Source organism: Enoplosus armatus, chromosome 8 (genome assembly GCF_043641665.1).
Source record: "Enoplosus armatus isolate fEnoArm2 chromosome 8, fEnoArm2.hap1, whole genome shotgun sequence".
In the NCBI taxonomy this organism is placed as follows: Eukaryota; Metazoa; Chordata; class Actinopteri; order Centrarchiformes; family Enoplosidae; genus Enoplosus; species Enoplosus armatus.
This window is the reverse complement of record NC_092187.1, coordinates 11,197,927-11,322,139: the sequence shown is the minus strand read 5'-3', so window position 1 is coordinate 11,322,139 and position 124,213 is coordinate 11,197,927. Positions and strand designations below refer to the sequence as shown.

The 124,213-nt window shown below is 44.4% G+C and overlaps 1 protein-coding gene across 1 annotated transcript; it reads left to right on the top strand.

The window, feature by feature from the left end:
* The first annotated feature begins 28,801 nt into the window (after positions 1 to 28,801).
* rerea (arginine-glutamic acid dipeptide (RE) repeats a) lies at positions 28,802 to 117,702 on the top strand. Its single transcript, XM_070910242.1, has 22 exons — positions 28,802 to 28,890; positions 45,951 to 46,461; positions 54,565 to 54,635; positions 78,712 to 78,817; positions 80,494 to 80,590; positions 82,237 to 82,341; positions 87,153 to 87,201; positions 87,885 to 88,009; positions 89,526 to 89,625; positions 90,402 to 90,500; positions 98,878 to 98,958; positions 109,001 to 109,163; positions 109,280 to 109,372; positions 109,652 to 109,851; positions 110,146 to 110,307; positions 110,401 to 110,514; positions 110,614 to 111,992; positions 112,635 to 112,857; positions 112,949 to 113,669; positions 114,973 to 115,146; positions 115,255 to 115,435; positions 115,540 to 117,702. Exons 2-22 carry the CDS (start codon positions 46,095 to 46,097, stop codon positions 115,571 to 115,573), a joined length of 4,644 nt encoding a protein of 1,547 aa, XP_070766343.1. The 5' UTR covers positions 28,802 to 28,890; positions 45,951 to 46,094; the 3' UTR covers positions 115,574 to 117,702.
* The last annotated feature ends 6,511 nt before the right edge of the window (positions 117,703 to 124,213 follow it).

Genomic DNA, 124,213 nt, shown 5'->3' with positions numbered 1-124,213 from the left:
TTAGCAAGTCTAAATGATGCAGTTGATGTAATTGATTGTTTTATAGAGAGATGTGTCAATAACAGCTGTCTATTGTCCAGGCAAACATATGTCTTTGTCTTTAATTAAAGCGGCTGTAACTGCTTGTTGTGTTGTGTTTTTTCTATACAATATTGGGTCTGTAGGACATAGATTTTTTTACACAGTAGATGAGACAAATCATACATGCTTCTTTTTACAATGTACCGGTTGTGCTCTGCGGCCTCTGTGACTAATATGGGTATTGCACTGATGTTGTGACCGTGCACATGAGGCGCAGTTTGCTGGCAGAGCTGCAGAGCCCAGGTCTGTGACTGATGTTTTAATGGAGATGGCACGCAAGCCAGTGGTGAGCTCAGGGTTCATGCAGCCATAAGGAAATGACCCCGGTGACATTGTGGCACTCTCCACTTCCCTGTTCACAAGGTGCCTCCGGTAAACTGTGTCCTTGCTCGCCCTTGCAGGTTAGGCGCACCTATTGAGCCTGCTGAGCCTTCAGTTTAGGTGTTGGGACTTACAGCTGGATCGACTATAGGTTTAAGGATGGACATCTTGTGTCTGTACCCCAGTTCCAGCAGCCGGCACAGAGAAAATGAGTTCTGAGGATTGGGTTTAGATTTGCCACTGTAGCACTTCAACTCTGTTACACTCTAGCTACCATCAGGGGAGGCTGTCAGAGAGAGAGAGGGAGAGGGAGAGAGAGAGAAAGAGAGAAAACAGCGAAGCACAGCAGTGCTATCTAATAGATCAATTTGTAATAAATCTGTTGCCTCAAGCTGTTGTTGTTCGCTTCTACTCAGTAAAAGGTGTCTGCGTTTCTCAGGCAAGAAAATGCTTGTCAGGCAGGGCATACAGAGCTATCAGTGAATGAGACGAGCCTAAAGCACAGTAAATCATTTTCTCTGTGCTCAGTTTACATAGGTTGAACACATTGCTCTCTTATCGGGACATTCCATTGGTTAGAAAAGGGGGTTATAACCAATCGATGGGGCAGAGCGCTGAGATGAGGAAGTAACGCTCCCATCACATTAAATTTCCCCATTATCCAATATGAGCCATTAATCACGATGAAGGAGCTATTGATTAGGCTATCAGCCAAGGTTGGTCAATTCATTTGCCGGGAGTCTTTCCCCAATGTGAGGATCTGTTGAAGTGCTGCTGCTTTCTGAAAACCATGCAGCAGAATTGAAATGGCCCCGTTATTATGACAACAGTTTGATCTTTAAGGTAACAAAAGAGCGGGGCCTCTATAAGGACCACATGGGACCTCTCCTGCTCCTCCTCCACTAGCAGCCATATGGACCGTACTAATTGTGTTTTACGCCAACCATTTTCACTGATCCATTGGGGACTTGTGGAAGTGCTGTAGCTATAATGTCACCAGCAGTGGGCTGGCTCATGAAAGAAACATTAGCGAGTAAGATGAGAGGATAGGAAGGCAATACACTGCAAGTCAACACAATTATTGATTTTATTCAAATGAAATATCTGCTTCTCTGTTCTGAATCTGATGTTGGTTGCCTTTTAAAAGTATGATTTCTATTATTTCTTTCCCCAGTTGAAGCTATTGTCTGAGACCAGCATTTGGTTCAGTCTCACACGTGCACTTAATCAACTGGTGAAATCTAATTCTAGACATGATGCCAGTGTGTAAAGATATGGCTAAAAGTATGCTCTTTTAATCCTGTATACCATACCACCCATATAAGATGTTTTATCCTATTAATTCACCTGCTGAGTTTTCAGGGAGATACTGTCTATTCTTATTCTGACCAGCACCACATTTAGCTGGATGTGATTGCTCCACAGAGAAATCGTCTCTCATCCGCTTTTGTTTTGTGGCAACACAAATGCTGAGGTTTGAACGTTTGAATGTAAATGTGACATTCACAGTATTTGCTTTGCCCTTCAGGCCAGAGACTGGTTGTAAAGTGTTTGAAGTGCTAAGTGTGACTGAGGCAAATCAGTGTGTGTTTTAACGTGTTTATAATATGCAATCATGAAAAGGGCACATCTATGGAAATTAGATCCTGTGAAGGAGGGGAGGGGCGATGGAGTGGTGACGGAAAGAGAGAGAGAAAAAAAAAGTGTGTGGGTTTCATTGTGTCCCCGCTAACAGTTTTCTTGTAATTATTGAAATTGATGTTTGCTGCGGAGCTGTAAATCTGCGAGATCTCTTGTTAATAAAGCGGCAGAGGCAGCCGAGCCGTTAGGCTGGGAAATAAAAGGCAATCAAGCCTCCAACATCCTGTCCCTCGCCCCAAAATGAAGCAGCAGAAATCCTAATTAACTGAGAGGATGAGCAGCTCTTACTACAGTGCTTGGCTACTCGGTGCCAGAGCTAGCTGCTATACTCTAATGAAGACGCTCTGCTAGCCCCCCGCAACCTCTCTTTCTCTCTCACACTCTCTCTCCCTTCCTTCCAGCCCTCTCTATCTGGCTCTGGCTTGCCTGAGGTACTTTCTCCCCCTCAGCTCTTCTCCTCCTCTACGTCCTCCTTCCTTGTGTGTGAAGTTGTGGATGTGACTGTTGCACTGATGGAGTGAGAGAAGCTTTGTTGCCTGGAGGTGTCTGGGAGTCCTGCACAGGAAATTGGTGAGCTAGATGATGACCTCTGTGATGGTGATTGCTGCTTATGTAAAGTGCTGTGAGAGAGGGAGAGGCGGCATTGATCTCCTCCCATTGATTTCATAGATCCTCTTGACGATGACAATAAAGTTGTCTTTCTGTGTCATATTCAAGTGCTCCTTTTCAAATCAGCGACGTGGCAAATTACTCCTGTCATCAGCCACCCATATTCAAACAGCATTGTGTGATCACTTGTGGAGTTGAAAGTCAGGTTAAATCTTGCTTTGCACACTTGATATTTGTTTGTGCAGCAACACCGCACGTCTTTTAACATGACATTCAGTAATTCGTTGGTTATGTATTGCTGTTTTGCTGTTAGCCAAAGCTCTTACAATTTATAGGCCTGCAAAGTAGCTTTAATACAAAATAAGATGTGCTCAGTAAAGTGAATGCCGTGCTATAAGCCACGTCTTTGTTGTTGTGGAGGAGTAAGTGATGATTGATTGTTTGAAACCTGAGCTTGCCTCGGCTCCCATCCAGCTGCTTCTCACTATTTACCTGTAAACTTGTCCTTTCTGCTTTTGCTTCGTCTGTGTATGGCCGCAGAGCTCTTCCTCTGTCGCCTCTCCCCTTCTTTGTTGTACCAAGCTGCCCAAAAGCCTCCAGGGATGAACGGACAAATAGAAGACAGCGAGAGGTGAGGCTCAGTACCCCCCATTCTCCCATCTATCTTTCTCCCTTGCGAGCACTCTGCCAGACAAGTTTCCAGGCACTCAAAAGCAGCAAATCGACTCACTGTAGGATTCACTGTCACTTAGCCGAGCTGGGGCATAGCAGCGCACTAGGAGGCCAAATCCTCCTCCTCCTCCTCCTCTCCCCATTTCACCGCCTTCTCAAATGAAGAAAATGCTATTTGGCATGGCATTGCTGAGGCCTGGTTCTCTGTATAGATGAGCTTATTCCAGTCTGGCCCCCCAAGAGCTCTATTTTTTATTTTTTTGCCTCTTCAGTTATACATTAATGGGGGGCTACTGATGACTGCTTGATTAAATGCTTGTCACATTTCAAATAATTCCAACTGGAGGGATCTAGTGAGCGGCGTTCCATCTTGATGTGTTCTGGTTAATTTTAAACAACGAGACTGGCAAGCAAGATGGTGTGGCACTATTGCACGAATCTCTCATCAAGGTTGGGTGATGTTTTGTTTGTGCACAGATTTCATGATTGGGATTGAGCGCGAGCGGAAAAAGCTGTCAAGAGTTTCAGTCTCTTCCTTTTATTCTTGGCACAAAGCGAACGATCTGTTCGGCACAAAGGCAGTGCTCGCTGCAAGCACCAAATGTAGTAAAAGGAAGGTGGCTGCGTCTGGCTTCGTATCACGCTTGTGCACACGCACTCGGATGCATGCACACATGTGCTCGGTGTAATGAAAGCCCAAAAAATTCTCCTGACTGCAGGAGTTTAAATTTCACTCCTCAGTGCGACAGCTTTGTCACAGGGAAGAGATTCACCACCACCTCTGGCAGCCCTCGGAGACCCTTCCTTGGAGAACCAGCAGTCCTCCCTTTCTTCTCCCCGTTTCCCTCTGTATTTAGCACTCAGCCTTTTCCTCTAATCAACGACAAGCTTGTGAAAATCTCTACATAAAACAATGCACAATGCTGCTTCTTTTCTTTTTTCTCTTTTCCCTGTGCCTGACTCTTCCCCAGAGTTTTTTTTGTCTTGCCTGTGCAGCTGTTGCTTTGAAGAGGATGACAACAGGCATAGGAAACTAAAAGGACACGTCGTCTTTACCCCCGCTTCTCTTTTTGCTTCTCTGTCTATCTTTTTACGCTTCTCTGTAAGCAGCTAGCTTGCTAACGTCGCTGCTTACATTACACAGGGCTCGTCCACCTTGCATTTGCTGTTGCAGAGAGATAAAGACGATGAAAGTGAGAAATGTGTGTCACTGGGAATTTAGGGGGGGGGGGGGTGTCATACGAGTGTTTTTTCAGATTTGTGTGCATTTTGTTTGTAATAGGCACATGGAGAGTAAGGGAGCTCACAGGGCACGGGAATCGACAGGCGTGTTTTAATTGTTTGTGACACGTGAAATGAGAAACAATAATGTGTGACTAGTGGGCCCAGGAGATTACAATCTGGTCGGCCGCTTAAAGGAGTGTCAGAGAGATGCATTACCACATCTTTGTCTCCCTCTCTGCCCCTCTGAGCCATAAACCACTCACGAACATTTAGCCAGCAGTGATTTCTCCTCTGCTCACCTCCTCGCCCTGTTCGTGATCCTGTGGAGCTGCTGGTGGAAAACCTCCCAGGCTTCTTCTATGAATCCTCTAATGTGTGTGTGTGTGTGTGTGTCTCTGCTTGCAGCCCTGGTTCTCTGCAAATCTCTGCAGCACCACCTGATTTGACTTGGTAATGGGGCATTGATGAGTCTTGGGGGAAATCGGAAAAGGAGCACAAAACCGTACAGCAAAAACCCACTACTGTGAGGCGGCAGTAAAGACAGCGTCAGGTTTCTCAATAGCAATTGACAAAAGAGGAAAAAAGAGAGGGTGAGGTGAAAATGGAGGACTGTAGAGATATAGCTGTCATCTGTTGATGCCTTCGGCTGCCTGCTATTCCTACAGGGCGAGAAAGAAGCTTAGAGGTGGAGATGGGCTTCAGCACCCTGGCTTTAACTCGATTTGTATTTTTACTCCACTGTACTGAAAAAGCTGGTTCTCTCCCCAGGACAGCAGATTATTTACATCTTTAGCAGAGCTCATTGCTCACCGAATATTGAGTTCAGTGTGGAGGACATAAAAGGTAGCCAAGCCAGGAGTAGACGGAGAGATAAAAGCAGCATCGCTTAAGCACTCTGTGTTATTTGAAGCAAATTTCTACTGCTGTTGATGTAGCCACTAGCCTAATAATTCATCTTGCCTAGTTTTTATCACTCAGTGCACGCCCACACTCACACACTCACACACACACACACACACACACACACACAGACACACACAGACACACAGTAACACAAATTCCCCTCGTTGGTGGGTGTAGGCCCTTTCTAATATAAAACAAGTGATTCAAAGATGAAATGCTCATCATTCTGCCGTCTCACCACGGCCATCCAACAGATGAGTAGCGCTGCTAACAAAAAGCAGGGGCTGCCTGTGCTCAGCTCCCTCACAGGGGCATCTTGTCTGTGTTATCACTCCAGCTAGTGCTGCAATTAATATTAATGTGCTTTAAAGCACGCTCCAGCAGCCCTGCCCCCCCCTCTCCCTCTCTTGCCTTGTGTGTGTGTGTGTGTGTGTGTGTGTGTGTGTGTGTGTGTGTTTGTGACTCAGGAGGAAGAGAGCAATAAAGCCAGCGGGGGATAAGAATCTAGGCAGGATATGACAGTCCTCATGTCAGCTGTCTTAGAGCTGGAGGGATATGTGGATAAAGACAAGGGATGAAACTGAAACCCAACCAGCCAGGCAGGCAGGTAGTACAGCGTGTAGGTAGAGACTTCTAGCATCCATGGCGGCTGGGCTGGGGGCTGTGCGCAGCCTGTTTATTTAGTCATGTTGTAATAATGCTTGACCTTTTCTTTCAAGTCCACGGCCTGACCTTTAGCACCTTCCTCTGCAAATCAGTGAGTGCGCGTGTCTCGCTCAAACACATACACACAGGCACATGCAGAGAGGGAAATGAGCACCTCCTTTGCAGGGAGCTTCATGGTCTGCCAACTCCAGGAGTGGATTGTTCCAAATTAGTATGCATTAGGTGGTTAGTGCAAAGCATTTAATTATGCGAGATGGCACTAAACTGTCTATGTTATGATTAGCCCAACACGTTACAACCTTAATTTCTTCATTTTTTTCCTTTCTCTTTCCATGGGTGTGGAGGGGGTTCAGAGTTGCAGGGGTGATAGGCTGGTGAAGGAGGACAATCTGGTGGCTTTAGAAATGCTCCCATATTCCCATTAGATGTTACAAGTATCCCCAGTATCTCCACTGCCAATATTTTCTCCCTAGAAGGATTTTGATATTTTCTTGTCTCCCCTCCTTCACTCCCCCGTCTGCATGTCCCCAGATACTTTGTCACACGTTATTGAATCAAGTCGCTTCCTTTTATGTGTGCATGTGCACGTCCCAGCTCTCTGTTTTCACTGAGCCGCTTTTCATGGTAGGCAAGGCTTTTTAATCTTGGGCAGCAGGCAGTGGTGGCGGAAGCAGCCTGGGCAGAGTCGGAGCGAGCCAGGCAGCCATCCAACCAGGCAGCCAGTCGTTGCAGTGGAGCCCCAGCAGCTCCCCGGAGGAGCCCATTATACAGGAGAGATATCAAACCATGAATCATTTACGCCAGTCCTCCTCTCCCCTCCCCTCTATACCCTCGCACGCAGCCTTGACGCCCGGCCGGCCGCCTGCTTGCCGCTGTCTGCATCTTTAATGAATGATTATTGCATTTCATAAACATGGGCTACCCGGCTACAGTAATTAAAGTATTATTGATCCTTTCCATGTTGGCTCCAAGGTGGACAAAAATGGTTTTTTTGCCCTCCTCTTCACACATCTTTTTTTGTCACTACGGTGGGTAGAAAAAGTCCCTCTAGGAACAGCGGATGGTGATTTATTTAGCCTGACGGTGTGATTCTTTTTTTTTTTCCTCCTGTTTAGGCATTTCAAGAATAGCCTTTATTCAGGGATGAGGGTGGTAATACAACAGGGTGGGGTTTTTGGGTCGCTCTCATTGTGCAGTATGTTGTGTTGTTTCGCTCTGTTGGTGTTTTGCGTAAAAGGCACAGGGACACGGGGGTTAATATGCTGGAAAAGAGTGATTTAGGTCAGTGGTCGTGTCTGCATCTGTCGCTCTGACAAGCTGGCGCTTTAGGAGGCTGTGCGGCGTTGAGAGAATGAGGGACAAGTGAGGAGAGAGCTGGCTCTTTCAAATGGTAAAAAAGGAAAAACCTGACTTGACTGATTTGTTCTCTCAGTGACAGGCACCGTGTTACAAGCAGCCGTTTGATATAAACCTAATCAGTTTCACCTCTTTATTGAGGATCAAGACAGTTAAAACCTCTGCAAATAAGTGCACCTCTCCCTGCCTTCCTCCATCTGTTTCTCCTTCTCTCCCACACTCCTCAGCTCTCCCTGCTGTCATTTCTCCTGGTCATTTTTCTCCCCTCTTCTCACTTTCACTTCGCTTGTCTTTCTCTCTCTCAACATCTCCCCCGGGTTTCCTCAGCCACCCTCTCCCCCTTTTTCAATCAGGAGTGCACTTTAGTTTCTGTGTAAATATCACAATCACTGATGAGGAAAAAGCGCTGGCATCTCCACAAGGGGATTAGAGGAGCCATTTTGTGTATCACTTATTAATGTGTTTATCTCCCTTTTTTTTTTTTTGCGCTATCTCCCCATGAGCTGTATGGATTGGTTTCCTGTCATACAAGTAAACACATAAATCTATTTGCAACATGAAAGTTTCATAATTGTTTGACAGTTTAGCGGTAACATTTTCCTGTAGTAATAAATGTCTATACCCAAATTTATTTCTTTCCTGGAGGGATCTTTCAGAGGTTTACATTTTGATGGGATATTGGTTAAACCTAATTATTATTTTTATTCACAGATGTTGTTTTTCTTCCCAAAAACTGCTCAATAACATCATCATAAAACAAGGTTGCTAAACACAATATACAGTCAGCTCCATAAGTATTTGCACAGTGACACAATTTCATGTTGGCACCACCTCAATGGATTTGAAATAAAACCATTATTATGTGCTTTCAGTGCAGACTTTACTACCATTTTTATACGTAGACCCCACATTTCAGGGTACCAAAAGTAATTGAACAAATTAACATAATATGAAATAAAGTCGTCATACTTAATAGTAAAAGGATTTACAACCTCCTTTGCAGTCAATCACTGCCTGAAGTGAGGAGCCCATAGACCTCACCGGATGCTGGGTTTCTTTCTTGGTGATGGTCTGCCAGGTCATTGTCAAGCTGGCAGCAGAGGTAGTAACAGAGCTAAATCAACGTCTGTAAACGGGACAGGGGTGTGACGTTTTGATATGTGCGACCCACCACTGGGGGATTTAAAAAGCAGCTAGCAGCTAACTCAAAGAAGAAGTTAGCAGCTAACCTACATCAATCGAAAATGTAGAGATCAACCTAACCCGATGCGTATGTTAACGTCACACTAGACGCAGACGCTGTTGTGTTACACGTCACGCCTCTTTTGCATAAACTCTAGGCCTTTTATCAGCTGATTTGTGCATGAACTAACAATGGAATAACACACACCTGTCCTAGGAACAGCTGAACAGCCAATTGTCCAATTACTTTAGCTCCCTAACAAACCTACACTGCTCATCCAATTTGGATGTAAATACCCTCATATGAAAGCTGCAAATCTGCTCATATACTAATTGTTTCAAATCCACCATGGTGGTGTACAGAGCCAAAGTAACAAAAATCACTGTCCAAATACTAACTGACTGTAAAAATCAGTCAGTCCGATTGAGCCAACCTTTAAAAGTCTGAGATAGCTTGTTTCAACTAGCCTGTGCTGATAGCTAGCCTTTTCTCCCTGCCCTGTGGCTTGTCCCTTTTGTTAGTGAGCCACATGGCTCTCTACAGGGCTTAGTCTAATCAGTGCTAAATATTCAGCGGTAGCCCATAGCCTAATCAGCCAGAGCATAATCATTGTCAACCAATTGCATTCCTCTTGACCTCCCAGATGGAGGTAAACTGCACAGCCTCTCCATAGCGCCGCCTCAATTACTGCAGCAGTAATGGTGATAAAGAAGACCACAGGCTCAAATGAAAATGGCTGATTGATGTGGACACACATGGCTTATAATTGGATTATAAGGAAGGACGTTAATGGTGTTAGGGGCGCCGTGGTGGAGCGGGATTCTAAACACTGACCAGGTATTTAGTGATTTACCCCTCCTGCCTCCTCATCGAATGCAGTTGTGCATCATGACAGTATCCTCAGGGGTCTTGGTACCTAAAGCACAATCCTCTTGTCCCACCCCTGCTGCAGTGTCAAGTGTGCGTGCGTGCGTGCGTGTGTGTGTGAGAGTGAGAGAGACTGTGTATAAGTAAAATGCTTATGTGAGCTGCCAGTGACTGGCTCGCTTATGCTAGTGACAGCTGTGGGGTCAGAACAAAAAGCTGTCTATTTCCAAAGCAGCAGCCCTCCTCATCCTCCTGTCCAACACACACACACACACAAATACACAGAATGAGTCAGTGGGAGAATTTGGTGAGATGAGATATGTCTGTCCTACAGTAGTTGCAGTGCCGCACGTCACTGCGTCTATAATCAATAATGAAAATAAGCTATCAATTTAAGTTTTCGTAATTTATTCTCTGTCCTTCCCTTCACAATGTTCCACAGCTCAAAGTGAAGTCCGGAAATGTGTTATTTTGTCAGACCAACATTAAAAACAAAAACAAGTATTTCATTTACTATGAAATGAATGCAGAAAAGCAGCAAATATTATTATTTGTATTTTTATTTGATTAGTGAGTCATATGATTCATTTATCATTAGATGATTTAATACTAATTGATTTATCAACAGGAGGAGGAGCTGGTCAGTCGTGTTGCTGCGGGGAGGTTGAGCGCTCCCCTTGGTGTCAGACTGCTCCTCATTTATTTCTGTTTATCCTAATGGAGAGCGTTGAGAGAGGGATGTAATTAATTGACCCTGGCAGCTCAAAGGGGCTGTGGTTGAGTCCGGGAGCAGGTACTGACTGTGTTGCCCACCACCGCCTCTTACACAAGTCCTCATATCTCTGCTGAGTACCCAAGACTCCCTGCTGACCGATTGGCTCTTGGTAAGTGCAATGATGCTGGATGCCTGAGCCTGCGTGAGCGGCATAATACCAACTAATGCCTGAAGGAGTGCTCTCCCCATTTCTATCTCGCCTCTCCCCTCAGCTGCTGCTTAGCCAAGCCTGGCCAGTGCAGAGCAGAGCAGAGCTGAGTGCCTCCTTTTCTCCTCTCACTCTGCTCTGCCTGGCAGTTTATTAAAGGGAATACTAGCTTTTTCCTCGCGCCCGGGCGTTTGATTTCGACAGCAGCAGAAGCTGTCATGGCAGATAAAAGGCAGCGGGCCCTAGAATTACGGTGCACACAGCATCTGTATTTACTGCGTCATTCTCCCTGCCTCTGACAAGGGAGGAGGAGAGGAGGAGAAAATGGAGGACAGGCTGCTGCATTCATGTGTCTTTACATTGACATGTCTCATCAGGGAGAGAGGTGGACAGACAGTCTACAGTGAAGCCATCAATCAACCCCTTTCAATATGCCTGTCCAGCACACTGTAATACTCACACATAAAGACTGACAAAGGAAGGCATTATTGCTGCTGTTGACATATTTTTGTAAACCCCCTTTTTTTAGTTGGCTTTGTCAGATGGAGTAAAATAACAGGGTGATTGTGGTGTGCTGGCTAAAAATGTCAAGAAAGCAGTTTTTTTTTTTTTTTACTGAGATAATATGGATTGATGTGATTATTGGCTTAAAATATATAGTGAGAGGTGCTTTGTTCTCATCATGGGTGTAATTGATTCCTCAGATGTTTGCCACTTTTAGTTAATCAGACAATAAGTGTTAAAATAGTTTATATTCATTTCAGTTTGTAAAAAGCGTTTTCTCTCTAAGCCTCGCCTTGGAAGCGACTTAACAGAGAGATCCATTTTCCTGGCAGTATCCCTCACTGAGGCTGTGGGTCATGCTAATTTTTCATCGGCATCATTTCATTGAGCTTTAATTAACACAACAAGGATTTGGTGTCCTCCAGTGTCATCCACTCAGACGGCTAATACAAACTCATTAGCCTAACTCCCAGTAACTCTGAAACAAAATGTTATTACACTGTTTACTGTTTTGGTGTACATTTAGATTTTATTATGTCGATGTATTCGTCCACATAAATTAAGGTTTTCAGATCATATCCTGTAGGCCATTTCATATGTTTAGTTACAGAGGTCTAATATAATCCTTTAGTTAATACAATATAATACAATCCTGGTACTTAAGCTGCCTCAGCCGCGTTTGAAGCAACCAGCTGTCTGTCTTCCTCACGCATCTCGATGCTGTAGCCTGTGGTGACAGCAAGACTAATGTATTCATGGCGCCGCCACGGTGAGAGGCATTGCTTTACCTTTGCTTAATTGAGGGGAAACTCCCCTGACACCTGCTTAGCACGGCGCTAGGCTAGCAGAGCGGCCAAACTCAACCCTAGGAGCTGAGGCCACTGAACCCTGACTGAGAAATAACACAACCCAAGACCACCCAGGGACTGCCAAGGGGAGAAATGATTTAATAACGTTGATGAGATATTACGCCAACCCTTCCTCCACTGCCCCCCCCCACACACTCTCTCTCTCTCTCTCTCTCTCTCTCTCTCTCTCTCTCTCTCTCTCTCTCTCTCTCTCTCTCATTACTTCTTACCTGGGTCGGGAGACGGCTCTGACTCGGTGCCTGAAGGTGTATTTAGATGGGGTTTCTAAATATTTCACACCCTAAAGAAAGTAAAATAAGTGAAAGAAGAAGAAGCATAATGGGGAGCAACAGGGGCAAAAAAATTGAGTGCAGAGGGCTTTGACATGGATTGTGGAGGGAGGTTAGGGAGTGTAGTCAAGGGCAGTCAAGGCAGGCTTGTAATTGGCTGATACCAGTGTGTGTGTGTGTGTGTGTGTGTGTGCGTGTGCGCGCGCAGTCAGACAATATCTGAATACAGTAAGGCCAAATATATCTCTTCAGCCAGACTACATTGTTTTCAGGGTGTTGATATGCTGCCACCACCTTGCACTACAGTGAATGTTGATGTCAAGTACTACAGACACAGTATATTGTTTTCTTTGGGCGCCAATACACCCCCCACCCCTCTGCAGCGATACAGGCAAGGTCCCATCTGAGACTCAGCATGACAGCTCGACTGAGCTCCTGCCTCGTTTTTAATTGTCCCATGCCCCAGGGGCTGCTGGGAGCTAGCTGGGCGGGGCTGAACATTTTCTCCAGGGGGGAAACAGGAGAGGTGGGTGACAGTGTCAGGTGCAGGTGCAGAGAAAAGGAGATGGAGAGGGGGCTGACAAGCCAATCGTGGGGAGCCATTCACTCAGATGGGAGAGGAGAGAGCTTTATATAAGGGGAAATCACACAGGAGGCATCCATCACCCCCCCCCCCCCACACACACACACACACCTAAGCACCACTGCATTCACTGATGCATATTATCCAGCTGTTGTCAGCTGGTCTATTAACTGACACCAATGCTAGAAATGTATGCAAAGAGCACAATGTGGCCTTAGTGGTACAACTGTAACTGCATAGTTGCCTGTGTGTTTTTGTTCCAACAAGGTTTTGTCATTGCAGGACTTGGACTTTTGTTCCTTCCTAGTTTAGTAGCTAATTCATGACCCAACACTTCCCCTAATGATATCATGTCTGCTGGACAAAACATCCAGGTTACATTTCATATCATAACAGTCTGTTCCCCAATTGGGCTCCAGTGGTTCAGCTTGATGGATGTGATTAGAGCTGAAACGATGAATCGATCAGCAGAAACATGATCACCAACTATTTTGATAAGAATCGTTTAAGTCATTTTTAAAAATGCTAAACATTTGATGGTTCTAGCCTCTTAAATGTGATATTTTGCTCCTTCAACAGTCAAAGACACGGAGGTCATACAAAAAACTTTCCACTATTTTCTCACAAGTGTGTTAATTGAGAAAAGAACCAGCAGGTTGATTGATAATGAAAGTAATTGCATGTATAGTTGCAACCCTAGATGTGATTATGTGTTATCACCTACATTTGCATGGACTGCAGCAAACTGACAATTGACCTATTTTTATTGGCTGTTTGTGTGAGTTACTAATTCCCATTTATATGCTGCAGCATAGCCCAATTAATATCTTTAGAAGCCTCCTCCACATTATATTCCAACATCAGCTTCCTTCCAGTGTTCAGCCTCGCACCATATCCCTCGGCCGTGTTGCTACTGCGTTATAGCCTTTGTACAGATTCTGCCATAACACTGTGCTTTGTACTATTCATCTTGCAGCTAGCTACATGAAAGCTGAGTCAGATGGTAGAGCCTGTTTTATCAAGCAGTTGGATTGCTGCAAAATACTGTCAAAGCTCCAATTGTGATACATCGTTCTATTGAGGTGTACACATACCTAAAATGCTGTTGAATAAGGCAATTGGAATGCATGTCTTAATGTGATTATGCTTTTTCTATGACTGTATTCAGGTTAGGGTAATTGGAAATTGTTTACATGGCGATTTCTCATTCAGAGCATTGTGTCAATTGGATAAATTATTTAAACATTGTATTGAGCTGTTGAGTCTTTTGGTGAGACATCTGAACAATAGCAGAGCTGCTGGAATTAAATGTTGTGGAGATGAGAGGAAGCAGCGGTGTGGTTTTGGGTCTTGCTCTTCCTGTGCTGCTGGCACAGAGACGTCATCCAGCCAGTCACGCTGGGGTCAGAGGCTCTGAAAATAGCCCTAAGGGGATTCGGGCTGCGCTGATAGCATACCTGCTGTTACCCTGAGATGTTATCCAACTGCAAGCCAGCCCAGGCTCCCTCCCAGCTGCTGTGCTCTGCTTTGGATTGTTCTGCAATACCTCACGCAAAGATGGAGTGGGGCCATTATACCTCTGGCTCTGTAACACTCCCTGCAGACACACACACAAACATACACATGCTTACTTACACCTGCACAAACATGCCTGCACGTACCTGCAGCCATGCACATCGTCACTGCTTCTGGGTCTGTATATGTTTGTCTTGCACGTACAGATCATCACACACAAACCAGATTGCGCTGTCACCACAAAAAGCTTCATAGCGGCAGCACCGGCACGCTGGCTTTTTGCAAAGGGTCAGAGTTGACTGCAAATTACAGCTGGTGGCCGACCAAGGCCGGTGATGGATCTCAATGCACTCTGTGTTTACCCACACACCTGCACCCCCACTCCCCCACCACAGATGCGAGAGACGGCAGTGCAGCCCGAGAGCACACAGCCATTTTGTAACACCTCAAGGAACTTTCCCTCCTCTCCCTGTATGAGGAATAGATGAGGTGGTGCCATTAAGTGAATTTGCTGTTATTTCCCCAGGCTCTTAGCTGAAGATGTCAAACCTCAGCCACTGAAGCAGCCAAGGATGACTGCCGACTCAGACAGAGGCAAACACACTCACATACACACACACACACACACACACCACACTCTCTGCCACGCACATGATCAGCTTTCATGCTTCTGTGTAATTTATCAAATTGCTTGGGCATGTGATGAATGGGCCCAGATCTCAAAAGGAAAAAAAGACATTTATTTTGCATTAGGTTGCTGTTATGCCCATGTAACAGCTTAGAATTTAATTACAGTAAATGGTAAACATTGTATTCACATTTTCTGAAACAATAATTCAGTAGGCCTAATTGCTTTGTAGTTTCACAGACTACACTTGAGCGATTACAGAAGTGGAATTGGCTTGTTAAACAAAAACTGTTCAATCCCATTACTTATACTGCGGACTACTATATTCTCTTAGTGTGTGGAATGATCAAGTAGGCTTAATGTTCTCTACATTTTCTCACAAATGCCCGCACTCACAACCATACTGTAGAAGAGGCTGCTTCTCTCCTGGTGATTTGTCACAGTTCCCCATTGTATTACACACCACCTCTCCTTCACACTCCAAATCCCCCCCCCCCTTTTCCTTTCTCTCCCTCCCCTCTCTCACTCCCTAAATCATTTCTTTACATGTGTGTGGGTGCCCCCTCTCGCTGTGATTCTGATACTTCATAACGGCAGGAGGAAATTGAGCTGACCTTGAGGCTGCCGAGCTCCTTTTATAATGCTGATGTATGGGGCTGTGGGCGCATGCAGCCAGTAAGTGAGAGGCATGTTTTTATTTGCCGGGGAGCAGGGCCCAGTGTCAGGACACATAACAAGGTTCATTTCTCGCCCACTCGAGCTAGCTACTATGCCGGGAAGCTTAGTGTCAAGCATTCAAGTCCACTAGGTGTGATTTACCTGCATTAGCCTTTGAATGCTGGAATAAGTTGCATCATGCTGCCTAAAGGGTGACAATGGGGCAAAGCCACACATAAAGTTAACCCTGTGGATATATTGGCCTAACTAAAATTTCAAAAGTGTTACTGTTGCCAAGGCCCTTATGTCAAGGTTGGTGTAGAGATGAATTCATACAGGGTTGTTCCTGACCAGTTTGTATTTTGTCGAGCGGGTGACAGGGCAATCATTTAAAAAACGATAGTCTCTTTGACAGCCTTATACCACCCCGGCTATCATTGATGTCATTATTTGTTCAGTGTAGATGGCCCACTTTCTTTCTCCTCAGCAGCTCTCTTCTCATCAGCACAATCAGTAACCTCCTAACACAATCAGGCTGCTCTCAAATTACACTCATGATTGAGACCAAGTCGGTGGCAGGAAAAGACGAGAGGGGCTTATGATTCAAGCACGAACGATGTTCAGGAGGTGGACACGATAAATTAACATCTGAAAAATATCACGCAATCCAATGCAATCGCCCTGCAATAAATGGCACCTTGTGATTCTCGGAAGATGCATTTTTATCAGAGAAGTGTTGATTCACTCAGCCTGGGCTCTCTTTGTATTTGTCATCTGTTTTTGTTATTTTGTCTGCAAACAACAATAATGGAGTTTAATTAGTATCTAACACAGCCAAAATTAGACTAACTAAATTATTATTTTCTTGATTAATCAATTAATCTTTAAGTCTACCGACTGATTGTTGCAGGTGTCAATTAAACATTGAGCTTCACAAAGCTGTTTGCGTGGCTTATTTATTGGATTGCAAGATGATCAAATTGATGTTCAAAATATCGTGTCAACCCCTTTTGTTTTTACCAGTTTAATGTATTAATCCTGATCAAGGCTACTGTTTAGTCATACCTACACATACAAATGTCAACATTAGGTTTCACTGATTGCATATTTCAGAAAATATTATTCAAAATCAAATCTCACCTCATGCTGCTGAAAAGAGGAAACGTTTTAAAATGTTATCTGCTATTTAAAGTGTCCCTAGTGATGAAACTCACTTTTTCACAACCATGTCTACTCATTCACTTTGGCCTGTACGGGGCTCAGATGGTACTGTAGTTATGTTGTCCTTGGTTGTATGCTTCAAGATTGAGACTGTTGTAATTGTCATAGTGTAAATAAGTATTAAAATACTGCTGTAAGAGTCTAATTTCCTATGATGATACTTTTCCATCTTCCACATGAGGATGTATAGTCTTCAAATGCTGCATGCATGTTGAACAAACCAATCTGCCTTTGCACTGTGTGTAAATTAGAACTAATTTTCTGTACTCGCAGGCTCATTGCTGGTCACCACTTTGGCATTGTGGTGGCGTGACTTTTCACAATGACAAAGGGACAATATAAATATTACAGAATAAGTATTCATTTGTTTTGACTTGGTCAGGAATGCTAAATAGTCATTTAAGCCCCAGTTTGGAGCTTTGTGTGTAATGATAGTGGCTGTGGTTGACATTAAGATGAGCGGAGGAAGCTCGTCAGCCCTGCCAATTCGGCTCACCTCTCATATGGCACAGATCCACTTGCCTAACCCCTTGTCTGGATGCTGCACTCTGAAAACAGGCAAAGACCCAATTCATTCAGCGCCCATCAGACAGCACATTGACTGTGCGCAAAATATGTTTTAGCAGCTTAACAGCGGCAGACTAATCAATTGATCCAGATTTTGCCGTCCATTGATCTTGGCACACCCTGGGTCCAGACAATTACAGCGCATGTATGATAATGATATCATTAGCAGCCCATGGCCAATCTATTAGGGCAGGGGAGAGGCTGGTAAAAACCACCCGAACCATGCGTAGAAACATTTGCACTGCCAAATGCTGGAGAGAATCGTCCAAATCTGCTTTGCAAATGCCTCCCTGTCACTCTCCCCTCCCTACCCCACCACAGTAACAGTAGCGTGGTAGAGAGGCGGGCGAGCCTGCTGGTGCTGCTGACTGGCATTCTGTGTGTTGATGAATGTGCCGGCCTGACGGCTCAATGTGCTTACCTAATAGGAGCTGCTCCACTGTCACACCGAGTTTCTCCGTCTCTCTCTCTCACTCACCTCACTCGTGTCTATTTTTTCGGAGGTAGTTTAAGGGAGAGAGTTCCATTTGGCTAGACACTGCAGCCTCCACACTGTTTCTGAAAGGTTAATGGAGCTGCCTAACAACGCACACTAATCATCAGGTAATCGCTTTCGTTTGGCTTGATAGGTACCTAAGGTCAGCCATAATGACCAGTGCAGCCATTTTGGATGAGGGAATCAGGTTGCTGCTGGTTGCCAAATATGGTTGCCAAGCTGACTTGAGATGGCGATAGTGCCTCCTGTTCCATTATCTTAAAGGCTTTACCCAGTTTTTTTCTAGCCCTAGGTGCATTGATATAGTTGTACAGGTGTAATTGTGTATTTTGGACTAAATCTCCTTCAGCAGTATGTTATCTTCTATTTAGATCCTCTGTTGGAATCATCATTGCTCATATCCTCACACACGACACCCGCCTCTTACAGTGTGGAAATAGTGAAGATGCAGCACAGGCTATCTTTGGTTTCTTCATGTTGTGCCATGGAGGTGTGTGAAGTGGTTAGCATGAGCCTGGTGTTTTAAAATAGTGGCTTTTCTGTCGAGCATGTGGTGGACAGCCAGAGACACTGACAGACTGAGAGGCGGACTAAAGTCATGAAAGCGAAGCGCTTGTCTTTGATGTCAGCCAGCTTCCGAAGGGCCTCGGTGGTCGGAGGGGATTGGGGTTTCAGCACGGGATTTTGGGATTGTCACGTCGAAAAAGGTCTCACTGGGGGCTGAGTGAATTTTAGCGTTTGTGTGTGTGAGCGCATGCATAATCACATACTGTGACTGAGACCAGGCTGCTAAAGAAGGACAGACCAGTTTGCCTTTGTCATCATCCACATCACCCCATGGTGCTCACATATAATAACCCTCAACTCACAGAGTGTGGAAGTGATCTTGCTCTCACATGAGCACACACACCAGAATATAGGAATGGACGTTTCTAGGCCTGTTGAGCTTGTTTTAGTTGCTCTGTTGTGACTTGTAGGAGAAACTAGATGGACGGGCAGTTTGTTAAAGGAATGATGTTGCATGCCTTGTGCTATTTGGATGCAGCCTCTAGGCCGAGATATGAGCAGATTAAAATGGAGATAGGTTAGTCACAGAGTGATTTTTAGAGGGTTTTAAAAAGCTGGGAGACAGATGAGTCCGTGTGTGTGTGTGTGTGTGTGTGTGTGTGTGTGTGTGTGTGTGTGTGTCTGTTTGTGCTTGATGGCCACATTGTCTGTCACCGTGGAAATCCCAGAGTTACTGAAGGGATTGCAAAATCAATGTGAGCTATTCATACATGATCTAATCCTCAGATTTACTGCCATTTAATCTGTGGTTATGGCGGAGCTCTGATGGCTCTAATGCCGTCAAACAGATGTCCCTGCTCAGCCACCCAGGTTAGGCTGCACCTGGTGACACCATTGAGCCGTGGCACTAGGTGGCCCACTGCACATTACATCTTCTCCTCAGGTGGCAACTATTGTATGAAAACATGTATTATAGTGTCATGGGGCATCTAAAAGAAAATCAAGCCAAATGTTTACATCAAACACCTGTGACCCCAAAATCTTCTTTGGTGAGTTTCATCATGGCGTGAATATAAATTCGATGTGCTTACTGGATGGTTGTTGTGTGTGTATTTGTGCTATTTTTGAAAGTGTACCCCTGCTTGCTGTGCTGTTGAACAGTGCTGAGATTGCGCGGTTAGAAATGCTTGCATTTTATTCACTGCACACCTGGTGTTATTTTCAAATTCAAAAAGGAACAGGCCATTTCACTTCAAAATGCAAGCTGAATTCAGGAGGCGTATTGCATCAGAAGCAGGGAATGAATAATAATAACAAACAGTATCATTTTGTACGTCTGGTAAATATCTAGGGATGTTGTCTTGTTTTGTAGCAGCTTTGCCGTCCATAAATAATTTGTTAAGAAGCTGACCACACCCTCCTTTTAAAGGAAAAATAGCTCAGACAAAATCCTACACATAGTCATCGTACAGTGCCCCACATATTCATTAGTTGCTCATCATTTTATCTTGTCTGTAAGGTGTCTTTAATTTCTCATTCTTATAATATTCAGAGCAATGACATACAACAAACACATAGGCTGTACTTTATATTATTCGAAACCATGTTGATAGATTTTCCTAAATTATCATCATTATCATTCATTTGATTTTGCAACAGTTTTAGCCACCAATAAGTGGCAAACCATTGAGTCACATGAATAGACTGAAGTAATTGATTGATGATAATTGACTACAATGGCACAATTGTGAAAGAATCACTATCTTTTAATGAGTGAGTTGTTGTAAAAATCAAGATGTGTACCCAACAATTAATTTGTATGGTTACTAATCATACATGACTGCAGGCACACACATACACATCCCCAGTCTGTGCAGTATTGAAGTGCTTGCATTGAAATGTAGCAGATTGATAGTGTGTGTGTGTGTGTGTGTGTGTGTGTGTGTGTGTGTGTGTGTGTGTGTGTGTGTGTGTGTGTGTGTGTGTGTGTGTGTGTGTGTGTGTGTGTGTTGCGTTTCTGAGTGTTAAAGAGAGTAAATGCAGGGAATCTCTCAGTGTGCGGATGCTGAATGTGAAATGTCAATGTTATTGAACAGGTGCTGCGAGGCAGAGCTGTGATGTTTTTATTTCCAAGCTCTTGTCAAGCAAGGCAGAGAAGAGAGGGCTCATGGGATAATGGGGGAGGTTCAGGGGTGGGGGGACTGTGTGTGTGTGTGTGTGTGTGTGTGTGTGTGTGTGTGTGTGTGTGTGTGTGTGTGTGTGTGTGTGTGTGTGTGTGTGTGTGTGTGTGTGTGTGTGTGTGTGTGTGTGTGTGTGTGTGTGTGTGTGTGTGTGTGTGTGTTTTACACTGTGTGTAGCAGGAATGAGTGCCGAGATCTGTGTATATCCAGAGAGGTTTATTGAGAGGAGGGAAATGAATACTGACTTAGAATAAATGCTCACAATCTCCTCATAGAAAATGTTAACTGCACTGTGAATGGTATTTTTTGTGTGTGCGCACCTTCATGATTTCCAGTGCCTATAATTCACCATGTGTTCAACATGATGCCAAATATGGCAGCCGTCTTCACCCATGCGTACACCTCTACTGTCAAGCTGTTATCACCTCGTTTGTGCCATTTACACATCATTCATATTTTTTCCCTTGTCCTCTGTGTGTGTCTGTGTTTCCCCCCTTCAGTTTTTCTCTTGCAGACTGTCGTTGTGTCAATACTTGTTGAGAGGCAGTGTGGCAGTGAGCTAGGAGGTGAATGCAGTCAAGGTTAGTCAACAATGCTTCGTGACACTGGAGTGCTGACTAACACAGCGTTTTATTTTTTCTTTCTCTGCCCTAACACCCCCCCCCCCCCCCCCCCAAAAAAAAAAAAATGTTTCTACTCCTGCCCCACCCAGTGGACCTTGATCATGTTCTCTATCTGCCCTTGGTGCTCTCAGCCTTATTCCTCTCCATCATCATTCTCAACCCTCACAGTGCTCCGTCTTCTCCGCTGTCCTTCTCCCCCCTCGAAGCCATCTTTCCTGCTTCTTTCTGTGCCAGTGGAGAGAACTGCTCAAGCCTGTCAGCACTCATTCATCCCTCTCCTGCTAACTCACGCTAACCCACTCCTGTGCATTACTTCCTAGTTTTTAGCATTACCTATACAAAGGCATATCTCCTTCCTTTGTAGCAATGTTGTCTTTGGCAATGTCATGCCTTTAAGCCGCCTATCTACAAATCTTTTTCATTGCAGTTTCACTTTTAATTCCAATGAACGCATGTGAAAATGTGATTACCGTCTTGCTATTTCCACTCCCCTCTCCAGCCATTAAAAAAAAAAAAAAAGAAGAGGTGCGAGAGTGAGGGCAGCGCCTATCTGAATGTCCACAACAGTGGCGGAGAATCCAGTCATGATATGGAGGGGACTGCAGTTCAAAGCCGACTAGCAGGTTACTTAATGAGTTTTGGTAATTGGCTTGCTGTGGCCTCTGCACATCCTTGCCCTCCTGCTGCTGATGTGTGCAGGAGCAGAAAGAGAGCCACGGCTTGCGCTCCCTCCCTTGCCTCTGTCTCTCCTTCCCTTGCTCGACCCATCCATCTTTCCCTCCATCCATCCCTCTTCCACGAGCTGACTTAAGGAGCTAATGCTGCACCAAGCCTCCTCTGTCTGCTCCACACTGTTCCCATTATAACAACAGTTAGCATGCTGCATGTTAGGTTTCTACGCTGCTTAATATCACATATCAACAGCGTTACAATATCTCTCATATCTCCCAGTCTTTCCCACTGGGTTGCTATCTTTTACACACACACACTCACTTCCTCCCACACACACATATCATATTATATGTTAGATGCTTCATGCATTATGCAGAATATGTGCATCCAAACAAGCAATTTGCAGAATTTCCAGCTCACCACTTCTGAGTAGTAATTCGGTGTCCTCAACAGCATAATGAGAAACACACTTCCATGCTCAGTTGATTCATAAGTCCAAACAATAAAGACAAAGAGTAGCAGGCTTGCCATGTAATCATAAATGACACCTAACATATTATTCTCAGATTTCAGCACAGTATCTCCTCACCAGAGACATCAAAGGGACAGCTATTCTTCTTGTCTCATTGCTGTTGTAGTAATGTGTGGTAGGGGAAAAAAACGGCTTCACATCTGGTATAAATCTCATTAACTCGCATGTTTAAGTATAGTGATAATAGTTCGGGAGGAAAAAAATCTAAAATGACTTTCATGGTTTAGTTGTAATTGAGAGTGGTATGGTTTTTAGTCTGGATTGTTTATTCCTTTGTTTGTTTATAATAAGCCCCTAGATTTAGTACCTTTGGGATCTGCACTAGCGAGGCTAACCTAATATATATTCCGGCTAATGAGCGAGCTTCCCACCTTCGTACCTATTCCCATTAATTTCCATTTTGTACCTTTAAAAAGCCATAAATAAACCCTGCATGCATTAGTAAATGTAGCCGTCTCCAGTTGCAAGACTGCTGCCAAGCTTTTTATCTACTCCCACAGCAGAACGGTTGATTCTGAACGCTGTAGGGGTTGGAAGGCCAAAGCACAGCTAAGTGGCTCCTCTTGACCTCAGCACTGATCTCCAAACTGTCTGCTCCGACTGCACACGGACAGATTTTACCCATTCGCTCCCACAAAAAAACAGTCTAATCTCATAACACAGCCACAACACCCTGTCTGTGTGCTGTCTCTTTGAATAACACATCCTCTTCTCACTGCAGTGCTGACATGCTGACCGTACATTTGCCTTTGAGATTACTCCTCCCTGCTATTATTCACGCCAAATTGGGAAGAAAAAGGGGAATGTGAGGAAAGCGAGTTGGTAAAATTCAAGATGTGAAAAATTAGCCTGAATGACTTCAGAATCTTGTTCCTCTGACCTGTAATGGATGTGTGCTTATTCTGGTTATCACTATCTATCTGTAAACTAGATGGCTGAATCATTAGCTTACACACTGAGAGCAGCCAAGTGTGACCAGAGGAGAATAATTGATTTCTGAATAAGTATTGGTACTGGAGGAAAAAAAAAAAAAAGATACGGCTTTGTGGGCCATTGCGCAATATTGAGCAACTTATCATGCATGTCATGAATTTTAGTGTAGGGACTTCATTTTTTTAGTTTTACACATCATGAGCCTCTGCTCCCCCACTCCCCCTCCTCTTTTAGCACAGCAACAGCGTGAAGCTGCAATTCTGCTCACTGTCCATAGGGTGGCAGTGTATGGAGGTGAGACAGCCATGTGCTCTGTGTGAAATGGAGCAGTCACTGGCTATTTGAGCAGATTAGCTTGGAGACAGTAACCACACAGGAATCACACACCCCAACCGCCACACACTCTCTCTCCTTTTGCTTTCATGATCATGGGCCCCATTTGCTTTGTTGACTGCTGATCACTTTTAAACACAGTTTCACCCGGCTGGAATAGGATTTTCCTGACTGGATCCAGAGCTATGCATCAAGACACATGTACTGTTTGTTTATCTTGCTGTGTCTTTGTTCACAAAAGGATTTGCCTGAAATGTAAACTTCCTCTTTTTCGCCACAGCCTGCGCTCTTTCTCTCTTTCTCTCTCTCTCTCTCTCTCTCTCTCTGGCCCTCTTGGAAATACAGTCTCATTCCTCCGGAGTCTGTTCTCAGTGCAGCCACGGCAGGCTGAACTGCTCTTTTATTCAGATGAATGAGGCCCTGTTTTTGCCTGGAGAATCAGACAGACACAGACCGTCCATGTGAGAGCTTGAAGAATGTGGAAAATCAGGGCCTTAGTGAAATAGCATCTATGGTGTTACACGTGTGCATTTGTTTGTGTCCGTTTTCACTTTCTGTGTGAGTTTATGGCCATACAGAGTTGGTCGATTTTATTTTCTGGTTCATAAGCATTTCATACCCTGATTTTCTTTTACCTTAGCTTCTTTGTGCAAGCTGTGATCTAATGGAAACTGTCGACCTCTCTGCGTGAATACAGACGTAGTGTGAGTAGTGTTTTGTTTTTTTGCTCATATATATCAAAGTCTGCAAACGAGCAATCAGGCCTTGCTGTATATTTTATAAAGAGAAAGTGCTGTGCTTCCTTTCACTAACATTTGATCAATTTGTCTGCCAGGTGGCAGCTACTTCCATCTGGAATAAGGTTTACTTACATTCATTTTTTTTAATATGCAATAGTTCTACCAAATGGCTGCTGCAAGCGAGTTTCACTCTCTTGAGTAGCTTGTGTAGCTTGGCAAAGAGATTAGACATATGTAGCCTACAAGTGTCTTGGTTTTCAGAGTGTTGCAAGGCAGCCAAATGTGACTGTGAATAGCTATGTAAACAAGATAGCTATGTGAGGCTAGACCTTGCACTGATTGCCTAAAGTGAAATACCATTCCCTGGCTTCTCTCACATTTTTACAACTGTGTTAATGATCGCAAATAAAGGCTCGCTAGGTAGCAGCTTAATTACTAGCTGTCTGTTTGGATTGTCTCCAAAGGGCATCTTGATTTTCAGTTAGTCTTTTGTCACCTTGATAGGGCTGTTTGCTTGTATAGAGAAAAGTGTAACCTCTATTGTTTAAAGGTCCTTTTCTCCCCTCTTATTTTAGGTAATGACATTTTACTCTATCGAGTGCTGTTCTTTTCAGCTAAAGCAATAGTTCTTGAAAATTGTGAATCTTCATATCCACAAGCGCGTAGTTAACCATATTTAGTTGAGTAATTTCCTTGAGTTACTTTGTTGGGAGATTGGAGAGGATTGTTTTATTGCTTCCCCTTCTCTCAACCCCCTCCAGGCAAAGTCTGTGTTTTAATTAGTCGTGTAAGACCCTATTTTCCCTTTGGATTCCCCCAACTTGTAAAGTGCTCTCTTAAGAATCCATGAAGGCTAAAAGGGGCAATGAATGATTTGAAGTCAGCTTTTTTTTTTTGCTTGCCTGCCAGCACAGAAGGGGTGGCGGTGGTGGGGGCTATCAGCACTTGCCGTCAGCATGAGGAACTGTAACTTCAAGCAGCAGTCACACAGAGTCTTTGTTCTTTATGGATTTAGTATGTGTGGCGAAGAGAGAGTCGCTGCTTTAAAGCCCCATCTGGAAAAGCGCTGTTCGAGATTCTAATATGAGAAGAGCGGCTCCTGTAGATAATACCTGCCTGAGAATGGTAAAATGGTCTCATGGTTTTTTGCCTGCCTGTATTATGTTTTGGCAGCAGAGAAGTTAGCTTGTTACACTGTAGAGATTTAGTCATGTGTTAAAGTCGAGCTTCTGAAGTACACCCCCACCACCGCCACAACCTAACCCCTCCTCTTGGTTTACAAGTCTGTTTTCTTTTCTCAATCCCTTTTTTCCTTCAACTTGTCTGCTCATCCCTGGTGAATGTATTAAATGAAGTTACTAGATATGAGTGCTTAAGAGGCCAGGGCCTCTGAGGCTTGCCAAGTCTCTCACAGGCTTGGCTCAGTCATCCATGTCACTTTTTTTTCTGTTGTTTCAGCTACTGGCTGACTTACTTGTGTTGCTTAGCTCTCTCTCTCTCTCTCTCTCTCTCTCTCTCTCTCGCTCTCGCTCTCGCTCTCTCTCTCTCTCTCTCTCTCTCTCTCTCTCTCTCTCTCTCTCTCTCCCCCTCTCTCTCTCTGTTTGCTGCCTCTGAGTGGCTTGTTTTTCTCCAGTGTGGAGAAATCAGGCTAAAGCAAACAGTGTGTGTCAGCCACAGCTTTTGTTAAGTATTCATTTTTAATGAGCGTAAGTGGCTACAGAATCCTATAAACCATAAATGGAGTAGTCAGACTGGGGAGGGAGGGGGTGGGGGCATGTTGGCCTTTGATTCAGTGGCAGTCTTGCAGTCTTTTTGTTTAGTAACACATGTACTAATTATGTTTGATGTGGATGAAGAAAACATATTTCAAAATGATAGTTTGTGTTGCTTTATTGTGCCCCCACCCCTCATACGCCCCCTCTGGTTTTTTAGCTCTTACAAGGAATTGTTCTCCTTTTTAGAAAAAAAAAAAAAATCTTTAGGAAAAAGAGAAAAGTGTCATTTTTTCTCTTGTGCGCAGCGCGCAGCTCTGTTAGATTTCATTTCCTCTGAATTCAGAAAGAGGCACCAAGTAACCAGTTTTTGTTCTGTCGTGATCGAAGGCGCTGTAGAAAGGGGGGGGGGTGCTCAGGGAAAAGGTATTGTGATGGGCCGTTTGAATGCTGAACAGAATTGAATAGACACAGTCAGCTTCCCAGATACATGCTTAGGCCTGTAGAATGCGGAGTGCTTTGCTTGTAACTGCACCGGTTGTCTCCTTTCATTATCGGTTAATGGTGCCCAACTTGACAGAGCCATGTGATAAACAGAGGAGCTGTGAAATCCTGGAGGTGGAGTTCTCGTCTGCCTGATAATGGGATCTCATCTGCCGGGGAGGGGAGCCTGCCCCGCCAGCCAATCCAGCTTTGCTCTGCCTTCAGAGAGGATTCACTGCTGTCTTGGCCCAACTTAAGCCTCACAAACCTACTGAAAATGGTGGCATTTGCCTTGTTTCTTTTTTGTAACTCATGATAGAATAATTTCTGGAGCCTGAAATATTGTATTCCTGTTTAGGCTTTGATTGTGCATCGGAAACATAGCGAGACGTGCATTTCCGCCTCCTTATCAATCTTGGATGCTTTGTTTGTGTAACTCAGGAAAGGAGGCAGACTGTGTGTGTGTGTAAATATCATAAACTTTGACCTTGTGAAATGTATACATACTGTGATAAGGGAGGAGCTGTGGCTGCTGTGGTGTTAGGTTACTATGTGGAGGGGGGAGAGTACGACTTCTCTGGACCAGTTTCATCAAAAGAGGAGCTGGGAAAGGTTTTACCAGCACTTGGTTGCACAGCAGAAACCCCTACTCTGCTATTGAAACGAAGATGACCAACATGGTTTTGCAGCACAATGAAAGGACCCCCTGCACACCACCCTCAACTCAATTGCTATTGATCCTTGCTGCCTGTCTCTCCTGCTTTGGCTTATAGGGCAAAAAGAGCCCAATGCGCAAACTTATTTGTTTTCGTTAATTGGATTTTGACAGTGATCCAATATCATGTTTAAGACAATGAAAATGTGTCAAGCTGCTCGCTCAGTGAAATGGAAATCATCCTTTTAATTTATAACTTAATGCAGTCCATCTTTGTTTTCCCACTCCCCTAATGTGTGTGTGGGAGGGGTTGTCTTTTTTCCCCATTGGTAGCATTAAGATAAGGAGCAAACAAACCGTAATGTATATTCGCTATCTCAAAACGACACAAAAAGAGTCCTGAGACCTTGGGGAAAATAACCAGGATCACATTTGATGTGATGTGCAGGCTGGCCATTAAAATCAGCCTCCAAAATACTGCTAATGGACTATTCACATTATCATCCCTGCTTGTTTCTGCCTTTTTAATGGGTGGGGTGACTAATTAATTCATTATCCAAAAATGCAAATGAGCTCCACAAGCCTGAGCAGCATTCAGTCGCTTATGTGTGTGTATGTGTTTTCAGGCAGATGCATATACTAATGTTTTCACATATAAATCAGCGAGCACCATTTTAGCCATTTATTAGTTAACCATTAAAACGTGGCACTGTTTTGTGACACTATTCCGAGAGGAACAAAAAAAACAACATGTATGCTATCGAGCCATTATTTACAAGGCACTATCACTACTACTAGCTTTTCATTGTCTCGCTTTAGTGTTTCAGTCACATTCCCATAAGCGTTGCCATTGATCGGCTGATGACGGTCGGTCGGGCCACTTTGGCTGCCGTGCATCTCGCTTCCTGGTGCAGTCGCAAACGCACACACGCGGTGCACGCAGCCTTTCCCTTACGGGGCTGCCATCAATCAACAGCCCCATTGGCGCCCCCCAACCACCACCACCACCACCCTTTTGTCCCTGACGATTATTTGAATCCAGTCCATGTTTTTGTTTCGCTCGGATTTTTTTTTGTTGAGTGTGGTCGGGGTAATTCTCCTTCACTAGTGTCTGGATAAAGAAAGACTAGGTCAGCCATGTGGATGCGTCTGTTGAACAGCTGAAGAGGAGGAGGAGGAGGAGGAGGAGGAGGAGGGGGTTTACAGAGACTGAGGGAGCGATAGGGGGAGCGTGGAGAGTGTGTGCATAGGAGAGAGAGGGAAGAGGGGAGAGAGAGAGCGTGTGTGTGTGTGTGTGTGTGTGTGTGTGGAAAAAGGAAGCGGAGCCTGTAAACGGTGAACTCACTGGTTTCCTACCCCTCGAAACAACTAACAGCGCTGTTACTTTTCATGTGGACACTATCATCGGCAGCAACAACAACACGGCCAAAGGGAATAGGAGCAATCTCGAGGGGGGGGGACTTGCTAACGTTATAGTGCCTTTTTTTTTGCTTGGCGATCTCGGACGCTAGCGGTCCATCAGTAAAGTGAAACCGTCTTTTGTAGAAGCAAGTGCTCGCCTGAGTCCCTCCGTGCGGGTAGCGGGTTTAAAAAAACTGGGGGGGGGGGGGGGGGGGGGATAAAAGAAAAAAAGTGTCCGTGTTCGCCTCGTTTGGTCCCGGTTCTTGGATTTGGCCCGGCTTTTGGTGGGTCATCTCGGGAAAGGATCGCGTTTTCAACTTGTTTGCAGCAGTCTCTGGGACTCCAAGAATCACCAGACTGGCGGGTGAGTAGTTGAATACAAAAAAAGATTGTAGGACGGTTGTGGTCGGAGGAGGGGGGGGGGGGGCAGGCAATGTGTGGGAGATAGAAACTGAATTTGGGCAATAGTGTTGACTAAAACCGGGTGGCACTTATACTTTGACCTAAAAGTGCCTTGATTTTGTTTATACTCGGGAGTAGGAAGCGCGTGTGACCTCGAGTCAAATGTTCTTGAGTGCTCCGGCGAGCTGAAAGTTGGCTGCATTGTTGTAAAAAAATAAAAACTTGGCCCTCTCTGGACGGCGGAGCAGACCCTCGAGCAACCTCCATGACCTGGCCGGCCCTGTAACAGGGTTTTCAGCAGCTAATGGTTTTAAAGTGAGAATAATGAAGAAGTAATCAAAACAAAACAAACGAGAGTTTAAATGGCAACCTTGCTGCCCAGGAAACATGCATTGAAGATGTAAAAAAAACCCAAAACAACTACTACTACTCATGCGTGTGTATTTGAGCAATCAATCAACTTTGAGGAAAGAAAAGTCTCATTTTGACAGGGGAAAAAATGTTGAATTGGATCTTTATGAGTCAGTGGCACACACATTTGACGGGTGGGATTTCCCCAAGTATAACATAAAGGATTGGCTGTTGGATTTACAGCCTTGCTCGTGCCATAAATTGATTATTGGACTGTAATAATGGAAAGTAGTTGAGTGTTTTTTGAAGAGAAGTGTTGGGGACCTGTGTGGGAGACCAGCTAAACCAGTTGCAAACTGTTGAAGGACCACCAAATTAACTTGACTTCCCCCCCTTCAGCACCCCAGAGGCTATGAACTCTGGCCCAAGCACATGCAGCTCTCACTGTGGGGGGGGGGGGGGGGGGGGGGTGCTGGGGTGCTGGCCTGTTGTTGAAAAGAGCAGGGGGGGGGGGGGGGATGCTGGCTGGTGGGATGTGTGTGTTTAGGAGGGGGCAGCTCAGGATTTGAAAGCAGACTACAGTTATTTGTCTGAAAGGCAGCTTATCTAATGTTTTCCACTTGTAGTAGAAGGGGGAGGAGGGCTTGTTTACTTAAATCACTGTAAAATTGGTCATAGTAAGACTTCATGTGACTCAAGTCAGAAGCTGAATCCGCAGGGTATGTGGCCACATAAGCACAAAGAAAGCTTCAGCCCTGAAACAAGATTCAAATCAAAGAGGGGAGGCAGTGATTGCCTTCAATCTCTGCCATATAAAAACAATCCCTTCCTGAAATCCTCCCCCTTGCTGCTGCATTTTTCACCGAGCTATTACACGGACTCAGATGTTGCATTGCTAATTGTGAGGAGCTAATCTCCACCGTGCCCGGCTTCCTGTGGCACTTTTTTTCTTTTCGTCCCCCTGCTAGCTGAGAAGTGACCTCTAGCTTAATGATTCAGATGTGATTAATCCACTTGAGTGGGACGACACTGCATTGGGCTAATGTATGGCACAAGCGCCGCAGATAATCAATGATTGTTGGAACATAAAGGGCGTTTGCTCCACGTTAAAAAAAATTTGTTTGAACGTTTGAGGCTCACACGGTTTTTAAAAAGTCATGCGAATGTGAATATGGTACATTGTATAAGTCATGAGACGTAATTGTAGCTGAAAGGTTAACAATGGTTGTCTGTCTTGTCGTTTCTGTGACTCTGAACAACGCTGTACTGCCAGTCATTGCTCTCTCATCTCAGGAGGGAGTGATCTTTGATTTAGATATCATTGACTGATGGAGTGTGAAGATCTTACAGACAACAAGCCTTACTTCCCTTTTTTTATTGATGATTTTCAGGTGATGTCCCTTGTCATATGAGTTTATTTGCCAACCAATATGGTGGCGTAAACAAGATGGGATTTGAGCATTCCTCTCATATAGGGGACGCTGAGGCCTTTTCTTGATGATTTGTAGAGCTTTTTTTATTTCAGAGCATAGATGATTAGTCCTGATAGGCCTGTCTCTGAAATGGTAACCAGCAATGTGACATGAATCATTTTGGTTATGTGGGTAACGTGCAATCACAATCTCTGCCTACACTTGTCATGTGGGAAAACTTGCGTGGCTTGTCTTTCTGAACGCATTTCAAAATGGCATCTTCCTCACTTCCCCTGAGGTTAGGATATCCATTTAGTTTTGCTACTTGTGGATTGAATGAAAGAGGAAGTGGTCAGCCCTCTTAATGGAGTAGTACACAAGAGCCCGAGTTGCTCTGCCGTGTGGGATTTGTATGGGAAGAGAGCACTGAGCATTTCATGTAAGGCTGCTATCAGTAGAGAATATAAATCTTAATTATGTACACACTACCACACCGCTGTCAGTATCATCTCACGTCATCTCTATTTGCAGTGCCTCTTCATACCAGTGTTTGTAGGAAATTAAATCTGATGTGCAATTTGATCTGGGTCTGAGTCCGCAGTCTGCATTGTTGATTCATGTAAACCAAGGGAAGCATAGTAGCGTTGTGAGTCACCCCCCCCCCCCCCCCCCCAAACACAAGTCTCACCGTTGACGAGGTACAGACAGCTAGTAAACATTCAGCTCACATACAGGCGCGTGTATGAGTGTCACCTCTGAGGAATCTGAGGGGCGATATCCGGATCAAAGAGGTTGTTTCCGACCATACAGAGAGCGAGATGCTTCATAGAGTGAGGCTGTAACTGCTGTCTAGCTGCTCAGAGGCGGCTGAATGTTTGACAGGGCATTGGAAAAACGTTATTTAATCTGCTCGCATGATGGCCTTCACTGGGATTGCACCACGCTGTGTCTCTGCCCCTTTTTTCCCTCCCTGTGTCAGGATGATGGCAGTTTGCTGGCTGGTAGAAAAACAGTCAGAGGTTGTCTGTGTGTTTTTAACGGTATGATGTAATGCATAAAGAATCAGAGAAACTGTAATTGATGCAATGTTGGCGGGCCTCTAATTTTCTTTCTAATGAGTGAGTCTGCTGGGGTCTTCCATTTTAATAGTCTGTATGACTCAACTGTATTCCATTGTATTTACAAAGAAAAGTGTTATTATAATAAGCCGCATGAATGAAAACAGATGTGCTGTTTGACCCATTAAAAAACAAACTGCAAGATGCTGATCAGGTAAACGTGGGTAAATTACAACTCCAGCTTTCTGATTGTGTGAATGTGGCTCAACTGCATATACATCTTAGCCACATGAAAGGCATCGCTCGCAGTTACCCTCCCACTTTTGACCCCCAACAATACAGAAATGCGAGAGCCGCCTTGTCATAAAGCCCAGCGGAAAATCAATGAGAAGTCATGGCTTCCACGCCATTGTTGGTATCATTTCCATCCCCCCTACACAGAAGCAGACTCATGGTTTTGAGGAGCGATGATGAATCTCCTTAGGTCTTGTTGATTCTATAGATGGGCTTCATTCCTGAATGGAGCGAGCTAGCTCGTCACTTACTGACCTATTGTCCTTGCAGATAGTGGTTTACCAGTGACGCATTTAGAATACATTAGCCACTGATTGACATAGTACACATGAAACAGTGGTAGCACTGCTAAGGAGGCAGTACCCTCTGGTGGGTGACTACTGAAATAGAGAGTGATGAAGGACTGGAGAGGTGCTTTGATTGTTCATAGAAAAGTCCATCTAATTTGTTGTGTGCACAGAGAAGGGCTGATATCTTTAATTAACATAAACCTCGGGAGCCAACATTGAGTAAGAAATTGGGATAATTGAAAATAGGCCCCATCTCCTTTTCCCCCTCTCTCTGTCTGTACATCCTTAAAGCAGCTGAGCCCATCGGAGGGCACTTTCACACATGTTAAGTGGGGGGACATCTGGCCTCGTTAATTCAGTGCATGGCCATAAAGTGGAATGGCGGTCCCCACAGGGCCGCCTGCCCTGAACACCGTCAGATGGAGCCTGTGTGTCCTCCCTGCCTCATCGTCCTCCCTGTTGACTGTCCCTCTGACACCAGCTCTGACACTTCAACAAGAACATCCTCCCGCTATGACGTTTAAACACAGATGCCGATGTCCGAGGGAGAAGTGACAGTACATAAATCTTAATGTGCCAGAAAATAAAATTGTGTATACTGTAAAGCTGTAATGTGTGGTTTTATAGACCACTCCTCATTTTCATTCACTTAATACAACAAAGAAAAAAGACACTCTGTGGGATTTTAGCTATCAACTACAGTGTAACAGCTTTTTTCCTTCTGTATATTGAGTATCAGTAGCCTGTGTGTGTTGTGATGAGTGGGCTGTCAGAGTCTATATACCAGCATCCCACCTTTAGGTCCCTGCATCCTCAGGAATGGTAGCAAATAATCGAGTGGCAGCAGCGGGGGAAGCACTCATGCTGCGCATTCGTATCCTATTTTAGCAAGTAAACATTTAATGTGTTTAAATGTATCACAGCTTTATTTATGCATAGAATCTGCTGTTAAGTCTGAATTATACATTAGCCAATGAATAATGCATCAGTGCCATTCCTTAATGATTACTTGCCAGGCAGCAAATGGTAATGTTTGCTGATAAATTTACCCATTGATCTTGCTTGTGTTTAACCAGGCTTGTAGAGATGATGTTTGCTCCATTTTGTGTTCAGGGAGTTTTTTTTTTGTCAAGGATGTAATCAAAAGCAAGCTAATTGTCTGGGTTTTTTTTAAGAAGATGTCTTTTTAAAAAAAATGACAAGTGAGCCCCAAGGAATTAAAGCAAAATGGATACAATCTGAATTCTCTGAGCACATACTACTTAGCACTTGTAATTCTCAATTCTGCCATTTTCTCTAACATCTCAGTAAGGTCGGTGTGTTTACATACTGCTCCCTTTATGGCTGCTTTTAGGATGAGTTATATATCCTCAGACCTCGACAGATCAATGTCCAATTACAGTTTTGTCCTTGTTGGCTTGTAGCCATTCCACGACAGAGTATGTTTGTTTGAACTACAGAGTCTAGACGATGTCTGGTGAGTTGGTAATTTAGCCCATACTTGGTAAAGGTTGTCTTTTGATACCGTACTCTTTATTGGCACTGGTCTTAACAGCCGCACCGAGCCAGATTATTGGCACATTATCCGTATAATGCTGTGAGTCTAGCTTTGCCTAAGCCTCGAAGCACAGCCCCGTTACTGTGCAGATATATTGCTTGTCCACACAATGAGAAAATATTGACTTGTTGTCACTCACTCATTTGATTAGTTGTGCGGGTGATTCTGCTTTTCATTTGTCACCCTGGCAACGTAAATGAGGAGAACACAGCAACGGCCTCTTTCTATCTAGTAATGAAGCACTGAAGCATTGCGGACTATCACATCTGGAAAACCTCTCTCTCTAAGCGGGAATGAATGTCTTTATCATTCACAGTGTATCATCGGCACTTGTCAGCTCAGCTACTATCCACAAAAAGCCAACATTTGACAGCTTTTCTCACTGCAGAATGTGCGGCTGCGTGGGAGTGATGTACTCCAACAATTCCACTTTGATTTTACAGCTTAGCTGAGTGAGATTTATACGTATATTTACAGTGTTGGCGAGTTACTCCATTTTCTTTTGTCTGTAAGAAGAGCGGCTTAAAGCAGTCTGCTGCTGCTGTGTGTGTGTGAGAGCCAGGTCATAACGAGAACACCTTACATTTAACCCAACTGGATTCATCAGCGGCCTTGTTCTTCCAAAAATAATGAGGTAGACAGTAAGGGCTGCCCCAGGCTGCATGTAGGGAGATGATCTCTCTGAACCGGCAAATCATTCCTGTTTTTTATGCTAAAAAGACAGGCTAATGACTATTCTTGATGTGTGTCAGTGCTTTAAGTTAACTAGCTTTAATTCACAGGAAGATCTAATGGGCTTGATTGTCAAGCTGAGTCGAGGCAGTCAGTGAGAGGCTTGTGCTCGGGTAGGGGGGGTGTAATTGTTTTTGCTGGCAGTGATTCTCTTTGGAAGGGATGACTGCACAATCCAGATATGTAAACTAGAAGAAATTGAAAGGCAATATGCTGATACCTTGTCTGTTTCCTCTTGATCAGCCTTAGCTTTTAAAATCAAATTTCTAGACTCTGCCCAAACACTCTTTTTGGATTCAGCTCGGCAGCGATGGTTGCTTTACAAACCTGTGTCTGCTCAACTAAGCATTTCAAACATGTAAATTGCATGTGGAAAACGGAGATCTTGAGGAAATCATTAACTGTGACGGGGCACCATAAAACAAAGAGAGGGAGAATTGAAGACAACAGATGCTCAAAGGGTTTGATTCTGCTTATTGGAGCATGACACTTATTTAGTCCAGCGGAGAATCTCAATGCGTTCATGGTAGACAATGATGCTGTGTCTTGCCAATGCCCTGCCAGTCATCTGTCCTCCAGAGGCATTGCAATATTCATTTAATGTTTTTTTTTTGCATTCATTCAAAACCTCACATTTCTTTGTTTTCCTCGATCCTGGTGTGATTTTTGCACACACGGTATCAGGTTGCTTGTTTGCCTGCACAAGACCGCTTGTAATGTTTACCAGGTTAGACTTCCACCTCTTATGTTTCGTGAATAACAAAGCTGCTCAGCCCTGCGGCAGTAAAAGAGGAAGGTTGCCATGATAAAGTGAGCTGACTCTATTGGTCTGATAAAGATCAACTTAAGACCCACCAGGAAGCAGTCCAGTTTGCAAACACACGGTTTTCGGGGCAAGACTGGACATCTGTCTCCCAGTGATCTATAATGCCTACAATCCCTCCCACAGACTGTTGGCTTTGGCACTCAAGCAGTACACCGGTTGCTGTAGTACACCCAGCCACCCACAACAGTGGCTTATCGCACTAGCATAACAAACAGCGGGCTAACAAAGAGGATAGACAGCAATAGGACACACAGTAACAGAGGACCTTAAGAGCGCCGTGCCACCATAACTCCACTTCAAAATGGAGGCCTTTGTTCTGAGATTGTTGGAGAGGACATCATAGAAAGGTAGCAGCACATCTTTTCATCCTCAAAGGCTCTCACTCCCACTCATTCAGTCTGCTGTCGGGGAAGGAGATCCTCTGCCTGATAGGGCTTCAGAGAAAGGTATTCCTCTGGGACTGTTGTTGAGGGATTTCTACAGTTCTGCCATGCGCTGATTTTAAAGGAACACTTGTAGATAATCCTTTTAAAGAAATAGGTCTTTGTTGTGGCAGTGGTGGAGCGAGGTGAGGTGGGGTGTGAGGGGCAGAAAAAGAAAGCCCAGATTTGGATTTTTAAATGGTTATCACCTTGGTATGATCGGCAACTCTGCTAAGATAAATATTTAATGACAGGGCGGCTGAAATAGAGCTGTTACTGACTGCTGGTGAGAAATGGAGCTTCTATTTAGAGCCCATACTGTCCCATAAAGTCACGGCATTGGTAGACAGCCCAAGGTTATTAGTGTGGTATGAGCATAGTGTGTGTTTGTGGCGTGTCTGTGGGTTGCTGAAGAGTTCTCACTCTTCTCTTGCTGCAGTGATATGAAGGAGAGAAATGCACTCAGTCTGTTATTGAGCATTCACTCATGAATCCTTGATGGATTACGGGTGTGTGTGTGTATGTGTGTGAGAAGGAGCGCTGTTGTTGCAGCAGCACTATAGTTAATGCACGACAGCAATACTATTCAGGCGCGCTCCACTTGAACTATTTCCACAAGGGAAACAGCTGTATGTTTTGCCCTTTACTACCTTAGCTTTGCTCTGTTTCTTTTCACATGCTCCCTGCCCTCTGGGTTCTTGTTTGATGTCATTCATGTCATGCAAAATTGATTGCGAAGGCCTGCATCAATGCTCGCTGCAATGAAGTTATCACGGTGTAAAGACAGATTTCCCTACATTGATTCACTTACACCTTACACTTTCACACTTGAGTGAATAGAACCTTTAAATTGATATCAGTCTTGCTTTTAGAGTTTCTGCAAGGATTATGAAGTGAAGCCTGTATTAGGACTTGAATGATACAGCACAGCTCATTTAAACACCAATCTAGGCTTCGCTTGATTCATCCTGTTTACTCATTACATGATAGCTATGGCGAAAGCAATTACTTTCAGCTTTCAAGTACCAGCTTTTGGTCACACTGTGGCTCTTATTCATTTCACTGGAGCTCCCAAGGCCCCATGGCTTCCAATCAGTCCAGTGAGTGGCGTGCGCTAACATCTTGCCTCTTTGTGTCGGAAATAGGTGGGTAAACACAGCAGAGTCCTTGAAGCACTTCCCATCCCTGCTATTGGATTACCAGCTGCCTTTCCGGGTCTCATCTGCACAGATGAGTGCCAAGATCAATGGAGCTCTTAGTGCAAAGCTAATTCGATCAGGACTGGCTTTTCTACTGCTGATCAGAGATTATTTTTTTTCTGACGTGAAACAAAAACTTAATCAAGTCAAGCCCATGTCCAATAGCCGGTATTTGCAGCCGCTCCAACTCCCATAGACATCAATTAGGAGGCATTTCATATTCATTATTGAATTGTTGGGTTGGCCTGCTGAGAAGAAGTGTGGAGATGGAAGTAGTGAACTGCTGCGTAAAGTGATCCGGCCGGTTTTGCTGAGTGTTGCAGGAATGCTGCCTATTCTCCAGCAGAGCAACTGGCATCATAAATAAGCTAAGAGCATGTTTTTAGAGGGATGAGGTGTCTCCAGCTCCGACGGTGAGCAGAGAGAAAGGGTTGAAGGGCATATTGACCCTCTTGTTCTGGAAAGCGAAAAGCAGACTCTTCAGTGGCCCTTGTTCCCCCATTAATTATTGTTTGATGCTAATAAAGAAGGGGGGGGGTGGGGCATGTTATGAAACATAATTATTCATTGCAGCATTTCCCCTCGACGAGCCTTGTTCCCCCACCCCTTGTGCGTAGCGAGGAAGCTGTCAGTTGACTACAGCAGGCAAAGATGTCCCCTCAGCCTTTTAAGGAGGGGACAGGAGGGAGCAGGGTGAAGGGCGCCATTTGCCCGAGTGATATATGAGGAGAGACAGCAATATATGTAAGGAGCTGCTGAAAGAAAGATAGAAGGTCAAGGCACATTACACTCCAGCCATTTATTGGCTGAGCACATAGTCTGACCTCGACTGCAAATACAGTTGCTCAGCAGCAGCAGCTTTTTTTGTTTATGTATGTATGTGTGTGCTTGTAAGTGTGTGTGTGTGTGTGTGTGTGTGTGTGTGTGTGTGTGTGTGTGTGTGTGTGTGTGTGTGTGTCAATGGCCTACACATTTTAGATTGACACGTGTGCATACACATAGATGAATGCTGCACTGTAGTGAATATGCTCTCAGTGTCTTTTTATAAGCTTGCAGATGCAGTGGGAAGCTATTTTAACAAGACTGTAGCTCCACAAACCTGTCCTCATAGATTTCCACTAAGCGACTGCGACGGCAGAAGCAGTAGAGGCTGATTTCATATGCATGAGCATAGCATATGGTGTGCTTAAACACAATGCAAGCATGGGATTAGTTAACAATTGTGTCTCATAACATTGTGATAATTGCGTGCAATAAAAATGGTTGCTCCAGCACTATATGTATTTCTTTTCCTGCTGTTACTTTGCTTAATATTAAGAAAGCAAATAATTTAGGCCAGGGGTCCCCAACAGACTGGTTTGATATTGGCAATATTCTTGCGGCGCGGCTTCTCCCAACAATTCACGGCACGTGTCCTTGGAAGCAGGCAGAATCAATTCTTCGCTGATGGTGAAAGGCTTCTTAGCCTTAGCAATATGGCTAGTCACCAGGCACGACAATTTTCGAGCAGCAGCATTGTAGAGGTGGTGGCTTGAAGCACTTGCCTCTGTCCCGCTCTCGCATTTTTCTTCTCTCAAAAATCTCAACTGGTTTATCTATAAGTGCAAGGTGGTTAGACTCACATATCCAACAAAGGGGGCTTGGAGCGTGTGAGTTATCTGTCGCAATAAAGCCATATTTTAGGTACAACACACGTATTTCCAATTGAAGGAAGCATTTTTTTGCAGTCTCTTTCTCTACTGTCTCTGCATTATCATCATCGTCAGGTCTCCTTTTATCTCCCCGACCTCATGTTTTTTAGTCACTAAGCTAGCTAGTTGCAACACGCACATCTAGTTGGTCAGCGGGTGATGTCCGACTGATGACCTTGCCTGTGTGTGTTTTGGGTGTGACAGGGGTGAGGAAAGGTGCAGCACAGATAGACTTTGCCAAGTTCTATGTAATTACCGCTCAAATAGCCCATAATGTTTCAGTTTTATTATTCAGGTTTTGTAATTTGTTTATTTATTTAGCCAAATCATATCGTTTCCTTGTGGCCCAGTAGCAAATGTTCTCTATATTTTAAAAGAGTGTGTTATTGGCATAGGCAAGGCTAAGTAGTATTTTCATAGACATTAATGGCCCAGTGACGAGAGGAGAAGTCGGTGAGACTGCCGTGGTCAAAGCCTAACATTAACATTCCAAGAATATCTGAGGCTTATTCACAGCAACTCAGCCGCACAGCCAGCTGCGTTCACCTTGGGTTTAAAAAAGACAACAGGCCTATAGTCGGCCTGAGCTATGTTGTGTGAGGCAGTATTTCTTAATGTGCCATTGTTGTTGCACAGTGAAGGATGCAAACGTGTAATCCAATATATTGCAGTTGTTAGGTGTTTGGAAAGATGAAAAATATGCAGCTTGTGTTTGCTGGAGGCACAGCACACATCAAGTCAGGGATCAAGTCTCCATTTCACACATGAACAGGCAGAGTTAATCTGTGGATCACTACTGTACACTGTGTAATATCCAGCCTCTATTTTCATATTTTCCCAAAAGCCCATTGTTCTAGGCTGCTTATGTTTCTGGAAAATAGTTACCTTTTGTGTATTTTTAGGTTAAGGCCTAAGCATTTGCTTGTGCTGCTGGTAGTAAACCATCCAGCTCCTTCAGACTCTTTAAAATTAATTGTGTGTATTTGTAGCCTGTGTGTGTGTGTGGCCTGTGTGTTTGTGGCAATGTCCACTAAAATGCCACTGCTGTAAGAGGCCTAGTCCCAGCCACTGCATGTTTTATGAGCTGTCCTCAGAGGATATGGGAGCTCTGAGCTCAGATCCTGCATGTTCCAGCAGTCTTTTCATCACTCCCGGCCACTTCCCCCTAGCATTCTTTTTTTTTTTGATGAGGGAGAGGAAATGCATCCAGAATCAGGCAACCTCTACAACACAGCCTTGTTTGTGGCTATAGTTTTAAAAAGTGTGGCTAGCTGCATGGAGGCCTCACAGAGTCATGTTTCATATTATTCTCCTCATTCACACTGCAGAGGGTGCTTTCCCCTCTGCCTAGGATCACTGGCCTGCACGACTGAGATGGTGGATGACAAGGCTGAATGCTACACTGAATATTCCACTCCCCAAGTCACCTCCCCCGCTGACTGCTTTCTAAAGCTGTCCTTTTCCTTGAACAAACATATCTCCAACTGGAGAACGTTCACTGACGCTGTCTGTTTGCACTGCTCACACATTGACTTGTGATTTTTAGCTCTGGTTGCGAGAATGCTGAAATTAGCATGAAGGGTAACAAACAAAAGGGGATGTTGCGCGTCAAAGACGAGTCCTTTGTTTAATTTATTTTGTCAATCGTGATGGTTGGTTGGCGGCTGGTGGTGAGAGGAGAAGCGTTTGCATATGAAATAATAGCCCTTCCTAATTAGAGGTAATACCATCCTGTGGTATCTAGAGGTGGAGGTGTTTTTTGGCTCGGATCATTGTAAGACATTGAATGGAGGGATTGTCCCCCCACCCCGACCATCTGCTCGAGGGTAGAGCAGAGTTTGCCACCACATAGCTAAATAATTTAGGCGGAAAAATGGTCTTGTGTACTGACCTAATGGCTTTGTTTTTGGGAGCTGTTCTTGAAGACATCCTTCAGTGCTCCTGCTGGCCTGCGCTGTCAGTCTGAAACCTCAGAGCTGTCTTATCTGTCACTCTAATCTATTTATGTTAGTTTTTCCCTCTGTGTTGGCACGTCGCTCTGTGTGACATGGTGATTAGAGTAGCTGGAGGATGTAGGGCAGCTGTATGAATACATTTCCTCCTCTCCCGCACTCATTTAGACTACCAGTTGGAGTTGAACTGACGGATTGGATCGTTAAGCTGATAGGCAGATCTAGGCGGAAGAGTGGGGATATTTGATTGCAGAACATCAGTGGAAGTGGTACATGATTGAGTGCTCAAATATTAAAATCTCAAGAGTCCTTTCATTCTAACAGAAGACAAAATCACTGTTGGGGTTTTTTTCTTCTTTCCAAGTAAATCTTTTTACTATACATCTGATTGAGAAAATGTCATGTAACTCATTTCTTCCTCCCCCTGCTGGAGCTCTGTTCCATTTTATAGAGATAAATGTTTGAAGATACACGTATGATACAGATATTTTTTAGTACAAGTCGGGCTTGAATGTGTCCCCAGTGCGTATTTATACCTCTCCTGACCCCAGCTTTACCTTCGGGTAAATTTCCATTACAACAGCATAATTCAGCAAAAAATTGAATTGTCAGTGCCTCTCCAGAGGTGAAAGACACTAGAAATTCTTTCGAATCAGGCACTTTATTCACACTGCAGAAAAAGTAGCCCACAGATTTACAGGGAAACTCAATTAAGAGCCACATTCATGATAGTGCTGTCTGCCGCCACGTACCTCACATTCTCCCGCTTCTCTTATCAATGTCACACTGGCAGAGGTCCTTTTACTGGCCTGCTCACGATTACATTTCTCAGGAGTGCCTCATTTTAGAGGAAAGGGGAAGGGGTGACAATGGACAACCCTGGCATTTCCCTCAGGAGCCGTGTCTAAACATGATGCCTCGTGAAGCAGTCAGAGCTGCCGAAATGGCCCACAGCTTTTGCTCCAGCCAGACAAACGTGGCAGGCTGAGAGGTACTGTGTCTTGGAGTAGCCGGTATTAGGCTGCGAAATGAAGTCCTGCTCACAGACCCTGTAGATAATGGACATCTTGGGTTGTGGAGCAGCCCCCTCAGGGCCATTTGGATCTCTCGCGGAGAGCACACAAACAGGGACTAGAGTAGGATTTAGCTTTCTTTTAGAGATGGAGTAGAGGCTTAGACCCCGCAGAGCACACAGTCTGATCCTTATGTCCGTGGTTGAAAGTACCTGTGGACTGCTGGACAGAGAATATGTTTGACTTTGTGTGTATCGGTTTATATTACAGAAAGGAAGTAACGGATGCTCTTGTTAGCCCGGGGAGATTTTGTAAATTGTCTTAATCTTTTTGGACAGTGATAGTTTATTGTTGCACACAGTGTCATTGTGCATGAGAGTCTGTTCTTGTGCAGCAGTGCTTTGCCTTTTACCATGGGAGTCTCAAGGCAGGTTTAAATGTTGATGTTGGAAAGCCCCAAGCTATCTTTTCTCGAGCGTGGCTTTTACCTACTAAACTAACCCCGGATGCCGGCTAAAAATAGAGCCTTTGTGAGCACAGCTTTAGCAGAGGGAAAAAAAAGATGTGGTTACTCATCAGTGAATTGAAAAACAAGTGGAGCAGACAAGTGTCTTTGCCCTGCCAATGTGAACTAAAACAGAGAGGGCCTCGGAGAATAAAGCAAGCCATGATTTCACCAGGTAAGACAAAGCAGGCAGGGTGCAGAGACCACAGAGAATCCCTTATGAAGTGGCCTACCCCTTGCCTCCAGCTGAGCCTTTCATTATGCTGTTGTTTCTAGGGGACTTGGATGGCAGTTTAGATTAGATGGCACTGAGTAATGGATTGGAGCTGACAAAAACCTGCTGCAGCTCAACATCACCACAGCTAGGATCCGTGCACTGCTGAGGATCTGGCTGGTTTATTCGGATCAATTTGAGTTGCCCTCATTGTTAATAACCCTGTGTATATTCATGCTAACATTGTTCTCCTCTAATCTGTATTCATGCGAGTATTTCATTCAATCCCTTTGCAAAGCCGGCCCTAAATCCTTGCCAATCACATTTTGGTACTTCATAATTCTCCAATTGAATATGCCATGAATGACTTTTCAGTCTCTCTCCCAAAACTGAGTGGATCGCTGTGCTGGCTATATTGTTGTTAGATTCTATTTTGCATTTAAATGTAGAAATTTCTAGTTTCTCTATTATTTATTCTATAAAGTGCTGTATGAATAAATGTCCAGCTCTTGCAAATTTATAATCCGACATAATCAATTAGTACAATTTGGTGGGATGAAAAAAAAAGAAACCCTACCACTGTATAGGTACTCAAGCAAAGCGTGATAATTTGGATGTTTATCCGTAGACAGGTTTTGATTAAAACTACAGAGATGAGCATGGATTTGGGTAAATGTGGGAGTGATTTGGAATGAATAAAACATGGCTTTTTAAAAGGCTGCTCGAGAGAGAACGAAAAAAAGATGTGTTTAGTAAGAGAAACCTGCTGTGTGGCCATTGTGGGGGATGATGTGTTAATCGAGCCACAAACTGTGTGGTTTTTCAGGCCAGAGGTCTCATTTAAACAGGCACGGAAAAGCGAAATGTATTTGAGCGGGGCCCTGCTGGCTGCTAGCCCTTGACTCCATTGCAGTAATGTAAATGGTGGATTAGGTGACGTTGGCTGGGACCCTCTCAACCCCTCTCCAGCCACTGCCCCCCCTCCTTCTCTTTTCCATTAAGACAGCTGGTATCTTTCAAAGGGTCCTGGCCCAGTGATTGATGTGTAATAGCTCCAAGCCTCACCTGCCCCCTCACAGCGTTATTCATCGGCCAGGCAGCCAGCACTGCTCTCCACTAAGCACTTTGTTTCCCGGGTAGTGGGTGGAGAGCCTTCTCCCTCGCTTTCTCTCTCTGTATCACTTTCTCTTTCTCATTCTCCTCTGTCAGCCATCAATACATTATGACTTTTCATTGCCACAGTGTTACTACTTCACTTCACACTGACTCACTCCTTTTTACTCACTCAATTTGTTCAACTTCAGATTGCTCTTTTTTTCTTCATCAAACTACACCTACTGATGTGCAACAAATTAACCATAGGCACTTGAACATATTGCTAATTGACTAGTAAAGGTTTTAATGCAATTAAACATGAGCCAGCGTGTGTCTGTATAAAGAATTTGTGTTTCTCTGAGGGCTGATGAATACTATTATGTTAACGTCAGCAAGGTAATTGGAGATACAGAATTTGCAATGAGGCAGTTGTGTAAAGTGTATCCAGATGCAAGCTAATAGCATCTAGATTGTAAAGATACTTATAGAGGCTTATAGCAGCCCACAACATCAAAGCCGCATGGGCCAGCCCTCCATTTGCAACAGTTCAGGGTCCTCGTTGGTTTCAGTGGAAGAGGCTTATGTTACTGATTAGAGGAGAGTAGAGGAGAGAAGAGGTGCTTAGCTCATACACAGATTCTGGCAGCTCCCAGGATTAGAGCCGTGCTATCAAATGGTACCTTCATCAATGTTTTCATGTTACTAACACCTCCAAGACATGCTGCTGGATATGGACACAGGAGGGGCCACAGTATGTATTTTGGCACACCAGTGGAGGTGTGTATCCATCTTGGTGGGTGTGTGTGTCCTTGGGCGCACATGCGCGTAGGAGCTCTCCTGAGACCTTGCGTCCTGTGTGTGTGAGTGTGCACTAATGTGTTCTCGTGTGTATGTGTTGGCAGCCCAGTGGTCGCCGTGGTAACTCATCATTAGGTGATTAATGGGGCTGTGACGAGGCTGCGGTTTAATCAGGCCCGGTGTTTGTGTTGAAGCCGACGACAAGAGCAGCTGCCCTGTCAGTTGGTGTCTGCTCACGAGATGACAGCACCCGCTGCTGAGGAGCGCTGTTGTCAAACGTGCTTTCATTGTGTTCGCGTGTGTGTGTGCTTGCCAAAAACCTTTCTTCCACCTTCCTCTTTCCTTATATTCTTCACCATATTCTTTCTAGCTCTCTCAATAAACCCACGTCCACTTGCAGACATGCTGTATAATTTTCACTTGAAGCCGGGTCTGCTCTACCTGGCCCAATCTCTTCCCTCCCTCCTTTTTCACTCTCCCTCTCCCACCCTGCTATCACAACCATGGTAACGCTGGTGCTGATTGCCTGGTCTGATCCCTCTGGGGGCTGTAATAACTATTTCTAGTTAATTTGTTGCGGTGGGGGTGGAGGGGGCAAACACTGGCAGTAAATGAGAAGCCTCCTTTGTAGGCGCAGTGTGTAGGGCAGTGTAGTGCAGACAGCGTGCTGCTTCAGCTTTGCTCACTTCACCGTTTGTGGAGGATTTCATTATGGCATGAGAAAGTGGTAGCTGGGTTCCTTTTTTGAGTGAACTGCAAATGGCAGTGGACTGGGCATGGCTCAGCCTCTATCCTCTCCCTTTCCTTACCCACTGGATTGCTGTGTTCTTCCCTCCAGAGCTGTCACTTCACATTAACACAGTGGTGACTGTCAGCCAGGGCAGAGGTTTGGGTTGGGGTGGGGTGCAGTCCAGTAAGCCAGAGTACACACACACACACACACACACACACACACACACACACACACACACACACACAAAACCACAGACACACACAGATGAGTAAAATTGAGCATGGTGTCATCACAGATGGTTTGCAGTGAAGCTAGCCAGTTAACTCTGTCATTGAGCTTCATGCTGTGTCTTTCCAGTGGCATTGCAAAAGACAAGCAGCGTCTTGTGCCGAAAAGCCCCTCAACACATTATCTCTGAGGAATTCTATTGGCTGCATGCCTTATCCTCAAAGCAGCCTACCTTTTTCATGCTTATTCAGTTACAACTTCCCTTTAGCTTATTGTGTTACAAATACTTACATGCAGCACATCTCTTTCTACTCTTCTCACTCTGTTCTTTTACCCTTTAATAACTCTGTTTTACTGCCTCTCTGAAAGAATGGAAATATGTTTGAGCAGAAAGCTAGAAGGTTCTGTTCTTTGATAAAGCTACTCAGTGCTCTCCAGAGTATTCATGGTTGTGGAAGGGAGTGCCAACAATTACTGTGATGTTGAGAAGAGTCAGCACAGCTGCCTGATCTCTAGGAACTAATCTTGTATTTCTCACCCACAAAACAGCACAAAACAACCCATTTACTTAGAAAATGTAGCTTCTGCACTGTAATGATAATGGTTATTGACATAGAGTTATGCTAATTCTCTGTCTTCTCTTGTCCACAGCTTTTCTGAAACACTGGGGTTGTTGGTGTGGCCAAATTTTCCCTGGATTTGACTGGTAAATTCAGAAGACTGAAGCCCAGGCTCACAGTCTACCTTTCACGGAGGCCCAGCCGTGAGAGGACTGAGGAAGGCACGTGGCGGATCATGACGGCCGACAAAGAGAAGGAGAGGGAGAAAGAGCGGGACAGAGACAGAGACAGGGACCGGGACAAGAGAGAGTCCGGTAAGTCCCGACGGCAGGACGGGGACAGGGGCGACCGTGAGAGCGAGAGCTCCAGGCCCCGACGCAGCTGCACGCTGGAGGGCGGGGCCAAGAACTATGCAGAGAGCGAGCACAGCGAGGATGAGGACAACGACAATGGCAGCACAGGCGGAGGCAGCGGCACGGCCGAGGATGCCGGCAAGAAGGGCAAAAAGAAGACGCCTAAGAAGAAGTCACGCTACGAGCGTACAGAGAACGGAGAAATCACGTCCTTCATCACAGAAGACGATGTTGTTTACAGACCTGGAGGTAAGTCATGGCTAATGTAATTGTGTCAGCAGGGGGGGCCACACTCATCTGCGTGGTCACTAACTTCAGTAAACACTTGTCAATCTCCACTAATCAATTTTCCCAGTTTACTGATAATCGTAAGCCCACCTTAACATCACAATCACTCATTTACTTTGTTCTCAATAAGCTTGTTTGAGGAATTAAGACAAATTTTTAGTAAATCAATGATTGATATCTTGATTTTTTTAAAGAAACGGTCATCTCTGTTGCAATAAGCTGTTGAGGGATTTGCAAATTCTCCAAAGTAGCAACAGCAGAAATACTCCCTCAGGCTAGAGGCCGATGCATCATACAATCAATTCCAAGTTGACCCACTCTGTGCTTTGTCTTGGGCTAAGTCAATAAGGCAAAGTGGTGCTTCACTAGATGATGTGATAGTGACGACAAGCCATGATAATGATTTCATCCTGGCACCATCTGACTCACTCAAAGTATGCTATCTGCTCTCTGGCCAAAAGGTACTCTGATTTCCTGGAGACATGTTTGAGCTGTGGTACAATGTCTTTATTACGTCGCATGAATGAGGCTGAAAAGAGAACCAACCTTTTCCGCAGCTGTAAACACGGCCTCTCTTTCACCCACTGTTTATAAATTGGCTGTATTAGAGCGGGGAATGTCAACACTCACTGTCGGAAGGAAGCCAGGCTAGCTAGCTGTGTGTGTGTGTGTGTGTGTGTGTGTGTAGTCTGCTCTCGCTCTCCTACTGCTCAGTGCTATCCGCCTTGCAACTAAATCATTGCCGCCATGTCTTTTCGTTTATCTAGCAGCTAGCAAAAGGTCAAGTGTGTGTGGGGGGGTGGCGGCCCACATTGCTTGGGTACTTAATGGGAAGACATAGGAAATTACAGCCAGTGTTAGGTTATCTTCTTCTCCAACTACCCATACAGACATCCACACAAACACTCCTTTTTTTCTTCTTCAACTACTAAAGAGACAACTTCAAGTAGGTGCAGTGAAACAGCCAGACCTCCTCATCCTGCACTTTTCGTCTACCTGCGTAATCTTGTTGGCTAAATTTTCTCTGCACTGGTATCAGTGGAGGTCCTCAAGTAAGCAGTCACTCTGAACCCAAGCCTTGTTGTTGTTCACTCTCTATTTCTGTCTCTCCAACACTTTGCAACGTACTCCATTGAAGCCCTCTTTTGCTCCGCATTTCATGTTTAATAGAGAGAGCACCGGTGCTTTGTCTAATAGTTAACCATGCGGAGAGGGGGGAGTAGAGAGGAAGAAAGGGGGGTAAAAAAACGGAAGCAGTCAGTCACATCAATGAAACATTCAAAAGGCATATAAACAAAGTCGACCGTCTCAGTGGATTAGCCCTGCCGAATATTTATATTTCCACATCCGAGTGAACAGCACAGCCAGTGTCTGGTTGATGGGGAATATTTATGTTTCCTGTCTTCTCCTTCAATTAGCTTGACAGGTCTAGAGCAGCCAGAGTGTCAAAACCTGCTTCTACGACAGACTGAAACTGTTAAGGTGGTTTAGATTAGGGATGAGTTAGGATTGGGTAGTGGGGCCCCTGCACCAGTACACTAGTTTGTAATTTACCTCCTATTGTCAACATTGAGGATCCTCCACCTCAGTAACTGACCTCCTGCTGTCTCCTCTGCTTATTGTTCAAGTGATAAGCCCTGTGTGTGTGTGTGTGTGTGTGTGTGTGTGTGTGTGTGTGTGTGTGTGTGTGTGTGTGTGTGTGTGTGTGTGTGTGTGTGTGTGTGTGTGTGTGTGTGCGCATGTTTTCCTCCTCCTCCTTGGTCATTGGTAGCAGCCTTCCTGCAATCAGATTTGATGTGTGCAGCTTAGGCAGGCACAAAGCCTGCAATAGATTATGCTTTACTAAATGTTAAATCCCTTTATAGCCGTCTAGTGACACACAATATGTAAAACTGACCACCCTCGGAGAGGGATTTGCACCACCCCAGACATGGGGAGAGAGAAGAAGTCTGTTGTTGGACAGCAGTGCCGAAAACCGAAAGAAATTGTGAACCACAATAACTGTTTTGATTGCTTTTGTCACAGGGAGCTTTAGAAACATACAGGCCCATGTCATAACCTAAGAAATAACAGGTAAGCTAGTATTGAAACCGTCTGCACACTCCCAATCTCCAGCCACCCTCCAATCTCTCTGCTTAGCCTTTCTATCCCTTGAAGATGGGTTCAGGCGGCTTAGTGCACATCGATTGGATGGGGAAGGGTGGAAAGAGAAGTGCAATGGGCCAATAGGTGGGCCTGCAGCTAACTCTAACTCTTCTGCTGTTTTAAAAAGAACGGAGGAGTGTGTCTGTGATGGTGGCCAGGGGTCTGTGTCCCGGACCATTTGTATGGTCGGCTGCTGGGGTGAACCGCCCGATGCAGTGCAAGCAGACATGCCAAATCGATCTGTGCCCTGTGGCTGAGCTCTCGCCACTTCCCCAGGCCCAGCCAGACACCTCCAGAGCCTGTTCTCTACACTCGTCCAGCGCCCCCCCCCCCCCCCCAGATTATAGATCCTCTCTCTGGAGATTATACACACTGCCATGGGGGGATCAATAGGAGACACCCTAGAAGCACGGACACACAAAAAACATGACACTACACACGCATACACAGTACGCTGATAACCAGTATTTGTGCACACTCACAAGTGTACTGTCACACATATACATGCACACACTAACACATATACAAGGCATGCTTTTAACAGTCATAGACATGGTCCCTATCTCTGACAAGCATACTCCTGCAACACACACAAGCTCAGCCAAATACACACACATAGTACTATCCACATTGCTCATCCCCTTCTCTCCACTGCAGCAGGACTCTGCCTGGCGCTGCAGGTAGCTGGCTGCCATAGCATGTGTCCCTCCTTCCTAACTGACTGGCTGGCTGGTCTGTTTAAAATGGAGAGAGCTAATGGAGACCACCTGCCCCCCCCCCCCCCCCCCCCCCCCCCCCTTCTGCCCTTCTACCTCGGTTTATGTCACACAACATGGCTGCAAGCACAGGCACCCCAGTGAGTTTCAGTGTGATAAAGACAAGACTTGATTAAATGTAGTAATTTCTTCTTGGAGAGTGATAGGGTTGTGTAGTTAGTGCAGTGTATAATACAGAGAGAATCCAGGCTAGTCTGAGAAAAACACCTTGTGTGTATGAGTGTTGGGGGAGTTCTTGATGTGGACAGCTGGCGCTTCTTGCCGCAGCCACCACAGAACCCTGGGGAGTGTGTGTGTGTGTCACTGTATGTGTCATGTGCACACACAGTAAGCTGTGCAGCAGGAGTATGTCTGACACACACATGTAGAGCTGGATAACCAGCCCCCCCCTTCCTCCCTTGTTTCTTCAAACTGAGGACCAACTGTTGGCAGTCGCACAAACCTGCCATGTTCTTTATGTTTGCAAGGGCTTTGGTTTTTCTCTCTTAAATATGTGTCAGCTGTAATTTTCTTCATGTTGTATGTAATGTACATTGTCATTATTGCTATATAGCACCATATCTATCTGTGCTAATGCTGACATTTATTAACCACATCGAGTATCGACCAGATGCAACAGATCCTCGTTAGATCAGTTTCTTCTCTTTCTCGCACTTCAGTTATACATTTTTAACCGAGCAATTTAAGAAACTTAATAATACAAGTGAATTTTGTACAAGTGTAATATTCAATTTTCTCTCTTACCAAGACAGCAAGTGTAGGGGCTTAGCTGCCTTACTGACCTTTGCAGTTCTCATACACAAACCCTTTTAGATATTGTTAGAGTCTGTCATTTGGAGTTTTTAGATTAACTGAACTTCATTCACTCTCTATCTAAATGTGCACTGCCAATCACTTTTTGTGCAACGTAAGTGCCTTTTTTTTCAGATGGATATTTAATTCAGGGTAAATTATACTTTATAGGAACACAACACTTCTGAATTTTGTTTTCAGTGTGGATCCCCTTGAGAGGCCATCATAATGTAGTTCAGTACATGTTGGATGGGTTATTCTAGAGCCAAGACACCGTAGGCTAGTGCTTGATTAGCATAGCACATCCCCTCTGCTACAAAGGCTAGCTGTCGATCAGTTTGCTGTTTCCAGTGAAGCTAACATGAGGGACTAGCCCTTGGAGTCATCTCATATTGAAACATAGCAGTGTGAATCTGTAGCCTGTCGCTAACAGAACAGATCTATTTTTAAAAAGCCCTCTCTGCTCTCCCATCTCTCCCCACGCTAGAGACTCTGGGAAAAGGGCTTTTTAGTGAAATCCAACCACCTGCCGACTGCTAAATGAGAAAGCGTGGGCTAGCCGAGAGGGAAAGAAGAAGAAGAGGAGGAAGGGGGGGGGGGTGTTGTCAAAGAGCCTCTGTTCTCCCCTAGGAGCTCAGTCAGCTGTAGGCCTGCCCTATTGTAGAGAGACGATGGTATCGCTTGCCAGGTATTTCCCACTGCTTTTCCAGTGAGAAGAAGGGAGAGTTGTTGGGCTTGTGGATGAGGAGAGAAGAAGGAAAGTTGGGGAAGAATCAAGTGTCCGTGTGCCTCCAGGCCTCGACTGCCTGTTACGCCACCCCGCTGGGGCCGGCCCAGCAGGAAGTGGCACAAGGCAGCCTTGGTCATCAGCTGGTCTCCCTCACTGAGGCGCTGCGGTCGGTGGTGGATCAGTAATAACACCAGTCTCCCTCTTTCTCCCAAGCACTCTTCTTTCTTGGCCCTCTAGTCCCCTCACACCCCTGCGGTTCCATTATTGCATTCCTTGTGCTATTTAATTTTAGGATCAGTGCACTCAAGGGGGGGTAGCTTTTTGTAAAGCCATGCACTACTCTGCTGCATGTGTGCTCTGCCAGTTCGAGCCAAGCACCACTTTTAACAATGCAGGTGTGTCCTGCCTCAAGGCTAACATTCACCACCTGCGAGCATGGCTTAAACAAACTCATCTTGATTTAACAAGCCTGCTTTGTATCCTAAAATATGCTCATATTCTTTCTGTGTTTTTAGCTGATCTCATTCCACAGCACCGACCATCATCCCCCCCAATCACTGTTTACAAAACATTGGCGTATACGACTGTGATCACAATGTGACTTTCCCATTGTTGGCGGCTTGTAAAAGTAAGCCAAGCTGATATTGTCTAAGTACTCCCCCCTCCCCTCTGCTGAAATTCTGCAGCAAATTAAACAGCATCTTATTTGCTTGGTACAGAGAGTAGGACATGGCTCTTTTGCTGAGGCTAGGTGTGTTTTAGATTAGACATGCTTGGCAGCCGTAAGAGAATGGCTGGCTGAACAATGAGCTACAGCTGAGAAAATTGCTATGTGTGTGTGTGTGTGTGTGTGTTGCGAGGTTATAACATTGAATATTCCGTTGTTTAAACTCAGCAGTGACAATGTTCAGGGCCAGGTTTCAATGAAGTGCTTGGTTTTGAGGAACTGCATTCAGTAGCTTCGATTGTCTCCCCGTGTCAAGCTATTGAACTTTCTCTCGCTCTCTATCTGTCTGGTTGGTGTGGCGGTCGTCAGTGGATTGTAGGGTGGAGGAGAGCAGAAGAAGCTGAACTTACGGCTGCCGAGGGAGTGAGAGCACTCTGCTACAAAGGCCTGGCTGTGGCTCTCCCTCCTACAGTGAAGACTACATCCATCCAACGAGCACACACTTCAACCCTTTAAAAAAAAGACTGCCCATCCCCCCACATAGGCCCCCACCACAGCTAAACCTCTCGTCGCTTCTCTTTCCACCTCTCCACTTGAGCGAGGAGACCCACTTCCAAATGCACAAAATGGCAGGAATGTTTAACAAGCCAGGCAGACCCTGGAGGAACCATGTGGCCCCCTTTGACGAGCCCCCCCACCCCCACCCCGCCCAACCTCCCTGAGCTCCGTTGCCTCCTTTTCATTCAAAAGCGTTAACTCGGTTTTAACTTTCACATTCATTGAGATTCGTGTTATAGTCGCTTTCAGAGAAATGCCCTTGAGGTAGTAGACTTTTAGTGCCCAGGATGAATTCAAAATGTGCTTTTGACGTTCGAAGAATAGACTCACTTGCTGTCTGTGAATGATTAAACTAGATCCCTGTCTCTTTTTTTCTTTTTTCCACCACCTATCTTTTTCACTCTCGCTGTCTGTTCTTTATGCCTGTTGATGTGCTCTGGGGTGTAGACACGGAGATCTGGCCTCTCTAAATGAATGTGCCGACGAGGTGAAGGGACACTAAACCCTAATTCCCCCGATTTGACTTCTCCGAAACATGTCATCTCATTCAGATTAGTCTCTTTTGTTCTCGGCCCTCCCCCCACTCCCTCCCTCCTACTGCCCTCCTCCTCCTCTACCCACTTCTCTCTGCCTCTCTCAACACACACACACACACACACACACACTGTGTTGCTCACAGATCACACAATAGCACTGATGGATATTTTCATTCATGTTATCTTGTAAATGACTTCCAGGGATGGTGTAGAGGAGGGAGAAAAGGAGGCAGAGGGGAAAAGCGAGAAGAGGGCAGTAGTGAGAGAGAGATATAATGCGCCACTCAGAGCCAGCGAGGGCGATAAACCCCCCTCCCCTTAGAACAGCTCATTCAGCCCACAGCAGATAACAAGCCCACCCTGGGGTTACACACACACACACACACACACCGTATCAAAAAACAAAGCCCATGATGTCACAGGAGCACTCGAACACACCAGCCCCTCTACAAATGGTATCTTGGGTGTCAGAGCCATTTAATATCTTTGCCACCCCTCCTTTCCTCTGCAAGCGGTAAGATAAACCACAGCCAAATCGATAACTCTGTTGACACAAACAAATAAATAACAGATGATGGCACTGTCAGTCACTGAAAAAAGGCGAACTGCACATCTTTTGTTAGGGAAAGTGTGGCTCATTCCTTCTGCAAGGAACTGCTCAGCATGTGTTTTGGTGAAATGAGCACCAGCACTTTGTGTTGTCAGTGCAACTACCTACAGTAGCTTTATAAACAAACCAAAAAAAAATCAAAGCTGAAAGATATTGTCCGTTGCCATGGCCTTGTGTATGCGTTAGCAACAGCGCTCCGCTCCATTGCACCAAATGGTAGCAAAACCAGCCCTGGGAGTAGTCAAATACCTTGTTACATTGCTTCCATCTGAGTTGAAGGTCAATTTTCAGAGTGTGTGATCTATTCTTCAATCAATTAAGTGTCAGTGGATTTTGATTGCTTTGCCTGTTGAGCAAGCAAAGAACTGTCTTTTTACAGGTTATTATTTAAACCGCAATAAACATTTTTTTTTTGCTCAGTTTGATCACACTCCTGCTTTTGTGTTTCAGCTAAAGGTGAATGGGAGACTATTATGCTAATTTGACTTTTGTGAATTCAAATCTCTTTTCCTATGATAATTCTAACCCTTAGCTGTTTCTGGAAACTACTGTGCCAGGCTTAGCAGTAACCATTAGCCATGTACCCCGCCTCTTCCTCCTCTTCGTCTCCACAGAAGTGGCTGTGTGTTTTTGTCCTCTGCAGCGTGAATGTTTTTGTTAAGGAGATGAGGGTTCACGACCTGGCCATACCACCAGTCACATTCAATTTAACAGGCACAGCCGGGCCAGGGCCACCTCTTCACACACAATGTGAGAGGGCTGCTCTTAACACTTGTGAGGGTTATGTAATCTGGCAACATTTTAAAACATGAATGAGAGGAGAGAAGGTGTATTTATGTGTTTTTTGTTTCACCGCTATGCTAACTCAAAGCTAACTGGACGTATATAGAGGTGCAGTGACAGAAGTTGTCATTTTGTAGGAATGAGTTACAGTGATGACTGGGGGGTGGAATGGGGTTAAAGCCAGTATTGCTCACTGGTGTATAAATGGAGTGGAACAATAACATAATTCCCCTTGGGCGTAATGTTTGCTTTGGAAAGGCAACCTTGTAGCGCTCCAAAAGTCCTTAATCCTATTACTCGCATTCCAATTGAATTTGACTCAAGGAGAAAAAATGTCTTTTCAGCAGAGGTAACAGCACGCAAAATAATATATTACTGAGTCTGGCTGCATAAAAACATGAAAGCTTTGGGAAGTGTGAACATCTTCTTTCAAAACTCACATTTTTCCCTTTCTTTCTCACTTGCAGATTGTGTGTACATTGAAAGTCGGCGGCCCAACACTCCCTATTTCATTTGTAGCATTCAGGATTTCAAGCTGGTGAGTACATTTTCACTTCCTGTCTTTCCTGTTTTATGTCCCTGTGTCCTCACACTGGCCTGAGGTTTACCTCTAATACCACCCACCCATCCCATGTCCCCAGCTGGAAAACAAACCATTGTTGTTCTAGTGAGAAAAAATACTAGAAGAAATCAGGGCTATGGTGGTGTGTGTGTGTGAACCATAATCAAGAGATATAGGTGCAATGTTGCACATATCTGTTATACCGTGGAATTCTGATAAGAACTGAATGCAAATCGTACGACCTAGAATCAGTTTATATCCTGAGGTTTGTTTTTAAAGTATATAAATCGTTCTGAGAATCAGGCTTGAATATTAACCACCTTTGCGATCCACTGGCAGTGTAATAATGCTTGTAATGGAAATAAAGATGTTTGTCGATGCACTTAATTGATTTAATGAAGGAGACCTTCACCAGTTTTCAATTGATTTTTTGCAACCTAATGTGGCCAAATTGCCTCTTTTGCTGAATAAAGAAAGAAATGAGTTTTTAATTTGCTCCTGAGAATGGCTGATTCATCAGGCTCGGTCAGTTTAGTGAAGTGGTGCTTGTTTTCTCTGCAATGGGACACCTAAAATGTATCACACACGCAATTGATTTTCCCACACTGCATTCTCTATGTTTGCTAAAGGGGAAGCCGCATTTGAGTTCACCCAACAGATTTGTCTTTGTTCATGTTGATGAAAAAGGATGTGACATTGTGGTTGAAGATGTGCGGCTAGTTTGCTCCACTGTAGTCGACTATAATGACACGATTCTAGAAATCATGAACGCCTCTAAGCTACCTGAAAGCCATACTGTTGTTTTTTTGTTTTTTTTTAAACCAATAAATAATCTGGAAGTGCTGTATTGTCAAATTGGGTATTTTTACATGCCGAGTAATAATGTTTGCCTCCATGTTGGAGTTTTCAATGCACCCAAACAAATGTTTCTTTTGGCTGGGAAAATGTTCCAGTCAAAGTTAGGATTCTGAAATCGATTATGCAACTGAAAGTGATTGTTTTTAATTGGTCCTTTGTGTTGTTTCCAACTGCTCATGAATGGAGAGCAGAACACGTTTCAGTACAGGACTGTAATAATGTGACTGCCATTTAATGTGCAAAGATTACTGGAATATGTAGTTGATGGGTCTGTGTTGCCAAATGAAGCAGCATCTAACCCTGCTGGAGCAAGCATGGCCTGCCTGTTAACAGATTGGTTGTCTAAGTAGAGCACGCAGAGGGCTTGGTGAGGGGCGGCCAGGCCCCAGGGGGCCAAAGTAATGGCTGCCAACAGCCAGGGTGATGATGGGAGGTCAGCTCAGAGGCCACACACACATCACTTTTGGAAAAGGTGGAATAGTGTGTGTGTGTATATATATATATATGTGTGTGTATATATATGTAAGTGTGTGTGTATGCATTTGAGATAAGTGTGTTGTTTCTGGTGTGAATACTTCAGTGTGTGAAGGACAGTTGTTGTGTGTAAAAGGGGTTTTAAGGTGAGATGCAGGCCTTGCAGAGGGGAGGACAGTCAGGCCCCACAGCAGCAGGGCTTTAATCGGATTGCTGCTAGAGAGTGCTGAGGACGGCAGGAACCCCTCCTTGTGCACGCACATGCGCACACACACTACAAAAACCCACGCACCTGCACCTTGATTAAGAGCGCCAGAAGAGGTCTGGGGCAGATAGAGGTAATTGTCCAGGGAGAGAGAGAGAGAGAGAGAGCGAGAGAGCACGCGAGAGAAGACTGGCTCCATTAGCTGACCCCTCTCTCTCTTTTCTCGCACCCTCTCTTCCTCTCTCTGTCTCTCGCTCTCTGTTACACCCCACCCCCCCACCCCCACCCCATCCATCTGTAATTAATGAACAGCCATCTGCATGCCTGTATGTGTTTGAGCAGACTGTACCCTTGTCCTCCTATGTTAAAACAACAAGCCCCGCTGGCTCTCTAAACAAATAGTGTTTTTCAATGAGCTCACTTTGTCGCCGCTCTACAAATCACAAAAGATTGGCACTATGCTGGCTACGTTGAAAACTCATAATCTCTATTTACTAGACCAGAACAAAATCCTCTTTTAGGATGATAGCTGATTTAGGTTGTAATTGCACACGTTGGTATAAACTACCGTCTAGCTGGCCAACCTCGAATGTACCCCGTCACCCTGCTCTCAAAACTGGGGCATAGCCTTGTGCTGTTGGGAGAAAAAAAAATGTTCATCCGCTCATTCTGCTCTTTTGTGGGACATAATGGTCGGTGTAATCTCATTTCCTTCTCTTGCCACAATATATTGAAAAGGAGAGACAACAGGCAACTTGAGATCCATGTAAGCGAACCATGTATTAGACGTCATTCTCTTTATTTCCTATCCTCTCGTCCCTCCCTGCCTCTTTCTCCAACCCCCACTTTTTCTTGCTGCACAAATTATCGATCAACCCCCCTCTGTGTGGGGGAACGGGGCTTTGGAGGCGCAGCAGAGGGGGAGGAAATTTCATTGGTCCTGAACCAAACAACCTCATCAATATTGCCCCTCTCGCACCCTTCTCCTTATTCCTGTGTCTCTCTCCTCCCTCAGTCTTTAGGCTGTAACAGTCTCACTCGTGTACTTTATCTAATGACCTGTGAATCCAATTAGTGATGTGTAGAAATCCTGAATGCAGCCATCAATCTCTCCTGCGTGGGGAAGAGCAAGGATTGAATCCCGCCTCTCAGTGTCTTTATATCTTTTCTCTCTATACCTCTGCTCTGCATTGTGACGATTCTGAGATATTATGTGTGCTTTCTTTTTGCTTCTGTACACACACACACACACACACACACACACACACACACACACACACACACACACACACACACACACACAGTCATTCAGCAATAATACATGCAAAACAAAATCCATTCAGCAGCATTATTGGGGTCGTTTTGGACAATCATTCTCTGTAGTTTTGTTTACTCAACAGTGGCAGCTATGGTGCCCACTGTAACCTCTGTGACTTATTGATCCAGCCATATAGATTTCAGTCTCCTGCCTTTCCTCCTAAAATGTCTGCCTAGATACAGAGGTGACCAGTAGGAGGCCATTTTAACCGTTAGAGGTATTAAACAAAATGAGGAGTGGAAGCAAGACACTGAAATGTAGCCGCTTTATTATTAATTCCCTTCCCAGTCCATGTTTAGGTTTTTGGAAAAAGGGAAAAATGTAATAACAATAGTAAGTTAGTAAGTAGTTAGTCAATTTTCAGAAAAAAAGTTGGCTAAATTATTTACAAAACTTACAAGGCAAGATAAGAATTTGAAGCAGTAAAACAATGGCACCACAAGAGGAATGAAATTGTAGAACGAAACAACGCAAAATGTGAATTTAAGTGAATTAGGGTCTAAAATTGCAGCTGTCACTGCAAATACACACAAAACCAGTCGAAAAGAACGTGTATTAAGATGTATTTCACAGTAACAGTCTTTTATTCAATCTGATTTGATCAGTTAGGTCAATTTAAGGGCCAACAATCCCACAAGGGTTAGTTTCAGTTTACACCTGGTGCCATGACCTTGTAATGTGTTTACAATCTATATTTGATGAGAGTAATGCAGTGAGCCTGCAGTTGTGTGTGTATATATGTGCATGTTTGTCATTATGTTTATATTCTGCATGATTATTATATAAGTTGCATGAGCTGTGTGTGTACCTGTTTATCTGGTTCGCCACTACACATGCGCACACATACCTACGTGAGGAGAACCTAAGACAATACTGAACAATCTGCAGCCATATCTGCCCATTGACCCTGGCTTCAGCAATCCATCCTGCTGTCTTACCTCGGTTGTCTCCTCTGTCTCCATTTCTCACCCTCTCACTCTCTCATCTGTCTGTTTTTGCACTTCATTCCCCCCTCATCCCCACCCCTCGATCTGCTGTCACTCACCTCCCTCCTTCCCTCCTCCCATCTCATGTTCTAGTCATTGTGTCCATGTCCTCGACGCTCATTGACCCCCCTACCTCCCTCTCTGCTTGTATCTAACCTCATTTGCTGTTATTGGCCAAGTCAGCTGTGTTCCATCCTCCCTCCCTCCCTCCTTCCCTTCCTTCCCCACATCCCTTGTCTCTTACTCCCTCTGCTTTCTCCCAGCATCCCCGTCTCCCTCCCTCTTTCGCTAATGGAGTGATTGCAGCGTTTCTCCCTCCGGGAACACAGGATTTAGAAGCACAGTACGCCAACACACACCCACACGCAGTCTCTCCGTCACTGTTAGCCACACACACACACTCGCATATCTACTCCTGGACATTTAATTAGATGCCATGTACAATGCGATTATCTTGCCAGAAGTCCAGCTCATATGTTGCAGGCCTGATCAGCTTAAAAGGATGAGGGATTTTCTTTGTTGTATAACCAGTATACTGTGTTTATGTGTGTGTTTTGTACTGTATCCATTGGTTGTGATTTTGTGCCCCTCATGTTGGCATCAGTTTAAAAAACACAGTGTAACGTTGTGGTCATCTCAAGGTTGAGCATGCTCTGTTTGCACTGTGAGATGTGTGCAAGTATATGTGATACGTTTAGCATTCACACATAGGTCCACTGAAAACATGCTGTGACAGTGTGTGTTTGTTTGTTCAGGCTTCCAGAACCGTCAAATGACATGTCCACAGACGCACACTGTACACGTGTGCGTTATTGAAAGTAATTGATGTGTCAATCTAATTGATGAGATGTGTTAAAACAAAAGGTGTACCTGGAAAGGAAAACAAATTGCCTATAAACCTTAGCTCCTATTGATTAGTGTTTGGCATGTTAGTGGTTGTGCATCCTCCTCTGGGTGACAAATCAGTAAGGACACACACAGTAAATAGTTTTAACTGATGCTAAGAAAAAAATCAGGGGCCTCCTGATCGCTCATATCATAGTAATGATTCCCAACTAGCTGTGATTTTTGTCATACTGTACTCGTTAGCTCATATTTACTCTTTAAGTGGGAGTTGTCAAATGACAATAGTATTAAATTATCTTTGAAAATTAGTGTCAGCTCTGCAGTTATCTGTTAACATTTATTTTTAGCTACCATTAAAAGTTTTCCTAATTTTTCCTGTAACTTCATTGCATGCTCACCCAGCCATGTACACGTTACATTTAGAAAGTGTTTGACATGTTCTCTCTTAGTGACGGGTGAACTATTGATATGTTTGTGAAAAGATATCACCTCTTTTTATCTTTTGAAACTGATTGAAATCATTGATGGCAAAGCCAAAATACTTAATTAGCAGATAGCTTGAAAATGAATGATAAAACTGCAATTAGTTATATAGTTTATGCATTTTTACTAAACATTGCAACATGGCAGAATTATTTCCAGTATTGAAATCCCATACAGTTCAAATGATAAAACTTATGAAAATGTATTTATTTCTTATGAACATCTATAGGTCTCAGTGTGTAAACAGTTAACTGTGTGTGTGTGTGTGTGTGTGTGTGTGTGTGTGTGTGTGTGTGTGTGTGTGTGTGTGTGTGTGTGTGTGTGTGTGTGTGTGTGTTCAAATGCATGTTTGTGTTGGACGGGTACAACGGCATAGTTTTCCTGGTTGTAATGTAAACAGCGTGTGCACAGCTCACCACACGCACACATTCACACACGCGCACACACACACACACACTTTGATTGTATCTCACACTCTTTCCTGGTGGTTTTAGCTGGTGCTTATCATACAGCCTTGGAAAATGCCATCTATTCAAAGCGCATAATTAAAAATGTTTGATAAAGATGCAAATATATGTGCATAAATACGCATGCTTAACATGAGCAGTTATTAGGTTGTCGATGGACTGAGTACAGTCCTAATGGAATCCAAAATGCTGAGAATTAGCTTAACAATGTGATCCACTAGCTAATTAGCTTGCGGCTAGCTTGTCTGCGCGTACTCTGATCCATGGAGGAAAAAAAATCAGTTAATGTGGTATTGGTAAGTGGGGTTCCCTGCCACCCCCTCTGATCCTTCCTCAGATTTCTCCCTTTATGTAAAGCTGCAGTGTCAAAGTGCCCTGTGACGCATGCAGCAGTGAGTCCATGAAAGGAAGACTGTAATGCAGAACCTGCGTGTTTCTTTCACCAAAAAGTCTCATTGGTGCTGAGCCATCGAGATGATGGTAGGAGGTTGACTAGACAGGCATCAGTTGTCTCTTGTCGCTGCCTAGAAGACTGAGTTCCCTCTTTTTATCTTTCCCGTTTCTCCCTTCGCGACCACCCTCCACCCCACCCCCATCGAACATTTTGAAATGCAATTATGGATCAGTGAGCACCGCCATCAGTCGTACTTCTTGTTAATATTTATCGAGTGGAGCAGCAGCCGCTGCCATCTCTTGAGAGAGGGGCGCTACCCTCATTAGGGGCAATTTTGTATGTGTGTGTACGCGCGTGTGTGTGTGTGATGCTCAGTTCTCCCTTTCATTCCCTGGTCCACTCAGCTGCTGTAAGCGAGCTGGTACATTTCACAGACATGAACATGTGGAGATGCAGCCTTTCACAATTGTGTGCGGGGCCGTCTTAAGTGTCTGCTTGTCTCTGTGCTCTCTGTGAGGAAGCAGCTTTGACAAGGGCATCTCGGCGTCTATAGACATGGCCGACCAGCCGAGCCTGCTGCAAGCTGTTTGATTGAAGCATTCTGCCTGTAATGTTCCCCATTGAGTAGCAGCCTTAAAGCAATAGAACCACAGCACAACAGCTAAACGCTGAATGGCCATTCATTGTCACTTACCTACAAAAGGAAAACAGACCAGATATTGTTGCTGACATTATACGTCTTAACTGTGGTAGGGTGGAGGAGCAGGTTAACACATGAAGTGGAATAACGTCTTTGATTTGAACAAACTAATTCTGCCCAGATTACCTTTCTTTATTTGACAAATACCCCTCCCCCCCTCTTCCCCTCACAGTTGGCTGTGACTAGATCCTGTGAGCAAAGGATATTTTACTGCTGCTTTGGCGGTATCAGGTGACTTTCCCCATTATGACCGTTTTGATTAATGCTCCTCTATGAGGAGGTATGCACCCCACCAATCCTGCCCTCCCCTCCCATTCCCTCCCTTCTCCTCTGTCTCTGCACGCTTGAAATTTCATTGAGGTGAAGCCATTAATGCTGTTCTTTGTAGTAACATTAGGTCATTTAGTGGAGGTGTTTGGGTCACTCGCTGCAGCTGCTGTTTCTGTGCAAGCATGTTCTTAAGCAGACGCAATGTGCAAGACTGACAAGTGTAGTCCTTCTCTGGTGTCAGTTTGCAAGCTCTGTGCATTTCTCAAATCAGATGGAGACAGGCACGCATCTCTTCGACAGCTACACAGCTCTGTCTCTCTTTGGGGAGGCAGGTTAGATTGATTGTCCACACGGGCGCAGCGATGAATAAATACAGCAATACAAATGGCAAGGCTGAGATAACAACACAGTTCAGACTCAGCGAGTGCAGGAGGCTGTATTCAGCTCTGCTCGTGGGTATAAAACCAAACCTACCCAACCCTCCCCTTGGCTTCTCGCTTCTACTCTCCCTCGTATCCCCCTCTTTTCATCTTTTTGGACAGATAATACTTTTTTCTCTCACCCTCACTGCCCTCCCTGTGCATTAGCTAAATGCTGCTATGGAAACTAGTTGTTCAGCCAATAGGATGATCTCTTTCTCTAGGATAGAAGATGGGAGGGAAGTAGAGACAGGCTGAAATCAAAATGGGGTTTTGTGTGTGTTTTTATGAGTGGTGATTACCTTCCCAGATGGAGAGGGTGCAGCCAGGACAGTGGGGGTTGGTCGGGCTGAAGGGCCAGGCCAGCGGCCATAGCATTTTCATAGGACTCTTTAAAAGCTCAATCAATAGCCACCTCTTTGACCCACCACTGCTAAATTATTCAGCAGAGAAGCCTTTTGCCCACTCCTTCCCCCTTGGAGTTTCATTAGTTGAGTTTACTTTCACTGGCTTGGCTGCATCTCTCGTACACACAAACAGATGCATGCAGATTTGTCACATAATTTTTCAGTGACAGATGACATTTGGGCCTTGCATATATATCCAAGTGCTAATTTTGCCCCTTGTTGCTGAGTTGTTGAAATATTCAGCGGCTCCTCAGACTCTTTTCTTTTTTCTTTTTTCTGGCACATCACAAGTGGAAATGTCTCCTCTGATGTCTTCACTAACATCTGAAGCAAATGCACAGTGCTCGGCGGTGGAGCACTACTTTTAATCTTTTAAAGCAAGAAGAGCAAACAGTCAGTGCTATCTTCTTTGGCACCAGCTTTGATGAGAAAGTGGGAAAACAAATGTAGCAAAGACGCCAAGAAAGGCAGGTTGATTTGACTCTCTCGAAAAAAATAGACTCCCAACCTGGTCGTTACATGTGAAAATAATGACAGGGCCTATTTAATTACCTGACCAGGTCTTCCTGTTTGAAATGAAAACAGTCGACTCCTCCATAGGGGGTTGACTCTAAATTAGAGGGTGAAGGGTCCTTTTGAAGTAAGCTAATGTTCACAATCACTGGGGCTTGATAGTATCCACAGTAGATGCCATAGAATTGTCAATTGAGCCCCCATTTTTTCTTTGCTCATCATTTTCAGCTGTAAGTATCTCAGGTAGAATCTGTTAGTAGCTGAAGTGAGTATTGTATTTAGAAGAGAATCTCTTGTCTCTGCCTGGCCACCCAGCGCTGAGTGTAGTAACCAGACACTAAACACATTTGCGTGGATTGGTCAAGCTTTAATTGGATTGGCCTCTGCTCTGAAAATGGGCGGCTAATTTTAACCCACCTCCTCGTACTCTCCCACTTTGCATTTCCACTTCCCTCCTGTCCCCTTATTTTTCTCCTTTCCACCCTCCACTTTTTCCCCGGCTCTCTCAGCTTAAGTGGGTATCTGGCGTGCCTCGCCGCTGGTTCTCAGCTTGGCTCAGTGTAATTTCCAGCTTGTCCAATGTGTGACATGCCAATAAAAAAAGAATGAGAGAGAACAGGAGAGGAGGAGGAGGAGGAGGAGGAGGAGGGGCAAGAGGGGTAACGCTGTGGAAGTGGAGATTTACAGTGGTATCAGGTTCACACGCTTCCACTAGGGCCCTATTTTTTTCCCTCCTCTTTTTCCCTTTCTCCGTTAAAGAACACATGGTGCAAATTAATTCTTGCCAGTAGAGAGAGCAGAGGGAGGAAGGGAGGAAGGGAGGAAGGGAAGAAGGGAAGAAGGGCATCGGTCAGAGAGAGGAGCAGACACGAGAGGAGGAAATTTCAGGGATTGCTGTGAGGTCTGAGGAATGTCTACACTTTGTACCTTGGACCCCGCTGCCTCACACAGCCCTTAAAACAACAGCAACATCACCACAGGCTGCCATCTCCAGCGGCTCCCCTGCAGCAGCACTGAAATCTCATACAGACCCTCTTGACATTTTGTACATGTGCTAGAGCTTGACTCACTGCTAGCTTTATCTATTCTCCATCTCTGAATGCTTGTTGATCTAATGCAACACAACTGGCTCACATATGCTCGTGCTTTGATCATGAAAGGGGAATATCGCTCTGTTCATATGCCATTTCTCTAGCACAACACAGTCCAGTCAGTATATTTGAACAAGAAAACCCTCTCCTAAACCTAGAAACCAAGGAAACAGGAGTCATATCAGTCATGTCATCAAGATTTAGACACTGGAGCTGCTCCATAACCAACGAATGGGAGACTTGAAGGGCTCACAACTCCAGCTTTTACACTCAAAATGAGTTTTTTTTTGTTGATTTCATAAAACCCTCTGATCCATAAAATGCACCAATGTCCCCAGAGATTGACTGAGTGCAGCCTCACCTTCTGTAACACAAAAAGACAAGAATCTGTCGTAGTGTAGTCGGTAAAAAAAAATCTAAACTTAAAAAAAGAGTAGAAACCCAGGACAAACAGGTTTTCCAGTTTTTAGTTAAGGACAAATTTAAAGTCTTTCCTGGGACACAGAAGGAGGATTGTGTGTTTTCCGTCCAGTGCGTCACATTTCCGCCCACAGTGGCTGCGACTGGTGTTGCATGCGCTTTGATGGACGAGTCTAAATTGTGTTTGCCTGTCTGTCACCGCCAATGGATCACATGCACTGAGGGAACCACAGCTTCGAGGGCTTGGAGACGCCTCACCACACATGCACACACACTTCATTTATCCTGCACATAGGTGTTTGTGCATTTTTGTTACTTGCATCCACTCACAAAGCACTGCACACCTTATTATTCCTGCGCTGTGTAACCCCAAGTCCTCTGTTGTGCTTACCAAAAACCACCGAGTCCAAACCTCTAAATTCTCTACCATCTCTTCTACTCATCTGCTGTTTTGCAGCATATATCATACCTCAACACCCCCCCATCTCCCTTCCTCTCAGCCCCATTCTCTCCCAAACATGATCTCTACTGAGACTTCACTACCAGTTGATTTTATTGTTGCCTCGATCTTAAACAGTACGCTGTGAAGTAACATAAACACTATCCACGATGGTAAAGACATTTCCTGGCATCAAAGGGCCGAGCTGTGCTATCCCCTCAGTAGCTGTATTCATTTCTGCTCCCGCCACGCTCAAACGCTCTTTGTTCTTCTCTTTATAGGAATGTACTTAACAGTTTGGCAGTGTTGTGTTTGCGAACAGAGCTGCCTTTGTTCCAGCAGGCAGTTAACACTTGTGTACAGAGCAGAGAGAGGAAAGTCTGCATTATTAAGCCTACTGTTAAATTAGCCTAAGCACTATCTTAATGAAATGATTAAGAAAATACAGACCTCCCCTAAGTCCCTTTTTTGTACAGTTGTCAAATCCCCATGTGTTTTATCCAGTGGCTTCTCCTCTACCCCTTATACAGTTGTTAAGGCAAGCTACTGCCGTGCACGGGAATCTGTGTTTGGAGCTTTGTCTGACGTGCTGCTTAATTCCTCCTTTTTCATGCTCTGGAGCTAATTGAAATAATCAGAGAATTTTAAATATATTTTTTTAAATACAGATGGTACAGGCTGAGTGTTTATGGTAGGACTAATACAGCCGGCCATATAGACTTTCACTGCAGCATCATGACAAGCTAACCTTGGGCTATTGAGTTTAACAGCCCATTTATAGATCGCGATAATGCCCTCCCCATTTGAGGGTGAATAACTCTTTATAGGCTCCCGTCATTTGCTTTTTTTTCATATCTTACGGCATTCCTTATTCCACATTATTTCTCCTTTCTTCGTCTCCTCTACTGTCTGGTCCTTGTGATGAATCTTATGCCTCAAGGCATTGTGGGTTGGGGGGGGGGGGGGGTGATTTGGGCCCATTACTGATGGTGGCCCAGCACGTGGGCATGTCCGAATCAGTTCACGCACCTGCAAGAAAGGACAGGAGATTAAAAAAAAAAAACTCTCAGTCTCCTACCTTCACCCTCCTCTCCAGGTGAAATGGAATGATTTAATGTGTGGCCCGAGTGGGTAATGGAGTTGGCGGATGAGTGCGAGAGGCTCTCTCTGTCAGCTAGTGGAGGGTGTGGAGAGAGGTGTTGGAGGAGGTGACCCCCCCGTCTGTCTAGGTGTGCTCCTTGTAAAGACAGTGACCTCTCGTCCTCTCCTCCCCGCTGAGCCAAGATACACACATTAACACAAAACACACACCTCATTTCTTTGGCGTATATACCGCAGAGGAACCTGTGCTTACACTCTTCAAGCTGTAGACTTGTGAAAGGACCTGTAGGGGACTGATGGAGCTTGCTGTTAACAGATGGCTGACTGTCTCTTGGAGTACTTTTTGTGGGCCAAAACGTCATCTCTAAAGATGCCTCGCTGGATCATCAGAGGGGTCTTTAGATGTGCTTACTTTGAGCAATAATGAGACAATGTTATTTATTTGTCAAAGCATGGCTTTAGCTTTTTAAAGCTGCTAATTGAGTGCTTCATGTAGGTTAATTTAAGACTTTTTATTTTGTTCAGATCACACAACTGAAATAAAGTCACTTTGAGCCTGTCTAAGAGGTGTTATCGCAGTGCAATACAAGTACTAATTCAAACAGTGAAAGGTACAGAGGGAGAATATTGATTACTACTATTGATCACACTCCCACTGTCCTTGCTCTCCCCCCTTATCTTTGTCTTTGTTTAGACTGTTCACATTTTACATGGTATAGAGCTCCTTTATCAACACTCACATCCAGTCCACCTCAGCATTAAGCCTAGAGGCAGAGGTATTGGTTATCCTTAAGAGAGTAGATTTAACATCCCTGCTCTTGTGTGGATGGCTGTCCGAGACTCCCGCTTAACTCAGGACACAGCAGCAACAGGCCATAATTAGGTGCAAACTGTTTTCCGCCACACTAAAATGCCATTTAAATGCCAAATGGCAGTGAGGGTGTGTATAATATGTGGGATCTCTGGCCTGATGCTGCAGACTCTCTGCTGGATTGTTGCTGCTGCCAGAGAGAGGTTACACAGAGATAAGTGGTTGTTCTTGCAGCATCAGCCCACACTGCCCTTGTTAGCTCATCAGCTAGGACTCCCCATCCAAAACCTTTTGCACTCGACCAGCTATTGTCAGCAGAGATCCTATCTGGTGAACAGGAGAGGGTAGGCATTTAACTAATTAATGTGCAAGTGTGTACAGACGAGCCAGTGGCTCCTGCTGCTGGCACAGTTCAGGCAAGCTCAGCTTTTGGTGTGGAAATTCACTGAGGCAGTGTAGCTTTCCACTCACCTTGGCATGCTTTTTTAAATTCCCAACCCCAAATCTCCTACAACTGCACACAGCTGATTTTGGCGCTTTGATAAAGTCTTTTGTCTATGTAGCGCTGACACCCACTCTGTGCCGTTTCATTTAACTGCTTTGACTTTAGAGGGCTAGCTGCTAGTCTATTGTGGAGTGCTGCACCACAGGTCCATATAAGGAGTGTGTATCAGCTCTGTGTGGTTCTGCACAGAATCACAAGGTGTCTGGAGCCCACCTGTCAAGCCCTAACCACAGCCATCTTTAGCATCAACCTGACAAAACACCGCCAGAGCACAGCCGGCTTTACACCATCCTGCTGATGTGCTATGCTTACATGCTATAACAACGACATTTATTGTGGTAATATGTCATGCTAAGCTTGCAGTCATTGGTTGCCTTGAATGAAAAGAAGCAGTGTTTTCAAAGGGCTGGTGCAGCAGCCACCGAGCTTTATAGTCTTTAAAGTAAAGCAAGGCTACACATCCCCACATCCCTACCAAAGACTCTAATGCGTGTGTGTGTATGTGCATGTGCTTGCATCTCTGTGTGTGAGCAGCGTGTGTAATCACTCCTAGCTGGCGGGCTCAGAGGGAGAGGTGGAATCAATGCAGTGGGCTATGAAGAGAGGAGAGAGAAAGGAGGAGAGGGAGGGAGGAGGCTGATCAATATCATAGCAGCAGGGTGGGGTAATATCCACTTCATGCAGCGCCGCCACAAACAGGCAGGATTGTGGGAGTGAAGCGGGGGGGACACAGAGGAGAAGAGAAATGAGAGGGAAGAGGAGAGGGAGGGAGGGGCAACGGTAAAAAGATGCAAATCTCTGTGGCGCCGGTAAACAAGAGGCTTTGTGTCAATCACCAGATGAAGTGGCACATTTAGCATTCTCCTCTCTCCTTCAACCATTCCAACACTGCTGGGGATTGTTTGCTCGGCAGCTGCCTGCCCATTGGTCCAGGCCCGTGGCGGGGCGGGGCCACGCGGCGATAATGTATGGGCTGCCATGGCAATGATACCCGCTGTTTAAGAGAGTCATCAATAACCCCGCCCCATTGTATTCCATAGACTGTTTGTCAATGTCTGCTGGATCATTCAATCATCAGCCTATCATATCACTCTCCACACACAATCTATTACAAGCATCCACTCTGTTACAAAGAGCCAGCTGTAAGAACACCTAATCACCCTCCACCCAAGGACAGGTGGATGTCAATCACACCACCACAATAGATTGGGGGTGAAAAAAGGCGAGAATCTGCCAACAAACGGGCTGAAAGTAGACCAGCTTCACACACAAGCTACAGCACACAAAGCTCTCTCTTCATATTGCTAGTGCTTTGAGGTTGCGTGCGTCCTACCATATCTCATGCTGATGCTGATTGCATGGTATGGTGAACTGTGTCTCCTTTCTACTTGATTTAACTTCAAAGCCGTGACTGGGCTGAGCCGAGCAGGCTTTCGCATGGCCGTTTAGAGCTGGGAGACAGGATGTGATGGCGGACAACTGAACTGTACACTGTAAACGGACACTTCCTCTGCGGTGGGTAGGAAGTCCCCGCCAAACCATATGGTCACACTGGGATGCACAGATCATCTCTGTGTGTGTGTGTGTGTGTGTGTGTGTGTGTGTGTGTGTGTGTCAGTGTGTCAGTGGGTTTCTTAATTTGTTTGTGCATTTCTTTCTCCTCTGTTCCTGTGTATAGTATCTTGACCTGAACATGCTGTTACAGCTAATTACATTGACCTGGCCTCTTATCTAACACACCATACAGCCATTTTTTAAAGACAGAGGTAGATGTGTGTGTCTGTGTGTGTGTGTGTGTGTGTCACCTTTCAATGACGGTGGCAGGGGCAAGTGAGGGGTGAAAGCGAAGCAATAGGTGACTTGCAGAGAAGAAAGCCTCGTCTCCCGACACCGCATTGACCCCTCTGTCTTTTCTTTCTTTCTCTCCTTCTCTCACTCACTGCGGGTAAACAGTCATCCCCCTCTCCTCCCTGACAGAGTGAGCTGAGGCAAGTAATTCCCCCGTCTACAGCAAAATCCTTTACCTCCCCTACCCAGCCCTGGATGCTGCTGCACAAAGCTAAAGCCGTGTGTATGTGTGCGTGCGTGCGTGCATGTTCAAAGTATGCCTTTTGATTTACAGGCACACACACAGATAAATGGGCGGAGAAGGCTTTGATGTGCCTCGGCTGCAGAGAGTAGAGATGTTGGTGTGTTGTTCAACCTCTTTGTCTCGCGCTCTCCCTCGGTGGCCGCTCTATTTGTGCGTGTGAGTGTGTGAACGATAACCAATGTGTTTGACACACGTATTAGTGAGCAATTGTTTATTTAGCCAGTGTTTTATTGTGTTACAGTTTGGGTAGACAGGGGCTGCAGTTTTAATTTGCAAGGCTTAAGATATGTTTTTTTTAAATTGAGATATGATATTTTCTGTTATACTTAACAAAATAGTCACCTATTGATCCAATATTTTGTCAGCTGAATGTTGTCTTGGTACGTTGCCATTATTATTATTACATACAAAAATATGATACATTACATTATGGAGATTATCAGCGGGTTCTTAAAACCTCGATACCATGTGTAAGGTGTGCGCAAAAGTGTTCCACTTGGCAATGGCAGTTCACAGCATGTCTGCTCAGTTAATACGGAACAGGTGCATGGTTTTTCATTGTTTCCACCTTTACTAAATTAAATAATTATACCTTCCTTCACCTTTTATCTTGCTCTTACGCCACTTGTTTTTAGTATCAGAACATTAATCAGATAATTAAAAACACAGTAGTTTGCTTTCATTGTTGTGTTGCTTAATTCAGATTATTTTCTTAATTTACATTTTTTGCCTAATTAGCTCATTCTTCCTTCAATGCCATGCACCCATTTGACAATTAAAGATAAACAAAAGGCATAACATCCCTTCCTTTTTTTACGCACTAGAAAATGTAAAATCTCTAGAGTTAATTGCGTAGGAGGAACACATAAAAATTCAATAATACTATCACCACAGAACAGTTCGGCCTTTCCCATCAATTCAAAAATGCCTTTGGACTTCCTAACTGAAGCCAAATTTGGTTTATACTTTTGTAATGATTGAACTAAGGAAGTAAAATGTTCAGAAAATGCTGTTTCATGGTGACTTTAAATTAATTTCCAGGTAGAATTAAACATGTTTGCAATAGACTGAAATGTGTCTTTCTGACACTTCATCCATAATCATGTTACAATATGGTGGCTGTTACTGCCGGTCTAGACTTAGAGTCATGCAGCACAGCTCCTTCTAGCACTGGGCCAGCCTTGTTATTGCAGCTGTGTTGTCTACAATACATCTCTTGTTGCAGCACAGCAGGAGGCTGCTCAAAGCTTCTGGTGTGTGCGTGTGTGTCTGTGTGCACGTGTTATAATCACATTCTTCCCCAGCATTCAGCCTACAGTTGCTGCGAGTAGCCTTTTTGATTTTGTGAGCTGTAACTGTATTTGGTGAGAGGTCTGTAACACTTCAAATCTTTTGTTAACACGCACGTCTGATAGCCTACCGCATTTGCATCCACGCTGATATACCGTCACACACATGGGTAGGTAATTTGCATGTGATTATTTGCATATTGTACAAAGCGAGCGTGCCTGACAGACCACCCACAGCTCGGCTAGTGCGGCATCTGGCTGATACACTGCTTACATGATGTATTACTGATAGGGCCAGTGTCATCACTAGAGACTGACAGACAGGCAAGGTCACCTTCAGACACAGAGATAGAGGTGGGCGGGGGGGAGAGACAGAGAGATGGATATCTTCAGAGGCTGTGGCCAGACAAAACAATACAATCACAACTGGTTGAGCTCATGGTGATGTGAGCTCTTCAAGGCTGTCTGCAATGCTGTCTGTCCGGTTTCACACACAGCTTTAAGATCTGTTTTTGCATGCTCGCGCTCTTCTTCTCTGCTTATTTTCCTCCAGCTGTGTATCGCCACTCCTCTCCCTCATGGGTGTGTATGTGTATGTGTTCGCAAAGAGAAACAGCGGTATGTTTGTGTGTGTATGCTTAAATGAGCTTTGGTGTGTGGAAGGATCATAAATATTCCTATTAGCTGTGTATTGATGTGTGCTGACCCTACAGAGAAACACACACGCACACACAAGAAGCCTCTCGATTTCTCTGCCTATGTCACTCCCTGTAGACGCTCTTCTTGTCTGACAGCTGCTTTAACATGGAGAAGACCTCCAAAGCATTCACACATACACATAAACACACACTCTGTTCCCTTTTTTTTTTTTTTTTTTAACCAATGGTCAATCATTCCTCTAAAAGCACACACTTGATCTTTCAAGTGGCACACACACACAAGTTACATCTGCATGTGTATGTGTGTGTCTGTGTGTGAATTAAACCAAGGGGGAGATCGATTAGCATTGGCTTAAGCAAGCCTTCTTCATTTCCTGTCTTCCATTACAGCGCTCAATCAGCCCTCAGCTTCCTTCTCTGCCATGCCCCGCTCAGGAGGCTGCCACTGGCAGTCGTGCACACACATACATATACACACACACAGGATCCGGATTAGCCGGCTGGGCAAACGTCCAATATGACATCCACACACACACATACACACACAGCCTGATATTCATATCCTTTCTGCACGGCCGTCTCAGTGAGCAGTCCCTCTCTCTTTCTCCACAGCAGTAGTCCAGTCAGTATTAGTAAGATGTCTCATTAGCTCACCAGGCTATGCTAACAAGGCAAAGCTAACACAGTGGATCATAGGCAAGCGGCCTTCCAAACAAAACACCAGGCCGTTTAAACACTCTGCACAACACAAAGGAAGCCTGTGTCGTCCAAAAAACACCAGCATTCCTCAGTCTTTTTGTGTGTGTGTGTGTGTGTGTGTGTGTGTGTGTGTGTGTGTGTGTGTGTGTGTGTGTGTGTGTGTGTGTGTGTGTGTGTGTGTGTGTGTGTGTGTGTGTGTGTGTGTGTGTGTGTGTGTGTGTGTGTGTGTGTGTGTAACTCTGAATCCTGACTCATGGGTATTACCTTGAGACTAGACAAGTCTCTGCTCTCGAGAACATCCTGGGCTATACGCAAACACACACGCACACATACATATACACACACGCACACACACTGGCAGACACACTAACACGCACAGGAAGCCAGGTATCAAAGTGGGATGGCTTTGAAGCGGCTAAATGAAAGGCTGAAGGCAGAAATGACAATGTTTTCTGGCAGGCTATGACTGTATGTCTGGCTGAGAGGGAGAGCTTGGGAAATAAAGTCAGTATTATGATCTGAACACCCAGATATGAGCTCTCCTAACCGCCTCCATCTGTCCTCACACAGCCTGCATTTGAAGTCTCACTTGGATCTGCATTCTAGTCTATACCCTGCTAGTGCTGCAAGGATTTCTGACTGTGGTCTCAAAAGAAGAAAAAAAAAGAAGTGCCTGTGTATTTGTGTGTAGCCTAAATCATTGAACACAAGTTGTCAGGTCCCTGGTGCTCAGTGCCTGTGGTCCACAGATAATGATCATCATTAGTGAAGGTATTCTTTATATCCTCTCTCCTTTTGCCTTTCACGGCGCTGCTCTCTGTGCCATAACTTAACTCGTCTTAAATTTCTTGGCTGAAACCGCTGTGCAGCAGAAGTGTGTTGGAGGCGAAGACAAATATTTAAGTTGGACACAGCCTGGTGATTATATGGAGCAAGCAGCCAAGGCTAGTGTTCTCGATTCTCACTGCCACTCTTTGCGTAGAAGGAGGGCATTGTGGTCAACATCATGCTTTTTTTCCCCTCATTATTCCTGCAATTAATTTACTTTCGTCCCAGTGGGAGAAAGTACATTTGAAATAAAGGAGAGGTTAAGCAAAGACTGGTGCAATTAGCCCTGTTTGTTATCAGCTTGGAGTGAAACAAAGTGTTGGACCTCAGCTAGACCTCAGTTGTGTCAGTCATGTGTGGTGCTTGTGACTCTCCAGTGTCCAAAGTGTGCCTGTGGTTGGTGGTGTGATCCACCAGTAGTGGCCCTCAGCCCTCAAGTCTTAATTAGTATCATCTGTGTGTTCCATGTGACTCAACCCCTCTCCTCTTTTTCTTTCCTTTTGCCACAATCCCTCCTTCTTTTGCCTGGATGACAAGGAGAACCTGTTAACATCCTCCGATGTGTTGCTGTTTGTCGTCAATTTGTACAATGACTAGTGCGGCTGCCGTAAAGTGATTTATGCATGTCTGCTTGATTCCTTGAAAGGGGGTAGCTTTAAGGCAGGCGTGGGCACTCATGTTGAAAGGCGCACACACAAACGTGCACACAAAGAGCAACAAGAGCAAATCTGCCCACTTTGAAACGGCTAAAGCTCATCCAATCCAATATGGAGCCGGGCTGACAGATGGGCCCAGTGTGTTCAAAGCAGAGGGCGCCGATTTAATATCCAAACAGGTCAAGCCAAAGAGAGGCAGAGAGAGAGACACCCCTGTGTAGGCACGGCGCAAAGGTCCTGCCAGCACCACCACCACAGCTGGGACTCACCTCACCCGTCCCCCTCCTCCCTCTGCCTCCCTCTGCCTCCCACACTCTCTCCATTTGTTCTTGTTGCCAGGCGGGGAAGAAGCAGGCTGTGCACAGCTCCTCCTCACAAACATTGTAATCAGCATTTGTTTAGTGTTATTATATGTGCCTAAGAGAAGGAGGCTTGAGGGGCAGGTTATCCTTCCTTCCTCCAAGTAGCCAAGTGCTCGCTGTGAAGCCCATAAGGAGAGGAGGGCTGCAGAGTGGAATCCTGCTGCTGCTGGCTCTGACAGCCTGATTTAGAGGTGCTTTTTCTTACCTCTGACACAGAGTCCCAGCCTGCCCCGCTCTACTGCAGGGTTTGGAGAAGAATAGTGGTGCTTATCCTGAAAGCCTGTTATTTGTGTGTGTGTGTGTATGAGTGAGTGAGAGTGCATTCACTTGTATGTGTGTGTTTGCTCACACAGCATGCTGGCATTTCTTTTTAACAACCTCCTTTGTCAGTCACTGAGATGTCGTAGATTGCGTGAGCACAGCAGATCTCTTGTACCTCGCCAGTTTACATTCACACACATACAGTTTGTGAGTTTGTGTGTGTGTGTTCTGTCGTCCAGATGGAAGTGCTTATTGAGTGCTGGTGTGCTGGCAGATATCTCTGTCTCTAAGAGAGTGGGAGAAAATAAGGGAGAGAAAGAGGGAAAATGAGGAAGTGAGAAAGCAGAGTGGAAAACCCTTCCAATCAGATCCATCATCTTTGTGTGTGTGTGTGTGTGTGTGTTTATGAGAGTGTATGTGTGATCTTCCCAGCCAGCTCTTCCTGCCTCCCCTCTCTAATCTTATCATGTCGCAGCAGCAGATTAGTCCTCCCAGATCCCATCTCTGCCTCCAAATGCCACAATCAGCCTTTTGTTCTTTGGTTGTGCTTACTCTCCCCTTGCGGCAGGCGAGGTGAACACTCCCACAATCCGCTCTCTGTGCCATTTTGAGCCTCTGCCTGTCAATGTCACGCCGCTACCAGCCCTGATCTACCATACCCGAGCCTCCCCTGCCCCTGGGGCGTTAGCTAACTAAGCTGTTAGCTCAGCAGCCTGCTAGCCTAGCTGAACTGCTTGACATTCCTTGCTAACACTGAGCTGCTGCCACTGCTCTTGTCTGTTTGACCTCCCCCTCCCTCCCTTCCTCGCTCTCTGCCGTCTCCTTTGTCTGTGTGTTTGGTATCTGTCTTTCCTTCCTTAGTTCTGGCTGCCACCTCCTGAAGGAAGTCATAGATCCTGGCTGCTGATGTCACCGGGGAGGGGAGGGGGGGGGGGGGTCACTAACAGGGTTAGCAGAGGAAGAAGAGAGTGTTTGAAAAGCGGAGAAAATAAACAGAGGTTTCCTGTTAACGAGGTGCACTGGGGGCCTGTCGTGTGGGAGCGGGAGGGTCTGGTTTTGTTTAAAAGCAAAGCTCTAATGTAACAGTGGGGAGGGGGTGGGGGGGTTACAGGTTTGAGGGTTACAGGTTGTAACAACGCTCCCTTAGTTTTGTCACAGTTCGGCTGGGCTGCAAGGCAGTGACCATATTGTAAAGGCCACTGTGAACAGATGTGGGAGAAAGTCGGGGCTTGCTGCTGCTGCAGCACACTCTCCCAAACATTGAAAGGTATTAATGTTGTCACTGGTTTTGCCTTGAAAAGCACTGTATTGATTTCACACTCTCTTAGTTGAAAACATGGAATTAAACCCCACACTTTTAAGTGTGTGTCGAACAGTGCTTGTTTCTTTTCAAATTTAAAGCCTTTCCTTGTTACAAGGAGAGTCTGCCCTCTGTATTTCCCTCTCTCCCCCCAGTCTTTGTAGTGGTGTGGTCGTACACAGGGGCCCCAGCTCCAGAGTTGACTGCACACACATGCAGCCACACAAAGAAAACTGCACAGCCATTATGGATCCAAGGGGCCAGCCACCTTTAGCTAGTCAGAGGGAGAATTAACTGACTCGCACAATGCCTCGCGTCTTGGCTGCTTTTAGAACAGTGATGGATGCATATTAATAATGAAACATTTTGGATTTATTCTACAAGAAATACACTTAAAAATGATCATATTTAATATTTAATATTTCCCAATATATAACCATTTGAGAAGTGTCCTTCCTATAAGCCAACTCCTGTCTGAGTGTGCCCAAGAATGCCACAGGCCAGGCTGAGCCACTGGAGGGAGGAGAGGTACCATTGTGCTGAGCCCTAAAGCATGACTCTCAGATTTATATCTCCCCAATGAATAAAGGGGGTAGCCTTGTACCCTGGGGGTTTCAGTAAAGCAGGAGGAGGATAGTTGTAATTTTAAGTCAGAGGAAATGAGAAGGTCCTGCTCCTCCTACCTTAATCCCCCCCCCCCCCCCCCCCCCTTCTATCTCCTTTGCTCTGCTTCCTTGCACTTTTTTCCCTCTTGTTTCATTTCTTTCTCTCAGGAGTGGGTTAGTAAGTCTTTTGGCCTCTCTGCAGTGAGCAGCATTCCCTGGGTTTAGGGCCCAGGAGGAGGGAGGGCAGGGCCATGTTTAGCCTCTGGCAGGACAGACAAAGATGGCTGACATTGTGCGGGGCTCAGCTCTCTCTCTACAGGCAGCGTGGAATGTCTCTAATCAATTCAGCATTGTGGTTCCCTCTTATATGTTCTCTCTGTTATTTTCTATGGCAGGCTTAGCAAAACCCAGACAATACAACTCGTAGTTCATGTGGCGAGTCTGAGCTGTCTATCATCCCCCTTCATTTTCTCCTTGCGTTATCTACTCATTTTTCCACCCTGCATGTTTATAGAGTTGTGATAATTGAAAGCCATGCTTCACTCCCACTACGCGCTACATATGTTGCACTCTCAGTCTTTCTCTCCGACTCCCTCCCTCTTTTGCCTGAGAGGGCTTAACGCCGCTGTGAGCTTCTAAACAGCAATCTGCTCGGGAGAGCGCAGCTACTCTGTAGTGACGAGGATACTGATGATAGCTGAAGTAACATTCACTCTCTGCTTTGGTTCGTTCGGTTGGTTCGAAATAATTCAGGCTCCTGTGTGTGTGTGTGTGTCTTTCCGCCTGCTTGTGCTTTTCTGTTTGCACCAGCCTCTATGTTGCAGCTCTCTGAAATTCCTTTGATTTTGTGGTTTTAAAGGCAGAAAATGAAATGTTCAGGTAGCATACAGGCAGCATTTACAGTCTCCTTAAAGTATTAATTATGTATAAGCACTGGATAACTACTTGTTCTGCTGTGGCAGGCAGCCTGTTAGTCTAGAAGGCAACAGTGTCTGTACACTGGATAGACAAGAGGTTGGGATGGGTGGGCTAACTGCCGAGAGGGAGGGGGAGGGGGAGGGGCATGACGTCATTGCACACATTTCTTCACACACGGTATGGCTACATGCTTTGGGGGGGGGGGGGGGGGGGGGGGGTCGTCTGTGTCTCAGTCCATCAGTGTGGCTCTCTGTTGAATCACAAGCAAAGTGTGTGTGGTTGTGTGATGTTGCGTGCATACTCGCACAATCATCCAGAGCAGTAAATGCAGCTGACTGACTGCGTGCCAGCTGCTGTTTAACACGTCCAGGCTCACTTACTCACTCGTTCCTCCTCCCCTGCTCAAGGTTGGAGAAAGGGAAGAACGAGGGAAAGAAAATGGAGAGGTGGTGGAGTGGAGGGTTGGAGTGAGAAAGACGGAGAGGGAGGGAGGAAGAGGAGGAAGGAAGGAATGGAGGGAATGGGAAAACCAGAGGTGGGCTTGAGGGTTTAGGGAGGTGATGATTTGCTTGGCTGCCTGTGCTCAGCCTCCTCCCCAGTGACATAACAGAACAATGTACTCTAAAGGCTTTAAATATCTTTACTCTGACCTCATATTCCTGCACACACACACACACAGATACAGTTAAGAGCCTGGAAAGAGCGAGCGGAAGTTAAACTGTCTGTCTTCGATTTCCATAGACTTTTTTTCCCCCACTTCTTCCATTCTTTCCATATGCTCATTTGTCCTTTTACTCCACGGGTGGTGTCAATGGTGGTGCAGGTGTCTCAGTCGGTTAGTGCAGTGCAGTGCAGTGTAGCAGAGTCCCTAATAAAGATGGCTCGGGCCAATAGGATTGTGTCGCAGTCCGACAGTCTCTCTAATGTTCTTTCAAACCACTGTGACGGTCAGTTGGGCTTATGTGAAGGCACAATAAATATTTTATAACATGAAATGAAAACAGTATTTTGCCCTTTTCATCCCTCACCTCAGTGCTGGCCTCAGTTTCTACCATTTTCTTCATCACAGCGCCCCCCCCCCCCGTTTTTTCTTTCCCTCTGTTTTTTTTTTTTATTGACTAGCCCTGGAAGAGCTCTCTTCTCACCTCAGTGCTGCCACTTGCTGTCCATCTAAGGGATTACAAGCCTTTCCTGACTTGCACTTTATCAGAAGGCCAGTGGGTGGCAGCACTTAAAGTGTATAAAGTTATAAAGCTTGGTAAAAAGATACAGTACCTTTTCATGAGTAAACTTTAAAAGCCCTAATAGTATATGACAATCATTTGAGTATTGTCATTAAGTGAAGAGAAACCAGAAGGCAAAGATTGAACACTCATCCACCCTCCTCGTGGTTCCTCCCTCTCCACACCTACTCCAGCAATGGCCATCCCACTGTTTACTTTATTAAGGCTCTAAATGCTCTGCAATCCCTTTTTAATTGACTTGGTCTCTCTGCGTGCTTTTTGGCATCAGCCTGTGTGAGTCATAAACAGAGCGTCTGCACAGCATCACTGTTTGCCAAGAGGGCCAGTTTGTGACGTCGCGATCAAACAAAATGATGTGTGTTTATCTTTGTGTGGGATATTTTTTCTCGTTTCCTTGCTCACTCACTCACTTTGTGTCTCTCTGTGTTGCAGAGTAAACGGGACCATCTGCTGATGAATGTGAAATGGTACTACCGCCAGTCAGAGGTGCCCGACTCTGTCTACCAGCACCTGGTGCAGGATCGCAACAATGAGAACGGTGAGACTGCCTTGTGTTTGGTGAAACGCATATATACAGTACACACACATACAGAAAGTAAATACACTTGCCTGCTGTGTAACACAACGCTCAATGTCTCTCCTTCACAAGCACACACACACCTGCCTCAGCCCCAAAATAAGAGCTAGCTGTGAATTGCTTTTCAAACAGAAACCAGAAGACAGTGTCCCAGGCAGCCGAGCCAATCCCGTGGCTCCGTGCTGTTCCCTGGGTAACACTCCTTCAGGCCAGACAGCAGCACTGTCAAATGTTAATAACCCGCAGTGTCATGTGGCCCTTGAGCACACACACTCTCAACACCATCAGTGCCAGTGGACTCATCACACTCTAACACATACACATCCACAGGAACAGAAGCACCATCACTGTGTTTTTTTTAGCAACTGAATGTCACATCCTGATGACAAAAAGGAAATGTCAAGGAGGAAAATTGCATTTAACGTTGACTTGTTAGAGTTGGAATAATTTGTTGATAAATAAGTGTTTGGATTTTACAAAATAGCATACCCTGAGCCACATATCACCATACTGTATTGTTTTTGTATTCATGTTCAATTAAGAAATCTCTTTATTTTTAATTAATAAAGGTGTCACATAGTTGTACATGTAGATATCTAAACTGATCGACTACTTATATTCATCATTAATATTTTCTCAATCCTTCTTTGAGTCTTACATAAAATATTGTCCCAGAAATGTTGCCTTGAAAGTGTTTGATGTTGGCTGACGTGGCAGGAAGCACTCAAGTGTTGTCGCTGTGAACAATTTGTCAATGTACTTAGTTTTGTTTTTAAAGTTATAGACTCTTGGCTGTATTTCTATCAAAGATGTTTCTTTTCCAACTCCGTTTTTAGGAAAAAGCAGCAGTGTGTGCTCAGTCTCGCAACGCACACACTCACCTGTTGATGCATCCTGTTAGCAGTTAGCAGTTTTTGTTTGCCAACCTTCCCCTTATGGCTGAGCTTTTCTCAGTTTGCCTCACAGAGTACAATCAACTCTCTCTATATATATACTGTGTGAAAACAGCCTGTAACCAGAGAATAAATCCATATGCAGTCACTGTTATAACTAATGTTGTGTTATGCTATTTTCCCTTCCTACAATAATCCAAGTATCACTTGTGTCAAAGGGAAGGCTTTAGTTTAGAGAAGTCGTTGAGGTTATCAACCAGACACTTGGTGTGCTGTTCCCTCCAGAAACGGCTTCAGTGCGGCGCAGTGCTCCACTATCTGCAGTCTGTCCTTGCAGCAGGGACTCGGGATTATTAGAATTGATGTCACAAGGCCGCAGCGCAGTGGCCACAGCACGCCACAACTCGGGTCATTTGTCAACGACGAGTGCCGGCCCGTCTTGGCGCTGCTGATGCGTCTTAACCCCCACAAGGGTCATTTCACTTGAGAACTGAACATTATGTCCTCTCCTCGGGGGACGGCACCTTATTGACTTTATTGAATTATGTGGCATAATATTGACCTCTGCAGAGGTACTTGTTACTTTGGGTGTACGCAGAACTGTGCTCATGATTTTATTAGCGAGTTCAAACTCCCAAGCTACTTTATTTCTGTTCCCTCTTTGTCATAGATGAATGACTTTGTCTTTAGCATTATGTGTAATGTAGATGTGTATTAATTAGAAATGTGTTTTTCTTCCTGCAGACTCTGGCCGGGAGCTGGTTATCACAGACCCAGTGGTCAGAAGTCGAGAACTCTTCATCTCTGACTATGTGGACACTTATCATGCTGCTGCTCTCAGGTAAACAAATATAAACATGCACACAAAGACAGGGAGCGTTATAATCTTAGCTGTTGTAGAAGATAGAAGCTGCACTTTGAACAGTCTAAATTGTTTCAGCTGTCCACCCCTAAAGGTCCAGTAACATTGCGGCAGCTCCAATTGCATTGCTTGCATTTATAGCACAGTTACAGTACTGAGCGGTTACATCACTCTGCTTGTGTCTGTGGTGTTTTGTTGCATTTGCCTGTTGAGTTGTTGTCAATTTTTAAACTGAATACAAGTTCACTGGTAATGAAATTTCTTTATTTTACTGAAGTTGTAAATGGAAAATTAAGGCACTTTTTGTGGCACCTTGTGTGCTGTCAGGTTGGACATCAGTTAAAGTAATCCATGTGGATAATTGGATTATCTTTGAACATTGTAAGATAAGGGTATAATACCAACTATTCATCCATCAAGCAAATAATATGACACCATCTGTGTTTTAATGGAAACACAAGTATTGCTGTGATCCAGATTCAGAAGACAAAAGAATGACTCTAAACTACAATGTGCCATATTTATCCTGAAGTATCTGTATTTTTGTGAACAGTTGCTACATGGTAACACTGCTGTGTTTCTATCAGCTCTCCATGAACCGTCTTAAGGAGAAATCCATTTGTATAACATTCACAAGTTAAAATAATATACCATGCTTTACTGCTGTGAGCAGGTGCTTTGCTTTGCCATCTTACATTAAAAGACTGATTGAAATGGCTGTGTATCAACTCTCCCACACACACCTGTCAGAGCATGAACCTCTGGAGTAAAACTGATGGCATTATGCTTAATGTCAGGAGAAAGGAAATACAGGCTAAATCACTTTCTTTGCCTGAAATCTGATATTCTGTGTTCATTCTGTGTTCCTGCCTCTGTCTCTTCATCCATTCCTGTCTGACCACCCCTCCCACTTCCCCCTTCTCTTTAACCAAAACCATCTGTGAGCAGTGCAGCGGCGGGCAGCCAAAGCCGTGTCTCCCAGAAACCACTGATTTCAGGGCAAATTAGCAGCAACTTCTCCTACACAGAGCACCCTTTGATTTGACTTATTCTCCAGGCTTTAGATAAACGGGAGGGAATTCCAGTGGGATGCTGTAATGCCGCAGCTCTCCGAAGACAGCCCTCCTTAGCGCCCTTTAATCTTTTCTGGGGGGGAGAGGGGAAGATACTGTTTCTCTGCGATGCAGCGCAGCTCCATATGCCTGCGATATCTGTTATTATGATAGAGCCAGACACCAGGGTGCTGGAAACAGGAAATGGTATCAAGATGTGGTCAGAGCCTCGGCCCTCTCTGCTCATCGAGGGGTAATCGTGACGGAAGGGTAGACGCACAGGTTGAATTCCTGTCCAGATCTCTGCGCCGTCTGTCTCCCACACCTCAGCTGCAGCCGACAAGGCAGGGCTGACGTGTTCAGCTGGTTTTTACAGGTTCAGTAGCCAGAGCCTGATGCCTCACCGCAAAGTCAGCAGGCACTGACAGGCACGAGATACCTGCTGCTGTATTTGTCACCTCCAATAGATGAACACCCCAAGAGCTTCTAATTAGGGCTATGTCTGCTCCTGCTAGGGTATCACTTTGTCATGTAGTTGTTTTTGTCTAATAAAGCCTGTCTTCTCTCTCACAGGGGGAAATGCAACATTTCCCATTTCTCCGACATTTTTGCTGCCAGGGAGTTCAAAGCCCGTATCGACTCCTTTTTCTATATCCTCGGATATAACCCAGAGACCAGGTGAGGAGCTTTCTGTCCAGTCAATGAACCACTGATACAGTTCCATTCTTAATCCTCACACAGGCCAGAAATACTGGGTCAACTCTCTGATTAAAACTGATACTGATAAAATACGGCTGCAACTAACGATTCTTTTCTTGATTCAAAATTGCTATATTTCACGACCAACACTGTCACAGAACTTTCACATTCACTTAACTGTCACATAAGACAAAGAAAAGCAGTCCTCACAATTGAGCGGCTTAAACTATGTAATGTTTAGCATTATTACATTGTTACTTGAATAATTACTCAAACCATGAATCGATTATCAAATTAGAATAACCAAAGACCAATTTTAATTTTCTATTGATTCATCGACAAATTGTTTCAGCTGTGAATTTTATGGCTTCAATTTAAGTGCAATAAAAATTATAGCCATTTGTTATAGCTGGGCAGTATACTGATTATAATGCAGTTAAAATTATATGAAACAAGATGGTTTTTATCAAATAATATCACAATAATTACCACATAATGCATCCCTAGTAGGATTAAATTGGTTAATGGCACCAATAGCCAAATTTAAATTTCCATCAAGTTGTAGACATCAAGGTATTGAATCTAAAATATTGCGATATTTGCTTTTTTCACCATCGCCAAGCAGTAGCATGAATACTATTAAAATTCATTTTGCAGGACAGGAGATGAACAAGGGATTTCATTACACATTCTGCTTTTTTGTGTAGGTCACACAGTGTTATATCTAATGATTCTTTATGCTCATTAATGCTGTCAGTGCACAAAGAAATGGTCCTGATGTGATGTACTTATAGAGAATGAGCCGGGGGAAACCCCCATGGCTTTATGAGTGCTTGAGCATTTGTTGATATTTGTCAAATTACGTGTTGACTTTTAAATACTCATCTTTCACATTAAAATTAAGATTAGAGCGGGAAATCTACATGAAGCTCACCGCTGGTATTTTAAGTCACTTTGATCAGGATGAAAAGTATTTTCTCACAGGAGACATTTTGTCGTGTTGCAGTAGGAAAAGCACAGGTGTGAATAATGAAATGACTGATGACTGAATGATTCTTTTGAGCTGCTTCAGATGACAACGACTTCTCTTCGACTTTTAATGTAAAGTAGAGGGCTTTAAATAAGTTGCCTTTGTGTTGTGAAATGGTTAAATAGCCTTTGTAACAAGTGCCATGAAGACCTGAGCAGACCTCATGACAGATAGGAGTTGAACATGCCAGCAGATGTTTAAATTGTTTAAATGTAGAAGTACGGATGATAACATTTTAGTGTGTTGTAGTTTGTTGTGATAGAATAGAAGAAAATAGAAATATCAAGGCATACATTTTTTTCCAGCCTTATTTCAATATTTAAACATTTCAACTTCTCATTTATTTACCTTTGTATCATTTATGTTTTATATAGCTGTCCTTCCACTTTTCTGTAGGGACATGTTGGTGGATGAGCTGTTGAATTCATTTCGGCGCTCAATCAAAATTGGTGAACCTCCATTGTTGTTATCCGCTGGTGGTGTCTCACGTGTTTGTGACAGCTGTCCTTGTTATTGGCACCGAGGGGTTGCCAGTTGGGAACCCCCTCCTTCAGGGCCCTGTTCAGTCCCAGTCTCCCTCCCTCCCTCCTCTGCTCCGCTCGTTTGGTATTCTGAGCGGGGTGTCTGCAGCCTTGCAATTTCACTCTTGTTTATTATGGCGCAGACATACGAGGAGAGATGAATTCCGTATCCTGCATGCGCGTCTGTCTGCCTCCGTGTGTGTCTGTGCGTGTGTGTGTTTGTGTGAGGTCGCAGCACATGCTCAGTAGTGTCTATAGAGGAGCGAGCCGAGCTTGCGACGCTGTACGTGCAGGCTGAGGTCACAGCACAAGCTCAGTGAATACCTCTCCGGAGCGAATGCGTGGTTCTCCATTTTGAGCACCTAGAAATAGGTGGGAGAGGGGAGTTAATACCAACGAGCATTACATACACAGTGTCAGCACCCAACCTTTAGGGCTCGATGTCAGAAATGGACGATTTGTTCAGTCCCCGGAGGTAGGTTTGCGATCATATTCTCGTGTTTTCTCGTGCCGTTGTTGCTTGCTGCGCGAGCGTTGGCTCGTCTTGTATTTTCGTGAGTCGCGCTCCAGCTGTCTGACAAAAGTGTGTGATGTTTGCAAGCTGTCGGCATCACTGTCATTATGTTTAGCCGGCTGTGTTTGTGTCGGAGTGTGCACGTTGTGTCAGTAGCAGGAGGATTGAATGCTGTCTCTGCAGATCACATGCCGTTACGCGTCGGCGCTGCCATAATGGACATACCGTCGTATCACACCTTTGTTAATGTGTTACAATCAACGTCTCGATGAATGCACAGTGTGTGCGATGCATCCGCGAGGATTAGACTGATAACTGTGCACCCAGCGTGCTTATATGACGCTTAGAAGACCCGAAGAGAAGCTACCGTGGCTCCATTTTGCAGCTCCTGTTTACAATCGGGATGACATGGCGTACGGAGCGACGCTGTGGGCTGCACACAAAGCTCGGCCGGCTCTGTCACCAGCTGTGATGCGCATACGCTGCTTGTCATGGTACTTAAAGACCATGAAGTTGGGTTTGTTTTTGCCGTGCTGCAATTATGTCAGTGTGCCACAGACTCGCGCTGCGATTGGCTGAAATTGATGGAGGGGGCGGGGTTGTCCTTGATTGCGCACACACACACACCACACACAAAGTTGACTACAGTTGACTGTCACGTTGTTGTTTGGGTTTAATAAGTAAGACGGTAATTATTTGACAAGATTGGGTGCTAATGCTGAGTTAGATCAGAACTTGTAGCGTGTAACAACTGGTCATGTTTGACACTGTTTATTGTGCTAGGCAACAGACTTATTAGAGAAAAGTCAGTATTATAACTAATAACTTTGACATATTCATGACAGAAGTTCATGTGCTTCAAGAGTCAGAAAATTAAAAGAGTAACTTTCATTCATATTTCCATTTTATTTGTTTATTTGAACTAAGGACGTGGGTATTTTTGTTGGATAAATTAGTATTTCTAACAGCCCTAACTGTTAGTGCTTTGCCTGTTCAGTACGCTGTGTCTGTTCAGGTATAACTATAGTCTTTATGGAAACTCCTGATAGCTTCCTGCTGTGATTCGTCTGTATTCTGCCTCCTCTCTCGGGACCTGTGCAGCATTCCATGTGAATGTCTGCTCCCAGGATTTGCCAAAGTAAAACACGGCTGTCTTCAGACGCTGTTCCTATTCTGGTGCACAGGTCCTCATTTGTCATCTTTAACAGCCGACTGCCAAATGTACAGACGGATCTGGCCGACTGCATGTTGTCAGGAACACGTTTGTGGAACTTTCTCTCAGCAGGAACGCAGACCAGATCCACACACACTCAGTATATTCAACATTTTCTTAGTAGACTACATTCATGTGCTGTAACTGTTCAGTTTTGTATATAATACGTATATCTGTATGTAAGCATATGCTATGAGACATTATGTTTGTCAGTAAAATGTAGGATAATGTATTTCTTTGTGTCAAGCTTCGTCCATCTCCAGTAAATCCAAAGAAATAGTTAGTTATGAGTTAACTATTTCAAAACTTTCTGTCAAATAATGGCACCAGAAACATCGCTTAAGTGACAGTTCAAGGGTTATTAAGTGCTAATGACGCAGGAAACTAACATATTTTATGTTTATCAGCACTATTCATCGCTTTGGGCTCTTGTAGTCTGCCAAACTCTCATTGCTTTACATTTAGTTTGTCTTATCTGCTGCAAATGTTTGCGACCAAATGAAATGAAGTATTTCGACATGTTCTGTCGAGGAGCAGACCGTCCTGGCAGGCCTGGGGTCATTTACTGCAGCTGAAATTCAGTTTTTTGGCCTGCGCTGACATCGTCTGTGCCAGTACTTCTCTCAGCCATAGTTCATAACAGTATGGATTACCCTCTCCTGTTTGGGAGGAGGAGGTCTGTGAGGAAGGGGAGAGAGGAGCTGGGTCAAATATGTACCCGTCGTAGGGTTTTGTGGTTGGAGGACTCTAAAGAGACCAGAGGGCTGTGGCCTCTCAGGTTTCCGCCAGGTCTCCATGATGGAGTGCGAGCTTCTTTGGGTGCAAATCACGCTGACAGATTCTGGGCCGCCCCGCACTCGGCTGTATGAAAATCGGCGCTGTTACCTAGGCAACAGAGGGAAAGGCTTTTCAAAAGGAACATCTTGTCATTTTCTTTAATCCACTGCAGCTGGAGATTCGGAACACTATTATTAAATTGCAGTTGCTATGGCTACCAACATTTGTACCAGCAGCCGTTTCAGAGGCTCTCGCCCTGCATACCCAGAGCCAGCTCCCCCACCTCCACCCCTCCTCCTTCTCCTCCTTTTTAGGGGATTCTGTTTTATTGCTGCATCCACAATATCAGGCCTGCAAATGTGCTCTGCTCAGCTTGCTGTGCCGGAGCAGTCGACCAGGAGTACTCTCCTAAAATCTTCCCTTGCTTTTTAGAATAAAACACAATGTACTTTTCTCACATGTGACCTTTCTGCAAAGATCTCCACAATAGAAAGTAGTAGCCCTTGTCCCCTCGCACTGTATTTGATCTTGTCCGGGTCATGAGTTGTTAGTTTTCTGACATTTTCTTTCTTCAGAAGCTTCAGTCCGTTATGATAGACCTAGTTGTGACTTTGTAGCTTGTGCAGTTGTTTAGCTGATTCAACAGGCACAATGCCGTAAGATTTCTTTCAGCTGGCTTTGAAATGTTGCCAAGTAAATAATTTGTTTCAATCCGCTCTCTTTGTCTCTTCTCAGGCGACTAAACAGCACACAAGGGGAAATCCGAGTGGGACCCAGTCACCAAGTAAGTCATTGTACAACACACATCACCCAGCAGTGAACTTGAGAAATTCCTCTAGTGTTGGTGAAAGTTTTTTGTTTGGTTTTTATTACGCGAGAATTGTCTTGGATGTGTTTCATTATTTCATTACAACTCCTCTCTTACCTCATTGATGCCATTTAATCTGATTCATGGTATCGCTTGTCAGTTAAGATGAACAAATCCATATGTAGTAGCTGCAATGCTGTTCTCACAAGACAGATAACTATTTAAAATACAGTGCATCTAAAACGTCCTATCTAAACGTAAAACATTTACATAGAAGTTTGCATGATCACTTAGTAATATTTGCATCTGCCAGCCTCAGCTGTTGAGAAACTGTGCTCTAACTGTGTATACAAACTTGCTTGAGTTTAAATATGTCAGTATGTTCTTTTATGTTGCCACCAAATTTAGGGAGGATGTGCTCCATCTTTTAAAAAACAAAACACTGAACGTCTTGAGACAGTCTTGTTCATCTGACCTGCTGCAAGGACAGAAAGTCATCTGAGTGCTAGAGTTCTGTGTTGATGAAAGATGTTGAATCATTGTGACCACCAAGTGAAGAGTTGATGACAGGAGGCTGAAAGCTGATATTTTCTTCAAGCCTGCATGCTATTTGTAGTGTGACACCATTTGTCCCTCTCCTTCTCCCTGCACCTAATTAGGCCAAGCTCCCCGAGCTGCAGCCTTTCCCCTCTCCTGGTGGCCAGGCCGTGACCGAGAATGAGGAGCTGGTCTGGATGCCAGGGGTTAATGACTGTGATCTTCTCATGTACCTCAGAGCCGCAAGGTGAGCCCAGAGAAATGCAGGAACTCAGACCTGGCCAGGGCTGCAAGGTCTAACCTACAAATTCAAGGGAAAACGATCACCAATGAGGTTAAAGATGGTTGTTTCAAAACTATGTAACCCCAAACTGTCCTTTTCCCTCAGTATTGATATCTGAGTGTAGTTGCATAAATTCAGCACTTAAATATATCAAGATATCAGAGACTCACCATCAGTGAAAGTAAAAACATCTACTGGACAGCAGTGGCTTCCTCACTCTGCCATTAATCTGCTTCTGTACTCAAGATCAGTCAAACCACAAGAGTGGTATTTTAATGCTACTTATTAATGTTAAGTGTTGTATCATGGGATAAAATCCTTCACCAGTGCTCCCTCAGATGTTGTTGCAGTGAAAGTGATATGTGTTAACAGGGCTGTGTGTTATGTTGTAGTTAAGGGCCACAGTGTAATTAATCACCTCTGTCACTGTGACAGGCAGGGTTGTAGAAATTCCATCAACGTCTATATTTATCCATCATATTTCTTTTCATGCTTACTGGTATCCCATAGGCCTATATTGTGTTATATACTGTGCTTTATAATTTCAAAGCTCTGCTCAGTAGAAATGTTAAGTATTTTCTTCTTGCTGAAACAAGCGTGCATACAGGGAAAATCGAATGTGCTTTTTTTCATGTCAACGAAACATTGATTTGACCGTAGTGTAGTAAAGATGGTTATTAATATATACCTCTTGTATCATACAAAATAATATTTACTACAGTGTGGGACAGGAGAGGAGACGTAGAGCGACTACCGAGGTGCTTCAGCAGTGGCTACATCCGCTCCTACCTTAAATACTCCTTGTTCTGTTGCTGTAATTTGGTTTGCTGTTCTCAGTTCCACACTCCATTCAAGGGCTGCATCTAACAATTATTTTCATTGTTTCATCTGCCAGTTATTTTCTCAATTTTGATCTTTTTGGTCTTTGGTCTTTTGATCTTTAAAACATCTGTTAACTGACTGGGAGGAATGGCCATCATAGTATCCTAGATCCCAAGGTGGTGTCATCAAATGTCAAAACCCTTAATTATTCAATGTACTGTAATGCAGCATTTTTACATAAAGAATGACTCAAACGATTTAATGGATTGTCAAAATAGTTGCCAATTAATTTTCCGTCCAATGATCAATTAATAGTTGCAGCTTTACTCCATTCATTACCAAGCTAGCAAGACTATGTTTATAAAGGGCTGACTGTTGGTTAGTCTGTTTATTAGTTGGTTCTCTTGTCTGAATATTGTGCCATCTTGTTACAGTCGGTTTAATTTTATGAAGTTATGCGAGCAGCCATATTGCATTGCATTGTGTTCTATCTGTGTACATGAAAGATGCTATTTGTAATTACTGTTAAGTCATCTGTCGTCATCTCTACTCGGCCTGTGATTTGACATGGACATGACAGTCCAAAGAAAGTTAAGTAATTTGAACAGGCGTCTCTGGCTGTTTTTTAATGTTGATTTCATATGTGTTGTGTCCACAGGAGCATGGCCGCTTTTGCAGGGATGTGTGACGGAGGCTCAACAGAAGACGGGTGTCTAGCAGCCTCTCGAGATGACACTACATTAAACGCACTTAACACTGTAAGTAGCCATGCAACAAGTCTAACACTAGAAATCAAGTATACATAATAGAAAAAACACCAATCCATCGGAGTTTCACAATAAAATGTTAGGTTTGAATTGCAGGGATGCCTCTGCTATTTTAGCTGTGATGCAGCTCTACAGTGATGGGCAATGATAAGGCCCCTGAGCCAGTAGAGTAGCCCCCTGTAGTAAACCCAGCGTCTGAGGCTTACAATACATTAGGCGTAATGAGAGATTTGTCCGTCACATTGACAATGAATACCGAGGAATCAAGCACAAGAAAGAGATTAGAATCATCATAAACAGGGCATTTATATTCCGACTCTATAAACTGGAAAATTAACATAGCGGGCAGGTCATTGTCTCTCGACCTTCCTCTCTATTTGCAATTCCAATGAGCAATGCTTGTTTATTCTCAGAGGAATAGCTCCAGCGCTGCCTGTTTCACCCAATTGAATGTGACACAGGGGCTTAAAGCTGCACAGCGATTGCCTTTGTCACTGCGTTGTTTATTTCCAGCCTGGTTCTTGGATCTTTGCACGGCATTTCCTCTGACGCTCCTAAGATCTCTAGTTAAAGGTTCAGCCACTCCTGGATGTAAACTCCTGTTTGTAATACAAATCAGCTCCACAAAGTGTGTCAATACAGCTCAAAATGTCCGTCTTTTGTCGCTGTAAAGAAAGCTGGCATCTTAGTGAATGCTGCCTCTTGATGTATCCATGCATTGTTTTATATTCAGAATTCTAAGGGTTTTTTTGTGTGATTTTTCTCAGCTTCATGAGAGCAGCTACGATGCAGGAAAAGCTCTCCAGCGTCTGGTGAAGAAGCCTGTACCCAAACTGATAGAGAAGTGCTGGTCTGAGGATGAAGTGGTAAGAGAACCGTGCCTTTTAATGTGGAAATGCGGTGACACAAGATGATATGCTGGAAAAAAGGATTATTTAAAGGATACAAGTCTTGATATCTTGTTATTACAGTTATTCTATAGTTTTCTTGATGTTTCTTGGTATTTCTCTCGTGGTTACCTGCTGTCTATCAGAGCTTGGGTTGTGTCTTTAGAGGGAGCTGTTGAGAGAGAGTTAAAACAAGGATCTTGGCCTGGCCTTACAAGACATCAGTAAAAAAAAACAAAAAAAAACGCTAGTCAGTTTCCAGCTCCTCCAAGGCTCAAGAGCAGCTGCATCCTGTTTATCACCCACAGAATAAATCTTTAAAGGGAAAAGACAGAGGGTTGGTAATGTTAGCCTCCATTTGAATTTAGATGTGAATTTCACCACAGCTGTTGAAGGGCTGGAATCAGAAAATGGCAGCCCTTCTCCCCGATCAAACACCACATCATGAACGGGTGGGAGGGGAATGAAAGTGGTGGGTAACACCATGTCAAAAACGACTGAGAGCTGCGGCTTTGGCCTTGATGCTTTATGACACACTGCGCTACATCATGTTTGTATACTCCTTTTTAAAGATAACACTACTGACTGATCTGACTGTAGATCTTAGAAACACACAAGGCTCCACCACTGAAATCCTTCTGTGTTAGTTCTTCCTCCTCCTGGATGAATCATCGTTTTTTCCACTTTGATATTGTTTGGTAATGCTGAAGCTTGGCAGTCTTTTTGTGTTGTGCTTTGAATCCAGCAGCTCAGATCCACTGGAAGTGAACGGGTTGATTTGTCTTGTAATTGAACATGATGGGCACATTTGAATAAAGCCAGAGCCCACGGCAGGACCGCAGCGAATCACAACAAATTAAGTCAGCCATCCTTTTGTGGACCAGTTATGAGTTTGCCTTTATTTCTGCATGCTTGCTGGCGCCAAGCTAAACTGCTTTGCGAGGATGATCAGAGCCGGGGACAGGCCCGTTGATGGGAGGCTTTATTATTATTGCCACTCTCTACCACAGCAGGTCTACCACAGACCACTTGTAAAGAAGCACAGTAGGGGCTCGACAGGAGAAGCTGTAAATAACCAGATTTAAACTACAAAGAGATCACTTCGGTGATCACTTTTAGCTTTTTCAAATGAGAGAAAATGTTTACATTACGGTGTTGTTTATCTGCAATAATAGATCCAAATATATTCTCAGAGTCTTTAAGCATTATTTATACTTAGTGACCCAAGATAAAAAAAAGGAAGCATTATCTGTCTTTTCTTGCACTTTTTGGCTGAAATCATCATATGATACCACAATATAGCTACTAACAAATACTGGATTTTTGAGATATCAATGTGTGGAAGATTAAAAAATACGATAAATTTCTATCGGTCGATAGCAATTTCTTATATTTCCATATATCCCTTATATTTGTTTTTTTTAATAGATTTGTGACCAAGATGCATACATAAAAATAAACTTGTCAAACTATGTAATGGAAACACTGTTTTCTAAATTACCTCAAGCGTAGTTCTGCATTTCTGTACTTAAATTTCTTATTCGGCCAACATAAATACCGATACAAAATATCTGCAATAAGCTAATATCGGTGGACATATTGGCTAAAATATACATATGCAAAATTACATATATATCACCAAACTGATATTAAATGGAAAGACCTGTGTTTCACTGTCACATGACATCAGATACATCTCGTAACAAACAAAAAGTTAAGCATTTTGTAAAAGTTAACATGCTACGATCATATTATTACAATACAATTCCACTGAGAGGCGATAACATTGAATCATTGGCCAGCCCTGAAGCCCATTTAATTCATTCTGTAACCAGGGTCAAGGCAACTTCATGCATACTTTCACAGAGAAGTTTCATCATGTTCAGACAGCGTTATGTAACTGAAGTGGGGGAGCTGTCAGGGAGTCCAGTACACAGTGTTAGCCATGCTCAGTTCCTCGGGTGTGTTTTGTGTCTGCGGGTGGAGCCGGTCAACGGTTTGTGCTCCACCTGCCCCCACAGTGTCCACAGCCTGGAGAATCAGCATCTTGACTCTGGCCAAGGACACACACCTCCCAGCAATGCGATCACCAGTTGTGCCTTTTCAGCCCTGCAGCCTTGAGGGACAGGTGTAAATGTAGCTCCAACCTTGACGCACTCACAGAAATCAGCCCTGCTGCTCCTCATTTATTTATCACCCCTTGCTCAGCCTCTCCTCTTCCTCCTCTCCCATCTCATCCCCTCCAGGACTGGCTTCATTATCCCTGCCTGCTCTTTTTTTTCACTCCACCCCTGCATTCTTTTAGTGACGTGAATAAAAGTGACAGCGGGGGCCGCCGGAATGACAGAATCAGCCTGTCTGCGGGGTCACTTGTCACCCTCCCCTCACCCTTTTGACTTCTCTGCCCCTCCACCCCACCTCGCTTCTCTCTGCCTGCAGCTGCTGCCACATAGCACATAATCCTGGACCTCGTCTCAGCTCTCTAACTCTAGAAAAATATTTATAATCCCCCCCCACAGAAAGATGAGACCCCTGCCATGATAATGTGTATGTTTCATTACTGCTGGAGAGGAAGTGTTTGTTTCATTTTTATTTCGCTTCAGTGAGATTTGTTACAGTCAACCCCTGAGCCGACTTTCACTGTGAGATTATTAGTACGACTTCCAGAATTTGAAAATCCATCACTTTGATGTGAGCACCACTCAAACGGTTTCATGCATCAGTAAGGTGCTAACTATAAATTACAACAAATCTCAAACGTAGAATAAATTACATATAAAACTATAAATATTTCACCAGAAACATCTACTGCGCCATCTAACCTCCTTGTAGCTGCTGCTGCGGCTGTTTAGGGAAGAGGAGTTTGCGATTTAACCACCAAGAAAAGGGAAAATGTAATCTGTTATTATGGGTGGGCGAAACAATTGCCAGACGCGGGATAGTCCTCTGCTGTCTATCTGAGCGAGGCAATCCCGCTACACCACTTCTTTATGTGTGTTTTATCAGAAGCCAAATCAATGCTGTCTGCCCACACAGAACTCTCTTACCATCCTTTTGATTATGCGATAGTCTCAACGGCAAAAATAAACTCTTTTAAACCAGGAACAAAAAGCACTTCAAGTGGGAAGCATACAGGTTGTTTCTTTTTGTTCCCATTAAACGTTTGTCCACTGATGCTGTATTGCGAAATTGCGAATAACACACTGAAGAGTTCTCCAAAGTAAAACCACTTGTTGTAAAGCATGAAACCACAATTAGCAGACAGGATGTGATTATCAACAGTGGGAACAACTTCTGTGTTTCAGATCAGAAGAATCCTGTTACAGATTGTTACCAAATGAACAGTTTTTTGAGTCTTGGGCTGTGACACTTTCTGGGCAAGTACGGATACATGTGTTTGATTAAAATGCGCGCACGCGTTCCGCCTTATGAAATAAAGTTGTGCCTCAAAGATTGTAGAATCCTTAAGGTAGTAAATCCTGTTTTATGAGTTGATACTCATGATGTGATCATTTGTCAGTTGGACAGACGGCATCGGAAAACCTGAAGGCTATACAGAACAGGCATGGCTGTTGCTGCCGTAATTAAGTATCATGTCTTTTTAGACTTATGAAAACTTCAATCTGTTATTTATGATTTATTCTATAGTCGTGAAATGTGCTATATTTTTATCTACAGATGTCATTATAAGCCTCTCCGTTTATATTTATTGAAAGTATTGACAAACAGGATTATGACCCGCCTAGACTTCCTCCCCCTACCAAAAATAATCTTACAAATAATAATTCTGATAATAGTGACAAATATATTGAGTTCAGTAAATTGATAAACTATGATAAAAGGATAAATAAGACATAAAAATGTAAAGCTATGACCACTAATACATTTAGATATAACGTATACATGTATACAACAGATACATTATGTCTAGTATCACCCTCCTCACGCAAATATTATATTTTATTTTATAACTCAGCCTCAGCTGCGGGACTATTCTGTCGCATCTATAGCAATTATACACTATCATTTTCCTCCATTGATCTAAAGAATATCAAGTGAATTGACTTTATTCTAAAAGATACCTATTTAGATGCACTGTGTCTCAATAAAATCCAAAGAAAGGTCAGTATTACATCATCAAATTGATTCACAAACTTGATATAGTGAAATCGTCTTCTCACCTGACGCTGCCGTCAGTCCTGATTGTAAGTGAGTGGTGCTAGTAATGCATCGGCCAACAGGAGGTGCCATATAAACAATCAGACGCAGCAGCAGTCGTGCTGTGTGTCGCCATGTCAGAGACAGAGAGGCTGATCTATGACTGCTGTGGGGCGGCAGGTCTATTCCTCAGCCAGCTGCGCTATGCCGTGGCTTATCTCCGGCTGTCTTCAGCTGATGGATGACTGGAGCAAGCTGCCGACAGCACTGAGGAGGGAGGGGAGGGTAGGGGAGGGAGGGGAGGAGATGGTAGCGGCCCCCCAGTGGTTGAACACAAGCCTACAGGCCTGAGACGCACTGCCCAACCAAAAACACCTCAGGCGGATGGAACACAACATGCCGCCCTGCATCCTGTGCTGCAGGCTGTGGATTGTTTGAAAGTTGGATCTTCAGCGGTCCTCGTCTGCAGAGGGAGCTCCATTTGCTCCACCGAGATTTAGTGTCAACAGTGCATTTTATCACCATTATGGGACAGTGCCAGCAATGCTTTTTAGGGATGTTTGGTAACTAAATAGCAGGCAGGATGGGTGTGTGCTGGAATTTCCTGTCACCTTTTGTGTCAGAACAAGCCAAAGGAAGCAGAGGATGTTACTTTCCCTGCTGAAAGTTGGCAGAATATATCCATGTTTATTATTGGGTGAATAAAAGCAAGGCTTTTGGTGTGTCAAAGTAAGGGTTTTAATTACTTAAGAAAGTAAAATTAGGCTTTTTAAAATAGGCATATCTAAACATAGACTTTTATCCTTTTGTATGGTGTCAGTGCAAAGAGGATGTGGGTAGTCTAGTGTCTGTCAGTGTGGTGCTGTCCGTCTCTTCTTCAAGCATGTTGTGATTTCCTCTGTGCACGCCGTGGCAAATCTCATTACTAGCTGATATTTCATAACAGACAGCAGTGTTTTTACCCTTTGGTTTTGGCTTGCTGACTGACTGTCCTCGGCCCTCTGGGTTTATACACAGCCGGCTCTGAAAGGTCAGCTTTTAACAACAAGTCAAGTATAATGACTCCATATTGAGTGAAAGTGGCTTTGTTTGCTGTTGGACGGTCTTGCGTCAGTGTTTTTCGTGGAATGACATTTAGCAGGAGTTATGTTGCGTGTGTGAGCCTGCGCTCTTGTTTGTCATCGTGATACCGTCTTTTGTATGTATGTCTGCATTATCTTAACCAGTTTTACAACTCCCAACAATCGACTCTCAAGCAGGAAGTACGCACACACAACAATGGCCTATTGAATCATTTTTTTTCTCCTTCTCCTCCTTTTATATGTCTCCTCTCCAGCCTCACAATAGTGCTCTGTTAGTCTCCGAGGGGAAACTTGGGGCGGGTGAAAAGCGCCAGCTCTCTGGAACACACTCAGAGAGAGAAGCCTGTTGTTTCTGCACAGCGGATGGCCATTTGGTAGCGCTTCCACCCAGCCGCCCCCCTCCTCCTCCTCCCCTCACCTCCTCCTCTCGCTCGCTTGCTCTAGCTCTCTCGGCCCCTCCTCCGCCACTGTGTTGCCTAGTAACGGAGGGCTGGAGCAATCGGAGCAGGGGCAGAGCGATTCAGGGAGCAGATTGGCGGATGATTTATTAGCTAGGCTGGAGAGCAGTGAGCCCAGGCAGCTGAAATGGAGCCTTAAACTGGAGCCGACGTGTAGAGGGGGAGGAGGGAGCCAGCGAGAGAAAGAAAATGGAAAGGGGGGGGCACATACAGCTCCTCTATGGAGACGGACGGACAGTCTGTGTGAATAGTATAGTTGGGGAACATAATTAAGGTGACATAATTAGGACAAACGCACAAACTGCATGGGCAGGTCTGATTGCTGACTAGTTTTACCGTCACTGCGAGGCAGGAAATCGCAACCCAAACTCCCACATGGTCCCTCGGTGGTGGAATGAGTAACCAAACTCACATTTGCTCAGCAGAATCCCTCTCACTTGAAGACTTACCTCTTCCCAGAGTACTTACTCACCTACTATACTCTCTCACCTCACTGCTGCTGAAGAGACATTTAACACATCATTGATATTTATCCTAACTCATCCTCAGGACTTACTCTGTCTCAGGATTATTCAAATATTTGTGCATCATCATATTTTTCCCCACATTTTTGAGGCTAATATTTACCTAGTTTTGTCACGGCCTGTCAAACAAGCCCTGCAATGCAGCGGCGTTCCCCTGGTTATATGTAGCTCTGTGGAAGTTTGACTGACAGTCCAAGTGGTAATCTGCTCTTAACCCCTTGAGTGGTTGGAGATGGGTGTCGGATGTTGGGGAGCGCTTCTGTTGGAGACGGCTCCATCTACTGGCTAATCAACCGCTACACCTTCAGTCTGATTAATGCAAATTAACTGCTGTCTCATGTCACTGATAGGACAGCGTTTTTTTAGTCAGCTGTCAGCTCTTTCACATCTAGCTTTTGATCAGGCCTCTCATGTTGATTATTTAGTCTGGTCAAACATAATGCTTTACTTTTGTGTTCCTCACACACTTAAACTCCAAAACTTGAGACTATTGAGTTTGTTTGCGTAATGAAGATAAATACAGTCAGTCAACCCTTTTGTTGAGATAGGTCTGTCTTTCTCGCCTGTAATTCTTCTCTCCTAAAAGACAGTAGTGTTTTGCAGCTGGCTGTCTTAACTTCTGTAAACTTGGCCTTTGTTATCCACAAAATCTGGGTATGTAAACAATCTGTGGTTACATAATGTACTGTACATGGCATGGAAAATGAACTCCCGACACTCTGGAGAGACTCCATGTCTGGTTTTCCCTCTCACTTGTCTCCTTCCACCATGTCCAAGACCTTTCTCCACACAAATTGTATCAGCCTGCCTCCCCTCTCAGGCTGGCAGCTAGTTGAGTTTGTGCCTCTGTGTGCGTGCTCACCCCAAGCTCTCTATGCATTTAAAGGACAGCCGTAGTTTCTATTTCAATGCAACTGACAGTTTTGGTGTAGTTTTAATAACAAACAGTAGCCTGGCTTTTTCCTGTGTGGGGGTAGAGGCGTGAAGCCCGCGCTGGTGTGGTGTTAGAGAATCGAGAACAGGCTGAAATGACTAACACGAAGCACAGGACTCCACTCCGGGTTTTCCAGCCTGCTGCGAACCAGAGGCTCTCTTGCAGAAAGATCACATGTAAAGCCTTCCCCTTTGTAGTGGAAGAGCAGAGAGTGACAAGCTATTTCTTGCTTGTAAAAAAAAAAAGGAAAAGAAAAAGCAATGTACCGTCGGAGACATTGTGGATTTGCCCCCTAATTTTTGCTTTACCTGTGGCTGGACGTAGAGATTTGTGCCGTGCTCCCAGAGGACTTTTCCCTGCTTTTTTTGCTGGAGTAACTTGGTGGAAACGGTTGGCTGAGATCACTGAGGAACGGGGCTCGCCTCTGGAACAAGAAAGTAAATCTGTTGGTTGTCTGCTTCGCTGGTTATGAATGTTTTCAGCCTCCGCTTTTTATGGCTCGCGGTCTCTGGCTCTTAAAGGAGAAGAAATATATTTAGGTTGTTCAGTTTTTTGGTATTTATTCATTTCTGATGTTGTTTTTGTGCTCATTGGTGAGGTGAGGCGGTGTGTCCACAGTCAGTTTTCATGTCAGATTAAATGCGATGTTGTGAAGTAGCATTTTCTGTCATCATGCCGTTCATCTCCTTTCACTCGAGTAAGGGTATATTTGTTGGTTTGACATTTGAACATGTTTTCTGTGCTTTTAAAAATGCTCAAATGTACAGACTAAAATAGAAACTGTCCACCATGCACAGTAAGGCATTTTCACGCTTTTCAACTCTCAAGTTCAGGTTTTGACTTTAAACTTTTCACTTGTGTGATTAACAACATATTAGATTATATTTTATTAGATTGTATTTTCTCTGCACATTAAGAGACGCGCTTAATCTCAGCGTCTCTCCCTGCCTTACTTGTCATTTCCTCTCTCGTTTTGCCCTGACATGGCTGTGTTTTCTCCAGAGTTTAAACGGCTACAGAGGTTTTCGAGATACACATCAAACCTCTGCAACCACAGACTAGCGAAATGAAAACAATGTTTTTGGTCGTGGTGCTAGCCAGTAACTTTGTGCGGTCACAGTTTAGCTGACTTCACAGATACTAACTGGTCTTTTTTCTCTCTCTCGCTCTCTCTCTCTCTTCCTATGTGAAAAATTGCAGAAGCGCTTCATTAAAGGGTTGAGACAGTTCGGCAAAAACTTCTTCAGGATCCGGAAAGAGCTGCTGCCCAACAAAGAAACGGTAAGATTATTTGTTTTCTCTCTGAACTGCTGAACTTTTTCTGTGTGTGTGGCATTTGTTTTATAGTACTGAAACATATAACATGAGGTACTTGTGGTTTTCTTGTAATTCATGGAAAGCTTGAGCAGTAAAACATTTTTAGTTTTATATTTTGAAGAGGGCTGGTTTTTAACCAGAGGCCTTATTGATAAGAAGTGCAGCCTGCCAACAGCTGTGATGCAGTATTGTCAGATCTCCCTTCAGGCTGTCTGGGGGAAAAAATCCAACTTGTTATACCTGAGAACAGAAATGGCTAAATGTACTTTACAGGCAGCCACTGAAACATTAAAAGTGTCATGCCGAACATTAATTAGCACCCTCTGTTAGCAAATTGTAAACAAGTTGTGCAGATGTGATGTGAGCCACTGTGTTTGTAGCGCATCTCAGGTCTGAAGAGCAGCCTGCTTTATCTCATGTTTGTGCTAAAGTGTTATAGCAGCACTTGAGATTCTTTTTGTTTTTTTATATTTTCACAGACTTTCAGAGTAGTTAACTTCCAAAGTGCAGCATAATGGCTTCCACAAGGATTAAAAAGGAGGTTACGATGGGAGCCTTTTACATAAACATGAAATCTCTGATAGTTGTTCTTTTAAAGGGAATAAAATTTTATTTGGTGTTTGAAAGTGGCTAATTTAGCTTCATTTTAAAGGCCCAATTAATTATTTTTTATCATATCAATTAGAGATATATTCACGTTCATAAATACAGATTTTGAGTTTAAGATGTAAAATCAGCTTTCTTTCTCAACTGATCACAGCTGAAAACACAGGCTCCTTTGCTTGCTAACATCACTGGTGTCAACAAACTTTTAACAGCATCAGCGAATAATAATAACTAATAATAAATAAGATTTTGTTGCTGTCAAGTGTGAGTCTTCAGTTTTAGAGAAGTAACTGGAGTTTGGCGGTGGGCTCATTCTTCTGTTTACATTTGGTATGCAGATTATTGGGCCTTTTAACTATTTTGAGGATTAAATTGTAATTTCTTGCATTATACTTCTTTCTTCTTGATAATTTAAGGGTTTGTCAGTCACTTACAAAAATTTAGATAGAAGGAGACAAAGTGATCTAATATCGGTTACGCTTTAAGGAACTCTTGTAATTGTGTTGTTTATGTACATGAGCAGAAGGAAGTTCCTCCTGTCAGTTTCCCTCCTCTGTGTGCGAGTGTGTGCGTATGCGTCAATGTGTTAATCATCACTGAACAACTGTGTGACTTGTTACATGGTACAGATGGGTCACATCCAGGCCCCACAATGATTAACAACAGTTAACCTTATTAGATGATTATGTTGAAAACAAACCATAGCAACCACACAGACTTTGGGTTGTTCCTCTTTAAGCTGACTTCCAGCATTTTACCATAATCATTGTCTCGTATATCTGCACAAGCAAAACTCAACTATAATAATTGGCAACAAAGGGAACATGTTGTACATGTTGCTTCAAAGTCCTCCACACCTTTGACTTGGCTGTTAAATTATTCTTAGATATGCATTTTGATTCATAAAGCAGTGCAGACCTTGCTGTTTCTGTGAGGCTGCTCCTGCTGGAAGTGTGCCGATGCAGTGCTGACACAGACATCAAAGGAAAATCAAAGGTGTTTGTCATACTTCTCGCCACTTCATTTCCTTGTCTGCTGTGAGCTAAGGATATGTCAGCCATGCTTCTCAAACACCCCATGTAATATTTTACTCAAGCACTCTTTAGAGTCACCTCCTTTGTGCTACATTTTTTATTCCTCAAAACCAATTTGAACCTCTTGAATAAGAGATTAAAGTGTATGAATACAGTTTCCTCACAGAGCTTTCTTCAATTATTTTTACTGGTTTTGAAATATACGACTAGTCCAGTTGATTGGCTATAAAGGAGGTATTAATGTAATTCAACCTGGAGGGGGAGTCTACTTGGCAGGAGAGGTAATAGACCTCCTCCAGGATCTAGGCCTGCCACCACCACAGAGCAGAGACAGATTAATTTTTCCCCCTGCAAATGGAAAATAAACTGCCCTTTAAACATATGAAAAGAGGAGAAAATGACTGGGTGAGCAAGGGGAGGGTAGCAGCAACTGGAGGAGAAGGGGTAAGGTGGGGCGTTAGCTCAATATAGCCACTGAAAAACCTGGGTTGTCGCACACGGGAGAGAGAAAAAAAGTCTTTGCTTATGATTGAACTTGCTTTTGTGCTGTAAGACTGATCTGAGCGAGTGCCAGTCAACACCCTGAGGAAAGCTCCATTTATTTTCCACCTGCTCATTCCCAAATCCTATCTCTGGAACATGAGCACAACAATATCTCAACATATTTTAGGTCTGATTTTCCCCACTATCTCCGGTCACAGGCACGTATTTCTGTAATTCCACTTGTATGGCAAGCCGTCGAAAAATAAACATGTTGCAGAAAGGAGGATGTTCCTGCCCTAAGTCCTGGCCGCACCACAGTTGGTGAGCCGAAGTGCAGAGCATAAAGCCCTTGGGCTGATATCCAAAGGTCCGGTACAGTGCGTCTGGCCCTAACTGTTCCTCCCGCTAGCCCCTATTAGCCGCGCTGCCCCTGAAGCGCCAGCGCGGCTCAAGCAGCCAGTGCCAAGGGTAAGCACCCAGCGCTGTGTAAACACACCAGGCCTGACTAGCACTCAGGAATGCTTTATATAAAGTCACATAAAGGCCCAGAGGGGGAAGTGGGTGTGTCGTCTGACCGTCTGCAACTGGCTTTGCTGCCACCATTTCCTTCACTCCAGAGAGGGACGTCATGGAACACGAGCTTCCAGTGTTTAAACAACTAAATATGCTGAAATGGCAGATCACAGATAACTCTGCGTCTGATATTTTCACTGGAGGGGATTTCATAAAAAATGTGGTTGTAGGGGATATCAACAGACAGTGTTTGCTGAACAGATTTGTATCACCTCTGTTTGCTGTACAGCCAAACAGATAAATGTACAGTTGAAAATGAGATCGAATTAGAACACTTAAAGCTTATTTCCATACATGGCCGAGCACAAGCCACTTCATTGGCAATTAAAGGTACAGCAGTTAGCTTGCAAATTAAATGTTGTTTAAGATATTAATGTGCAAAAAAGAAGAAACTTAAACAACAAACACAACTGGACTACTATATTAGGGCCAAGGCTGTTTTCAGTGCTCAGTCGCCAGTTTCTTTTCACTGTGGTGAAGGCACAGTGTAAAATATGTATCACTGAGAGAAAAAAAACGTTACTGCAACATCAACTCATGCCTGAAACTGCATTCATTACAGCTTTGTGCCCTATGAGAGACATCATAAATTGCATGAAAATACAAGTAATTTATTTACTTTAAACTCGCATATCAGTGTATTATGTATTTATAGATTGTAAAAATGTTTCACAATAGAACACAGAGCAAGCATAATCTAATAAACTCAATGAAGCTCTGTAAAACAATTTACTAGCTTGGAACAAAAGCTTGGAGTGTGTGTGTGTTTATCAGTTCAGTTCTCCCTTGAGGCTCCATTCCTGCATCCTGTTGTTTATTCTCTGGTGACTGCTCGCCTTAGCTACACGTTTAAATATTAAAGTTCATACAGTATATTGGCACAGAATTATCATCAGCACTGACACAGTTGGCTAATTGTATTTTAGTGATACTTTGTAAAAATCACTTGAATAATTAAGATATTAAAAATGTTAAAAACAAGTTAATTTGTATAGTAATATAATACCGTAAAACTGTTTCAGCAATACAGCCAGTTGGTACTTCACACAGCAAAACATCAGCTACGAGCTGTGTGAACTTGCAGGACGAGGCAAAAAAGAATAAAACTGATTCATAGAGACATTTTTATGCTGCTGGTTCCTGCTTTCCTGCATGTAGGTGGAAAAGACAGAAAGGTGCAGTGGCAGTGTGTTAGAAAAGCTAACACAGGTGAAGCCACAGTGTGTGTTTGGTTCGTGTTAACGTCACGAGTCAAACCAAAGTGTCCTCAGATGGCAAACAGCTGGGCAAGTAGCTGCAATAACTTGAAAAACGTGACCATAAACCAGTAATACTTGTGTCTTGATTTAGCAGCCTTTTATGAATTGTGTTTATTGTTAGCGTTTGACTGTGGCAGGTGATGGAACAGCACCGGGCACTAAAGTCACTGTGACTGTAAAGCATGTTATAAATATCAGGGAATGTGGGTGACCTGAGTTGTACGTCTGACTTATAAAACGCTGCCTTGTTTGTGTCGGCACTCCGATCAACCAGGAGGTGACGTGCAGAGCAGTTCTTGCAGCATCTTGTTCTCTCTGAGAAAAAAGAGCACCCCCCCGCCCCCCTCAGGCCCTGTCATTTACAGGATGGCCAACAGGAGAACAGTGTTCTCAACACAACCTCACAGCAGATGTTTGCCCTGGTACAATCTGTACAAACGTCAAATTGAATTCATTGCCATGTCCTTAGCTCAGCAGCCAGAACCTTGGGGATGACTGTAGCTGGTTTAATTAGTGTTTGAACCAAAGTATTTATAATCACAAACTACAGGGGCCTGGTCCAGTTGGCAGCAGCTGTCAGTAGTGTGACAGAACAGCTTTCGTGTTTGGTAAATGATATAACTTGTTTAGGCAGTGAAATCGCTGTCAGCTGATAAAAGCTCAACCAGCATGTATTGATGTTCTTTCAACACACCACAGGCAATTTAGCGCGACTGAATGTAGGCAAAATCTTTTCTTTTTTTTCCCCAGCCTAATAGATGGAGAACGGAGAGCCGGAGCTCCCTGTGTAATTGAGTTCTTTGGTAGGCTTCATGTTGTGGGGTTTATTGGGAGGGGCTGGAGGGGGGGGGGGGACTAGCTTATCAGCAGAACACGCAGGATCGACCCTCCAGCAAAAAGGCACTGTTGCCATCCAATCTGCTTTCATTGGCAAAAGCGCTTACAGCAGGAAAAACACGAGTGCTGATTCTTCAGCATGTACGTCCCTGACCTGTGAAAGCAGAGCTTATTCAGTCATTCTCCAGCAGAAAGGCTCAGCGCAGCAGGGAACGGCTGTCTATTTAACCGCCTTTCACATACACCCTGCTCCACCAGGCAAGGTCCTTTTCACTATTCAGTCGCCACTGTCGTCGCTGCCGATGGGCTTCGAGGCATCGCTGTACTGGAGGTCTATTTTTGAATCTGCTACATGCATGTGGCTTGATACCTTGAGTATTTGACCCCTGGATTTTATTTCACAAAAAAACTCAAAGGTGAATTGTGCAGCTTTGGCAATAGGAATAAAAGATTGATTAAAAAGCTACATTGGATTTTTTTTTATTATTTCAATTGAGATTGCGATAATCATACGTTCATAACTTGAAGTAATGTCATAAAACTCAGAGTCTAAAGAGGACGCAACCACCATATTTAAATTTTTATCTAACCAGGTACCTCATGTTGCAGGGATGTTCTTATATTATTTTATTAATATGAATTTATTGGGAATTTGTTTGTAAATCAAAAACCAGCTTCTAGCATCAAGCTAACTTCCTGAATATAATGTGAGAAGTTCATAGTGAACTGGAGTTTAATTGCATATTTTTTATGTCATCTGCATCCATTAAAGATTATAGATACTTTAATAGGAATGCTGTAAAAAGATAAATAAAAATGCATTTCTTTCTCATGTTAAATGGCCCTATAGGCATCACAAGTACGCTTCTGACCTGCTTAACCGCACAAGCGTCTCCAAAGTCACCCCCTACAGTTACAATCAGCATGAGCATGATAGAAAAGTCAAGCACCACTCACTGAAACGACACACTGTACAACCTGTCAGGGCCGGTGAAGAATACCAAGTCCAGGGGTCGAGCACATACATAATTAAACCCTGGTTTGATTTAGCTCAGAGAAATACACACACACACACACACACACCTCACTGAAATGAATCAGGCAGCAAGCCTCCCTCCACCAGCTGCAGACCGTGGAGGAAGCAGGAGGAGCACAGGTTCATGCTGCACTAATGGATGTTTACACAACTCCATATCAGCCAGCAGAACCCAGGAATCACATGCTGCTTGCGCACTCTGCTCTCATGGCTGTGGCTGAACTGCCTGAAGTTTTTAGCTGAGATTTTTATTTGCCCGGAGATTTTTTGGGAAGGTCTGTGGTTGGATTCAGTGTTGATTGTCCATTGTTATCCTCTGCTGGCTCTTTATTCCTCCCTCTCGGCTCTCCTCCACACTCGGCCCTCCCCCTCCTCAGCCCTCCCCTGTTCTCTCCTCCTTCCCTTGCTCTTGCCAGTAACGGCCTTAACCGTTTGGCTTCATGTCAAAGCAGGGGCCTTTTGTGGCTCTGTCACAAATCTGCCAGGAAAAACAGAAACCATCTGTTCAGGCCTGGGCCTGAGAGGGGATGAGGGTGTAAATACATGAGTTTAGCCCTCGCCGTCAGCCCTGCCCGCGCACACAGGACCACCAAGCCCAGCGGAGGATCCTGCACTCCCACTCAGCCTCAACCTGCACTCCCACACCGCAATTATACTGCAGTCTGCAGGGGTTTCATGGTTAACCTTATTCCGTCTAAATCTTACAAACAGGAATATAAGATGGTTTAAAACACAGTACAAAACTGAATGTGATCATATCAGAAATTTTTTTTATGAATTAAAACATTTTCCTCTATCACCTGTTGGCTTCAGTAGAGAAATCTCATTTTATTTGAATGATGAGGTTAAAATACTGTTATATAAAATAGTGTATTTATGTGCCAGCACAGGACTTATTTTCAGCTATTACTCTAAAGAGAGCAGATCATTTTTAAAGTAATTTATGCTAATTACACTAAATTGAGGAAGAGTAAAAATCTTCATATGATGGATGATGATCTTGCCATGTTTGTCAGCGACGGTTGAGTGTCAGGGAAACATCAGCGTACATAATCTTGAACTCCACATCCATTTCACACATGCATACGTAGTCGACCATTTTAAGTGGCAATAACTGGAATGGAAGCCCTGAGTGTCGTGATAGGAGGGTAAGCCCTTTCCTTGTCGGATAATCCACCGGCCAGAAAGCTCCTGCAGATGGAAGCAGTCTGAAAGGCCTTATAATTCCGAGCTTATGTTGTCACTATCTCATGTACTGCGGAGCGGCAGCACACTCTGTACCGCTCTGCAGTGATTTAGTGGACTGGGGGAAATTATGGCGCGCAGGCCAGGGCCAATCTAGACTTCTATTTCTTCTATTTCCATGAATTTTTACTGGATACCGGTGAACCGCTTTAGATGCAGGTTCATGGAGTTGTTTCTGTTTTACTGTCCATCTTCGTTTTTATGAAGAAATGGCAGCTTTACTCGGAAGCCTCAATAGGTACACACAAACTGGAGCTAAGCACCCAATCGTGCTGCTGTGAGCATATGGCAGCACGACAAAGTGACTTTGATAGGGAAAAGTACACCGTCAGTGTGAGAGATCGGGTGTGTGTGGCTTCAGGGGAAGCAAATTTGACATGCAGGCAGGCTGAGAGAGGTAATCTGTCAATCTCCGTTTGACACTAATTTACAGCACAAAGCCTCTCTCAACGTCAAGAATGCCATCTTCAACTCAGACAGCGTATGTAACTCCACTAGACATTGAAAGATTTGCCTGGGATGCCTTTCAGATGTCAATCTTTCCTTTGTCAACGTGACTGTATTCAATACTAGTATTCATGAACAATAAAGGCAATATATAGAACAAACATTACGAAAAGTTGTTTTTGTCTTGAGCACATTTCTTTCTTGGATTTCTAACCAGCAATAACTTTTCAGCTTTCAAAATGTAGGAATTTGTTATTCTGCTTCTTTTGTTTTCCCCTTTCCGTTTCCATCCGGCTCTACCAGCTCATCAGTGCACCTGTTAATTCCCATTCAAAAGCCCAAGTTAATGTTTTCATTAGCCCCTGCCTAATGTAATGGTACTTGACACAGTGTAGGTGATGGAGAGGCAGGGTGACCTTTCCCAGTGTCTGCCAAGCTGTTGTTGAGGCCGTGTAGTTGTCAGCCTGCAGCGAGGAGGCAGAGAGGCACTGCTGAGAACAGTCATTAAGCACAGAGCAAAGCCAGCGCTCGGCACCACTCGACACTTTTGATCTGCACATTTCAATTAGATTTCACATCAGGACGCCTGCCTTCCCTCAGTTAGCACCTGCGCCCTGCCTTCCCCAACTGGCCGGGCCAGGCTGAAGAGGGAGGCGCACAGGAAACAACTAGAAAGTTCTGTTAGCAGCCTGAAATAGATGCACAAACACATGGCAACACAATAGAGCTTTTTTTAGTGATATAATGATCAGTAGCTGTTCTGTTCTTGGCATGGCCACACACAAAATATGTTTTAAGGGTTATTTGAAGTGCTGTAAATGTTCCACAAGTAGAGGGTTAATCTTTCCTTCTTTATTCAACCGTTTTTTTTTGTTGTATTTTTTGATTTGTCTCTGCTGAGCTTCTACATGTGGAATCGTTCCCAGTACTCCACATGTGCACATCTTGAGGTCTATAAAACCTAGACAAGCTGTGGAGCTTGGGACAGTTTGACGCTGGAGCACCTTAATTTACCCTGAAATTTGAGACGGTCTCATTGAGCTCAGACACCCTCAGTAAATGTTCCCAGCACTGCTTTGCCTGATAAGACGGAGCACTGGTAGATATGAATTTCCCCAAAGAGCCACATGAAGGGAGATCTTATTAAACCGGACTAAGCCCACTGAGTCGCATTTTCTGCCCATCAAAGCCATGATTGAGAAAGACTTGGCTTGTTCCTTAATTTCAGATACTCGCGCGACTTGTTGAAGCGATAAAGGAACAAACACTGGCCAATCCCCGACCTGTGTTTTCTCACAGCAAACAACAAGAAACCAACGAGCCACAAGTAGTTTTGTATTTCAGGAGATAAGAAGATAAGAAATTAAAGCTGCAGTTACCTTTATGTTTCCATTAACATCGGCCTGTTACGTTTTAAAAGTATTATAAATTTGTTGCCATTGTATTTTCTCTAATTGTTAAAATAGGGTTGAGTGAAAAGCTTTATATAGCCATTTAAAACGGTCCACCTATTTCATCCGATCCTTTCTTGCCATTGTTTGTTTTGGCACATTTTGATAGAAGATGTTAAGCTGTTGCTGAAAAGCTGTTAATGCATTTTAGAGAGCAATGCACTGACTAATTTATGTCAAGTTTCTCAGCCGAAACGGAGAAGGAAAACAATCGATAGCCATTAAACTGTGGGAGCTTTGTTGAACAGCAGTTTAACAGACCTCAGACAGTAGATGGGTGCCCTTTGGGCTTTAAAGATTACAGGTGACTTACTGCTCACCCAACAATCACACCACACCTTCATGAATTTGTTATAGAGACGGCGAAGGAACAAGTGAGAGTTCATGGCGAGGAGGAAAAGGGCAAAGCCCCACAGGAAACTCCATAATTGTCCCTGACTCCTGTCGCCAATTTTCAAGGCTTGTGTATTATGAGTGTGGCCGGAAAGCAGCAGTTAATATGCACAGGCTGCCTCAGCAAAGTGCTTTCTGATCCATGATTGCATGTGTTAATGTTTCAGTTGGGTATTGATTTCCTGGCGGCCTTTTGTACAGTGGATTTATCCGCCTCGCTCGCTGGCAAGCATGCCCCTCCGAATGTTTGATTAAAGTTCAATTGACTCTTCCAGTGAAGGGGCGAGGAGCCATTTCACTCCCTATTTGTAGCGCCAAAGCTCTGCCTGACATGTTCTTTTGTTCCCATTCAAGCTCCTGCCACCCAGGCAGCCACCAATGCACTGATCCTAATATCCCTGCATTCACTGAGCCTCCTCGCCTAATCCTGGGACAGACAGGGCCGTAGCACAAACATGCCCAGCCAGCTACAAATCCTGGCATGGACTTACCCACTCCATGGCTTTTCACTGTGAAATAATGTGCTGACTGCTAATGTGTATTTTCCACATTTTTGCTGCAGATATATAATATATATAATAAACACGTGTTTTGTGATAGTTTTGCCCGTTTTAACAGCATTCGTTTTGTGTGTCATTTCAGGGAGAGCTAATTACTTTCTACTACTATTGGAAGAAGACCCCCGAGGCGGCCAGTTGTCGAGCCCACCGCAGACACCGCCGCCAGCCCGTCTTCCGCCGCATCAAGACACGAACCGCTTCAACTCCTGTCAACACTCCCTCACGCCCCCCCTCCAGCGAGTTCTGTACGTATATTTGACCCCTTCAATGGCAGCCAGGGAGGCGAGTGGGATACATGATCTGATATATACTCGTGTTGGAGCGATGTATGTGAAGTGTTTTTTCTTCCTCTCTCTTCCAGTGGACCTAAGCTCAGCCAGTGAAGATGACTTTGACAGTGAAGACAGTGAACAGGAGCTGAAGGGCTACGCCTGCCGCCACTGTTTCACTACCAGTAAGACACCTTGCTCCATTAACAAGACGCTTACACTCGTCATATGGGCTTTGCTTGTATTAAAATACAGGATGTAGCGGAGGACAGAGTTGTAGATTATCCTTGATTCAGCTTCTGCATGAAAAAATAACATTTATCTCATCAGATGTTGAACTACAAAGTTACCGTCTCTGTATTCTGCAATATTACTGTAGTTGTGAGATCATTTCTGTGTATTGTTTGTACTTCTCACCGCCTATGAGAGTGTATTATTTCACAACTGTAAATGGCTTTCCTCAGCCTCGAAGGACTGGCACCACGGGGGCCGGGAGAACATCTTGCTGTGCACAGACTGCCGCATTCACTTCAAGAAGTACGGTGAGCTGCCCCCCATCGAGAAGCCCGTGGACCCGCCGCCATTTATGTTCAAACCTGTCAAAGAGGAAGAGGATGGACTCAGCGGGAAACATAGCATGAGGACCCGACGGAACCGAGGCTCGGTGCGCACACACTCCTACTCTCCATCTATCCCTCTATTTTCACCTTCAGGAACCTTAGCCTCAGAGTTGTCCCTGGAGTAATGCAGAGCCAGGCTACAAAGCAATACACTTATCATCTCTAGACAAGTGGCACAGGGACAACTTTGCATTGTTTCATAGATTTGGTTTTATAAAAATATTTTAAAAAGTTGGATTTGGACTTATAGTGTATGTCCATCTTCATTTCTTCTATCCGAATTATAGTGAGCCCTACTATTAGTCATGATTCATGTTGACTTTGTTTGTTGTTAACAGATGTCGACGCTACGTAGTGGTCGTAAGAAGCAAACAGCCAGTCCCGATGGCAGAGCCTCGCCTACCAACGAGGATTTGCGCTCCAGTGGACGTACCTCACCCAGCGCAGCAAGCACCGACAGCACTGACAGCAAGACAGACTCCATGAAGAAGCCCAGCAAGGTAAACGCAGCGTAGACTGCTTGAAACGTTGTTTTTCTATGCAAGTATCTCTGTGAATTGTCCCCCAATGGCTCTGCTGCTTTGGCTCCACAGAAGATTAAAGAGGAGGCTCCTTCACCGATGAAGAGTGCCAAACGGCAGAGAGAGAAGGGAGCCTCAGACACAGAAGAGCCCGAGAGGGCCAGCGCCAAAAAGTCCAAGACACAAGTGAGTCTGTGGTCTTTGTTTTGCTGTGCGTATGTGTTTCAGTGGAATGCATAGGTTTGGTGTTATGATACTCATCCTTCTCTCTCCTCCGTCCCTCAGGAGCTGAGTCGGCCAGACTCGCCCTCAGAATGCGAGGGGGAAGGGGAGGGCGAGGGCGAGAGCTCTGACGGGCGCAGCATCAATGAAGAGCTCAGTAGCGATCCTAAAGACATTGACCAGGACAACCGGAGCTCCTCCCCAAGTATCCCCAGCCCCCGTGACAATGAGAGCGACTCAGACTCCTCAGCCCAGCAGCAGCAGCTCCTGCAGAGCCAGCACCCTCCTGTCATCCAGTGTCAGCCAGGCACCTCAGCCGCTTCCTCTGCACCCCCTCCGCCTACAACCTCAGCCCCCTCACTACCCCAACAGGTCTCCCCCACAGCAGCCTCCACCTCTCTACCTCCCCAGCCGCTGCCCCAGGCAAGCCCAATGTCTCTTATCCAGTCAGGATCATCCCTCCACCCTCAAAGGCTTCCCTCTCCACATTCACCTATGACTCAGGCTCCACCTCCTGGCCCCCCAGTCCCACCTCAATCATTACCCAGCTCGCTTCATGGGCCCATGCCTCCCATGCCACATCCACTGCAGCCTGGCCCCTCACACATGCCTCACCCTCACTCCATGCCCCCTCAGGGCTTCCCTGTGGGTCAGTCTCAGGTCCCACCCCTGCCAATCTCTGGCCAATCACAGCAGAGGCCACACACACCTCCCTCCCAGTCCCAATCATCTGCTCAGAGTGGAGGCCAGCCTCCCAGAGAGCAGCCCCTGCCCCCTGCCCCAATGTCCATGCCTCACATCAAGCCTCCACCAACCACACCCATCCCTCAGATACCCAACCCACAGTCCCACAAACACCCACCCCACGTGTCAGCGCCTCCATTCCCTCAGATGCCTTCAAACCTGCCTCCACCTCCTGCCCTCAAGCCCCTCAGCTCTTTATCCAACCACCATCCTCCATCAGCACACCCGCCTCCCCTCCAGCTCATGCCTCAGGGGCAGCAGCTTCAGCCTCCACCAGCTCAGCCTCCAGTTCTCACTCAGTCCCAGAGCCTCCCACCATCAGCCAGCCACCAACCTCCGCCAGCTCCTCCTCTGCCGCCCTCCGCAGCAGCCTCACACCCCAACGGGCCACCGCAGCCGCCGTTCTCGTCTCATTCTTTCAATACAGTTCTACCTCCAACTGGCCCTCCCCAATCCTCATCAAACTCTATGCCTGGCATACCGCCTCCATCTTCCTCCGCTCCATCCTCCTCCATCTCCATGCCACTGCCTGCCTCGGTCGCTTGTGCTGGCCCGGGCCCGGCACTCCCACCTGTGCACATCAAAGAGGAGCCTCTGGACGAGTCAGAGGAGCCAGAGAGCCCTCCACCCCCACAGAGAAGCCCCTCCCCAGAGCCCACTGTCGTCAACACGCCCAGCCATGCCAGCCAGTCAGCACGGTACGTCTACAAGCGCTGGTTTCTACCCAAACATTGTTTGTAAAAGAAGAAAAACATACACCTGCACAAGTGGTTATTTATCAGTAGTCTGTTGAGCTGCTTACTGTCTTGTCTGGGGATGCTGATTAGCTCTCAAACACATCCACCAACAAAGAGTCTCTGCCTTCAGATTTTAAGGCTTTGATGTAAGCAACAAATCAAATGTCCTCAGCAAAACAGGCATCCAAGGCCACAATTAGCCCTGAGCTCTGAGTGGCTGATGGCTAGGAATTATCGGGGGTGGAGAGCAGGGAGATTAATTACAGTGAGATGTGAGTGAACTGAGGCATCTGAATATGAGTATCTGTAGTTGCCTTGTGCTTAAGTGGCTCTCAGACTGCCAATGAATAGCAATGAGGGTTTTAATACATACTCAACGTAGCCAAAAGTGAATGCCGAGGGAGTTTGTTTCCTTTTGAATAATGGACCGGTGTAAGCTTATACAAGCTGTCTTTTCATCTAATGGGACATTATCCTGCCATTCAACATTCATGAATATCGTGGCTCTAGCCTGATATGTCTGTTTGTAACAAGTACTCATTTATGAACAGGAACATCATTCCATTTGGGAGTAAATGTTGGATGTGTTAAATGTTTCTTCAGGTTCTACAAGCACCTGGACCGGGGTTACAACTCCTGTGCAAGGACAGATTTCTACTTCACTCCCCTGGTTTCATCTAAACTGGCCAAGAAGCGAGAGGAAGCTCTGGAGAAAGCCAAGAGGGAAGCAGAGCAGAAAGCACGGGAAGAGAAGGAGCGCGAGAGGGAGAGGGAAAAAGAGCGAGAACGAGAGCGGGAACGGGAAAAGGAAGCAGAACGAGCTGCGGTGAGTGGTTTTGTTTGTCTCCCATTTGTTGGGCAGAGGTTACATTTTTTTCTTCTAAATCTTATTAAACATGGCACTTCTCCCCTCACAGAAAGCCTCCAGTTCCTCTCATGAGGGCAGAATGGGCGAACCTCAGATGGCCGGCCCCGCCCACATGCGTCCACCCTTCGACGGCCCCCCCACTACGATTGCAGCTGTGCCTCCGTACATCGGGCCCGACACCCCTGCCCTGCGGACCCTCAGCGAGTACGCCCGACCCCACGTCATGTCCCCCACCAATAGAAACCACCCCTTCTTTGTGTCCCTCAATCCCGCAGACCCGCTGCTGGCCTATCACATGCCCAGCTTGTACAATGCTGACCCAGCCATGCGGGAGCGTGAGCTACGAGAGCGGGAGATGCGTGAGAGGGAGATTCGCGAGAGGGAGCTAAGGGAAAGGATGAAACCTGGTTTCGAGGTTAAGCCTCCAGAGATGGACACACTCCACCCTTCCACAAACCCCATGGAGCACTTTGCCCGGCATGGGGCCATCACGTTGCCCCCCATGGCCGGTCATCACCCTTTCGCCTCTTTCCATCCGGGCCTGAACCCATTAGAGCGTGAGCGGCTGGCCCTCGCAGGGCCCCAGCTGCGGCCAGAAATGAGCTACCCAGAGAGGTTGGCTGCAGAGAGACTCCATGCTGAGAGGATGGCCACAGTGGCCAACGACCCCATCGCCCGTCTACAGATGTTCAATGTCACGCCGCACCACCACCAGCACTCGCATATTCACTCCCATCTCCACCTCCACCAGCAAGATCCTCTCCACCAAGGTAAAAGAAAGCCCTGCTTAGATACATACATATACACACACATATATTCATTATATTCAAATATATATATATTCAAATTATGACAAATTTGATGGTTCGCACACAGTTGCGTTGTCCAAAATGTTTAAGTACTTGGTAAATTATAACATAAGAAAATGACAATAATGAATTTTGAAAGATGAATCATACTCAAACTTGTCAATATTTCAATATCTTCCACACACTTTTGCAGACATATTCAGCATGTCTTTGATAAGTCAATCATATCAAATTTGTAAATGGATGTATGAATATATTTTATATTCATTTTCTGAATGTTTTATTGTGTGATAATGGTGTTACTGTGTAATCTTTTGTAATTATACATTTTCACGTGGATTATTATCAGCAAAAGGACAAGAAAACTATCTTTTATATAAACCATTAGTTAATTGTTAATATATTTCAAAAATAGTAGAGGACCAAGAATAGAACCTTGTGGCACTCCACGATTAATCATTACTTATTCAAGATGCAGCAATTTTAGGATACAAATTGTTCTGTTATTTAAACCAGAAAGCCATTTTAGTAAAACATAATTCAATTTTTGAGTTTTTCTAGTTAAGAACAGTTTAATTATTAGAATATTGTGATTCACTGTATGAAATATGTTGTGTAAAATTAAAACAGTTTAAGTTAAGAATACATCTGCACCTACAGGATGTTGTTTTCAACTCTGTGGTTCAGGGTCATAGGAAGACAAGTTTCTTTGGAGATTCATTTGAAAAGCTGGGTAAAAATAGATGATAATGAATGAAGAATTAGGGTGAAAATTAACTTTTGAGGAGGTTAATATTAGTTAAGTATCTTTTGCAATATACCATTGAGGTTAGGCATCAATCAATGTGCTATAACCTGAACCAGTTGTCTATAAACACAATTAATACCAATAGTAATACTTCTGTCATCAGAGTCAAGAGTGAAAAGGGGACTTTAAATTCTTCTAAATCTTTTGTAGTTTTACATTTTTACCATATAATGTGAAACTCCACCTCATATTTTATTCTCTCTGTATAATCTACAGCATTGACATATGAGATTGGATTAAAGCATGCTGTAACCTCATTAAGTTTCTGATAGAGCCAGCAGATGCTTTACCGTGGATAAATATAGGATAGTGGTCCCTGCACTCTTTTGGTCAACATTGAGAGGAGTAACATTATATTAAGCTGTGTGTCACTAATGCCTGCCGCATGCACTGTCTGTGATAAACTGTATTGAAATGAAATGAGTGCCCTGAACCTCAGACTCTGACGCCCAGAAGGTGGTGGTGAATGTCTTGTGTGTCCTCCAGGCTCGGGGGGCCATCCGCTGGCAGTTGATCCCCTGGCAGCTGGACCTCACCTGGCCCGCTTCCCTTACCCGCCCGGCGCCATCCCCAACCCACTCCTCGGCCAGCCGCCGCACGAACACGAGATGCTGCGCCACCCAGTCTTCGGTAAGCTCTCTGCCAATATCATCTCTCATCAACAGCAATATCACATCCAATCTATCAATTCGTGCTCTGCCAGATTGCCTGATCAGATTTTGTTTGGGCCTTCTCTAGGTACTCCATACCCACGGGACCTACCTGGAGGTCTGCCACCGCCCATGTCCGCAGCCCACCAGCTGCAGGCCATGCATGCCCAGTCAGCTGAGCTCCAGAGGCTGGCCATGGAGCAGCAGTGGCTCCACGGACACCATCACATGCACGGAGGACCGCTGCCTGGCCAGGAGGACTACTACAGGTCAGATAAGCATCAGAAATTAGTCTAAGAAACATTTGGATAAACTGAGTGTGTGTGCCGTTGATTTGCTAAATATTAATTACTTGATTTTGTTTGTGTTTCAGCCGGCTGAAGAAAGAGAGTGACAAGCAGCTGTAACCAGCCAGGGGAGGCCGAGACGGACGGGTGCAGGACACGGGAAGTTGTTACAGAGTTGTTACATTCAGTTTTGAAGACTGAAAAAGGCCAAGTGGATCGTCTGAGAATTCTCCTGATATTTGGTTTTTGTTCCTGTCAAGGACCTTTTTTTTTATTATTATTATTTTTCAAGACATTGACTTTCTTTGGTATATAGCCAGTAGTGACAACGTCCTCAAAACTCCTGCATGACAAGCTTCCCTGACGTTTTTTTTGTAGGTGCTAGAACAAGACACTGTGCTTATCAACAACAACAAAAAAAAGAACCAGATTATGGAAAAATAACAAGTGCTATCTTAAATTCAACATTTATTTTAATACATTGTTGGAGGTTTTTCATAATTTTAAGAAAAGCTACAGCATGGCGTTTTTGAGTCTGTAAATAGTATATATAAACATATAATTATTATTATAATTATTATTATTACTAGGTGTGGACTCCAAACCAAGTCCTTTCAACCTCCAATATAATTGTTTTGAAGCATTATCCCTTGTTTCAGAGGGGAGCACCATGGCATTATATGAGCAGTTTCTGAGAGAGTTGTGGTTCAGTTGTGACGTTCCTCTGACATCACTGTGTTAGATTTTAGTCCACATACTCTATGTAAACCATAAACCCATCACACACACTTCGACACGCAGCAGGTTGTCAGAATGTGTAAACTCAACGTGTTGAGTGAATGATTTGAAACACTTGAAGAGGTGACACAGTAGTCACCAAGGCTTCTGTGGAGTGCACACTGAAGCCAACCATTAAAGAGAAAGGAGAAAAAAAGGTTTGCACTGAAAGAGTATCCTTGAGCTCCACTCAATTGGTTTTATCCTTTTTACTTAAAATCAGTATTTAAGTCAACAAAATGGAGTTGTACTTCATTACTTTTTTTCCTTTACAGAGAATGGTTTTAATAATGATTTTAAAAATGTGGACACCAGAAACATATTTGGCTGAACTGAAGAAAACTTGTGTTCTTTTAAATTATCAGGACCTGAATTTGTTCACTGTAACAGGAGCTTCACAGGACTTTACGATTGTTTTAAATGTGTGAAAGGAGTTGTGAGTCGGTGCGAGTTGCGTTGTGGTGTCCCCCCTTTTTCTTTTACCTGGTCCGGTCACCCATGTTTGTTGCAAGGCTCACATCCAACCGAGTCACCCTCCAACTAGGCTGTAATAATGTTCACTGTGACACTAGAGGGGGCCTGCGGACACGTGACGACCAGGAGGTAGAGGGTCGATGATTGTGTGTGTGTGTGAGAGAGAGAGTGCGTGTGTGTTGTCCTCACGATGTTTTCGTATGCCTTGGTTCCTTAGGGATACACACGGCCTCCTGGGCGTCAGGAGTGGTGTGTTTGTGTGTGCCACTGACTGTTACAAGTCGTGTTGACTTGTCATACCAGTGCACATGAGCCCAAGTTTTTCTTTTTCTTTTTTTTTTGTTTGTTTTTTTGCTGTAGCCATGACATGAGTTCTGCATTTTTTCCATGAACTAAAACTGTTTGACTGTCATGGAAATTTAGAAAAACTGTGGCTGTTTGTTTTTTCTTTTTAACCAAATGAAGAAACTGTACTTGCATTTTAAAAGTGACCATATCTTCCCTTGGAGCACTATAATTTACATTTAAACGCTTGCAAACGTCATCGAACTCGTGTCCCCTTTTTAAAAATCCAAAAAAGTCTTTGAAGCCCTGACAAGAACCCGTCACTCTGTCTTGCCATCTCCCACCAATTCCTGTCTCTCTTCTGACGACGAGCTCCACATCATCACCTTTGCCTCGTTTCCTGACGATTCCCTTGCCTTTTATTCCCCCTTTTTGTGTCTCCAAAACCTTTGATGTTAAGTGTTGTCAATGGTTTAGCTTCTTGTTTCAAAGCGGCAATAGCAGAATGTAAATTCTGACTGCTAAGATTTATATATATACTGGTATCTTGAAGCTTATTGTATATATGAGTAGTCGCCATGGGATGACACAATGTAAACAAAAAGTAGAAATAATAAGAAAAATTGTGAGTCCTGTGTTCTCTCCATTTGAGTATTTTGTAATTTTTTTGAAAAATTTGTGGAATTAAAATAAACGACTAAGTTACACCACAAGATACGACTTGATCTTCTTTTGTGTGTTTTCTGATTTATTTCTTTGTAAACACAGTTGTTTGTATGCTGAGGCAGAGCAGACTGCTAACACCCCCCAGCAGCCATGAGACACAATAATCCTGTTTTAAGGGTAAACAATTTTGATTTCATCCGCTGAATGAGCAGTGAGAGGAAAGAAAGTAGAAAACACTATTAATTCCCTCTGTGTGTGTGTGTGTGTGTTTTAACATTTGTGAAATGTAATTCTCCAGCTGAGCAGAGGGGCTGATGCTGGGTCTGTTTTGATAATACTCATGTCCTACATTTGCTCTTGAATAATAGAATTTTTGCTTGACGGGAGAAACGTGTTGCAGAATAGATGAAGCATCTTCTTGTTTCCAGCCTTCCATTTTCTCAGCTTCACAAATACTGAGCTTTAGGAGATCACCTCAACAGCAGGTAGTGAATCTCGGAGCTGAACATTGCACTGCTATGGTATAATAACACCAAAGCCGGGCTAAGCCAGAAGGAACACTTACTCAGGCTGAGATGCCTTGCTATCAGCGGGGCAGGGCTGTCATTTCATCCTGTGTGTGGGGAGTGATAGACCAGCAATCTGTGATGCTGTGCCGCAGCGATGGCTGTCATTTTGAGGGGAAGCTATTATTCCACTGCTGCTCTCTGAAATGATGCCCTGTCCTCGGGAAAATCGAGGCTCCTTGGATGCTCTATCCTGGGGCTGTCATGTGACGGCCGCCTTGTGAGGAGGTGCTGCTTGTTGTTGCCGGCTCGCCTCACCTCCCCACAAGACACAACAAGACGTCAGAGCCGAGCAGCGCTGGCTGGTTGAATAATTCATCTCCTCCTCCTCCTCCTCCTCCTCCACACCGGCGATGGAGCGACTGTGACTTGTGTCAACCCAAATCCTCCTCATAATACTGTGTGTACCCCTCAGGCAGACGCACAGGGATACAGAGTCTCCAAAAATCTGCTCTTTCTGTCTGAATAGCAATATGTCTCGGGCTGTTCTCGCAGTGTTACTGTGTCTGTTGCAGCAGGTCTCGGACATAGAGCCTCGTCATCTCCTCCATCCTGTCTTTTCTCTCGCTCCACCGGGCCTGCCGGCTGCAGAGAGTGATGCTCGGTGGCAGAGAGGAGCCTACATGCTATTAGTGCGTTCAGTCGGAAGGTAGCCGTGTTCCCTCAGCGGGGAGCTGTGCGGAGCAGGGCCCTGTTTATGTAAAAATGAGCTGTGCTGACGCAGAAAGCTAATCTGCTGTTGGTGTTATTCCTCATCCACTGTCTGGATTAGATATACAAGAGACATGATACTACATTTCAAAAGTCTGGCACCCTCCCAGACACCGCCACCCTGTTGGCCAGTGTTATGTGCCTGGTGTAGAAATAAAACTACCGGTTCCATGTTTTCTGTTCTTCAAATGTGGCAAATACATGCTCACATGCTAAAATTATCCTGTTAACACTCATCCAGATAATTTTGTTCTTTGAAGGCAGCTTTGAGGTTTTATTTTTTTTAATCCTAAATGACGTTTTCTCGAATAACAGTGCGCTCTTATTTTGAAATAAAGGCAAAGCAAGCAGGGAGTTGTTGACGCCATGGTCAGCATTCATGTGATTGGCTGAGGGTTGATCATGTGATAGCAGTTACAGGAGGCATATGCGTCGGGAAGCCTCCCAGCATGCACTGGGGCATTAAATTCATTTTATGTGTGTTGTTATGGCTGTCATTTGTTCTACTTTGTGCTCCACAATGTTTCCGCTGCTTCCGCACTTTCATTACTGTTGATTAGATGTTACCAGTGAATGCGGTTTGACGACAAGTGATGTTGGTGGACGTGCAAGAGGCCGTTCAGTGATCATCATCAGCCTGCAATGGAAATGAAACATTATCACCGTCTCTTTAAAAAGCTAATTTAACAAATTTCAGCAAAGTTAGTTCTTCAGGTAGTCATTTAATAAGTATCAGTGTTCGTATTAATGTAATATTCAAGTTCAATTCGGTATATCTTATCATAAGTACAAGTAACTCTTCATTATGGAAATGAAATTGTGATAATTAAACCAACAGATCGTAATGATTTTTCAATAACCTGTGTGTTCTCATCTAAAATCATAATTATCAACATTCTTTCATTATAAAGCTAAGAAAGTGAGCAATTTGTATCTGAAAAGGAGGACTTGCTGATGCGACAACAGTCCCAGATGAATTTTAAAGCGGCTTCAGAGAACTAAAAGATCCAGACTCGCGTCAAAACGTCAACATTTTAATATCTCGGTTGTCGTTGTCCACGTACGCAGGACGGGGCCCTGGACCGACGTTCAGTCATTTACAAAGAATGCAACCTGTGGTTATGTAAAAACTCAATAAATGGAGCACAGCTGTAGGAATTTGATGTATGCAAATAAAGGTAATTAAACACATCTAAAATGCAAATGAGGCCGTCCCAAAAAATGCATACATGCATTTTATTTAAAACAAGGTTCGTGCCTGCCTTTCAGACATCTGAATATTTATATCAATGAAACAACCTTCATTTTCCAAGGAAAGGTCAAAGCAAGGTTTTCCTGTATAACACTGGAATGATAACTACACCTGGGAGGATAAACTTTCAAAGTCTGCTATATGGTAAAATACTTGTCACGCTGCAGTCTGCTTTCAAGCACTTTCTCTAGCCTAGTCAGAGGTCCTACAGAAAACGTCGGCTCTGTGTTTGTCACACAGCGGCCGTGGAAACAGACCTTCCGCTTCATGAAAGACAGAAACATCCTTCAGATTTCCAGATAATTGACCCCATAGTTTGTGCAGCGTCTCTGACCCTCTCATCCTCTCCCCCAGCTGTAATCATCTCCCTCCTCACCAAACATGGCTTACGGCGGAGCGTCCTCTTCAAGGCTGAATAGTAAGAAGTGTGTAGCCGTGTGTGGTCCGCGGGTTCAGAAGGTGACTGTGATTTAGAAGGAGAGGATGTCGGGCCTTTTTGCTCGGCTCGTTGAAATAGATGGAGCAATCCGGCAGGAAGTATTTCATGGTTTGGGGATCTCTTTGGTTTTCATACATCACAGGACTATTCTGCGTAATACTTTTACTTTTGATACTTAAAGTACATTTTGTTGCTAAAACCTCTATAAAAACTTTTATATACTACGTTTAATGCAAGACTTTCATTTTTCATTGAATAGTTCGCTACTCAAGTAAATGATCTGAATACTTCTTCCACCACTGCTTTATACTTCTACACTACATTTCAGCGTGAAATATTGCATTCTTACAGCTTTGCTGTTGTTATTTTTCTTATTAAAAAGTTTATCCAAGACATTTGACCACACATGCATATAATGCATTATTTGCACTTAGACCAGCTTCAACATTATATTTTTATATAATATGGGATAATATGTAATACAACTGAGAGGCGGCATTCTGCATGATGAGAATGATGCATGATACTTTTTACTTGATGCTAGTTTGTCTTCTAGTAAGATTTTTAATGCAAAACCATCGATTTAGCATTGCGCTCAATTCATGATGGAAAAAAATTTAAATCGGTGCAACAGAAACAGAGATATCATCTGTTATTTTCCATGCCTTCATCTTCCTTGTCAAAACCTGGTGCCTACATCACCCATAATGCAACTTGACAGCTGACAGCTCTGTCAAAGATTTGGGTGTGTTATGCTAGTGGTGGCTAATGTAGCCTTGAGCTGAGGTCTGGTAAGCTCACTTCTTTCCAACGCCACAGATTTTATGGATTTGTCATTTTCAAACTTGTAGTCTTCAGCTCCAACTGGCGTTGACTCAAGTGACATCATTGGAGGCAATTTATCAGCATTCATGCAGCTCCCTCCAGTGCTACAAAAGGCTTTCTACATCTTTTTTTTTTCACATATGCAGTAGCCTAGTACTCCCAAAGACCTGTAAACACACTTTGATGTGTAAAACCTGTGGAGTTCCCCTTTAAGTAAAGATCTTTATACTGCCACTCAGTTTAGGGAGTTGAGGGTCGAGTTCTCAATTTGTTTTCAAGAAGTTGTAAAAAGATTTTTGAAAAAAGAAAAACATGAAGAAGGGGAGGACACTACAGCTCTGCATACCACAGCATAATAATTCATGTCGAAAAGTCGGCTGCCATTTTGATCCACCTTAATGCTCGATCCCTGCATGTGCGCTGTAATGACTTTCCCAGTATGTGCGTGTGTGTATCAGTTTATCTCTGTGTATCTGTTTGCTGCCTGCTGTGTGTCGGAGGCCTGGGCTGCAGCTCCCATGCGTCTAATGATATCCTGCTCTCACATTCCTGTCATGGCCGATCTGGATTCCCCCTTGTCTGCACCAGCAGCTCAACCCAAGTGCGGCCCATGGCCCGGCCCGAGCATTCCTCATCCACTCCCAACACACACACACACACACAACCTCAGCAGGCCTTTGCTGACGCCTACCGCAAAACCTCACACACACACACACACACACACACACACACACACACACACACACTGCCTCTCGTTCTCCCCTTCTGCCTCTATTGTCTTCAGTTCGATTTCAAGGGAACAGCCTGTACCCAGAGTCGTAGGAACTCTTTGTTCAATAAAGCGTGCTAGGTTGGGTTCCTCGCTGGCAGAGGATAGACAAAGCAAGGCTCACACGCTAGACTTCCAGGCTCCTCTTTAATGTGTTGTCATAAAACATGCAGCTGGCAGAGACTTAACGTTCAGTGGGACTCTGCGCCGCTGCAGCACGCTGAGCCCTGGGTATTGCCCTTCCAACTGTCCTCATACATGTTTCTCTGTGCACTCTGTGCACTGTCAGAGTCACACAGACCTGACATTTCAGCTTCGTCACAGCACAGCATTTCAATTCACCGTTCACCCAGTGGAAAATCTGGAGAGAAAAAAAAAATAAGGAGACTGCTGGGGCTACAGTCTCCTAAAATGTCCTCTACTGTCATCTCAAAATATTGTGACAGTGGAGGGATATTGGTTCTTTTGGCAGTGCACTCCTTCAAATTTATTTTTCAGATGAAAATAAGACTTCAGGCTGTCATCTGATTTACTTTCCTCTGCTTAACGGGAAAAAGAAACCCAGAGTGAATTTAAGAAGCAGCCTGCATACTGCCATGTGGTTTACCCCTAACCCCTTTAATGTGTGGCCATGAGGGTTTCATAACCTTTTATAACTCAAAAACAGATTTGTTTTACTCTTGCACTTACAAACAAATTCTGTTAGTCCTTAAACCAGAAAGTATATAATAAATCCCACACCAACTTGCACAGACACCGGCTTAATGATACAACTCAGGAGTCTGTTCGACATTATGGACTTCATTACAAAAGAATAGTAGCATGTAGCTGCACAATCCAGCACTTATTCACTCCTGATGCACTTCAGTTAGCTCTGGTTCTTCGTGCAGCTGGTGGCATTTCGTTCTTTTTTCCACCAGTTTCCCATCAAGTAAACTGAACTAAAATGTATCAGAGAGCACTGTCACTCTTATTTGTTGCATCCAGTATTTGTGCTTGTCTCTCTGTCTCTGATTTAACACTATGTCATTACGTTGTCATCTTTGTCTTTGAACAGTATCCATTGTTTTAATATGACTAGTGTCATAGCTGCTTTTCATGACAATACGCTTAGATCCTCTATATTTTCGGGTTTTAGATTTTGCAGAATTTAGTCTGAAGATCTGTGAAAAATACTAGTGTTTAGTCAGTTTTTAGAAACAAACACATATGGGATTCATTTTAGATATTAAAAAACTGATCCCATACATATAGGCATCTTAATGTGATGCAACTTTTCCTCTAAAGTCACACACAACAGGGTGAGAAATGACTTAGAAAATGAAATAGAGATACAATTTGCTTGCCCTGAATGTACATAAAACTGTGTAATGTATAGTTACATTAAGTTATTCATCTATTCCTGTTTTTTTGTATTTAAAATGTAAAACCAGGTAAAATCTGGTTTGCAGAAACAGGAAGCTCACAGTATATTCAGACATGGGTCACAAACAAAGCTCTCTATCAGGTTTATTGACTTTATTCAACCTCTTGCCATCAGAGCGGATGTTGCCCAGAGAATTAAAGTCAGTTAAACCTGATAGGACGCTGATTTGTGACCCACTTTTTATGAGCAGAGGGCATACCGTCTCACAGTCCTGTGAGCTTCCTGTTTTTGAAAGATCACATTTATGGACCTTTTAACAGCCTGCCTGGTAGTTCAGGCACACAACTGGAGGTGCGCTGCTACCTCCACATGTGACCTACGCCACTTGCTGTAATACATATCCTACGCGCCCCTTGCTCACTCTTCTGCACTGCTGTAAACACTTGTTGCTATTACTGCGGATGAGCACAGCATTTCACAGGCAAGTGATGAGGGCCACAGCTTCACTTCACCAAGCTAAGCTAAGTGTCTGTTCATATTGTGAGTCAATAGCTGAGTCCAACTCCCATACTGCATACTAAATCTAAGCAGGGTTTGATTTGTATTCTCACAAGTGACCAAAGTAAGTAT

Excerpts from the sequence above, each read along its gene's own strand:
- rerea (XM_070910242.1), top strand. The coding sequence starts at position 46,095 with ATGACGGCCGACAAAGAGAAGGAGAGGGAGAAAGAGCGGGACAGAGAC. Across the intron at positions 110,308-110,400 it reads CCATGAAGAAGCCCAGCAAG|AAGATTAAAGAGGAGGCTCC; the intron begins GTAAACGCAGCG and ends TTGGCTCCACAG. Across the intron at positions 113,670-114,972 it reads GCAAGATCCTCTCCACCAAG|GTGGTGGTGAATGTCTTGTG; the intron begins GTAAAAGAAAGC and ends GACGCCCAGAAG.